The following is a 144,179-nucleotide window of genomic DNA, read 5'->3' on the forward strand; positions in this document are numbered from 1 at the left end:
CTATACTAATCGATTGAAGGTGTGGAGCTTCAAATCCCCTACTTCTTTGTTGTTCTGTCTCTATAAGATTTAGCTGCACTGTGAATCTTTTATTTTTGTTACTGTTATGCGTGATAGAAGGGGTGAATGAGTTTAACTAAATTGAATTTGAATTTAAGAGCATGATTGTCGGTAGATAATCTCCCTTATATTGATTACTGTAGAAGAAGAATTAGATTTAACTTTCTTTGATCTCAATTAGCTTGAGTGGAAAAAAAAATGCTCTCCTCTATTTCTGCTGTTGCTCGTACTGCTGAAGGAAGGAGATGATTCAAATTTGAGCTGAAAATTTATTTTGAAGCTTGATAATAACATGCATATGGGTTATAATTTTGAAGTTAAATAAATTTTGTTTGGATTGATTGATGTTGAAAAAATTTATTAGAATGAAGTTGGAGAGAATAACTTAGATATAAAATTTAAATATTAGTGTCTATGAGTTGTTTGTTGAAATGCTTATTACGAGAATGGAACTTGATTTTTAAATTTCATTTGTCCTTGTAAATGATATATCCAAGTTGAGTACTATTGCTTTATGAATTTAAGTTAAAGATTTCAATTGAGTATGAAATTAGTATCAAACTCTTTGAATTCTTGAGAAATAGGTGGTATTATGATGGAGTATTGAGTATGGTTCTGAGGGACTTTTATGTGTAAAATTTTGCTTCTAAAATTTTAAATTTACTTTAGTTAAATTTTGATGGTAGTAATGTTGGGAGGAAATAATTGAAATTATGGAAAGTTTATTTAAAAATTTTAATTTAATTCACAAGATATCTGGAGGAGGAGAACTTAGATGACATTAAAAGGTGAATTCTTGAATTTTGAAAATTTCAGGTAAGTGGATAGCGTCCCAACTAATACTTCAATAAAAATTTCATTTATTAAAATATTACACTTTTATGCAAATTCTTTTTACAACAACAATGTGATTAGTAGATATTTTATTGATTAAATTACTGTATTTCGTGCAATTATTTTACCAAAATTGATAATCTTAGTTAATCATTAAATACAAGTTTGTATTTCATTTATTTGATTTCATTCTAAAAATTATTAAATTGCTACGGAAAATGATTCATGCGAGTTTGATGTTGAAAATGAAAATTTTATTTTGAAAGTGATGATTTTCTCGCATGTTTAAAAATGATTTTTATGGAGACTTTATACCGAACACTGGTTGTTAAGGGCAGTTTCATTAGCCCTTGGCGCGCCATGATTAATGATTAGCTAGTTTGATTTTCATGAGCTCTATTCTCACGTTTGTTGTTCGTGGGTTTAATACCCACATTTGATTTCATGGCTCTGAGCTGCATTTGGTTAGCATTACCCTCATGGACTGTGTGTTCACGTTTGTTTCGTAGCTTAAGCTGCGTTTGGTTACTTACCCTCGTGGACTGTGTGTCCACGTTTGTTTTCGTGGCATAAGCTGCGTTTGGTTATTTATCCTCGTGGACTGTGTGTCCACATTTGTTACTTGTTATGATAAGTCCCCATAATTATGAGTTTTAATTATTTGATGGATTTATTTTCATTGGTTTGGATTAATGATACATTTATAACTATTTAATACAGTTATTTGCTTTATTGAAATGAAATGATAATGACGTTTGATATAATATTTTAATAAATCAAGATTTTATTTAATGTTACATAAAACCCTTTATGCTGAAGTTTAGTAAATATTTGTTTGCAAAAATTGCTATCTTTAGTATACATAATTATTTTAAACTTTTTTTTACACCTATTTAATTATTTATTGTTAGGATGCTATTCACTAGAAATTTATTTTGGTCTCAGATTCGTTAGCTGACTTTGATCTTACTACTGACCTCTGAAGGGCACACAACTATTCTGGGTAGAATTTTGCTTAGCATTATCTCCTTTTAATGTGAATATTTGAATTCATATATTTTATATTTGGAGTAAGGTTAGGTGCTCCACGTAGCTTATAATTAGGTCTTTCAGTAAAAAAAAAGCCTATAATTAGGTCTCTATTTTGATATATGTTGTCTGTTAACTGAAGAAAGCTGAGCTCCTGATTGATATTATGCTTGGTATAAAATATTGTGTTGTAGAATTTTGGGAGATTCTATTTATGGGGGAGTGGTACTGAAATTTTTACAAAGATATTGAAATTTCTATTATAATGATTTTTATTAATTATATCAAAATTTTCATTTCAAATTAAGCTATGTTTTAAAATGGAAAGATTTCTCAATTTAGGACTTAAGGGATGTGTGATATGATTTATGCCCTGTGCTGGTCACCCTCTATTTTCGAGGTGTGACAGTAGCGGGAGTGACTGTATGTCTCTTTAGAACTATTTTCAAAGTCATTTACCTGTCACATAAGTCACATCCAAAAAGTTTATGAGAATTTTGAGATTAAATGTTCATTTCCTTCAAAAGAGAGTACATTTATTGTCATTTCATCTGTAGAACTTGTTTTGAATCTTTATCAACACTTGTAATAGGTATTTGCATGTATAAAAATGATTTAGGCATTCATTTTTAAAGCTAATTTGGCCAAATACCCATCCCTTTCACATAAATTTTTTGTTTCACCTATTTGAGTCTTAGCCTTATTAAAAAAAAACATAAGCCTTTATTAAGATTTATTCACTTTTCTTCCATCCCTTTAATTTCTTCCCATTGCTGATTTTAGAAAGTGCTAAGTGTTGAAATTGATGAAAGAAAAGGAAGGAATTAGGATTTAGTTTTGAAATTCAAAAATGCAAGTGATAGAAATATTAAGAAAAATACAAGAGAAGAAAAACAAGAAAGTTTGAAAAAAATGATGAATAAGAAAAACAGAAAGAAAGAAGACTCATTGTGAAAAAGAAAAAGAAAACAAAATATGTGTGATTCTTATGGATATCTTCTATAAATAGTTGGGGTGGATTGGATATTTTGTCATTAGACTTTCCTTCAATTTTCTTGATTTTTATCTAAAATGCTATTGAGCACTGATTAGAGGATCTATTTGTTCCTATTGAGTAAGTTATTTTCATTATCCTACCTTAAACATTTGAACCCTTAAAAAGTCCTTTTGATTTGTGTGTGCAATTGCATAGTTTAGTGGAAATTGAGATGACAAACAACCTTATGGTAGATGGGTTGCATTAAGTAGAATTGAGTGAAACACAAACTTTAGACACCTTAAGTATAGAGTGCAAATAATTGATTGGTGAGAGATAACCTATTGAAATTTATCTTTAATTAATTAATTGCCTTGATGCTATTATTCCTAGAAGGAAGGAAAGGTTTCTAATTAAATCGACTTCTTGAAAGCTTGAATTGCATTTGACCTTGAAACATCCACAATTTCTTTTAACCTTTTTGTATAGTAATTTTCTTTTGCTTGAGGACAAGAAAATATTCAAGTATGGTGTTTTGATGACTACTGATATTTTACTAAATTTATTGGTATTTTTAATACAATTGGAAGTCATTTCTTTGAATATATTAACAAAGATATAATTAAGTGGATGATTATGTGTGAGAATGGACATAAAAATATAATTAAAAGTTAGTAGATTAATTCTAACATTAATTTTGAGGAGGCCCAATTTATGGGCCTAAAGGTGAAAATTTTTGAAACCCAAGTCCAAGAAAGTAAATCCAAAAAGAAAGGGTAAAGAAGCAAAAAATACTTATAAAGTGGTCAGAAAAGGGCATCCTGTAGCATAAAGTGAGAAAAATAACATAAATACTTATTATGTCACATGAATGTGTGTAGAATTGACTCAATCATTAACTTTGCCCTAACACTGTTAGTTTCCACTGTTGAATGCTAATTGTGCTTGCCACATGTTAATCTTTGCTGATATGTACTAAAAAAGGGGTAAAAACACCAACGAAGTCATCCAAGAGCATCTAATAGACTAAAGTGAAAAAATGACAAAAATACTCATAACATTATCAAAGTTACTGCAAAAGTGACCAATCCATTAAGTCCCTTAAATATTGACCATTTAGCTAACATCTAAATAGAAGTTGACCTTTTTTTTTATTGATTAGACAAAAAAATTCCTAAGTTAATTTTTACAAAGGTTGATCAGTGATGTATCCCACCAAATCATTTTTCACTAATGTATCCTACCCCATTCAATCATTTTTTTGTCTACAAAACCTGAGATTCAATACAGTGAGATAGGTTGTACACAATTGAAAGTCGAGACTAAGCACACATCCTATGCCACTAACCTTAAGAACATTATCACAACTTTAAGTAATTTCATTTATGATAGGTTTAAAATTCTCAAATGGTTTTCATCACTCATTGCCATTACTATAAAGACTAAGCACATTTAACTTGATGTTTGATCAAAATGGCATTTTCCCATATAATATTCATATGATAACCAATAAACCTCCATAGAATTTTACTTGAGAATATTTTTGGTCCATATTAGGGAAAAAAGGGTCAACTTCTACATAGGTATCAACTAAACAGTCAAACATATAAGGGATTTGATGAATTGGTCACTTTTACACTAACTTTAGTAATGTTTTGGATATTTTTTGCCCTTTTTCTTACTTTAGGCTACTGGATGATGACTTTGTGGATATTTTTACCTCTTTTTTAATCCATATCATCAAAGACTAACTAAGCATAATCAGTATTTAACAATGGAAACTAACGGCATTAGAGCAAAGTTAATGGTTTTGATCATTTTTGCACTAATTCTGGTAACATTATAGGTATTTTTGCCATTTTTTTCTCACTTTAGGCTACTGAGTATCCTTAGCTAACCACTTTATGGGTACTTAGATCCAAAAAGAAATTCTGGATAAGTTATATTAACTACAACAAAGTGTGAATTTTAGTAAAATGCACATCTTTGATCTTCAATAAATTTTAAGGGTTTAGGGACCTCATTTTTTACTAATATTCACTTTCAGTAGCTATAGAAAGCCCAGGTTGAGAAAAAAGAGCCAAAAGAGAATTGGAGAAGCTTGAGTTTAGCGGAAAATCAAGGGTTTAGCTCAAGATTTCTCCAATCAAGTATTTCTTCTCCTTCTTATTTTTATTTTGATGTAGATATTGTTGATATTTTCTGTATTAGAATTATGGGTGGCTGATTTTCTCTTAATCTAGGGTAGCTATGAAACAATTCTTGGATTAGAGCATGTTTAAACCATTTTGCTTAGCCATTATTGATTGTGAATGTGGGGGTTTGGGTTTTGCATTGAAAATGGAAAAGCTAAATTAGACCATTACACTGAATAATGTGAAATTAAAATTTATTCTAATTTGTCAATAAGATAGGAATATATATATTGGACCCATATAATCACATTAAAGTGAATTTTTGTTTTTTTTTGGCCTCTTGGATAGTTTTGTTTGGAATAGCATATTTAATTCAAGAGAAGGGTGTAATTAATTTGAAGATAATTATTCCTATTAATAATATGATTAACTAATTAATATTAAGTGAATTGATTATGGTAAGTACATGCTCTATAAATTGGAGAAGGTATTAGACATCTTAGGTTGCCTTGATTATTTATGATTATTAGAACTTTTATTCTAGTACATTTATATAAGTTAAATTTTTATTTTAGAAAAAATTATCAAATCCATATTTGTTTTGCTCAATTTAAACAAAAATGAAAACTTTATTGCCTAATTGTTATTTTGCTTGATTCTTCATGGGATCAACCTTGACATACTAATTTATTACATATTAACCTACACATTTGTGGTGAAACATTTTGTGGGCATTAGTACCTCCATTGATTGTGCATGACATAGGGTAAAGGTGATAAATTTAAATTCCTTTACTTGTATCACTTGACAAAGAAAAGGAATACTCAGGAGTTAAGTACCTAATATCTCTAAAAGAGAATATGTGAAGTCAAGAAAGACATTTTCATAGCTCCATATGTGCACTTGTAAGGTCAATTTGCAATTAATAGTTTTTGCCAATGTAGATTTACTTTAATTCATGTCCTATTTTACAGGGACCACTGGCAACTGTTTGTTCTTTCAATAAAGAGTAACAATGTTCTCTTCTTTTGTTTCCTCCATTACAAACTTAGGAAAGAAATGAAGAGGACGATAGATTCATAAGTATCTTGTATAAAATTATTCAAATTAAATATTTTTTCTGAATATATTAGTCACCAACTTAGTGATCTTGACCATAGGGCAATAAAAACATATCAAAATGTGATCCTGAAAAAGCATGGACATGGACTCAAGGATCCTATGTGGATTGAGCTAAAGGTAAGCAAGCCTACACTTCATGAATATGTTCAATTATTAGAATTTCTTCCTGATTTCCTATGATTTGTTCTTATACTAAGCTATAGACACCAAGTGAAGACAACTTGTGCAGCCTCTGATAAGATGCATGCTCAACATGATCATATTGGGCATAACCAAATTTAAGGTTGAGGTAAATAAATTTTTGAAAGTTTTATTTTATCATATTATTTAATAAGCTTTTGCCAATTATATTTTAGATGTTCGACAATGCCAATCCAATCCTAAAGATGAAATTGAAGACATTCACGTATGTTAGACAACTCATTTTGTGGAGAATTTGAGTTTCATAGATAGTTTCAAACAATTTAATAAGTTTTAAGTTTTGGATACCTTCGTTGACAGTGTTGATAGTTAATTGTGAGAATTTTGACTTTTGCAATTTTTTATATGAATTGTGTTAAATAGTTATTAGTTTTGGATGGTTAAACTAGATTGTGATTTGTGTTGGAAATTGAAAATGAATTGTGATGTATGGTTGTGGCATCTTTCATGTACAGGGAGGGGTAATTGAAAAAACAGATGCAATATTAAAAAAGCTAAAAAAATTTTTACATTGGTTGTGACGTTAACTAATGTAGAATGTCATTTTTTACAATAACTAATGTAGAAAACATCACTTTCTATGTTAGTTAAAGTCATAGCTGATGTAGAAATTAAAGTACACTTTCCATATTGGTTGAGTTATAAAACTGATGTAGAAAGTGACATGTTATTTTAAAAAAAATTGTTGCATTTTCTACATTAGTTTTAGACTCAATGTAGAAAGCATACTTTCTACATTAGTTGTAAAACCAATGTACACCCCCTACATCAATTTTAGACTCAATGTAGCTAGGCATTTTACATTAGTTGTAGAATCAAACTTAGTATAGAAAATAGACATTCTACATCCGTTATAGAACTGATGTACACCCCCTACATCAGTTTTAGGCTTGATGTACAAAATAGACTTTCCACATTAGTTGTAGAACCGATGTACACCCCCTGAAATATTACCTATTGAATAGATTTAAAAAGTGATTTTAACCACTATTAAAAAGCCTTTTTTGTTATAGTTTTGTGGATATAGGAGATCTAAATGTGTGTTTTTATGGGATTTGGATATGGTGAATTGTCTATGTAAAGTCTTTACTTTAATCCAGACTTTACCATTACATACACCATATAACAATATAATATCAAAGTAAAAGTCCTTGATTTGTTTTCAAAATGCGAGATCTTGATTTCATCAAACATATGTTCAAATAAGAAGGTAAAATGTGTAAATATAATTCAAAGATTCAATGAAACATAATATTTTTTCATAAAAAAGTGCCATACGCAACGATACAGAGCAACGTAACGTGCTCTATTCTTCTCTATGCCATGTGCTGCTATGTGGCACACAATGTGTCGCATGCATATGATAGTAAAATTTCCTATCATAAGACAGTTCGGAAGACAAACTTCCATTGCACATCATTTTCACATCCAATGTTTGATTGAAATGATTCAAGTGCCCACACGAATCTTATAACATATTCTAGCTAATGAGATAAGTTTAAACACAATCCAATAGTCCAATCTAAAATTGGACGTGAGTGCAAAAAGCTATTTTTTCTTTTAAAACTTGCACTTTAAGTATTTAATTCTCATTTCTTGTCCCATTAAACTACTTTAGGCCTTGAACGAAGTCTAAAAAGACTATATACACCTAATTAACATATCAATTCACATATATCACATCAAATACTCAATCTGACCTCTCAATGTTACATTACACACTTGTGGACTTATATAAGGCATAACCTATATAACACATATATACATAAACTTATTCAACTTTCAATCATCCGACTCTTACATATGGGATTACACCTCACCATATGGTCAGGAAACACAAATATGCTTAACTCTTTCAAATGAGGCTTAATCTCACCATTTGTGTCAAGTTTTCACATATACACATAATTTCACATTCAATTCACATTCATATAAGTGGAATAAGCTACACAATAACATACATTTGCTTGTTTGGCATCTAGACCTACCCATGTACCCATCACTGTGGTACCCTCAATGAGATGCAACATCATATATATACAAGAAAGTTTCCAACCACAATTAATATACACATTCATATATTCATATTTACATACACATATACATCCTAGTTAGAAACTCAACTCTAGCAACATATTATACATTCATTTATACAAATGGTCATACTACTACCAATTGAGGCTATTCTTTCCTCGCTTTCTTTCTCAGCCTTGTTGTGCTCTCTTCACCTGTGTACAAAACTAACGAAGTAAGACATGTGTCCTAGTAACTCAAATATAACCCAAATACCAGTTAGTAAACAAAATCATAATAAGAGATAAAGTAGCATGTGTTTCAATAAAAGTAGTATAATATGCATATACAAGATTCATACATATCCATCCATCATGCTCATGTTCTTGCATTCCTGGTTCCACCTAGCAAAGTAAGCTCTATGCTTAGACCAGGACTCCAGTCTTACATGAAATAGGGCTTATCCTACATCTATCTTAGACCAAGCATCCTCTTTGTGTATGGGTGGACTCCTAAGTCCTTCTTGATGGAGTTCTTGGCAAAGTCAAGCTCTACACTCAAGACCTTCAGGACTTTCTGGCCTTACACAGAGTAGGACCATGACCTTTTACCCTAGTCTAGGATATACTTATGGATTGTTATCCTAGATCCATTGTGGTGAAGTTAACTCTACGCTTAAGATCTTTAAGACTTTCTAGACTTACACAAAGTAGGGCCGTGATCCCTTACCCTAGTCTAAGGTATACTCATGGATAAAATTCACATGTCTATGCATGTGTCTCTTCACACTCATCTCATACATTACTCACACACCCACATATATATCTCTTTCACTATATTGCTACTTTATCAGTTCAAAAATCATAATGCATACTGTTATACAAAATATTTGTAAATAACTTCACAAATGAACAAGTAAAATGGTTACTCTAGTTACCTTTTAACCTTGTTATCAAAGGTTACCAATCACACTATGCTCTCAGGGGTGTAGATTCTCACGAACAACTTCACGAATGCTTAATCTACACAATATAACATCCCTTAGTCAATTCTCAACACTCAGTATAAGTATTGATTTGGCTAAACCAAATTCCTTAACACACAAAATAGTTCCATTAAAATCTTTTGAATTCATATAGTCCATTATCTCTAGTCATTAGCCCTATAAGCTATTCGAATGACCATATCACCCTTTTAATTCACCTATTTACCAATTTTCTCAATTTTAACCTAATTCTTTAAGCTAATTTGAGCCTAAACTCTCAAATCTAAACCATTTTTCTCTAGACTAGTTGCAAAACCTTAATTTCACATTCGATAGCCCTTTTTAAAACCTTTCTTTTAGATTCCAACACCTTATAACTTTCTAATTTGATTTCTCAACCGATCAAACTTAGTAAAAGTAGGGTAGAAACGAAGCTCACGATTGTACAATACTTACCTGACAAGTCACTAGTCAAAGTAAACTCCTGATAGCCAGATAATGCGTGCTCTAGTAGAGATGAACTCCTCCTCCTCTCCAGATCCATTATCTCTCCTTCCCTCTATTTTCACAAGTTTTGACTTAGTTCTTAAGCAAAAACCTTAGGCCGTGGTGCATGAAGCTTCTATGGCGGTGTGTGGCACAGTGAGAAAACTCTCACTGCTGCTCGCGCATTGTGTCCCAAACCGCCATTCTACTATTTAATCCTATTAACATAACAACTAATGAATACAAAATACCAACTCAACATCTAAACCACAATCAATTCACTATTTACTAATTCACTCCTAATTATCAACTAATTTCTTGGATTGAAATTTAGGATGTTACAGTCTAAGTCCACTCATTCAATGAGTATCTCACGTTGCATGATAAAAACTATTTGATTTAACTGCTATAAGAGATTTTGTCATATGATATTTATAAAGTACTAAAATCTTGAATTTTTTGAAGGAAACATCAAATGTGAAGTGCTTTAATCGTGAGGATTGTTTTGAATTTTTAGAAAAAAATATTTTAATAATTTTCAAATATTAATGAAATTTAATGACTATAATTGAGACACTAATTAAGTAACTGAATTTAAGCCAGAATTAAAATCAATTTTTGTGTGTGCATTGAAAAATATAGATTCAAAGGAATATATATATATATATATATATAAAGGTAAACTGATTCGATGACCTATATCGAAGTCTTCCCAGTAAGAAGATTGATGGTTAGTGCGATATATGCATAGGATGTCATTATACCATATGGACTCATCAATTGCTGTCCCAATTGACGGGTCATTAATGAAAAACAAATATGCTGTAATTCATCTTTGAACATGTAGAATAGGAAGAATGACAAAGGTCCCAAAAGGACTAATATTGAGTTCTCAAGTATCAAGCTCTAGGAATTTACAAGTTCGACTCTCAATTTTACAATTTTGTTTTGATGAATTTGCAACTTAATTTTTAAATTTTAACATGATTTAAGAATAAATAAATTTATTTTTTCTATTAAAATTTGAAATACAAATTACAAATTTATCACAACAAAGTTGCAAACTTAAGAACCAAACTTATAAATTCTTAGAGTTTGGTGCTTAGGACATAAGTTAAATTAATTGGTCCCTTAGGACCCTATGTGTTATTCTCCCTATAGAATATCAGATCAGATGTCATAGTTGGTGTTGATAGGTGACGGAGCAATGTTAATTAGTTGCACTAACCTTGAAATATATATAGCGAAACGAAAGCAGCTTATCATATAGCATTATATTGGAATTTTTAAAACATACCTATATTCTCATATTAAGTACTAAAAATCAAACTGATCATTAAATCAGTGAAGGCACTTACTCAAGAATTAATGGTTAAAACCATAATCGAATTGTGATCAAATCAATTTTATTAAAACATTCCAGACACTAGTTTAATAGTTTAATCAGATAAGTTAACTGAAATTTTCATACTATGGCTCACACGTACAAACCACTATATACACCCATATAATATATACCATATTCACACGCATGTCACCTATGCGCCATTTCACAATATATATATATATATATATATATAATATAGTAAATTAAAATATTTATTTATTTTTCTTAAACCGTGACTACGTTAGCGAAAAATACTGGCAGGGACCTGGTCGCCCAAGACTTCCGATATTAAAAGCAGGTGAACCAATTTTTCTCCATGTAGCACTGGACAACTAATGAATATTTTCATTCATCTATCCTACTCTTCGGATTGTGGTCGAACCATGGGATGATTATAACTATAAAATATAACATAACTATATTTCTAATTTTATGTATAAAATAATATAAGCATGAATATATTATAAAATATTTTTAAAAGCAAATTAAACTTAAATTTAATATTTTAAAAAAGTAGAGATATGTATTTTAAAATAAAAATATGAAATATTAATCCACATATCATGAAAACATAGATGAATAGTTTGAAGTATGAAATATTTGTTCACATGTTGAGTAAAAAAATTTATTTAGATAGAAAAAGAAAAAGAAAAGAGGTTTAGAAAATTCAATATATCTACGTCGAAATTCAAACTGACGTAAGTAAAATTACTTTCGTCCATTCCATAAGCGATATAAAAAGCCTTGTAGAATCGATGTAAATTCATACCACCTCCACTTATGATTCTTGTTTCATTCAACCATTGTTGGCAAGGTAAAAATGGTTCTGTCGCATTGACATGTATTTTTTTATTTTAATGGTTTTAATAACTAACTGTGGCAATGTTCTTTCATGACAAATAATTGTGGCTATATTTTCCATAATTGTACACTTGTTTTGTTTTGTTTTTTCTTTTTTGATGTTTGTTGTTGTTGTTTTTTTTTTTTGTTCAGTTGCCTAATTCTGAGGTAATGTCTAACTTTAACTCTTAATTACGAGGACTCTTAATTTGGGGACTATGCCATGTGTGTGTGTGTGTGTGTGTGTGTGTAAAGCAACAAAATGTTACATGAAAACATTATTTCCAATTTTTCCAGTAATTAACAACTAAATTCAAGGCTATGATTTAGCCAGTTTTACCCATAGTTTACTTTGTGACTACTGACTTCAGTACTGTACTTCAGTTGTAAAAGATATATGCATCATTATCATTCACAATGTTTTATAAATCATAAAGTCATTCACTTCAAAAGTACCAATTATAGCATTATATAAGAGTGTTACCATGAGAGTCATGGCCTTCAGCGAGCTTCAACCACAGTAGTACTCATCTCATTTATTGAATTAACCCCTCCACTTATTGATGGATTTGCATCACAATTAGTTTTCTTCAAAAGAAATGTGGGTTGATTTGGAGGAGGAAGAGTTGAGTCACTACTATCCAACATGGAAACAACTTCAAACATTGTTGGCCTATCTGTTGCATATTCTTGCACGCATAAAAGCCCAATCTGTATGCATTTCAGAACTTCATGTTCAGGGCATGACTCACCTATTAATGATCGATCAACAATCTGCATAGCTCTACTTTCTCTCCAAAGATCCCAAATCTAAATTAATTGAATACATTAGATAGTTGGATTATACGTACAATAAAGATCAAACTTAACTCAAGTTTATTAGAGACAGAAGTCTCACATACGTACGCATCTAGTAATTATAAAGTAAATTGAGAAAATGTAAAGCTTGAGTTATGTCTAACCAAGTGACTCGAGCTATCTTTATGAAGTATATAATTCTCAAGCATATTAAACATAAAAATTTAACATGGTATCAAGAGCAATTTGACACAAACAAAGGAAAAAAGTGCAAAAGCACCAACAAAAGAATAAAAAAAGAAGAAGAAAAATGAAAGATGAAGGGGCAAAAAAGAAAGAAAAGGAAAAAAAAGGTAAAGATTATGTCAACATGTAGCTTTTGAAAGTCAAAAAGTACAAGTCCAAGTAAAAAGAGGAAGAAGATATTGGAAGAATATAATGGAGAGAATATTAAAAAAAGAAATTTTATATCTAGTAATTAGAAAGTGGATTAAGAACATATAAAACTTGAGATATGTCTAACTTAGTAATTTAAGCTATATATGTTGGTAAAGTAGACTCATCCAATATATTAAATATGAAAATCTGATAGAGTTGTTCGTATTTGTACTTACATGCCCAACCAAAGGAGAAGAAATATCATCATAGTGACCACTATTCTTTCTACTAGTAATAATCTCCAAAAGTAAAACTCCAAAGCTATATGCATCTGATTTTATTGAGAAAATTCCTTCCATTACATATTCAGGAGACATATAACCACTGTAAAAGATTATTGAAATGTGTCAATGGTCATATTGAGTTAATTCCAACTAAAGAGACTAAACTATTAAGTATCTAAATTGTTTTTATTATTATTTCTTACATAGATATATTGTGTCACATGAATATATTTTGACTTCGTATGGGGGCATAAATCGCTAAGCCATCTAGCCCGTGTTGAAATGTCATTTGACCATGAAGAATGGATTTTAAATTAACTTAGTATCAAAATTTACATAATTTAGATATAGACTTTGATGATATGTTAAAGAATCATTCCTACTAAATGGAAACTATAGGAGTGTGCATAGACGCTCACGAGTGTGCGCACATGTGTGTTTGTGTGTCATGCAATGCTAGGAAGTTATAGTGATGATATGCTTTGTAGTTGAGTACTTACTAGGTTCCAACAACACGATTTGTATTTGCTTCAATTTGGTCTCCACCAAATATTCTAGCCATTCCAAAATCAGCAATTTTTGGATTCATTTCAGAATCTAACAAGACGTTGCTGGCCTTTAAATCTCTATGAATTATTCTTAATCTTGAATCTTGATGAAGGTATAAAATTCCTCTTGCAACTCCACAAATAATGTCAAATCTTTTCCTCCAATCTAATTGTAGCTTGATCTAAATAAAAGTTGTAAACTATTAAAAGTGAAAGGATGCTAGATCATTTCTTTCATTTTCTAAAAGTGAAAATTTAATAAATTATATATGTAGCAAACTTAAGTGATAATTAAGAAGACATACCAAAAATGAAAGAGTCCAAGCTTTTGTTTGGCAAATATTCATATATCAACATTTTCTCTTCTCCATCAATGCAACAACCTAAGATCCTCACAAGATTTTTATGTTGGAGCTTTGCAATTAAAGTAACCTCATTTTTGAATTCTTCGATGCCTTGTCCAGAATACTTTGATAGCCTCTTTACTGCTATTTCCATTCCATCTTTGAGTAGACCCTAATGTCAAAATCCAATTAATTTATGAATGTTTTAGTAAATCATTACTAGAAATAATAAGCTAATGGCATTGAAAATGACGTTGATCATTTATGTGGAATTTGAGATAGTTACACACACACACTAGAAATAATAAGCTAATGGCATTAAAAATGACGTTGATCACTTATATGAAATTTGAGACATTCACACACACACACACACACACACACACACACACACACACACACACACACACACACACACACGACATCTACCTTGTATACATAGCCAAAGCCACCTTTTCCAAGCATATTAGCGTCTGAGAAATTGTTTGTTGCCTCAACTATGTCCTTTAGATCGAAGAGAGGTAAATTGGAATTATTTTCTCCATCAAACAAATATTGGTTGTTCCTTCTTTTTGCTGTGATAAACAAAAAATTTAAAAGAAATATATGTAAGAGATGATTTGTAACATAATACAACCAATTACAGACACCAATTAATCACTTTAATTAGATTTAAAAGATGACAAACCTTCAAAAACTAAAGTTTGAGAGCAGGGTAGAGATTATATTATTGTATTAACTTAAGAGCTTCATTTTTTGGGGGAAAATTGATAGAGATAAAACTTATCACCTTGATTCTTTTTCTTTACAAACCAATACGCAAAAGAGATCGCCAGGAACGTTATCAGACAAATAGAAATGACTGTGAGTGTTACCATCCCTTTCTTGCCAAGAGAACCATAATGCTTTCTTTCATATTTAGCTGCAGACAAAGAAGAACTCACCAAAGCTGAATTTATGTTCAACAAATCATGAACGCGCTTTTCTCATTATAAATTATATATCGTCAGTTTGCATACGTTATGAAACAATGCATATTGAAAGATCTATTGAATATGTCAATTAGAAACTCAACTCTCAACAATGTCATCGCATTTCTTCCCGCCAAGGGGAAAAAATCACCAGCCCCGAAAATTTTTTCAAACACCCAATTTCATGGTAAAATCATAGTAAATACATATCTTTGCAGTTTTATTTTCTTCTTCAATAGATGACCAAACTGAATTTTATAAAATGGAAAATATTACAAAGTTTCTCAAATGAATATATTTTTTTATTTTTAAAAATTATTAATAATTTATCTTCATTACTCTCTCTCTCTCTCTCTCTCTCTCTCTCTCACCCTCACTCTTTCCCTAAAAACACACACACACACACACACTACAATCATACTAATCTATTCATTATAAAATATAATACCTGACTATAAAATAGAAAATATGCATTAATCTTTAAAAATTATATCTACATTAGCAAAAACGTTTTTGAATAATATTAACATTATATATTTAATTTATATTTCTTATATTTCTTTGATTTTTTTTCATTGTTTTGTGTTAGTATTTTTCATTTTAAGATATTTTCTACTTATATTATTATAGTAAATATTTATTCTAAATTATTGTTTAATATTTATTAATTTTGTTATTAAATATATACATTTTATAAAGATAATCTAACATTTAAAATATATGAAATTCATTAATGTTAATGGTGATGATTGTTCAATAGACAAAACAGAAGGGAAAAAAAAAAAAAAAAACAAGAAGAAGAATCGTACGTACCCAATTCATCTGCGTCTACGCGCACATACAAATCTTGCCCCACATCGTTGTATGTTCTGATGTCTTCCATGTTATCATGCCACGTCAAGCACCCACTTTGTTTGACCTCATCTACACTTGTGTACGCTACACATGAACAATCCTCCAAGCACTTCTCCTCACACTCTTTGAAGCTCATACTCTCACTCTTGTTTGCACGTGCCTTCGACGTGTCGGGAACCTTCACACGTGGCACCTTCACAAATCCCTCCCCGCTTTGACACGTGGATACATTCTTCTTCCTCACGCACCCACTTGACCCGTTCCTCATATCCCACTCTTGTGGATTCATGGGTTCGAATCCGGGCAAGCACACACACTCAAACTTGTCCTCGTTGTGCGGGTCGCACTTACTATTTGACCCGCATCGGCGATAGTGGTCACAGTCCTCTGTTGGACCGTACCATACTTGGAGCCATCTATTCTCCTTAGCTTGCCATATAGTTCTTGTCTCATGACCAGTGTTGTCCAGCACCATTCTTAAGAACACCGAAGGGTCCACGATTCGAGTCACCGTGCTAACTTCATTGGCATCGTCAACAAAGGAGACGTTGAAGATGAAGTTGGGTGTCATTTGAGGTATACCGCTCCATCTTTGACCAGTCCAAGACCCGCCCCGCCAAAATGGGACTCCATTTTTATAAACGAACATTTGAGGATAGCCTGTGGGGTCGATTATGTGGCTCACGTTCCCCAACCCTGGGTCGTCTGGGGATTTCCATGAGGTAAGGAACCATTTGAACCCGGTTTTCCGGTCCACCCCAATTTTCATGAACGGAACCAGTGTGTCGCCGGGATAGTCAAAACTCTGCCATTGAACCTTTGGTCTACCTTCATTTCCGATCAAGACCAAGTTTCCTGTGTCTTGAAGCATTGCAAAGGTGTGACTAGAAGATGTGATCGAAACATTTGAAGACCAAATGGAGCTAATTCGGTTCAAATCCGTATCATTGTAAACGAGAACGATGTTTCCATGGGTATTAATCGACAAAACACCAGAAGTATCATTGAGAGGATTCTCTCTATTAGCTACCCACACAACGGTTGGTTTGGTGGATCTACGATACCATATTCCAACGTAGCGATTTCTTGAATCGTTGCTGGGTCTGAAGAAACCGAGGGCAAAGGTTCCTCCATTGGAGAGTAAAACATCGCCGTCTTTGAGGGATTGGCTTGGGGTTATTCTATCAAGGGAGTGACAAGAAGAATGAAGCATGAAGGGAAGGAACAATGGAATATTTACCAGAATAATTATTAGCTCCTTCATCGAGTAGAGCTTCATGGTGGTAACAAAGCGAGACACAAAGCTGGGGATGAATTTCTCAAGTCGGTTTATAGCTGAGCTAAAAGAGGGCAGATATTTGTAGTGCCCCTTGAAAGGTTTGTACGGTCTGACTTACATATTGAAGTCTTTCTTCTATGTACGCAACTTTGTATTCGCGAAGACCAAAAGCTAAGTTTGCGGGTCCTGATTGTTGTGGTTTTAGGAATGACACTTAAGATTGCCCGGATCGAAAATTATATAATACCCCCTATGTTGCAGGACACTGCTAAAAGTAATATTTAATATAAAATGTATGATATTTTATAATAATTAAATGACTTTTTTTAATTTTTTATTAGCCTAAATGTATTTAATATAATTGTATTATGATTTAAAGATAAAGATAAAAATACAAATCCATCTCTTTTTTTTATTATATAAAAAATTAATTTTTTTAAAAATTTGTGAAATAATTGAAAGCATTATTACAATAAAAACTGAAGGAAGTATTTCAATTAAGAAAGGAAAAATATCACTTAAACACCCCAGTAGCCTTTTAATATTCAAAAAATACCCTATAATTATGAAATATCACTGCATTCCCTTTTGACCTAACTCAAATATGAGTTAAAATATAAGGACCTGATTACTCCTGTTGCTAATTTCTTACAAAGTTGTAATTGACATATTTATATATTAATAGTCACTTTTGTTAATTCTTATATTAACATGTCAATATTCGAATGCTTTGTTATTTATATAATACCAACACTTGAAAAATTAAACCAAGGCCTATCTTCAATTTTTGTAACTTATTCATGAACAAATTGTTCGCTTGTTAACTACGTATGCTAACTTATCAATATTCAAATGTTTTATTGTTTATACAAGACCCGCAGTCACTGGTGCAATTCTGCTATCAACAGATATCTTTCAACATTGGTTTAAAGGCGAATGTTGTTGAAAGAAGCACGGTGACATTTCTGCAATTAGGAGCATGACTGTTGGACTTTCAATAGCAGGTGAAAATATATTGCTATTGTTAAGCATTTCAACAGCGGATGCATAGGGACTCACTGTTGAATGTATATATTAAATATTTTTTAATTAAAAATATGACTTTCAACAACATGTGCCCTACACCCAATGTAGAATGCTATTATTGAATTAAAAAAATTCCAAAATTATTTATTATCAACAGTGGTTTTATTGATGCCCGTTGTTGATAATTGAAAAGACATTGGTTAATCGCATTAACTAATGTTGTATGTGATTTAAGCTTCCTATTTTCAATCATTGTCTTCCTCCTTATAGTTAAAGCCTTTCTCCTCCCTCGGTTGTTCGTTGTCTGAAGAGCTTGAAAACCCTCTCCTCCCCCATACTACGAAAAAACTAACTTTTGGCATCAAAAAATTATTGCTAGAAATTTTTAATGGTGACTTTTCACCTTCAAAAAATCACCATCAAAAGTCTAATTGCTAATAGTTTTTTATGATGAAAAACATAATCACCAACAAAAGTATACCTTTAACAGTGATAATTAGTTTTTTATCGCTAAAATTTTACCATTGTCGCCACTAAAGGTATACTTTTGGTGATGATTATGTTTGTCACCGCAAAAAACTATTAGTGATCAGACTTTTGGTGACAACCCTTTGATGGCGAAAAGTCACAGTCAAGTCATTTTAAAAAAATAAAATAAAAGAGCCATTTCATGCCATGCCAACGCCTCCTCATTCCACTTCAACTAACACCTTGTGCGACATCACCTGTCACGTGTGCACCTCCTCATGTATAGCACGTGCCATATCACCCGCCATATGTTCGCCATGTCATGCCACGTCGCCACCACAAGCTACGTCGCATATTTATTGTGAAATATACCCTAACAAGGATTTGAGCCCTTAACCTCCACTTCCCAAACTTTAAGTTCTCCTTTTTTATTAGTTGAACTGAAATGCACATACAGTTATTATAAGAAAAATTAAGTATATTATTTAACTACATACACAAATATCAAATAATATATTATTAAAAATATATACATATATTATATTTTATTTTAATTTATTAATATGTTAAAATAATTTCTATGAGTCTCTATATATATATATATTATATTTTTTAATAAAATATTATTTTCCTTAGGAAAATGAACTTAGAATGAAATAATTTTTAAATATTAAATAATTTTCTTATAAACATTTTTACCAATTTTAAATTTTATTTTTATTTTTTAAATGAAAATAATTAAATATATAATTTATTTATAAGTATGTATTATATTTGTTTATGTTAAATATCTTTTACTTTTTTCCATATTTTTATCAAAAATTAGTAAATAAATTATTAAACTTTTATCTTCTCTTAAGTTAAATGCTGCCCCTTCTTTTATTAAAAATAAACTTTATCTACAATTTTCAATTATCTTAAAAAATATGTTAATAATATAAATTTTGTTAATAGTCATTTTGAACAATTATTCTCCATTATCTTTGAGATAGAAAATGAGTAGACATATGATAAATTAAAAATAGATGCTAAATAAAAAAAGTCTAAATTAAAAATCTAAGTGAATATTTCATAATCAAAATAGAAGGAATCTTGTCTTGACTCAACCTAAATTAGTTTGGTCTTCCACTAAAGTTTCTTTAACATAATCAATCTAAAGATAAGAGAGAATACTTTTCAATAACTTTACAATTTAAAATAAATAAAATTTAATAAGTTTATACATAATTTCATCTATAATTCAAAAAACCGTCAAGCATTCTCCACTTATTTTATTTGTTGCATATTTTAAATAACCTTCAAATATAGAGTTTCTTATTTAAATAACCTCATGGTAGTGAAAAATAGAGCTCAACAAACGAACAAATAGACACCATGTGTATACCAAACAAAACATTAAGTGTGCATTATGTCAAGTATTCTGCAATGCTATTTGCATCTTATAGCATTTATACAACTTTAACATTCTAATGCTATTTATGTATATGTATGTAAGTAAGTATTTATGTATAACTTTAACATTCTAATATTATTTATTTCTCATTTTATATATAAATACCTTTAGAGGCTACAAATTTTTTCGCTAAAAGTAATTATGTAAATTAATATTTATAAATATTTTTAAATTTTTAAATTTTTTTATGAAAATATTTTTAGTGGTGACAATTTGTCACCGTGAAAAGTAATTATATACTTATTTTTTTATAAAAATACTTTTGGTGGTGACAGTTTGTAACCTCTAAAAAGTAATTAAAAAGTAATTATATAAATTATTTTTTTATAAAAATATTTTTGTCGATAACAATTTGTCACCGCTAAAAGTAATTATGTAAAATATTTTTAATTTTTTAATTTTTTTTTATGAAAATATCACTAAAAGTAATTACATAAATTATTTTTTTTTTCTAATTATTTTTATGAAAATACTTTTGGCGGTAATAGTTTATCCCCGCTAAGATTACATAAATTATTTTAAATTTTTTAATTATTTTTTTATGTTTAGCTACAATAATTAAAGGTTACCACTAAAAGGAGCCTTTGGTTACAACATTTAAAGGTCACCATAGAAAATTTAATTTTGACAGCGATTTTTAGCAATGACATAAGTTTACTTTAAGTGGCAATTTCTAATTGTCATCGCCAAAAGTAGACCTAAAAAGTCACCACCAAAAATTATTTTTTTAATAGTGCCAATCAACGTTGTCTCTGGCCACTTTCTATGAAACCCCATGCCATCTCTTCTCCTCCCCCACACAATGTACCTCTCCCCATCTCTTTGGGCTTCTCTTCTCTCTTCTCCGCCTCTTCAAAGTCTTCTCTGTGATTCTCTCTTCACCTTCCAAACTCAAGGTAGGCTCAATAGCTTCTCTGCTAGTTTTGATTAAATGGTTTTTTTTTTTTGCTTGTATTTTTTTTTTACATTTATGTTCATGAAAACTTTTGAAATTAAGAAAACTAAAGTTTCGGTGATTGTTGTTGGAAGTGAATTGCTAAGCTCTTTTTAAGTATTTTATTGTTTTAGAAAAATTTACTTTATATGAATTAATTGATTTAAATTCCCTTGAAATATGATGAGATTGTTTTGAAATTCTTCTTAATTGTTAAATTGCTGAGTTTAACTTTTAGTTTTTAGCATGTTTTATATGTTGAAACCTTAAATTGGATTGCTTGATTGATAAAGAATTGTTCATCTTGAGTTTAAATTTGTGAGGAGATCCAATTTATAGAGGAAACTCTATCAAATTTTTGACTTAGGAGTTAGGAGAGTACTCCCTCTATCCCTATATATAAAAGCTCTTCTAGAATATTTTTTATCCCTAAATACAAGAGGTTATCAACATATATTTTAATAACTAGACTATTTTACCCTTATTCCATTGGAAAGGAAAAAATATAAGTACTCTTATTAATTTACTTTGAAAAAAGATTCATTTTTTATTTGCAATAATTAGTGACAAAACTGAAATGTTGTTGTGCTTGTAAGTAAATAACCAACTTTATTGCTTTAAATGATTCGGTTAAAAATATCTTACATAAAGGAAACAGGACGGTATTTAATTAGTTGTTTTAAGCTTTGAGTTTAATTTAATGAAAACTTTGTGAATTAGGAATTGAATCCAGTGAGTGGTTTAAGCCCATCCACTTAGTGAGTATCTCACATTGCACAATAAGAATTGTTTGATTTAATTGAAGTGCTGTAAAAGATGTTGTCATGTATAATACTTAGAAAGTACTAAATCTTGAATTTTTGGAGGGGATATCATATGTGAAGTGTGCTTTAATCGTGGGGACTGTTTTGAATATATTTTTTGATGATTTTCAAATATTGATAAAATTTAATGATTATAATTGAGACATTCATTGAGTATGTGGATATACATTGAACCCCAATCAGTTTTTGTTTGTGCATTGAAAAATATGGATTAAAGGGAAAAATAAATAGGTAAACTGACTTGATGACATCAATTGAAGTCATCCCGGTAGGAAGAAGATTGATAGTTAGTGCGATAAAGGCATCGGATATCGTTATACCGTGAGGACTCATCAATTTCTATCCCAATTGACGGGTCATTAATGAAATAAATATGTTGTAATTCATCTTTGAATAGAATATCGGATCAGAGGTCATTGTCTGTGTAAATAGGTGAGGAACAAATCCTAATTAATTGCACTAACCTTGAAATATATATGTATATGTATATGTATATATGCAAAACCTAAGCATCTATCTATAGCATTATGCTGGATTTATTTTAATACACCCCTATATGCTCACATCAAGTACTGAAAATTAGACTAGTTATTGAATCAGTCAAGGAATTTATTCAAGAATTAATGATCAAAACCATAATTAAACTGTGATCAAATCAGTTATAAATAAAATGTTTTATTAAATCTTTCAAGACACTAGTTTAATAGTTCAATTGGGTAAGTTAATCGGAATTTTCACACTGTAGTTCACACGTACAAACCACTACACACACCCTTAGTATACCATATTCACATGCACGACACCTATTCGCCATTTCACACCAAAAAAATAAATAAACAAATAAACTACATAGAACATATAGTAAATTACAATTTACTTTCCTTAAATTGTGACCACATTAGCGTAAGATACTTGCAGGGACCTGGTCGCTTAAGACTTCCAAAATTAAAAGCAGGTGAACTAATAATTTTTCTCCATGTAAGACTAGGCAACTAATGAATATTTTCGTTCATCGATCCTAGTCTTCTAAAACAGCTGTAAACACTAGATTTTTGACGCATTGCTCTCAAGTGCTGCGATTTTCTCAAATTTCCCTGCCCCACATGACAGTTATTGCTCTATACTCCTTAGATATTTCGCAATGTTATGTAAATCGGACTAGCCATTAAATTAGTTGATGTAAATGTTTCACACATCACTATTTGCCAACTGTTGTCAAACCACGGCATGATTATAACTATAAAATATAATATAACTATATTTCTAATTTTATGTATGAAATAATACAAGCATTAATATATACATTGGATGATTATGTACCATCTTCCACCATAGCGATTTCTTGAGTCGTTGTTGCTGAGGCTGAAGAAACCGAGGGCAAAGATTCCTCCATCGGAAAGCAAAACGTCGCCGTCTTTGAGTAGTTGGCTTGGGGTTATTCTATCAAGGGAGTGAAAAGAAGAATGAAGAACGAAGAGAAGGAGCAATGGAATATTTATCAGAATAATTAGCTCCTTCGTAGAATAGAGCTTCATGGTGGTGACGTACGAAGCGAATGATAAAGCTGAGACTAAATTTCTTAAGTCGGTATCTGAGTTAAAAGAGGACAGATATTGATAACAAAAAGACAAGAGGACAGATAGTCGTAGTGCCCCTTAAAAGGTGTGCACGCACCGACTTATATTCAAGTCTTTCTTCTCTATGTTTGCAACTTAGTTCTGTCAAAGACCAAAAGCCAAGTTTGAGGAAGAAAACTTGAGATTGACGAGATCAAAAATTATATATATTTAAATTTCAAAAAATGATAGTCACCAAGGAGAATTAGATCTAGTAAAAAAGATTAGTTTCTTATAACATAGTGAATAAGGTTTGAATCCCGGCCCTATTATGAAATATGCCCTCATTTAGTGTTCGATTATGCCTTGAAATGACTGTCTTTAATGTCTCCAATAGGAGGATGCATATAAGGAATAGAAAAAATGATAATCACTTCAAATATGTGTTTGGGGCGAGGATTGTGTTATTTTTGGGCAAAAATGATCTAATGTGGTCAAAAATTGATGGGAAATGAAATTAATTAGATTGAGTATTTTTCTTTTATTAGAATTATCCTAGGATTTAATTTGAATAAATGTAATATTTTAGATTACTAGGTTATTTTTTAAAATATTTTAGAATATTTGCTTTTAATTATTATGATTTATGGAATATTCTATGTTTAATGCTTTGATTTCTTAGGTTAAGGTTGACGCTTGTACATAGCATTTTAATACATTTGCTTTGTATCCCCTTTTGAATGAATAAATTTTGACATTCATTTGCCTCCCTTTGATTTTTTTTCTTTTAGATCCTTGCTCTCTTTTCATCTCTCTCTATTCTTTTTTCCTTTCTTCTCCCTTTACCTTTCCCATCAAACCGGACTTATTTAATGTGAGTTTTAGACTAATTAAGACTTATGATCCTTCTAATCATAAATGTAATGTGATTGAGGGGCACTTAGTTCAACTTGTTAAGAGAGTTGAATCAGCTTATTCTGAGATCTCAAGCTCGAGTTCTAGGATATGCAATCATATTAAATAAATATACCAAAAGCATCTCCAAGATACCTATAGACCTACAGCGAGGATTTGGATTAGTTTAAATCAAAGGTGGTAATAAGCCTTGGTTTTCCAAGATACTGAGAGAAGGAAAAAAAAACAGTTAGTTTAGTGGTTTGTTTTGATTCTAAATACAATACATCAATCTCTTGTCTCAACAATTTTTTTTTTTCAAATTATTCCAATTGAGAAATAGTTTTTAATGTAAATTATTAAAAAGAGGGGTGTTTTAGAAAAACTAACACACATATTTTTACTAATAGATAGTTTAAAGGATTAATAATCATTTTTGTCTCTGAACTATTTTCCTAGGAGTATCTAGTGTTCTAAACTCTTTGTATTAGCAATATTGTTATTGAAGTAATTAAATTGTAACAATGTTGTACCTAACATTAAATGGGCAAATGTTAATCATTAACCTTGCTGACTTAGACTTAACATCAAGGGTAACACTGTCATGATTTAATTAATAATTTGAGTTAAACTTATTTTTAAGTGAACATAGTTAACAGTCAATGTTTGCTCATTTAACAATAGGGACAATATTGCTACAATTTAATTATTTGGAGGGTGATGTGGCTCTGACAAATAATTTAGGATAGACAGAGATAAAAATGGACCTTAACTCTAGTTTAAATAATTTTTTAATTTATGTGATTGGAACTTAATGTGTAGAGGGAGACTTTTGGGGTTCCGTGATTGCAGTCATGGCTCGCTCCATCTCCTTCATCTGGACGCAAAAGATTTGAGGTCACCAATAGATGATAGATACTCGCAACCAGAAATAAATGTGGACAATTCAAAGTCTTTGCTTGAATTTGCCACGTAAAAGTCGTTGGTCTTTCCTCCAGACTATGCTAAGGTTCCAATAAAATTTCAGCAAAGATATAATTGCAGTGTTTGAGAAAAAAAATCTAGGCGAACATTCATAGTCTAAATGTTCACTATTTTGCATTCACACGTGTGTGTACAAGCACGTTCTCTACCGTATATGATCAACGCATTCTTCTTCTTCTTCTTATTCTTTGAATTTTTTTTTTTGGGCCAAATGGATCATTCATAGGGTATGTGGGGGTGCATGCTTTGGTATTATATTTTTCGCACAGGTTTCATTATTAAAAAATTTTAGTTTTATGATCATAATTGTTATGTCATGTATATTTGATGAGCAAGTTTTTTTTTTCTTTTTGCTATTTTGCTTCCTAATATTTTTGGCCAATGCTTATATTTTGGGTTTATACAGAATTTATGATAAATCACTATTATATAGTCGATTATTTTTTAATTTTTTGTTCAAGGGCTATGTAAAGGTTGTTATAAAGAACTATTATATAGTTTTTAAAATTATATAGCAGTTACTTTCAATAGTAGCCATATAGACTTTTTGTTTTTAATTTTTTCTTTAGAGACTACAGCCTTTATTTGAAATAACTGTTATATAGCTTCATTTAAAAATTGTTCGGATGCCTCCATTTTTACAAGTCATTACTTCACAGAATCCTTTAAATGCTCCCCCCTTCCTGTTTTGAAACTTTTCCCCTTCACCATGGAACACCTTTTTTGCCAAAACCGCACCTTTCTCTGCCGTCAAAACGCCATGGGTAATTATCCATGGTTCTCACCATCGTTGGTTGCCATAGGTATTGCAAACGTTTGTTGTCGAGGGCTGTCTGTGAGTATCATCTATTGTTGCTTCCACCACAACAGATGTGATCATACAGGATAATTGTTTTTTCCAATAAAAGAAGGTTGTCCTCCATTGCCAATGATGTATAAGACGGTTATGGAATCGTCTTATATTGAGCCCAATATAGGATGGTTGTTATACAACCATCCTACATGAGGTTGCAAATTTAAATCAAATCTAGAATCCAGCTTTTAGGCCACATAGGACTATTATGGCCATAACTGTATAAATGGCCAGTTTTTTTTTTTTAAAATAAGGGGGCTATATTGCAAATAGATATATTTATTTACAAATATTATAGAATATCCCATATATTAGATCTACGCACTACTGAAATCAAAACTACATTGTTTAAAAAATTAATTATATCAAAATTATTCTATTGAAAATTCAGTGATATATAAATCAATCATTTGAACTGAACTAACAATCCCTAAAATATCTAAATTATATATTGACAACTAAACGAAACTATTCCTAAATTAACTATATATTATCAACTTATATGGGATGTAACCCAACTGTCATATACATATTTGCTCCAGTCTTTGAGGACTTCATTAATGTTCGTATCCTTGAAACAACGTGTAGCATAGTTTGGATAATACTACAACATACATGACAATGAAGTTAGTTGATGGCAATTAAAATTCATTATAACATAAAAAATTAATTATACTGAATGAAAGATACCATGAGAGGGATTGCAGGCTACTTATAAGTGATGATGTCCTTAACATACCTCATCACACAATAGTCACAATCATGGCTATTGTCGATTTGTCGGGGATACTACATGAAAAAAACAATAAATATATATGTTATTGATATGAAAAATGAAAAATAATTGAGTAATTGGCAATAAACATACCTGTATTACATTCCATTCAATGACATCCTTGTATTCCTTAAGCGACCTCTTATTAGGAAGGTTTGCATCGACGTGATATGGCATTGTAGCCCTAATATAAGGAAGACAAAAATGTTAGAGAAGTAGAATTTTGAAAACAACTAAAATCTTAATTACTAAATGTAGTTACCTATTAAAATAGCTTTATCATATCCGGTCAATTAGTTGAACCCTCCATGAGGAACTGAATCCAAATAAAATAAATTTGGAGAGCTTTAGGATCAATCTACTGTCTCGATTATAATAAGCATCTAGTGTCTCCTAGGAGAATTTGACAATATGTGTTACAATTGAAATTTCAAAAAGATAATAGAATTCATTATAAACTCAAGTAACTCTTCTATTCAAATAGGGAATAAAAACAACATCCCCTTTGAAATCAATCTTTCCTTGAAGTAAATAGTCAGTGTTTGAGATTGCTATTATAAATGCTTATCCTTCTGACTAGCTTCAAAACTTGGGAACTCGTGGGAGTTGACAAACATGAACCTCAATCCCAGGTTACCAGGGACGACAAAGGTGTCATACAAGTACCTGAATGAAGAAGTTAACAAAAAGTAAATATGATAAAAACAACAGCTAGAAATGTGAATGAGAAGAGTAATTAAATACCTCATATAAATGTTAACTGACCTATTGACAATCTCATTGTGTGTCAAGACAATATTGATGATGTCAAAGTCAATGATCTTACAACCTCTTTTCAATACATGTCATCATTCAACAATATGAACGTGCCACCATGTTCTTGGACAATCATGCATATTTTGCTAGTGTGTTTTGATTTGTCATTGGCAAAGGAAGAGGAAATCCACTAGCACTAGCTTGGAGGTTAGTTATTTCCTAATCTTCGATAACTGACCTAATTGTCTGGGGTCTTTCTTTAAACTAGGCACTAATTAATATCAATTATTAGGATTAATTTGAATGGACTATAATTTGAGTTTGATTTGAAATAGCATAAATTAATGGCATATTTATTGTGGAGTTTCCTCTACCTAACCAAATGACTGCTTAGGGCATATAATATAATAGCTAATTGCATTTACTATAATTTTTAATTTGTGTTTAGTTTGAGCACTTGTAGTTGGTATCATTAGGCTTGATAATAAGCCTTTACTAACCCTCAAGCACGGGCTCACAGTGAACTTATTGCCCCAAGATATTGTCCACTATTCTTATAGCAACTCTATGTCTACATGAGCTATCTGCTTGGAATGTACACTTGGCTCACCTTAAACATAAAAAGAATAAATTAATAAGGAAATAATAATTGTGAAATATAATCAAGAAACTAAAATAATTCACATACCTTAGGGAAGTGATAAGGAGAAGGCTAGACTACGGTGCAACTATCTTTCTAAGTATGGCCAGTCTCTGGGGTTAACTTCTTAAGTCTATGGGCCTTCATTATTATCACTATAAATTCTTCTTACTATGCTACTTGTGCTTTCAACTCCTCAACCTCAACATCAACATCCTCTTATGGAGCCTTCTTTCATCCATAATTTGATTTCTAGTGATGTCCATGCCAACACCTCTAACATGACTGGGGTGATCCTTGTTGCCCAATTCCTTTTCCAAGATATCTTCATTCTTTGAAAGCTCACCTTGGAGGCTTCCTCTAATAAGGCACTTTGTGAAAAATATATAAGCTTTTTAAGTAAGGAAATATTAAATTAAATTATTTAAAGGTTATACTTACAACTTTTTCGACAATGTCCTTGAATAGTGGAGAAGTGATCATGCCCTTTTTGTCTGTTCGAGCTAGAATGAAAAGCTTGGCATGTAACACAAAAGTCTCTCCTGTGCCTAATCTTGTGAGCTATGTAATGGATCAACGCGACAACAAGCTAGTGACAAAAAATATTTTCATATCATTCAATATAATAAAAACTATTAAATTTAACACACACACACACACACACATCTCTTCTTACTCATGCTTGAATTGTCTATGCGAGATGCTAGGCAGGGTATATTATTATTTTTGGCCCTCAAATCCTTATTCTACTGGCTAGATTCCTGGAACTCATTGTTGAGATGGTTGGCAAGAAACGCATCACATTGATCTTGTCTAATAATTGCTCTTAGTGGCTTGTGAACCTTACCACTAATTGTTTTGGCTAATGTGATATATTTCGTTCCAACATAGTACCAGAACTATGATATGCCTTAGTTATTGAATGAAAGACATATTTCTTCCAAGTAGTATCAATACGAAATGCCGCCTATTGAATAACACAATCAAGGTATAAGTTATATGAAATGCTGCTTGATCAACAATACAATCAATTATCTAAGAATTTTAATTTTACTTCAATCAGTTCCCATATTGACTCCCTAGCTGCTTCATCAATGTCATGCTAGTCATTAATTGATAGGCCTAGTTTTGGTTGAGTCACCATACCAATGTAACTATTGAATTTATGCTTGTTCTCCTTTATTGGTTGACTCTTGGGATTCCATTCCAGGGAATACTTAAGTCAAGCCAATCTCCTCCTAGACACCATCTCCATCATCACCAAAACTTTCCTAATTGTTCTAGACATTTGAGCTTTCTCTTTCTCATTCATGCCAGTGGGAATAGTGGAATGACCTTCATTGCTAGGACTAAAAGCGGTACTGGGAGGATTGTTCAATAGGCATGCATGCTCAATGTCAACGGGAGTAGTGGTAGAAGGAGTAGTGTTAAATAGGAGTAGTGGCAGCAATAATAGTGTCAAGAAGAGTAATGGTAACGGAAGTGACTCTGTCTTTTTGAAGCTACTTTCAGAGCCATTTAACTATCACACAACTCACATACAAAAAAGTTTGTGAGAATTTTGAGCATAAATGTTCATTTCCTACAAGAGGGAGTACATTTATTATGATTTTATCTCTAGAACTTGTTTTGAATCTTTATCAAGACTTGTAATGGCTATTTGCATACACAAAAATGATTTAGGCATTCATTTGTAAAAATAGTTTGGCCAAATACCCATCCATTTTTACATAAATCCTTTGCTTTAACCATTTGAGCCTTAGCCTTATTTAAAAAAAAAAACCATAAGCCCTTTGTTAAGATTTATTCACTTTTCTTCCATCCCTTTTCTTCCCATTTCCTATTTTAGAAAGTGCCATGTGTTGAAATTGATTAAATAAAAGGAAGGAATTAGGATTTAGTTTTGAAATTCAAAAAAAAAAGAAAGCGATAAAAATCTTGAAAAAAAATACAAGAGAAAAAAAGTAAGAAATTTTGAAAAAATGATGAATATGAAAAGAAAGAAAGAAGACTCATTGTGAAAAAGAAAAAGACAAAATATGTGTGATTCTTGTGGATATCTTCTATAAATAGCTGGGGTGGATTTGATATTTGTAATAAGACTTTCCTTTAATTTTCTTGATCTTTATCTAAAATTCTTAGCACTAACTAGAGGATATGCTTGTTCCCATTGAATAAGTTCATTTCATTATCCTATCTTAAACATTTGAACCCTTGAAATGTCCTTTTGATTGGTGTGTGCAATTGCATAGGTTAGTGGAGATTGACATAAACAAGCTTATGGTAGAAGGGTTGCAATAGGTAGAATTGAGTGAAACACAACCTTTAGACACTTTAACGTAGAGTGTAAAACACTTGACTGATGAGGAGCAGCCTATTGAAATTTATCTTTGCTTAATTAATTGCCTTGATGCTATTATTCTTGAAAGGAAGGAAAGGTTTCAATTAAATCCACTTCTTGAAAGTTTGAATTGCACTTAACCTTGAAACATTCACAATTTCTTTTATCCTTTTTGTACAGTAATTTTCTTTTACTTGAGGATAAGAAAATATTCAAGTGTGGGGATTTGATGATTACTGATAAATCATAATTTTTATATATTTTATCCCACATTTTCTATACATTTTAATGACAATTTTGAGCTAATTTGGGTTTATTAGATATTATTTGGATTATTAACGAATTTTGAGGAATAATATATTTTTAAATTAATTATAAGAATTTTGTGCTTACATTGTGAATATTTTATTTTCCTATTTTTAACATGGTTTAATTTTGCCAATCTTTAATTGATTTTAATTTGAAGTATTATACATTACTTGAGTTTTTGGCCATTTTGTGGAAAATTATATTTTCTGAAAAAAAAATTAGCTTGGAAATATTTTGAGGCATGAGATTTATTTTGGATATAGGTCTATGTTGACTTTTCAGGTTATGAAAGCACAATTAATAAAATTCAATAATGAAAATTAATTCTTGAGTTTTAAGATACATCCAATGATTCAGGTTTCGAAAGAAAAGGAAAGAATTATTAAGGTTAACTAAAGATACAATGAGCATTTCTAAGTAAGGAAAATTTGAAAACTTTTACACTTTTATTTTTATTTTTTTTCATTGGCTCTTTTTGAATTCAATAGTTAGAATTTTTCTTAAATCCTCCACCCTCTTTTCTTGCCATTGGATTATTTGTTCCCAACCCCCTCTTCCTCTCACTCACACTCTCAGCCGCCAGGAAAGAATGGATTAAGCTCTCTCTGTCGGTTTTTATTTTCTTTCTGCGTCCACAATCATCATGTCCAGCATCCGTCTCCTCCATTCAACAAGAGCACATTTTGTCATTTTCTCTATCTTTCACTTCATTCTTCAAGTGCATTCTAAAGACCTTGTCACATCACCACCATCTTCTTTCTCTCAAATTTAATCCTTCAAGGCCACACGCACACCTTGCTTTAAGCAATTCCCATATTCAATTAAAAAAAAAACAATTCCACCATCATCACTTCCATTCACTGCGTTACCTCACCACTACACCATCCGTTCATTCGCACAACTTACTGCTGTGACTAAGATGGAGTTTGGAGGAAGATCACCATCCATGGGAGGTTAAGCTAGCTTGGGATACAACTTGGGATGAGTATGGAGGAAACTAGAGCTTAAGATTTGCTCTTAAAGACTATCAGGGAGTCATTTTTTATTTATCTTTTTAATCCAAGAGTTTAGGATTATTTAGTTTTAAATGATCATAAGTTGTAATGTTGGAAGATAATCTATTTTTAGGTTGTAAATTTTTTAAATCTTTGATCGGATTGATTTTTTGTTTAATGATGAATTTCTGAAATTTATGTTATACACCCTTGCTTTGCCAATTAAATTAATAATTGAGTTCTCATTGTTGATTTAATTGTCATTGTAATGTTTGTTGTGAATTTGGGTTGTTTCTTTTACCTCTTGATTTTTTAATTGAGTTGGTAATTTGTCTAATTATTTAATTAGATAAGTTAAACATATTTTTCAAAATTATTTTGAATTTATCATCATTGGTTTTGATGAATTTAATTTGCCTAATTCATAGTTGTAGCATTTGGTTTACTATAAGTTGTCTAGTGGATTAAGTATTAGACTTTGTGCTTGTAAGTTTCCTTTGCTTTAATTAAGTAACTGAATTTATTAATTTCACTCTCCCTTCATTCCCCTTTGGTCTAACTATTTGAATTGGGCTAGGAAAGCTAACTCTATGTGAAGTCCTAAGTTGTCTCATTTATCAGAATTAAATCAAAATTTTCTTAATTTTTGTTTAATTTATCCTTTGTTCACTTAATTAATTTCTTCATTTTATGTTTCATTTTTCTTTACAAAAAAACCCCTTCATAATTTAGGACTCATACACTGTATAATAGCATTTAGGTAACATAAGCATTACAGAGCTAGTAATTCACGTCAAGCCTGAGGAGCCAACCTGAACCCACCCAAAAAAGTTAAGGTTAGGCTTGGCTTTATGGGCATTTTTAAAAAGATAAGATACTTTAAATCCAATCCAAATTGAACCCGACCCCGTTAGGGTTGGGCTTGGTTATATACGTTTTTTAAAGAGGGTAGGATATTTCAAATTTGATTCAAATAACCTGGCCTAAATTGAGCTTGATCCAAATAATTTCATCCCACTAGAATTTCCAGCTCTAATTAAGATCCATTTAGGTAGCTTTAGTTGCATAAATTCTATTTTCTTATTTGAATTTTAGTGTAAAAATCTAGCATTTAGTTTTAGATTTTTTTGCATTGGTTTTTAAAAACCTAAAAAACTTAAGATAACTCCTAAATTGCTCCTTAGAAAGAATGACTTAGGGTTTGCCTATACTATATTAAGTCAATCTTAGTTTAATTGACCGCTAACACGACTAAGGTAGATTTATCAATTTTTGCACCATTGCGGGGAGCAATGGTTAGCCTTAGGAGTTCCTAGGTGTTTTCATGTATTTCACTTGCATTTTCATGCATTTTTATCTTGTTTTGGTCTTTTACATTTTGCATTTTGGTTGATTTTACTTAAATACCCTATTCTGAAAATTACTCTATTTTTGCCCAAAAAATTCTGATTTTTGGTATCCTAAGGTTTTTGGGTGTGGTGATCAATTTTGGTACCTTTTAATACTAGATGTGGGTTATTTTTGGAAAATTCAATTGTTTTCAGTGATCTTTCTAATTTTCTTCCTTTTTTGCAAATTTTCTTTGATTTTTTCTTTTTTCCAAGCTTTTCTAGTTTTTCTTTTTTGAATTTTTCTGATCTTTCTTTTGTTTTTTTTTTTTAGGCTTTGGATGTGTTAATTCCTTTTAATACCTCTTTCAAAGCTTTTGGTGGTTATATGATTTAATTTGGATTTTTTGGTGTTTTTTTCCTTTCTTTTTCCTACACTTTGTTGAAAAATTCTAGAATTTGCTTTTCAATTTCTCTTTGAGCTTCTTAGTCTTTTCTTTGCTGTTTAGAATTTGTTTAGTGTATGACTATATCTTCTTTTGAAAAATTTTTTGAACTTGATCATGAAATTGAGAGCACATTTTACCAACGAAAAAAGATTCAAGTTGAATAGCTTATAGCTAGTAGTTATTCTATTAATCCATTTGTTAATTCATCTAATTGTAAAGTTAAAATGGAATAGGATAATCAATTAAATGTGAATGTTAATGCAAATGCACAAAATGTTCCTCCTGTTCAAACCATTAAAGAGTTGGTTTCACCTGATTTACATTTTCAAAATTAGTGTATTAATTATCCTAACATTGATACACTTACTTCTAAATTTAATGGCCTTGCAAGTGAAGATCTATACAACCATTTAAAGAACTTTCACATAATTTGCACTACTATGAGACCTAATGGTGTTTCTAAGGATTAAATTAAGATGTGTACCTTCCCATTTTCTTTAGAGGGGTCTGAAAAAAAATTATTGCTTCGGTTACCCTCTGGATTCATTACCATATGGAATCAACCTAAGAAGTTATTTTTGGAAAAGTATTTCCCAGAATCACGAACTTCCTTTATTAGGAAAGATGCCTGTAGTTACTAACAAATATCTGGGGAGTCTCTTTATGAGTGTTGGGAGTGCTTTAAGATGTTGTTATCTAGTTGTCCACACCACCAAATCCCAGATACATTACTAATATAGTATTTTATGAAGGCCTCTTGCCTCTTGAGAGATTTATTAGATTTTGCCACTGGAAGTGCTCATTTCCACTTGACTATCAATGCTACTTAGGAACTGATTGAGAAGAAAGTTGAGAATACCCAGTAGTTTGGTTCTAAACAACAAGCAAAAGTTAACAAAGTCAGTTTACATTCTTCACTTCACGAGTCTCACCTTGAAAGCAAGATAGATAAGCTTGCATTTGCTATGGAAAAGATGGTTGTACTGCAAATGTGAACTTCCAACATGGCTAATTCTATGGGATCTTCTACCTCTTTTACCCTACAACTTAGCTTTATAGCTCTAGTTGGCCCACTTTGCTTTATTTGTTCATTGGCCACCCACACCATTGATGCTTGCCCATTTTTGGAGGATAGAATTAAGCCTTTCAATGTAGTCTTTTCCCCTAGATTGGTGCAACAAGGATAATAGAAATATAATCCCTTCTCCAACACATACAACCTGGGATGGAAAGATCATCCTACTTTGAGATATGGAGGAGGCAATCAGAATCAAGGTTTTAATGATATGGATCCTAATAATCAATTGGTGAGGTAGACTATTTTTATTTAAGAATCGAAGAGCAAAAGCAATATTGAAGCAAGATTTAGGATGAAATATGAAAATTCAACAACAACTTCAAAGGACTAATTAGAGCAACACACAATTGTAGAAACAAATGCAACAGAATGAGTTACAACATAAGTAAGAGATATAAAATCTTCATACCTAATTTAGGAAATTAGCCAAGAAAGTTAATGATATGCAGAGTCAAGGTTCAGGAAGGTTGCCCTCTCAAGTAGTGGTCAATCCTAGTATTGAGACCCAGCAGAATCTTAATATTGGCAAAGTTAATGCTATATCCCTTAAAAGTGAAAAATAGTCACTTTTTTAGATCTTGTTGCCACCTGTGCTTCTAATAGAAAGGAGGCTACTATTGATGATACTCCTTCCTCTACATCACAAGAAGAGCGTATTTTATCAAAAAAAAGTGGCACCACAAGAAAAGCAAGAAAAAGATAAAGAAAATAAGAATATGAGCAAGCTACACTTTCTTGATGGGTAGCCAAGGCTAAGAAAAGGAGAAAGGAAGCTGAGATATTTAAGGAGGTCTTTGACATCTTCAAGAAGGTGATGATTAATGTTCCATTAGTTGACCTGGTTGCACAAGTGCCTAAGTATGCAAAGTTTCTGAATGAGTTATACACCACAAAAAGAAGATTCAAGAATGAAGGCAAGGTTGACTTAAGAATAGTTGTCTCTTCTCCCTATCAAATGCCAATACCAGTGAAGTAAGGATCATGGTAGTTTTCTTATACCACTGGTGACACAGAGTTTTTAGATGCTCTAGCTAATTTAGGAGAAGCTATCAATGTTATGCCCAAATCAGTCTTCTCTCAACTTCAAGGTGTGAATCTCAAGCCCACAAATTTGCTTGCCTCCCTTACTAATAGACGTTGTGCAGTCCTAAAAAGAGTCTTGGAAGATGTCTTGGTTATGGTAAAATATCTCATGTTCCTTGCAGACTTTTATATTCTTGATATAGATGATAGTAGATTTAGGCAAAAGGGACATTCATCCTTGATCTTGGGTAGGCCTCTCCTTATAATTGCTAAGGCTATAATAAATGTGGATATTGGTAGTTTAATTATGGAATTTTCTAGTAATACCATTAGATTTGATATACTTGATTCTATAAGACACCCACCTAATGATTGTGTTGAGATAAAAGTTAGCATTGTGCGTATTCTTATCAATGATGCTTTTGTGAATTTTAAAGATAGCATGCTAAGTAGATCATTTGATATTGCTAGTTTAGATAATTCTATCTCTTGTTCATATTTTAAAAGTAATGGTTGTGATTGCTTGCACTGATATAGATCTTGCTGACATTGATGTTTTTACTAATTTTATTGAGGTTGCTAGACATTTAAGAAAAAATGTATATATGCCTGTTCCTAGCAATAATGGTTCTGTTGATTGTTTATCTACCATATTTATTAATTCAAATGGATTTTCTCAGTTATTTAGTGTGATTAATGCTATGGATAAAGTTGATTCATCTTTATTACTAGATTCTAAGTTGTTAATTAGTATTGATCATGTTTCTGATGTTGATAATTCTAATTTTGATGTTGTTTTTGAGATGAGTGCTACTGATGGCACTATTTTAATGGATTATGATGTAATTCCTGATTCTTCTACTATCACTATATCCACTTATGATTCCCAAGTTAGAAAAGTCTCCTTTTTTATTTTTAAGTCTTCAATGCAAGTTTCTAGTTTGACTGACATTGATCTAAAGTCACTTATACTTTTAAGTGAGCAAGTTCCTTCCTTAGAGTTAAAACCATTTCCTAACTCACTGAAGTATGTTTATTTGGGAGAAGCCACCAGTGATTAAAGCTAGTGACATAGCCATTGAGGAGGAAATGCACCTCATAGAGGTGCTTAAGTGAAGGATGAAAGCTATTGGATAGACTCTTTTGATATCCCTGGGATTAGCCCTGATGTATGCATACACTGTATTTTGTTAGAAGATAGTGCCAAAGTTGTGCGATAGCCACAGAGATGACTCAACTCATTGATTCTTAATGTGGTAAAGAAAAAAGTTTCTAAACTTCTTTCTACAAGTACTATCTACCCTATTTCTGATAATCATTAGGTTAGTCCTATTCAGGTAGTCTCTAAAAAGACTGGTATTATTGTTATCCATAATGATGAGGGTGAGTTAGTTTCAACTAGAGTCCAGAATAACCAAAAAGTTTGCATAACTATAGAAAATTGAATTTTGAGATTAGAAAATATCATTACCCTGTTCCTTTTATTAATTAGATGTTTAAGAGGCTTGTTAGTAGATCCTATTATTGCCTTTTAGATGGTTTTTCTGGATATTTTCATATTTGTATTGCACTTAAGGATCAGGATAAGACCACTTTCACATGTCCTTTTAGAACATTTGAATATAGATGCAAGCCATTTGGCCAGTGTGATGCACTAGAAACTTTTTAGCATTGCACGGTTTCTATATTTTTTTAATTTTCTTAAGCATTGCATGAAGATATTTATGGATGATTTCACTATTTATGGTGATTCTTTTAAAGCATGCTTAGCTAATTTGGACAGGGTTTTGAAAAGATGCATTCAATACAATCTATGTTAAATTTTAAGAAATGTCATTTCATAGTTTGGAAAGGAATTGTGTTCGGACATGTTTTATATGATGGCATTGAGGTAGATAAAGCTAAGGTTGATATTATTTCATCTCTTCCATATCCTATTTGTGTGAAAGATGTGCTTTCTTTTCTTAGGTATGCTGGCTTTTATAGGAGATTCATTCAAGATTTTAGTAAGATAGCATTGCCACTATCTCATTTGCTATAAAAAGATGTGAGTTTTGTTTTTGACGATTCTTGCAAGTGTGCTTGGGATGAATTGAAGAAGAGACTCACTATACCTCTTATCATTCGACCACCAAATTGGAGCCTTCTATTTGAGCTCCAATGTGATGCTTCAAACTTTGCATTGGGTGCAGTTTCTTGCCCAAAGAGTGGAGAAAAAACATGTCATAGCCTATACATTACAAACATTAGATGCTACTCAGGCTAATAATACTACCATGGAGAAAGAGCTCTTTACAATAGTCTTTTGGTTAGAGAAATTTGGTCTTATATCTTTCACACTAAGTTGATTGTCTTCACTGACCATTTAGCTATCAAGTACTTATTAAAAAAGCCAGACTTTAAAACTTGCCTAATTTGATAGGTAGTGTTGATACAAGAGTTTGATGTAGAGTTCCGTGATAAGAGCAGTGTAGAGAATATGGTAGCTGATCAATTGAGCAGGATTGAAATACTTGTGATAACATCTTCTTTACCCTTAGATGATTTTCCTAATGATAGGCTTTGTATGGTTAGTATGTCTATTCCTTAGTATGCTGATATTGCTAACTACCTACCTGCTTCTATTTTACTTGCTAATATGAATAAGCATCAATTAGATAAATTTAGAAGTGAGGCTAAATCCAATATACTAGATGACCCTTACTTGTAGCACATTTGTAGTGACCAAATTATTAGGCAGTGCATTCTTGATAATGAATTTGTGTCTGTTTTGCCTTTTTTCCATACTCTTACATGTAGGGGGCATTTTAGCACTAAGCGTACTACGAGGAAAGTATTGGATAGTGGATTATTTTTGCTTACCTTATTTCATGATGCCTATATATTTTGTAAAAAATGTTCAAGATGTCAATTTATGGGTAATATTTCAAGAAAGAAAGAGATGCCTTAACAACCCCTTATATTTTTGAAATTTTTTATGTTTAGGGTTTAGATTTTATGGTACCTTTCTTTATTTCATTTAGTTATCTTTACATTTTGCTAGCTGTAAATTATGTGTCTAAGTGAGTTGAGCAATTCCTACTCGTACTGATGACTCTTCTGTAGTGGTATCCTTTGTCAAGCCTCATATTCTTTATAGGCTTGGTATCCCAAGAGCTATCATCAATGATCAAGGCATTAATTTTTGTAATAGGAGTATGCAGAGCTTGCTAGCCAAGTATGGCGTGATGCATAAAGTGACAACTCCATATCACCTAAAACAAATGGCCAAGCAGAGATCTCAAATAGAGAAATCAAGCTCACTTTATTAAAGATGATGCAATCCAACAGAAAAGATTGAAGTAAAAGACTAGATGATAAACTTTAGGCATATTGCATGACATATAAGAGTCCTATTGGAATGTCTCCATATCAGATTATGTTTGGGAAAGCATGTCACTTGCCAGCAAAGGTGGGTCATTAGGTTTATTGGGTAGTTAAACAGTGCAACCTAGATTTTACTTATGCTGAAGTTGAAAGGAAGTTGAAATTGCAAGAGCTTGAGGAGATAAGAAGAGAAGCCTATAAGAATGCTAGGATTTAGAAAGAGAGAACTAAGGCTATTCATGATAAGCTTATAGTGAGAAAATAATTTCATATGGGCTAAAAAGTGTTACTTTTTATCTTCAGATTAAAACTTATACCTAGAAAGCTCTGCTTTAAATGGGAGGGGCCTTTTATTATTACCAATATTTTACCCTATGCAGTTATAGAGATCAAAAGGGAGCCAACTGGTAGATGCTTCAATGTCAATGGGCACCGCTTAAAACCTTTTTGTAAGAGATTCCCCACTTAAGAAGCAAAGGTTACTACTTTGTAAGATGCCATGTAACCCCAATCATATTTGACTAAGGTTGTCACTACCTTAGCAAAATTTAGGTTTGCAGTGTGCCACAAGTTAAAGATGATTTGGGATAGATGTAGGCTCAAAACTAATTAAGCTAATTAACCTAATTCTGGAGGGAATGGAATGAGTGTGTGTAAACCTATTAGAACTAGGAACTCCTATGTGGATTTGGTCACCTATCCTTGTTTGATTACAACCTAGCTAGTGTGATCTCAATCTTTTTTCTCTTTAGTTTTAGTTACTTGGTTATATTCACTAAGACTTAGCTAATCTCTTGACCAACCCTAACCAAAGATTATGGCCTTAGAGTATGCCAAAACCTAGCTATCATTAAGCATAATCAAAGTGTTACAAATTAAGTCAATTAGGTCAAGCATATATGAAGGAATCAACACGCTTAAGATTATGATTCATGAAGATATTCACATGCATTGCAGTTGGTAAGACTATAACAACTAAGACAATGTGTTAAACTTATCAAGCTAATCAACATTATGAATTAACTTGAAGAGGCCAAAATTCATGTACTCAAAGTAACAAAACTGAAGTTGTAACAAGCTTCTCTTAATCATATGAATCATCACTTGAGATTATAAGATCAAAGAGTCATATAAATTCCTAATTCTAGAGACAGAAAGTAGAGAGAGAAACTCAAAACTAGTTAGAAAATAATACAAACTCAATATTTCCTCCTCTTTATAATGGCTCTTTCAAGAATCTAGCCTTGCATCTTCAAGTGTTCTCTAAGGTGAAGCTTTAACGCCATGGCCATTTCACCTTAAAATCGCCTAAGGAAGCAAGATTTGGATGCTTGTGAAAGCTATTAGGTTATATAGAGGAAGAAGAGAGGAAGATAATGATGTAAATTTGGATAGTTAGATTGAGAGATGTGGAGGAGAGAGAGTGAAAGTATAGAGAGAGAAGTGAGAGAACTTAAAGATAAAAATCCAAAAATGTGAGTGAATGATTTGAAAATTCAATCCTCAACCTCTCTAAATGTGTTTGGACAAAATTGTGAAGGGTTTACCTACTAAATAAGATGCCACAAAACTCATTACAAGTTATTAGGTCAAGTAAGGTTAGGGTAGTTTAGGTTGCAAGTCAACTTAGGTGATAATTTCAATGTTGCTTTTCTAATGTAATATGTGCATGGACATGTTAAGAACTTGTGTTCCCTTTAAACACCTTGGAATTCACATCCAAATCATGCTCAAATCAGATCTAAAATTATCTTCCAAGCTTATCAAACATATGGTAATTACCTTGAACTTTGTCAAGTTAACTTGATCCCTTATGTGCAAGTGCATGAAAACTTCATGTGTACTTCTTATGCCTTTAAAATCATGCCTAAATGGAGCCCAAATCAGGTCTGAATCATGTGCCAAAATGCTCCTCCATGTGCCAAGCCAAGTCTTGAACCAAGTCTCGTCTATGCAAAGTATCACCTAAGACAACAGCATGAAATTTGACTGAGTTATTTTACACTTGTGATAATTATGAAAATATTCAAACTCTAATATCTTTTTGCATGTATTTTTAAAATCCATTTAAAACTTCACAAATACACATGAGAAATATAAGGTGGCCATGGATACATCCAAATTTGGTTAAATTTACCAAATTGACAAGTCAACCCAAAATGTTGACTTTTTAACCCTAGGTCCAAATGTGACTTTTAAGACCAAATATTTCAACCCTAATGGACCTAATATCAATGCACACATAAAATTCCAAATTTTCCTTTGAATTCCTAACAAAGTGCAAAATAACCAAAATACCCTTAATATGCACAATTTCTCACTAGGGCCCAAAACCTTAATTTAACACCAAAAATGCATATTCTAGGGTTTCTTGTCATGAAATGTGATCCTAAATGCCTAAGAAAAGTGTGTAACAATATGACCTATCAAAATTTCCCTATACTAATCTTTTGCACTATAGGTAAAATCAAATCAAAATAATACATCACACCTTACAATTCCCAAAAACCTAAAGACCAAAGAAGAAAACACAAATGAAATGCCAAGGAAAATCAAATCAAAAGTCAAGGAAATTCTTCACGTAAACAAAGGAAATTTTGCTGCCCTAACTAAAGAACTATATCCCTCACAAACTAACCATTAAAGAGGTGTAAAATCATAGATAAAGCCTCATAATGATAGAGTATTTGCTCTTAATCTACTCAAATGTTTAAAGGTATATCATTTCACTCCATGTACATTAGCAAAGCACCCTACCATATGCTTATAATTCTTCTATGTAACATCCTAGTTTCTTAATCTTGTAATTAGTTACTAATCAGGGAAAAATTAATAATTAGCAAATGATTAGAAATTTGGATGATTACTTGATGATTTGAGTTTTTAGGGTAATGACTGAATAAATATGAGTAGAAGAACTATATCTTGGAATGGAGTGTGTGTGCATGCAGTGAGGATTTTTCTCACTCTGCCATGCACCATGGCACAAGTTGTTTACGCCACGGTGCATGGCACAGAAAATGATCTCATAATTTATAATTCAGCTAGTAGGTTTAGAGAGAAAAGAGAGAAAGCACGAAAGAAGAGAGAAAGAAAGGCCTTAGCTGTTAGGGCATCAATTTTAGGAGCATTGGAAAACATTTTTGACTAGTAGCTTATCGGCTAAGTCTCATACAATCCTTAGCTTCGATTATACTATAATTTTTCTTAGTATAAGTTATAAAGAAATTGAATTGAATAAATTTAAGGAGTTAGTTTCTTACCTTATAATAATAAAAAGCTTTTCAAGAGTTAAATTAAGGCTTTGTGATTGGTTTGGGATTGGACAATAAAGATTTAAAGTTATAGGCTTAAATTTAGCCCTAAATCAAAGGAAAAAGGGTGGAAATTAAGTTGAGGTAAAATAGGATTGTTAGAAGTTATATAAAGTGACAACTGAGTGGTACTGAACCTAGGGTGGCTAAGTAAAAAAGAATAGATGACTAAATATAGCTTTAAACAATAATTAAGTGTTTTTGGTCAATTGGATTAATTGACTAGTAGTACCAATTATGTGTAGATTGGCCTATATTGTGTGTAGAGTAAGGAAGGAAGCTTGAAGCAAATTGTTAGTAGGCGTGAAAGTCCACAGGTAACCTTTCTTGTGACAAAAGGATTGAGGTAATCGAATAACTTTCTCTAGTTGATTATCTCTTATAACTATTTGGGAGTATGAATATTACTATCAAAAATGTTTTAAAATATGCATACGAGTTAAATGAATGTTTAATGCATGAATGTGATTTTAAAAGAATTGAGTTTACTAATTACATGGTTTTATAACTTTATGAAGGGTCATATATATATTTACATTTCTATAAATATGACTGTGTAGTTTATATGGAAGCATGATCATAGGGGTGGGAGTTCACCCATAGGGAGAAGAAGTGAAAGACCATATAGCATTATTCTCCTTAATACCCAATAAGGTACGATGTTGGAGAATCATATCTCCTTAGTACCTATTGAGATGCGGTACTGGAGATTTAGAACCCTTAACATCTGTGATACGGTGTTGGAGCCAATGATATCCCATTATGTGTGACGAGAGAAACCATAGTCTGAAAGTAAGATAGAACACTTTTGGCCTAGTGATTCTACCACTGAAGATGTGGTCAGGGCTAATGAGAGTATGTATTAGTCTAAGGCAAGTCTATAGTTTTGAGTTAGAGTGATTCAAAGGTTTAGATGGTAGTGATCATACTCATAGATGTGGTGATTAATGGTGAAATATTATATTGATGTAGTGATTTGAGGTGAAATCTATGTTATTTGCTATGTTTAATTATATATTATGCTATACTTGCTTATAGTTATATGTAATAATTAGTAGTAGAGACTTATTCTGTTACTGAGATTATTATCTCACCCTATGGTTACATTTTATAGGACATAATTGTAACAATCACACCCCCCCGAGCCCACTGCTGCGAGTGGTGGACTGGGCCGTGCCACCTCACGGCAACCACCAGTCAGCTTTCCTCCTGGTAGTTCAGAGTTATTCCCCTCACCCACTGCGCTAAGGGAGCCTTCCCAGGTTCGATCCTCCAACCTCTCCTACATAGCGAAGTTGAGGCTGAACCTGGTACCATTGAGTCTGACTCAATGGTACCAGGTTCAGCCTCAACTTCGCTATGTAGGAGAGGTTGGAGGATCGAACCTGGGAAGGCTCCCTTAGCGCAGTGGGTGAGGGGAATAACTCTGAACTACCAGGAGGAAAGCCGACTGGTGGTTGCCGTGAGGTGGCACGGCCCAGTCCACCACTCGCAGCAGTGGGCTCGGAGGGGTGTGACTGTTACAATAATAGTGAGCCAGAAAAGGGAAAAGGTTCAAGACTGGCTTAAGGTTGCCAAATTTGTACAAATTTAGAGTGTGTGTAATGAACTCAGTTTGTTGTGAATATTGTAGATAAAAGTTGCCATAGGACTTACATGCATGTTTGAACATTTTAATTATTGTTATTTTGTAAATCTTAGCCAACATGTGTAAATGTGTGGAAAAATAAGAAGCAAGGGCTAAGATTTAATTGTGAACATGTTGTGAATATGGAAAAGTGTGAATTTATTGAGAACTTGTAGTGAAAATGGCTAAACTGGCATTTTTATGTTAAGTTATGAACAATTGCTCGAAGTAAAAATGGGCTATTAAGTGGCCAAAATTTGATTTGTATGAGTATATGATGTAAACTATGTTCAATCAAGTATGTAAGGTCCTTTTGGACTTGGTTCTAGGCCCAAAGTGATCTAATGAGATAAAGGAATCGATTTAAACACTTTGGTGTACATAAATATTTAAAAAAGTAACTTTTTGCACTCGAGTATCCAAATTTTTATCAAAATATTGGATCATATCCAAACCTATCTCATTAGTTAGCTTATGAAATAAGCTTCGTGTAGGTGCTTAAACTACTCCGATCGGATGTCATATGTGTAAATGGCACACACTAGAAGTTTGCCTTGTGAACTATCATATGACAGCAAAAATTAATGCCATGTGCTCTACGGCGCATTGCACGTCATACTACGATGCATAGCATAAAGAAGGGGAGTCTATAGCTTTGTGCCACATGCCATGGTACATGTGGTACACACCACAATACACGAACCAATTTCTAGCCTTGTCTCCTAGAGTTGAAGCTATGAATTGAGTATGATGAATGCATGTGTTTATCTTTAGTTGTGCTTTGCTTTAATATGTAAAAGGATTTTGTTTTGTGAAATAAGCCTTGGGTTCTAAGCCCTTTTCAAACTAAATATTGGTTCAGTTTGGTATTAAGATGTGGTGATTGAGTTAACCCCTCCTATTGTCAGGTTGATATTAAGAGAGGTTACTCTCTATCTCTCCACTACTAATTTGCATATGTTCTCAAGAATTAGTTGGTCTTTATTATGGATGTAATATGGCTATCAAAAGGATATACTTGGATTATCATGTGAAAGGGTAGGATTTTGGCTCAAGAAACTATGCCTTGGCCACAATGTAAGCATGCAATAATATTCAAAACTTTTCAAACCTTAACTAAGTGGATATAAACTCAAATGAACAATGGAAAGAAGACAGATATGATAGAACAAGAACAAATTAATAAGATCACTTGTAACTTAAGAAAACCCTCACATTCTTGCTTAAATTTTGCTTTTGCATTTATTTCTTTTCTTCTCTCATTTTTTTTTCATTTCATTTATTTTGATTTTCTTCACTTTTTTTTTCATTTCTTTCTTGTGCTCTTTCTTCTTCTTTTCTATTTCTATTTCTCTTTCATACATTTTTCTTCTTTTTCTTGTCATTCTTTTCCATATTTTTTTCTTTTCTCTCATACAAAAGTTATGAAATGTCTTAGTTACAAGGATAAGAGTCACATAAAATAAGTCTTGTTCCTTTAAGAAAATGGAATAGATGTAGGAATGAGATTATCCACTAAGTTAACCTAAAGAAAATTAAGGACATTGAAGAATACTATAAAAGAGTATATGCAATCTATAGAGAAACAAAGGGATAGTGTTTAAAAATGAATAAAGCAACAAAAAAAAAGGCTCAAATTGGCTAATAAGGGATAATCAATCACATTAGAGTTAGCTAAAAGGCCTTGTGCTTTTTATATGAATGTCAAAATCATCTTTTCATCAACAAATGCAATGATTTAGCCTTGATTAAGAGGAAAGACAAGTTCTAGAGGGTACAATACTAAAAACATAACTCTCATTGGTCGAAAGCTCCTTCCATATTGGCTAATTTTGCTTTTCTAATCAAATGTACATACTCTAATAGAAAATTTGCTTCATAAAGTGCAAAAATTAGGGCAACATCATCTCAAAAGTTCATATTTCAAAATCCAAACATTTTTTTTAATTTCCTAAGACAAATCAAAACAAAATTTTTTATAATTTTACAAAAAAAAATCAAAATGAAAATCAATTTTTATGCTCTCCCTCACACTTAAATCCATGAAAGAATGCATGAAATGTGTAAGAGAAAAAAAATTTGGGTGCAAAAAGAATGCTAAAAACCAAAAAACAAAAACAAAAATAAAAATCATGACTTTTTAGAAATCCTGCAAATGTCTCTCTAGAGATAGTGAATTTGTAGATTTTATAGAAAATGATCCTCATGAGAAATATCCATGAAAATTTTATGAGAAATATAAGAGATATATGGGAAACTTATATAAAAAATTTCAGCTCAAAATTACCTCCCAATTATTCCAAAAAAAAAAATTCACAAACTAGTCCATAGTACTAGAGAAATAGAAATTCATCCAAATGACCTTATTAGATTCTAAAAGCTTTTTCAAAAGGATAAAGACAAAATCAGAAAAAATGTTAAACTAAAGAAATAAAGACAAGACAATAAAGAGAAATATGAAACTAGAATAAAACAAATTGGACACATAATGTGAAAGATATGTTAACTCAAATTTACCTTAAGGTTTTGGAATCCTCTATGAAGATTCCCAAGACCTTGATAGCTTGTAGAAAATTCACAAAAAAAAATCCTCAAGTCAAAAATTGACCAAATTAATTTTAAATTGAATCTAAGAAGGTAGCTTTCAAATGAAACAAATTCTAGGTCAAAACCATCTAGACTTGTTCCCAATGAATTTTTGAAATTAAAGTAAAGAAACTAAAAATAGAATATTGTCAAGCTTTCTAAGATGTGAGGATTTTTTTTTCAAAAAATGAAAACAAAACAAACTATGATAACCTAAAAATGGCAAGTTGACCAAACCAAACTCACCAAAAATTAAGACACAATTTATTTTCTAAAACCAAACAAAACAAAGGAAATAAAGAAAACAAAACTAAAAATCCTAAACTAATGTTGTACCTCTCCCACACTTATGCTTAAACAAGAGTCACACAAAACACAAACATATACAAGAAAAGTTCTCCACATGTGTGAAAAGTGGCAGCAAGGATATACCAATAAGTGTTTCCACTTGTGTGCTATGTGTACAAGAAAAATGAAGCAATAAACAATGATAGATACAACCTTTGAACCTTGTCATGATGGCTTATGAAGAAGTTGAAGCATTCCATATAGAAAGACTTTGGTTACAATGAGAGGACCTTCCCATTTAGACTTGAGTTTGGCAATCTTATGAATAAATCTAGTTTAGTACAAGAGAACTAGATCACTAAAATTGGATTCCTTTCTAAGAACCATTTGATCATGGATAAGCTTTTTCTTTTCCTTGTAGATCCTTGAGTTTTCAAATGCATCAAGTCTTATCTCTTCCAACTCTTGAATTTGAAGGAGCCACTCCTTAGCCATAAGCTCCTCATCCATATTGAGCTTTTTGATTGCCCAATAAGCTTTATGCTTAAGCTCAACCTGTAGATGACATGCTTTCCCATATACAAGCCAGAAAGGGGACATCCCTAAAGGTGTCTTGAATGCAGTCTTATATGCCCAAAGTGCATCATCAAGGTGCAAGGACCAATCCTTCCTATTTGTGTTGACAACCTTTAAAAGAATGGCTTTGACTTCTTTGTTGGAGATCTTGACTTGACCATTAGTTTGGGGGTGATAGGGTGTTGAATTTTTGTGCTTGACCTTGTATTTAGCCAAAAGAGCCTTCATCGCTTTTATTGCAAAAATGTGAGCCTTGATCCATCACCAAGCCTCAGGGACTCCATACCTATAAAAAATGAAATATTTGAGAAACTTCACAACAATTCTTGCATCACAAGTATGAATAGGTATAGCTTCAATCCACTTGGAAACATAATCAACACACAATAAGATATAATTGTTCCCAAAGGAAGAAGGGAAGGGCCCCATAAACTCAATACCCTAAACATCAAATATTTCACAAAAGAGAATAAGCATTTGAGGCATTTCATATCTTTTACTCTAAGTTGAGAATTTTTAACATTTTAAATAATTTTTACAAAACTCAAAAGAATCTTTGAACAAAGATGACCAATAAAGTCCACAATCTAAAATCTTTCTTGATGTTTTTTGGCACTATAATGTCCTCCACATGTATAAGAATGACAAAATTCAAGTATGGAAGACATATCACAATCATCAACACATTTCCTAAGTATTTTATCACAACAAATCTACCACATGAAAGGTGGTTCCAAAACATAATACTTAGCTTCACTTCTCAACCTGTTCAATTTAAACCTAGACCAATCACTAGGCAAAACACCACACTCAAGATAATTAGCCATGCAAACATACCAAGGTAGTTTAGTAGAGATATTACAAAGTACATCATCTCTAAAAGAATCAAAAATAGAAGAGTTAAGTTTAGAAGTTATCAGTGAGTCCTCAAGATGTTAAAGCCTTGATAAATAGTCGGCTACCATATTAGTAGAACCACTTCTATCCCTAATTTCCAAGTTGAACTCTTGCATAAGATCACCTACTTAATCAACCTTGGCTTAGTCCCAGCCTTCTTCATCAAATACTTGATATTTAAATGATCACTATAAACAATGTACTTAGAAAAAATTAAATAAGATCTAAATTTATCAAATGCAAAGACAATGGCTAGCAATTCCTTTTCAATTGTGGTGTAATTAACTTGTATGCTATCAAGTGTCCCAGATGCATATGCTATAACATGAGAGCTTACCATCCTTTTGTCCAAGATAGCACCTATAGCAATGTCAAAAGCATCACAAGATAATTCAAAAGATAATGACCAATTAGGAGCTTGTAAGATGGGAGGTGTAACAAGTATGTTTTTCAAGCAATCAAATGCATCTTTACAATTTTGATCAAACTCAAATGCCACATCCTTTTGCAAAAGCTTTGTCATGCAATTTTTGAAATGCCTTTTATGAATCTCCTTTAAAATTCCACATGACCAGGGAATGATCTCAGATCTTTAATGCAAGTTGGATAAGGAAGAGAAGTAATAACCTTAATCTTTGCCTTATCAACCTCAATTCCTTTAGATGATATGAGATGACCCAAAACTATGCCCTTATCAACCATGAAGTGACACTTTTGAAAGATGAAAAACAAGATGAAAATGAATACCAATAAACCACGAAGTCATCTATTAAAACCTCGGTGCAATGTTTAATGAAATCACTAAAAATGGTCATCATGCACCTTTAAAATATCCCAGGGCATTACATAAACTAGAAGGAATTCTTCTATATGCAAATGTCCTAAAAGGGCAAGTGAATGTAGTTTTTTCTTGGTTAATGGATCAATAGGCACTTGAAAATAGCCACTAAAGCCATCAAGAAAACAATAGTGAAACTTGTAAGTAAGTCTCTCAAGCATTTGATCTATGAATGGCAAAGGGAAATGGTCTTTCCTAATGGCATCATTAAGATTCCTATAATCAATGAAACCCTTCATGCATTTGAAACTTTAGTGGGCAGTAATTCCCCCTTCTCATTTTTCACAACCATGATCCCACCCTTCTTAGGAACCACTTGAGTAGGTGAGACCTACTCACTATCACTAATGGGGTAAATAATGCCAACACTGAGTTTTACCACCTCTTTCTTCACTACATCAAAAATTAGTGGGTTCAATCTCCTTTATAGTTGCCTAATGGGTTTTGCATGAACATCAAGTAAAATCCTATGAGTGCACACAAGTGGATCAATACCCGAAATGTCCCTCAATATCCAACCAATATCATGAATATTTTTTCCTAATAACATCTAGTAATGCATGTTCCTCATCACAAGAGAAAGAGTTAGAAATTACTACCAGAAGCTTTTCTCCCTCTTTGAAGTATGCATAATTTAAGTTGGATGACAATGGCTTCAATTCCAAGCTAGAAGGCTCTATATTTGATGACACTAGCTTTTTAAGCTCTAATCTTTTATACATCCTTGCTTTGCTATTTGAATGCTCGAGTGAAAACTATTGTTATAAGCAAACCCTATTAATGGTAGGTGCTTATCCTAGCTACCTGTCCACTTAATAGCATATACTCTAAGCATATCTTCTAGTGTCTAATTCTTTCTCTCGGTTTGACCATCCGTCTGGGAATAGTAAGCAGTACTAAATTTTAGTTTTGTCCCTATGGCTTGATTCAAAGCCTTCCAAAAGGTTAATGTGAACCTTGAATCACAGTCTAACACTAGATCTTTCAGAACACAATATAGGGTCTGTTTGGTTTTCTTCTGTTTCACATTCAAAAAGAAAAATTTTACTTTCAGGAAATTGGAAGTTGTTTGGATAAAATATTTTGTAGGGAAGTACATCCTGAAAGTATATTTAAATAGTAGCTGAAAGTGAATTTCTGAAATGTAATTATTTGAAACTTTTAAAAAGTGAATTTAAAAAATAGAATGTTATTTGACTATATTATCTCAAGTATAATCTCTTATTCTTTTATTTAAAAAATAGTTAATTCATTATAAATATAGTTATTATATCAATAATAATAATTATGTATCAATTTTTTAGCATTATAAATTGAATAATTAATTGTGTTAATTTTTAACATTAATGTATAATAAAAATTACAAATCTTTATTACATTTTTAAAAATACAAATAACTAGAGATTAAATTTTTAGCATTATAGATCAAAATTTATGTTATTTAAAATCTTTATCACATTTTTTAAATATTTTAAATATATTATATTTGTATAATAAAAATTATAAATCATCATAAATCAATATCCTTTTTGATAATTGTACATTCAAAACAAGATTTTACTATCACAAACCAAATAACTTTCAATGTATCAAACTAACTTTTGAAAAAATATATTCAAACACAAAGTTCGTTACAACAATTGACTTTTACTAAACTGACTTTTACCAAATAAACTTTCACTAAATGAACTTTTGATAAACTGAAAACTAAATGCACACTAAATAAGAATCTCACAACCATTTATACATCCTTGCTTTGCTATCTGAATGCTCAAGTGAAAACTATTGTTATAAGCAAACTCTGTTAATAGTAGGTGCTTATCCTAGCTACCTATCCACTCAATAGCACATGCTCTAAACATATCTTCTAGTGTCTGATTCTTTCTCTCGATTTGACTGTCCTTCTGGGGATAGTAAGTAGTACTAAATTTTAGTTTTGTCCTCATGGCTTGATTCAAAGCCTTCCAAAAGTTTAATGTGAACCTTGGATCATAATCTAACACTATATCTTTCAGAACACCATGTAGGGTCCATTTGGTTTTCTTTCATTTCATATTCAAAAAGCAAAATTTTACTTTTAGGAAGTTGGAAGTTGTTTGGGTAAAATATTTTGTAGGAAAGTACATCCTGAAAGTAAATTCAAACAGTAGCTGAAAGTGAATTTCTGAAACATAATTATTTGAAACTTGAAAAATGAATTTGAAAAATAGAATGTTATTTAACCATATTATCTCAAGTATAATCTCTTATTCTTTTATTTAAAAAATAGTTAATTCATTAAAAATATAATTATTATATCAATAATAATAATAATTAGGTATCAATTTTTTAGCATTATAAATTGAATAATTAATTGTGTTAATTTTTAGCATTAATGTATAATAAAAATTACAAATCTTTATCACATTTTCTAAAAATACAAATAATTAGAGATCAAATTTTTAGCATTATAGATCAAAATTTATGTTATTCAAAATCTTTATCACATTTTTTAAATATTTCAAATATATTACATTTGTATAATAAAAATTATAAATCATCATAAATCAATATCTTTTTTGGTAATTGTACATTTAAAAGCAAATTTTATTATCACAAACCAAACAACTTTTAATGTGTCAAACTAACTTTTGAAAAAATGTATCTAAATACAAAGTTCGTTACAATAACTGACTTTCATTAAACTAACTTTTATCAAATAAATTTTTACCAAATGAACTTTTGATAAACCGAAAACCAAATACACACTAAATAAGAATCTCACAACTATTTCCACAATATTTTTACTATATTTATTTAACATAATTGTATATCTCAAAACATGATTTTGAGATCACAAAATAAATGTATTCAACTTTTTGAACTAGTTGAACCAAGACAAATAATCTTAAATTGTTAAAATTTAACTTGCACAATGTATAATTGCAATAAAATAAATAAAAAAATTAATTTATAAAAATTTTTAATTTAATAACTGAGAACCATGCAGATCAAATTTTAACAATTTAAATTTATTTATTTTTATATGATAATTCTTTTATAAAAAAATTAAATGTCTTGAAAGAAAGAATTAAATCTGAACCATTCATTCTATAATTTATAATTTAATGGTGGAAGCGAGATGAGGAGAAGAAAATGAGAAAGAAGATTAGGAGAGGACCCGGACCCACAAAGGCGCACTCCTGCAGTTAAGCTCGGCGTTCTCGTGAAAGGAACCAAAAGGGGAAAACGGAGTGAAACGATGTTGCGAGAGGCCCGGAGCAGCTCGAGTAGTGGTTCTTTGTCGTTGAGGGTCTGGATCGTGAATTTCTGTCGATACATTAAGGTAATGAGGTGATTTGTTCCTTCACCTTCGTGTTGCAATCTCTGTTTTATAGCGATCCATTGCAATGAAATTCCTGTTTTTGCTTCTTTCTAACAGTTTGAGATACTGAATTTATATGAAGAATATTTGTGGCCATTTATGTAGGTAGATTATAGTGTTTGAATTGCTGATTTATTGCTTCTATCTTCGTGTATATATTGCCCCTCTTGTACTGTTGTCAAGTATGAAAAATACAAAGAATATAATATAATTCTGTCTAATTCAGAATTCTCTCTGTCTCGTTCGATTCCTCATCATCTCGTAAGTTTTTCCTCTAGCATTCCAATTTTGTGGCATGACAATTTGAACGAAGCAGTTATTTATATGGCTTAAAATTTGGTGCATTGTGGTATCAGATAAGTACCTTAAAATAGCATGATACCATTTTCATATTCTAATAGACACTTTATCTATTTCTTATTTAGAGAGAATAGCACGTGAAATGCTAATTTTCAGTAATCTTATGGCAACTTCATGAGTTATGGCAATCGACTCCTTGTAAAACACGTTTAACCTCCCATTGACTTTCAAGACAGGTTTGTATATACTATAAAAATAGAAGAGTATTGTAATTTTTTGTGAAATTCGAGGATTGCCTTTGCCATTAATTCTTTGTTTTATGGAAGTATGCATGTTTTGAGAGTCATGAAAGGTTAGGGTTGAATTTAAAAATAGAGAAGATAGTAAATTCAGCTAAACTTTTCTTTTTAATTAATAGCACCTTTCATAACTAGATCATACGGGCATAGAAATAAGGTACATTGAACAAACGAACTAACAAAATTATTTTGAAAGTCACCCAACAGTTTCTAACTTGATTCACTGCTTGACACTTTTGTGTTTCTTTTCTTATAGACGAATATAGCTCAGATTCAACTTTACAAATTACAATTTTGTATGTATAGGTGAAATATTTGCACGTATCCAAAGGATAGTTATTTTAGTCATTGTTGCCATCCCTTTTATCTCCCTTGCATGTTTGTGAGAGTGACACTATTAACAGAGCATGACCTATTGCTCTGTTGAGATGACTCTGCACTTGTCACAACCTTCCTCTGTATGTATGCGGGCTGACATGATGGAGGAAGATCAACAATATGATTGTTAAGCATTGAATTTACGGTGGTCATAGAAGGCCTATCTCTTGCATGTTCTTGAGCACATAAAAATCCTATGTGTATGCATCTCAAAATGTCATTGACATGGTCTGGATCAGATATTTCCAAGTCTATGAGAGATTCAATGTTTTCTTCATTCCATAATTTCCATGCCTGAAAGGAAGTGCAAGAGTTTGTAGTAGCATAGATTTTCAACAATTTATAGACTTATAGTAATAATCAAAGTTGTGCCTTAATTAATTTGGAGAGGCTTACATGTTCCAAGAGGTTCAATGATTGTTCATGATCACAAATGCTTGTATTTTTCCTACCACTGATGATCTCAAATAGCAAAACTCCAAAGCTAAAAACATCTGATTTCTCTGAAAATAGCCCTTCCATTGCATATTCAGGTGACATATAACCGCTGTACTAAATCCTTAGTATCAAAGTTCAACTCATATGATTCTAGTAATGGTATTTTAAAATTGTATATGGAAAATGAAAGCTTACTATGTTCCAACAACCCTTCGAGTATTGCCTTCGTCTTCACTACTTTCAAAGATTCTTGCCAAACCGAAGTCTGATATTTTAGGATTAAGTTGTGCATCTAGTAAGATATTACTTGGCTTTAGGTCTCTATGTATAATTTTTAGTCTAGAATCTCTGTGGAGATAAAGTAAACCACGAGCAATTCCTTTGATAATGTTCAAGCGGTTTTTCCAATCTAAAACCTTTTTTTTGACTGGATCTACATAAACAACAAAATAGAGGTTACTTTCTGCTCTACAATAAGAAGAAAATTATTTTTACTTCAACAACAATATTTTGATTTATTCAGAGAAAAAACTAATTCCTATCATGGTTTCTCTGAAACCGTATTGCTTTGGGAGCAAAAATACAGTCATGAAACTCTACTTTCACAAGAATGGATTACTATATAATAATAGAGATAACATTACTGCAGTTGCAAGGCTTATATGGACATGGATAATTAAACATAAAGAAGATGGACTAACCATATATAAAAGCATCCAAACTCTTGTTAGGCATGTACTCATATACCAACATTTTTTCATCTCCTTCAATGCAGCATCCTAGAAGTCTTACAAGATTACGATGTTGAAGCTTTGAAATCACAATCACTTCATTCATGAATTCTTCCAGCCCTTGTCTAGAAGTTTTTGAGAGTCTTTTCACTGCTATTTCCTGCCCATCATGTAATTCTCCCTGGTGGAATACATAAACATGCATACATATATACATATATACATACATACATATATATATATATTAAAGGAAAAATAACGAGTCACAGAAATTATTTGAAAGAAGATCCATTTCACAAGATTCAGGTACCTTGTACACTAAGCCAAAACCACCCCTTCCAAGCTTATTAGCAATGCTGAAGTCGTTCGTTGCAGTTGCGATGATTCTAAAATCAAACAGTGGTAGCTTCTCAAGTTTAGCAATTTTCAGGTCTCCAAGTTGGTATTCTTCTTTGTTCAGCAATATTTTTGCCTTGCTCTCCTTTTTTCTTGCTGAATACCATCATATAACCAAAATACCCCAAAATAAATAAATAAAAGAAATCAAGACAGTAACAAGATTATATATTATTTTCCTTTTCATATGATGACTAAGATAATAGATTTCTATTATTCAAAAACCATGGCTAAGAGAGACAACGTATCTGTGATCTATTCCAGTAAAAAGAACATGATTATTCTGGAAATAAACAGATAGGTGGGAAATGTACCAGAATACTTAGCAGCCCATGCCTTTAAGATATAAGCACAGATGGTAACGATAATCACTCCTATGATCACTGTTACTGCGATAACTACTTTGACGTCTTTCTTCTTCCTACCTGTATTGATAGCATTATAAACTCATTTAGAAACATCAAAATATCAAATTATTGACTTAAAATGTACCTACCAAGTTCTGAATTGGCTTGGCGTATGTAGAGATTAATTCCTCCACCAGGCTGTCTTACTATGTCCGTTAAGTTTCCAGTCCAGTACATGCAGGAAAGAGAAGAAACATATGCATATGCTGTACAATTGCAATTATTTATGCATTGAGTTCTGCATGTGTCCTCAGAAACAAATGATGCTGTTGAATGTTCGGGAACTTTTGTCATCTGCAGCTCCAGAAACCAATCGTTTTTGCTTCCGTTACTTGCACACTGCAGTGACGCTCTCCTCACGCACCCACTAGTCCAATTTTGGTCATTCCATTCCTTGGTATTCCTTGGCTCAAACCCTCTCAAACAGTTGCAGATTGGTGAATTATTGGAGTCACAGATTCCATATGCCCCACAGTAATTGTAAGTATCACAGTTTTCTTGAACCCTTTGCTTTCCAACTTTGTTTATTCTGCTGATGTAGGCCAATTTTCTTCCAGAAAGATTTTTTCTTGATGTACCTGTTTTCTGGTGTGCACTAATTACCAAATTTGAATGGTCTGTGTCACTTGGATGTCGGAAACTCTCCCATAATGTCTTGCCTGTGTGGTCTATCAGCACAAGGTTACCGGAATTAAGAAGTTGGGCGGTCGAACTTGATGCTCTGTTTGTTACATTTGATGTCCAAAAAACCTCTTTCTTTCCATTCAACAGTACAAGATTGTTGTTCTCAGATATGGTAATGATCCCAGAAGAATCCCGCAGTGGTTGGTTTCTGTTGGCCGCCCATATGACTTTGAAATTGGAGACATACCAAATTCCTACATAGCGATCTGTTGTATTTTTGGGGCTGAAGAATCCAAGTTTGAATGCTCTGTTGTTTGAGCTTACAGTTTCTGAATCTCTGATGAATACAGACGATGTAATCGATTCGAAGGATGTAATCAAACCTACACAGAAGCTTAACAGTATGAGAAAAATAGGCAGTAATCCCATGACTTGAAGGACCAGAACCGTTTTCCTCAGCTCCCCAAAAGCTTGGACAAGGTTTTCATGAATGAAACCTGCATTTCTTGGATTGAAAAGCAGTCACTTTGGAACGAAAGAGCATTGACTTTCACTTTTGGCCAGAGAAAGACTAAAGACTCCAATGTAAATCAGTCCGCAACTCTTGTTATTATCTGTGTCTCTTCGCCCCAAATTGTAATTGCAAGTCTCTCTCTCTCTCTCTCTCTCTCTCTCTCACAATTTTCTGGAAGGTTGACATATTCATTTAAGGAAGACTGGAAGAGCAACGACTTTTCTTTTTGGCCAAAGAAAGACTTTAATGTAAACCGGCCCCACACTTCTAATTTTAGATTTGTGTTTCTATCACACCCTATACATGTCATGAGGGATGATCACTGTCTATGTATGTATGTATTTCACACGCGCATGCACTTGCACATACATGTACATGCCAGAAAGACTAACGACTATTACTTATGGGCAGAGAAAGAATTTTGTGATGTTTGGTTTCTGTTTAGCCGCCCGTATGACTTTGGAGCTGGAGACTTGCTAAATTCCTACTTAGATATCTGCAGTATTGTGGGGGCTGAAGAATCTTCTTCTAAATAAAAGTCGAAGTTTGAATGTACTGTTGTTGGAGATTTCAGGCTTGGAATCTGATGAATACGGATTCTGTAATGGTGCCTAAGACTCTGATTAAAAACAGACACAGGAGCTTAAAGGTATGAGAAAAATATATAGATAGTAATCCCATGACTTGAAGGATCACGAACGTTGACTTATTTTCTTTTATCTTTAATACGTACACTCATAGGTGTCCTTTTATCGACAAAACAAGACATTAAATGAGTACCTAATTTAATAGAGATTTGAAACTTCTTGTTTGTGAAATTTAATGACTTCAACCTCCTAGCACATACTTTGCTTCCTTGGGTCTTAATCTGCATTTAAAAAATCACGGTGATGTTACTTCATTGACCGGTCAATCCTGACACAGTTTGATGTGTGTACCGAGTCATTAGCAGTTTTATTATTCTGTGACTATCACAATGGTGAATTAATTTTACAAAAATATTTAAGTGTTGAAAATTACAAATTAAGTGCAATCAACAATTTTTTTCCTACTTAATACATTTTTCTAGCTGAATCAAGTGATTTATGACTAAGATTATTGATGCCATTGAAAAAAAAAAAAATGAAACACAAAGGCTTGATAAGACTTCCATCGTAGTTCCCGTGTACCACCATCCAATAACCTTATTTCGAGAAATTTTAGTTTGGCAAAAATCCATCCATATGAGCTAACTAGTCTCCTTCTCCACTCCTATTTATTGCATTCCTTAATTATTTATTTTTCTTTGTTGGTAAGCAGATAAATCTAAAGTTTTAACCCTTAATTGAGCGACTTAGGAAATATTGATATCTCAATACTTGCTTTATTAATTGTATCATTTCTTCTCTTATTTCATCACTTTCAGTATTTCGCGTATTGTAGTATTTTATTATTATTACTGGAGAAAGCTTATTGTAGTATTTTAATTCCTTACATATTTTTATTAATTCTATCGTCCAAAATTTCCCGGTTGCCTTATTATGTTCTTTACTTATTAATTATTGGTTGATTTAAATAATATTGCTTAAGTTTCTAATCTTTGTTCACTAGAAAAAAATATACACTATTGCTTATTATTGTTTTATTGGAATCATGGTATATTGCAATAAGGACCTTAAGATTTTACCGTGAAAATGTAACAATTTATGCATAGTTTGATTTTGCCTATAATTTTGTTTATTATTTTATAGTTGTAGCAAGACTTTTACGTATTTTTAAGAGAAAACTACAATGATCACCCTTTTATTATGATATAATTTTAGTGCTTTTAGAGCTTTTTGCAAAGTCAAATCTAATAATACAATACGTTTATGCTTCCATCAAGATTTTTATATGCACCATAAAATATGCAAGCCATGACCAATGGATCGGAAATCCTTAATGGAAAGATCAGCATAGCCATTCATATATTTATAAAAATACAGTGTACATTTTAACCGTTTAGGACTAATTAACAAGTTAATAACTGTTGAAGAAACAATATTTAGAGCTTCCCTGATGAACATCTAGACAAAGTATATGTCAATTATGAACATATTTTAGATCATTCATCAAACGAAACACAACACCACAAAATCTCTTTCTATCTCCCTTCAAATTTTGAGATAGTTACATTGTTGATGGAACATGATGAGTCACCATTTTGTGAAACTTGCTTTGAAGTATGAGACAAGGTCTGCCTGAGAATGAATGCAGGTTGGCTTGGCGGAGGAATATCGACAATCTCACTTTGAAGCATTGACAAAACAAAGGCCATAGTGGGCCTCTCTTTTGCAAGTTCTTGCACGCACAGAAGACCTATATGTATGCACCTCAATATATCCTTATGAAAGATTGGATCCTATGTGTGGGGATCTATTAGAGGGACAATATTGGCATCGACCCATAATTTCCATGCCTGGAACAAAGGTTATGTGTCAAACTCTGATGTTATATTCAATCAAATAGAGACATTTTAGAACTTTTTGCAAGAAAAGAAGGTGTAAATTATGGAGAAGCTTACAAATCCTAAGAGCATCAAGGATTCTGCATCTTCATAAAAGCTAGTGTTTTTTCTTCCACTAATAATCTCTAGTAGCAAAATACCAAAGCTAAAAACATCAGATTTTTATGAATAAAGCCCTTCATTTGCATATTTTGGAGGAATATAATCACTGCATTCAAACATTATATTTTTTAGCTCTGAATAGACTACTAACATTATTACATCGGACAAAGGAAAAGGAGCACCTACTATGTACCAACAATTTTTCTTGTGCTTGCTTGATCTTCACCACCTCTAAAAAATTTAGCTATTCCAAAATTTAATATCTTTGAATTCATCTGTTCATCCAATAATATGTTACTTGCCTTTAAATATCTATGTATAATTCTTAATCTTGAATCTCTATGAAGATAGAGCAATCCTCTAGCTATTCACTCAATGATATTGAAGCGCTTTCCCCAATCTAAAGATTTTTGTTGCAATGGATCTGCAAAATATTATTTTGGAAAAAGTTATCAAAAGAATGAAAAAAGGTCAAAAGAACTGTCTTCACTCCAAACAATATGCCTCTAAATGGTTATAAATGTATTATTTTTTTGGTGTTTTAAGCTGACCTATTATTGACATCAAGTAAAATTAGAACTACAAAATTATTATATTTCTATAAATATTCATAAACACCTATAACGTTGTCCTTTTTCTCCTCCCTTCCTTTTGTTGAATTGTAGAAACATCCAATTTAAACTATCCCAAACGAAAACAAAAATGAAAGAAAGAATATGTGTACTAACCAAATATATATGCATCCAAACTTTTGTTTGGCATGTATTCATAAACCAATATCCCCTCATCTCTTTCTATACAACAGCCAAGAAGAAGTTTGACAAGGTTTCGATGTTGAAGCTTAGAAATCAATTCTACTTCATTCATAAATTCTTCCATACCTTGCCCAGACAATTTTGATAGTCTTTTCACTGCTATTTCTTGTCCATCTCTTAATTTTCCCTTAAATGATAACACAATTATTAAATATTAATGTATTATGACTTTGAAGATGATAAGCTGTAAGGATAAAGAAAGAAATAGAAAATAAAAAGATAATCACCTTATAAACTGGACCAAAACCACCCTGCCCAAGTTTATTTGACAAGTCAAAGTTGTTTGTTGCAGTTGCTAACTTTCTAAAAATCAATTAATGGTAGCCCTTGAATTTTGACTTGCTTCATCCTTCTCTTGTTTTGAATTTGCATGTGCATTTCCCCTGTATTTACAACACCATTTTCCATTTAATTTCTTAATTTGAAAAGCATATATTGTTGCTATTCTAATTTATTCATTTGAAAAAGTTAAAAGCGCAAATAATAATTTTTACCCTAACAAAATCTTTGAATGTTGTGATAGAATTACTTTTTCACTCACTTGTTGCTTTTTCTCTCACTATGCACCTTTGTTTCTTTTATTTATATCAAGCACAAACTAAACAATAAAAAAAATTTCCCCAGAATGAACTCTTGCAGTAAATCAGAACATCACCTTTTTGCTTGACCATTTTTTCCATATGAAATACCCAGAGGCAGTAAGGAGAATTATTCCAATTAGAGTTGATGTTATGGTAGGTGTTCTCGTTTTTCTCTTGCCTATACCTGTATCAAAAAAATTTAGAAGAAAGTTCAGAATATTATCTTCATTTTCTGAAAATAACTCACACACGCTAGCTGATTCCTTGAAAGAAAAATGACCCCACTTGTTATAATTGCATTGAAGATCCTAATATAACGATATATATAATTAAATTGCATAAGCTAAGGAGTACTAACGTTCGCATGAACATTTAACAAAACAGGATATGTAAAAGTCATGAGACAAATTCTATAATGCTTAAACTAAATTTGAAGCTTTGTTCCAAATCCTATTTGGATGTCAAATACATGTTGGATATAAAATAAATTAATATATACCTTTCTCTGAGTGGGCCAAACGTACGTATAAATCAACCCTTCCAGCTGACATGTTTCGTATGTCATGTAAATCTACATTCCAAACCATGCAGCCAATGCTTCTATCATAAGCATAAGCTAAACAAGAGCAATTCTTCAGGCACTGAGTTTGACAATCTCCATTATTATCCTTAAAGTCATCAAAAGGTAACACTTGTGCATGATCAGGCAATTTTACCCTCTCTAGCTTAATAAACTCATCTATTTTTCCAGCTTGAGAACCATTTTTGTCTCTCTCACAGTGAAGTGTTTCTCTTCTCACACACCCACTGGTCCAGTTCTGTCTTCCCCATTCTTCTTTGTTCTTGGGTTCAAACCCTCCCAAGCAGCTGCATATTGGCGAGCTTGACTGGTTGCAGATCCCAAATGGGCCACATTGGCCATAAATATCACAATTGGAATTCACGTTTAGCCACTCAATCTCCCATATATATGACTGGGAATTCCAACGTTGTATTCTTATTTTACCTTGATAACTTAACCTAAGAGTTACCAATACTGCGTTGTCTGAGTAATGAAAATACAAGCCAAAATTGCCTTCCTCAGCACCTTTCATCTTGAACTCATTCAAGGACATAGATGAACTCTGAGATACCCCAGGAAACTTTGTACCATTCCAAGGACCACTGCGCCAATAAGGATGATTTCCTTTCCATACGAATAATTCAGTGACATTATTACGAGGTTCAAGACTGCAAGAAAATTATCCATAGGCTGGGTCAGATACAGTTTTCCATGATATAAGTTTCACTTTCTCGCCTGTTTTCTTATTGGTGCTCAGTTTCATGCCTTGCAATAATGCATTACAAGGATGCTGGAAACTCTGCCATACGAATGCTCCAGTAATTCCATCTATGAGGACAAGGTTGCCGGAATCTAAGAGTTGACCACTGGCATTGGATGCAACATTTGAGACATTTGTTGACCAAACAACATGTTTTTGTCCATTGATGACAACAAGATTGCCATTCTCTGATATTGTGAGAACCCCAGAAGAATCCATTAGTGGGCTGCTTCTATTGGCTTCCCAAACAGTATGGGACTCAGACATAAACCAAATTCCTAAGTAGCGATTTGTGGAATCTTGAGGACTGAAGAATCCTAGCGTTAACTGGCTATTTTTTGAGCTTATTGTTTGAGGCTCTTCGATCAACGAAGATGATGTGATGGTGTCCAAGGCACTGGGCAGAACAATAAGAGAGAACAAAATAAAGGCAAGTAACAAGCAAGCAATTCCATGCAACCCCATTGAAGGAACATGAAACTTATGGAAATAAAGGAAGAAAAAGGGATTCAGAATGCTGTGAAGTGTAGCCCAAAACCTCTGATACTGTGGTTATCCGGCTCTGCAAAGCAACAATATAGTGACTTAGTCTCCGAAGTCTAAAACAGTCCGGCTCTGCAAAGCAATACTATAGTGACTTGGTATCCAAAAAGTCTTGAACAGTCCGGTTCTGAAAAGCAATACTATAGTGACTTAGTCTCCAAAGTCTAAAAGAGGTAAACCAAATTATCCGATTGTTGAATCTTCTTCATTCTCTTCAGGTCAATAAAAAAAAAAAATCTTACTCATTCTGAGATCAATTTCTATTGAAGTGCCACATTTTTTCTACAATCCTAACCTGCTAAACAATCTGTGGACAACAGAAGTTTATCAAATAACTCCTTGACTGAGATTTTCTCAGTTTCTCTGCCCAACATTTATTATTTAATTGAAGAGTCATCAAAGAAAGTTCAGTTTTTTCTACTGCAAAAATTACATGTCTCGTTTCACTCCCTAATTTTTAACATATATTTCCTTGGTATATATGTCCTTTTGAAAAGATGAAAACAGTTTTCTCTATTAATATTTAATAATGTTTAATATATGTTAGAATACCACTGCTTTCATTTTTCTTCCTTTTTTTTTAACTTTGAATAATGGGCTTTTTTAAATTAAAAGAAACAGCTTAATTGGGATTACATTTTGGAAGCATGGATTAAACTAAGAAATAAATAATAATAATTAGTAAATTGATCATTATCGATTTTTAAGTTATTAAGCAATTAGGTTATTGAATATGGGTCTTCCCCAATGATGAACCCAAAAATTTTGAAATGTGGGGGCATCATACATTGACACATATGAAGATACACTTGTAACACAAAAAATATATCACAATATTACAAAAAAAATAAAATAATAAATATAAAATATGAGATATTTTTTATGTGGGCCATGAAATTTATGATTATCAAAATAAAAAAATTAAATGGCATAAGAATGTAATGTTATTAATTACTAGGGACAATTAATATCCCCAAGACGGGGGCATATATGATACATATACTTTATATATTCATTGAAGAAATTGAAAAAGAATTTCGCAGGGGCAGTTGCCCACTCTGTTACATGTAGGTCAATACCTAGCCTTCCCATCATACCTAACCCAATAGTTGAATAGTAAGTAATCAAAGTAATTAAGGAATTATTCTTACCATGAAAAGTCTTCTATTATCTTTCAATATGATTTTCATTTTTACCAACTAATATTATGTTCTTTTCAAGTTATGAAAGTAATCCATATTTGACAGAATAGATATTTTTCACAAAAGACATTGCATAAATAGAAAAAGCATGATAAATTTTTGTATGGATCTCATTCATGTTTTGTTTAAAAATAGTCAGAGTAAGTAATCAAAGTAATTAGGGAATTATTCTTATAAAAAAAGAATCTTCTATTATCTTTCAATCTGATTTTCTTTTTTAACTTTTCTATTATCTTTCAATATGGTTTTCTTTTAATATTATGTTTTTTCCAAGTTATGAAAGCAACCATATTTGACAGAATCGATATTTTACACAACAGAAATTGCATAGCTTTGCATCTTTCATTTATATAATGATATACTTGCATAAATAGCAAAATCATGAGAAATTTTTGCATGGACCATATGCTCTGCATCATTCATACTCTGTCCAAAGACATATTGCCATTGGCCCCTTCATATCACTACTATAAAAATACTTTTCTAAGCGCTTATGTTTTGCCTACAGGAGCTCTTCTGAAGTGCTCTTGTAATATTTCAAAAATTTAAATTAAGACGATAAAATAAGTTAGGAATTAATTGAGATTTATGTAAGGTTAAATTTTAAGGATTTTTTTTCCTAAGTTATTTGTAGGAGAGGAAAAAAATAAATAATGTTAGCTGGAATTAAATTATTTAAGATATATTTTTTACTTAACTTATTTTAAATATTTTAATATTATGAAAATTTTATTTGAACAAAAATATACAAAGTTGATTCAACCCTTCAAATTTTAGAAGGAAATAATAAAAATTAATAAGAAAATAAATAAATATATAAATAAAATATAAAATCAAGAAATAATAGAATAAATAAATAATACACACATACATAAATATATAAAGAGAAGAGGGCCATTGAAACTTTATAACCGTTGGGAAAAAATGAAATGAAAAATGAATGGGAGAAGATATGAGACCCACACCCATTTATTTTAAAATCCAAAGGAAGCAGTCACTATTGCCCTTGGTCCACTTCCAGGCAATTTGACCATGACACTATAATAAAAAAATTATTTATTAATATCTTATACTTTTAAAAATATTTTCTCAAATACTACAAATTTTAAAACTTGGTTTTTTTAAAAAAATATAGAACTTGATTTCTATCAAGCCAAATTTTGTACTTATATTTAAAAAAATAAAAATTGATGTAATATGTGTGGCAGATTATATCTAGTATGACTCCACCTCAATATATGATTTTACTCCATAATTTCTCTCACCTTCCTCCCTTGTCATTAAAGCTAATAATTCAAGCCAAACTCGATGTGTCAACCTGAACCAACTCGAAACAATTTAGAGTCTAGCTTAGAAAAAGGATAGTTTTTTTTATGTTCATGCCTGTTAGCTCAAATACCCGAATAAAAAAAATTAATTTTTTAAAATATATAAAATATAATTAAATATTAATTAATTTTTAAATTTTTAGGTTATTTTATACTAAAATATTATATATTTGAGTCCTATACATTATTTAAGTATCAAAAAATATATTTTATATTTTGTATAAAAAAATTATTAATTACATCCATAATTAAGAGTATTATTCCATTTCTATTTATAAATCACTCCCAACTTTTTTACCAGAATCAAGAAAAAAATTATGAATCTCATTAATTTTAAGACAATTAAGATATTTGCTTCCTTTGTTTCGAGGAACTTGTTATTCAATCTTGTGCCGCCTTTTTTTGGTGTTTACGCGGGTGTGGCACTGACCGGAGGCTTCCCTTCATATTCAGCACTACTTGCAAAGGCCGAAAGAGGGTTGAGACTTCCCAAAAAAATATTAATTAAACACCCAAACAATAAAATATAATTAAATATTAATTAATTGTCTTAAAATTAATGAGATTTGTAAGTTTTTTTCTTGATTCTGATGAAAATGTTAAGAGTGATTTATAAATAGAATTAGAATAATATTCTTAATTATGAGTGTAATTAATAATGCTTTTTTATTTTATAAAAAATATAAAATATATTTTTGATATTTAAATGATGTATAGGACTCAAATATATAATATTTTAGTATAAAATGATCTAAAAATTTAAGAATTAATTAATATTTACTTATATTTTATATATTTTAAAAAATAAAATTTTTTATTCGAGTATTTGGGCTAATAGACACAAACATTTAAAAAAATATCTTTTTTTTAAGCTCAACCCTAATTTTTTTGAACGGGTTCAAGTTAACCCATTGGATTTGGCCTGAATTATCGACTTTAATGACAAGGGTGGAAGGGAAGAGAAATTATGAAGTATAATCATATATTGAGGTGGAGTTATAGTAGACATAATTTGTCACACATATCACATCCATTTTTTTTTTTAAATATAAGTACAGAAAAAAAATTGAAACTCGGTGTCATTAAAGCCAAGTTTTAAAATTTGAAGTATTTAGGGAAATATTTTTAGAAGTATAGTATATTGATTTTTTTTTTTTTTTTGTAGTATCATAGTCAAATTGCCTTCACTTTCATCTTCTCCACTGGTGTGCAAGTGATAGAGGAGAGAGCAACGCCACTGAGTGAATATTTTAAGGTTAGGTTTCATTATAAGATATTTTAAGTATGATTTAGAGATTTATAAGACAAGATAAAATTTTCAAATATTTTTTTTTTGAGTATATTTCTCTACTTTATTTTTAATCCTTGTGAATGGAGGGTTTATGTTTTTTTTTTTTTTAATTTTGAGTTTATGATTGTTCTGGCAATGGGGAAGGTTTATTTGTGATAGATGGATGAAATAGTTATTAGGAGTGAATAATCTTTGCTAGAACAGTGGATGCGATTTATTTGTGAATTATGTTTGATTTTTTGGTGTTCAAGCAACCTTTAAGTGGTGAATGATTAATGTAAGGGTTATATTAGTGGTTAATGGGTTTAATTAGACTCAATAGAGTTTAATGAAACTAATGCAACTATTAGATGGCAAGGTTATTTAATAAAATTAAATTTTGGAATTTTTAAGTAAATGGGTGGTTAGAAAAATCACTATCACTACAAAAACAGTTTATAGGAACGCTTAATTTCAGCCAACAGGAGCACTTCAAAAGCGCTCTCATATTCATATATGGGAGCGCCTTTAAAGCACTCCTATAAGTTATACATATAAGAGCGCTTTTAAAATAACTGCTCTTGTATGTTTTAAGCATTCAAAAAATTAAAAAAATCTCATAAACATATAGGAGTGCTCTTTACAAAAGCACCCTCGTATGTGCCATATAGGAGCACTCTTATTAATCCTACAAGAGCATTTTATAGGTTATGATACATAGCCACATCAATGCTTGTGGACATAGCCAAGCAATAGTGGGAGAGTACAAAGCTGTTTGATAGATCCCAGTTGGCTTGGGAGGAATTTAAGAAAAATTTCATAAATCACTACTTTCCGACAGTCTTCAAAGTAGAGAAGGAAGTTGAGTTCCATAAGCTAGAACAAGGAAATATGGATAAAGAAGAATTCACAACAAAGTTCATTGAGCTCTCAAAGTACTCTATGAACTTGTCTAAATTTGATAATGACTATCAGAAGGCTGAGTTGCTTTTTGAGAAGGCAAGACTAGATTGTCGCCCAAACTTGGCACACCTTGGGAACATTCCCTTTGATGAGATGTGTGATAAATTGAGGAATATGGTTAGGAGAATTAGGGAAGTTGAAGTGGCAATGAGGAAAGACAATCGAGAAAGATTCACTTGGGTGCCATCAGAGGTATAAGTAAGAGGTCCTAATTTAGCTTTGGGAGCTTGAGAAATTTTGGGAAGAGAAAAAGAGTATTTTCCAAAAGGATAATCAAAGCAAGGGCTTTCAAAAGAGTAGTACTTCTAAGGGAGGTGATAGGAGCCAACAGATACCCCAGTACAGCTCTACTGCTCCTGTGCCTACTGGTTCTATAGTGAGATCTTTGACTTATCCAAAATGTGGCAATAATTATTTGGGGGAGTTAGTTTTCAACCCCAACCCCAACTTTTCAAAGTAATCAAGGGAGAGGTATTTCACACCATTTCACAAAATATTTTCAAATAATAATTTTCAATATTCAAAACATAGATTATACCAACATTACACCAATATCTTGGCTTAATATAACTCTTGATATTCATAACAAAATTTTGGGCTCAAAATACAAAACAACTCAAGATAAAACAAATCAATGGTGCAAGTGTATCAGCATGCTTATCCTAGTTGGCAACATCATTCATCATACATATAATATATTCCAAAATATATTAGGGCATTATTGTTATGACTCTAGTCCTTTGCTATCGATGTTTACCCTTTGCTTCCATCAAGCTTATCACCTATGTAATATGTAAATAGATAGGTGAGTACAATCATTCAATAAGCAAGAAATTATAAATCATGTACATGCAAGGAAATTAACTATAGGCATGTAAAGTGGGCAACTAATAAAACATATTATCATTTAACACATAAAACAATGCTATGCTTGATCATCAATCTCCTCCATAACCTCCATTACTACTAACTAAATCCGTGGACTATAAAATAAACAAGAGTTAGACCCATGTAACTAGGTTAGTCTAAACTCTCCAATCACGAGAGGTGACCCAACCAAGGAGCTCCACACTCATGCTCGAACTATGAATTTCCCAATCTTGAACATAAGGGCGTCACAATCCCTTATTGCCAACTTTGCTAGTTAGGGTTTAAGGGTAATTCCTATTACCAACTTTGCTAGGTGAGGTTTAAGGATAAAAGTCAAATGACCAAACATTGAGGCATCACGATATTAGTATAATCCAAGTGGATTCAAATCACTACTCCCCACTAAAGCTAACTTTCGCCATCAATATGATCACACTAGCACATCACATGACAACCAACACATAGCACATCTCATTGACTTCAAACTAATATTTATCAAGATCTTTTCAAATTTCAAAGTGTTAAAATCATCATGAGACAACTAATCCCCATTCCAAATTAATTATTTCATTAATAAACCAAGTCATAATTGCATAATTTTCAAAGCGAAAACAATATGCTGATTAATATATATATATATATATATATAAATTTTCAAAGTTCACAAAACACCTACAATTAATTTAACAAACAATAACATAAAATAGATTCTTCGATTACTTTAAACCTTTAAAAAGTAAAAAATTACCCCTTATACAACTTGCTTTCGAGTTGGTATTGAGCTCAAACGCTCTCCATAAGGTTAGTCTAAAACTAATCAATAATCATTATCACTCACCATCACTAAAATCACCACTTTCGACTCCAAAAAAACTCACACTTTAATCACCCAACTTTCCAATTACATGTGATTTTCTTATGTCCAATAGATTTGTAAACTCTCATTAACTCTATTTAACACCCACTAGCTTAAATAGTAACAATTATAACACCTGCCAACCCAAAATCTACTCTAAAGTATCTAAGGTTCATCCAAATCCCTAGACACAGGCTCACAAGCTTATAAAATCTTTAATTCTAGGTATAAAAAGCTTACATAACTCCCATTAATCCTATTTGGACTATTGTGTTTGCACCCATAACCCTAAGGTTTGAAAGTTATCATCTCCTTCCCAAAGAAATTCATGAAAATGAGAGAGGAAGGCTTAGGTAACTTATCCAAAGTGATTGAAGGCTCTAAAGCACTCATAAATGGTTGGAAATCAAAACACTAATAACCCTTCGAATATTCTCTGTCTCTCTCCCCTTATGTTCCTCTCTTTCTCTCTGTTTCTACAACTCGTGTGCCTAACTTCTTAATTTAACTTCTACAACTCGGCACACAGACACATTTGCTATAGTAAATGACACATAATGGCCCAATCCATTTTAATTCCTCAATTTGGGCCCACGTGGCCCAATATACTTTCAAGCCCCATTTTAAAGAAGGTAAATATATCCAATAGGCCCATTAGCTATCTCTAATCATCCTAAAATTAATTTTAGACATTAATTTATTTCAGTAACCTTAATTAATCCTCTAATTCAAAATTAGAAATCTAGAATATTATAGTTCAATTTTTAAAAATGTATTTATTTTAAATTTTTTATTTAATATTAAATTTCATTTTCATTAATATAATTAAAATATATTTAATTATTCTTTTAATTGTTTTTAATATCTTTCATAAAAACATATAACCCTATACGACTTGTTAGTGAGTTGTTGATTTTATTATTGATTAATTATTACATTTTTTTAATTTTTTAATTTTTATTTTAACATAACTAGTTCTAAATTTAATTATTTTTTGAATTTTTTAATCTATCTTTTTTAAAAAAATTTGTTTATATTCAAATTTGATTTAAGAAAGGATATCAATCTATATGTAATTAATTATTTTAAAATTTTTTCAAGAGATAACCTATAAGAGTACTTTCTTATGAAGCACTCTAATAGAAACTGAATTTTGTTATCATTTTTTATAAATATCATATCGGAAAAAGTGCTCCTACAAATGAAGTCTTTCGGAGCTCCTTTCCAGAAAGCACTGGTACAGGTAAGGTCTTCTAGATTCTCAATTTTTTGGAATGTTTTTCATATAAGTACTCCAATATGAGCGCTTTTATAAGAGTTTTTTTTTTTAAATAATAGTGACAGTATTATTTTTTCTTTTCTTTGGAGAATAACTCATCATGTTTCCAAATATAACAAAAACCTTACAAATCATAGATTGATTTCCTAGAAGAAAAAACATCAAAGATACTAGAAATCTCTTTTACTAGATACTACACACCATGTAGTCCGTTTAGCTTCCCCACAAATGAAATCTTTGTCTATAAATCACCTCCGGATTAAACTAAAAGCCTCATGTTTGGATATATATTAAAACCAAAACTAAAAGAGCTTGTTTGTTTTGTTCTCATTTTTTGTTTTTATAAATTATTTTGTAAACCAATTTTTAAAAATTATTTTTCAAAATAAAACAAAATGTTTTTTTTAAGTCTAAGATATTTCCAATGAAAGTGGTGCTATGTAATTATCTCGGCTGTGTACATTTGTATGCTAACACTGTTTTTTTGTGAAAACGATCATTGACTTGTTATTAAACATTGAATTCAACAAACTTTACATCCCAGTGTACCACTGGACGAATGCAAGTTTCTGCCTCATATTCTATAGATAAGTCATCGATCTTTTAGAGAGAAAAAATTGATGGTTTTTTTATAAGTCATTTTGTGTGAAAAAATATGGATTATTAATTAATTTACATAAATTTCATCAACTTTATATTTTCAACGAAGAGAAGGTGGAGGTGCAGCTAGCATTGGAACACGATGTTCTGTTCAACGGTCTTAATGGATGACTTTTCATGATATGATAATTGAAACGGACTGAAACGGACAACAGAACTAATACACGAGAGTTACAGAATTGAAGCCAAACGTGTTCCGTTACCCTTCATTAAGTCAATAAAACGTTTAGCATTTACATTTGTAACGTTAGTTGATTACTGTTTTCGTTCAGAGTCCTAACACTATAAATAGGACACTCACTTTGTTGTAAGGAGGCAGACTAGAAATAAAATTCAGAGTTTTCTCTTTTCATTCGGTTTCTGTGCCATTTTGGTATCAGAGCTGGTCTAGAGAACGAGAGAGTGAGTTACAGTTGAGAAAGTACGCCGGAAAGAAGAGAGATTCAGAGGAGGAGTCCCTGACGTCTTCGCGTTTTACAAACCGGGCATTTTCTCAGAAAACTAACATCACCATCGTGCTCAGGAGGTCCGAAAACGTGGAACAAGCGGTTCCCCGTCACCGGAAACAGTCGCACGCGCCGCCACGCGCCGCCGTCGGAAAACCACGCGCCTCGCCGCCGGTCCACGCGCCGTCACGCGCTATCCGAAGGTTGAAGACGCTGACGTCAGCTGCCCCGTCATCGTTCTGACCGGTCAACGACAGGTCAGACCAATAGTTTTATGCCACGTGTCACAGTCGCCACGTCACTGCGCCCAGTCAGCCAACTTTTCAGAAATTGCATTTTCGCCCCAAATCTTTCAGTAATTCTAAATTTACCCCTATTTTTTATGAAATTTCATATTATCCCCCAAATTTTTCAGAAATTCCATTTTAACCCCTAAACTTTCCTAAAATTACACTTTTGCCCCTTGATTTTACCTGAATTCCAGTTTAACCCCTATATTTTTCATAAATTTCAATTTGACCCATCATTCTTCTAGAATCGCTATTTTACCCCCTAGACAGTCCAAAATCCCCATTTTGCCCCTAGCCTTTGAAAAAAAAAATTCACTTTACCCCTATATCCTTCAACGTTTCCAATCGCACCCCAATCTTTATCCCTAGCCTTGACACTTATTCAAAATGCCTCCAAGACGTAGACATGTGCACGAGGTTGAGATGGAAGAGTTGAGACGTAGGATACGAGAATTGGAAGCCACTGTGGAATTGCAGCAAACTCTGTTAAACAACAACAGAGAAAACTTAGAGACAGATTCGGGAAGCAGTAGTTCGTCATCTACTGAAAACCGCCGCCGCCCACGACAACAACAATTCCGCCCTAATGACATCAAGGTTGACGTTCCTGAATTCGAGGGAAGGCTCCAGCCAGACGAGTTTGTAGACTGGCTACAAACTGTTGAACGAGTATTTGAATACAAGGAGATTCCAGATGCGCAGAAAGTCAAAATTGTCACCCTCAAACTTAAGAAACATGCTTCTATTTGGTGGGAAAACCTCAGACGGAAGCGAGAACGTGAGGGAAAGCGCAAGATTGAAACCTGGGAGAAAATGAAACGCCAGCTCACCAGGAAATTTTTACCAGATCATTACCACCAGGATAATTTTATCCAGTTGCAAAATCTTCGACAGAGATCTTTATCTGTAGAAGAATATACTAGAGAGTTTGAACAACTCATGATGAAGTGTGATATTCACGAGAAGGAGGAGCAAACAATAGCCCGGTACCTTGCAGGCTTAAACACAGATATCAGTCGTCCAGTCCAGCTTCAACAATATTGGACCTTGGATGATATCATCCGTCTGGCCGTGCGTGTTGAGAAGCAGATGCCCAAGAGATCCGCTTTCCAACCTTCATCCTCTAGGAGTTATCCAGAAGGCCGTAAAGCAGAATTTCAGCAGACTAACTCCTCAAGCAAGCCACAACCTACTGCTATGCGCAAACCACCATCCAATGCTGCCAAGGAATCTGGTTCCAAAGCAATCAAATGCTTTAAATGCCAAGGATTTGGCCATATTGCTGCGGACTGTCCTACACGAAGGGTTGTCACCATTCGAGAAGGATCAGGGTATGAAGCACTTGAAGAAGGTGATGAGGACGATGAGTTCTACGGCACTGATCCCGTATATGACGAGGAGGTCACACCTGCTGATCAAGGAGAAGCATTGGTGCTTAGACGAAGTCTGCATACAACAGTAGTCAAAGAAGAACCTTGGTTACGACGCAACATTTTTCACACTCGTTGCACGGCCCAAGGAAAAGTTTGTAATGTCATCATTGACAGTGGAAGCTGTGAAAATGTAGTATCTAACTACATGGTGGAGAAATTGAAGTTGCCAACACAAGATCATCCACAACCTTACAAGCTTCACTGGCTCAACAAAGGGAATGAGGTAAAAGTTTCTAAACAATGCCTTGTGACCTTTTCTATTGGGAATCGATATTGTGATGAAGTTTTATGTGATGTTGTTCCCATGGATGCATGCCACCTTCTCTTGGGGAGGCCATGGCAATATGACCGACATGCTATGCATAACGGGCGAGCGAACACTTATTCTTTTATGAAAGATGGTGTCAAGTTTACACTAGCGCCTCTACCACCCAATGAGATTAGCCAATCTTCAAGGGAATCTAGTGTATCTAAGTCGTTAGTGTCTTTGTTGACTAAGGAGGAATTCAAGGTGTCAAAATCCGAAGCCCAAATGATGAGCATTATTCTGGTGCTTGAGGTGAACGATGAGACGGTCAATCCACCTAGAGTCATTCCGTTATTGTCAGAATTTTCAGATGTAATATCCGATGAGATACCACCAGGGTTGCCTCCAATGCGAGACATACAGCATGCCATTGACTTCGTTCCAGGAGCAGTCATTCCTAATAAGCCTGCTTATAGGATGAGTCCCCAGGAACATGCCGAAGTCCAACGACAAGTTGAAGAGTTGTTGAAAAAAGGGTTAGTTCAAGAAAGTATCAGCCCTTGTGCTGTACCTGTTCTTCTAGTACCTAAGAAGGATGGGAGTTGGAGAATGTGCATTGACTGCCGAGCCGTCAACAAGATCACTATTAAGTATCGGTTTCGATACCTCGGCTTGATGATATGCTGGACCAATTGCATGGTGCCACTACTTTCTCCAAAATTGATCTTCGTAGTGGGTACCATCAAATTAGAATTCGACCAGGAGATGAGTGGAAGACTGCTTTCAAGACCAGAGATGGCTTATATGAGTGGAATGTGATGCCTTTTGGGTTAACAAATGCTCCTAGCACATTTATGCACCTGATGAATCAGGTATTGAGACCCTTCATTGGTAAATTTATTGTTGTGTACTTTGACGATATTCTTATTTACAGTAAGAATCAAGAGGAGCATTTAGATCACTTGCGGCAAGTTTTGCAAGCCTTGCGTGAGCAGAAGCTTTATGCAAATCTCAAGAAGTGCACCTTCCTCACCAACGAAGTTGTGTTCTTGGGTTACATCATTACCGCGGAAGGTGTTCGCGTTGATCCAAGCAAAGTTGTAACCATTGACAGCTGGCCAATTCCAAAATCCATCCAGGAGGTTCGAAGCTTCCACGAATTAGCTTCTTTCTACAGGAGGTTCATCCGTAATTTTAGCTCAATTGCCGCACCACTTACAGACTGCACCAAAGGAGAGAAGTTTCAGTGGACAGAGCAAGCTCAGAAAAGCTTTGAGGAGCTTAAGAAGAAGTTGACCAAAGCTCCAGTCCTAGCTCTTCCTAATTTTGATCAAGTATTTGAAGTTAGCTGTGATGCTTCTAACACTGGCATTGGTGCTGTCTTAAGCCAGGAGGGCCATCCCATTGCCTTTTTTAGTGAGAAGCTCAATGATGCCAAGCTCAAATATTCTACCTATGACAAGGAATTCTATGCCATTGTCCGAGCTCTTCAATATTGGAGTCATTATCTCCTAAATAAAGAGTTCATACTTTTTTCGGACCATGAGGCTCTCAAGTATTTGAATTCCCAGCAGAAGATCAGCCGCAGACATGCTCGTTGGAGTGAACTCTTACAGTCTTATCCATCCTTATCAAACATAAGGCTGGAACTCTGAACTCCGTAGCAGATGCCCTTAGTCGTCGCCATGTACTACTTACAACACTACAAACCAAGGTTGTTGGATTTGACCTTGTCAAAGAGTTATATCAAGATGATCCTGATTTTCGAGGAGTGTGGGAAGCAACTATAAATCAACCTTTCCACCAGTTCTACAGACACGACGGGTTTTTATTTCGAGGTAAAACCCTCTGTATTCCACAGGGTTCCTTGAGAGAAGCCATAATTTGGGAAGCACATGATGGTGGATTAGCTGGACATTTTGGACGAGATAAGACAATTAACCTAGTGAAGGAGAACTTTTACTGGCCTCGACTTGAACGGGATGTCAACAGGCATATACAGAGATGCAGAATTTGTCACTTGGCTAAATCCAAGGGTCAGAATACTGGACTATACATGCCTCTGCCAATTCCAGAAGCACCTTGGGAAGATATAACTATGGATTTTGTTCTGGGTTTACCACAGACTCAGAGGCAAAAAGATTCTGTCATGGTAGTTGTGGATCGCTTCTCAAAAATGGCCCATTTCATCCCATGCCAGAAGACCAACGATGCTGTTCAAGTAGCCGACTTGTATTTTAAGGAGATTGTGCGTCTTCATGGCATTCCTAGAACTATCACTTCTGACCGTGATGTGAAGTTTCTTAGCCACTTTTGGCGGACGTTATGGAAGAAGATGGGAACTAAGCTACAGTTTAGCAGCGCTAGTCACCCCCAGACAGACGGTCAAACTGAAGCTATAAATAGGATTCTTGGTAATCTTCTTCGCAGTTTCATAGGGAAGAATTTGAAGCAGTGGGATCTTATTCTTGCTCAAGTTGAGTTTGCTTATAATAACTCTGTTAACCAAGCAATTGGGAAGTGTCCGTTTGAAGTTGTTTATGGCACTCGTCCCCTTAGTCCACTAGACTTGACCCCTTCACTTGATAAGCAGCAATATAGCTCTGATGCTGACCAAAGGGCTAAGGAAATTAAGAAGTTGCATGAGCAAGTTCGCGAGCGAATCCAAAAGCAGAATTTGAGATACAAGGCTCAACGTGACAAACATCGAAGACAGCAGACTTTTAAGGTAGGAGACTTGGTTTGGATATATCTACGAAAGGAACGATTTCCTAAACAACCAAACGCCAAGTTGTCCCCAAGAGCTGATGGTCCGTTCAAGATAGTGCAAAGGATCAACAACAACGCTTACAAAGTGGAATTACCTGGTTCTTATGGTGTATCTGCCACCTTTAATGTTGCTGATCTATCCCCTTACATTGACGATAATGCCGAATTTGACTCGAGGGCGAGTTCTGCTGAACCCGGGAAGGATGAAACGGACTGAAACGGACAACAGAACTAATACACGAGAGTTACAGAATTGAAGCCAAACGTGTTCCGTTACCCTTCATTAAGCCAATAAAACGTTTAGCATTTACATTTGTAACATTAGCTGATTACTGTTTTCGTTCAGAGTCCTAACACTATAAATAGGACACTCACTTTGTTGTAAGGAGGCAGACTAGAAATAAAATTCAGAGTTTTCTCTTTTCATTCAGTTTCTGTGCCAATAATTTGATTGAGTCAAGTTGAAAACACTGTCATGTCGCAACTCTTCCAAATCTTTATTTACATATACTTGGATTTGAGACTGGTATTAAGGTGCCACCCAAGAAAACGCCTATTGATTGATGGGATGGCTTTTACTATTATTATTATTATTATTATTATTTGAGTTAACAGGCTACCTTTACTAACTGTTTTTTTTTTTTCTGGTTTTTCCTAGAGTTCAACATGATTAATTGGAATATTTTTAAACAAAGATATATCTTTTTGATATACATTAAAGAATTTTTATGGAGGGTTATGTGAGAATTATAATGATCAAGGTAATGTCTCTCTAAGTTTTAAAGACATCTTTTAAAGGTTATAAAACTAAAAAGTATTATTGGGTGAAAAAAATATTATTTTAAGAAAAGTTTATATATTAAAAGGATGTTATTTTTCATAAAAATTATTATATATAATTCTTAATTAATATTAATTATTAAACTATACATACTGATTTGTGAACCAACATAGGGTTAGGAACCAACATGAGATTGTGATTTTTAAGGAAGAGTTTTATTATTTAAAAGTTACTATCGCTTTCATGCATTAATTCATTATCTATAAACATCCTTCACTGTTCCTCATTTTGTACATTCATCTATTGAAATTTATTACCTTTGTCTTTTAGTGTATAAAAGATAAAATTAAATTATTAATTTATAAAAATTATTATTATCTTGGCTTGAGTCTTGAAAGTATAGTCATGCTCAAAAATCTTTGTTGAATCATAAAAGAAATTAGTCATCAATCTAATTTACATCCGAAGACTAAAATAAGCATGGGCAAATTAAACTTACCGAAAATATAATTTTAGGCTACTATACTTTATTTTTATTTTACTATAGTTTTCTATACTTTTTTAAATATTTTAGGTCCCTACACTTTTATTTTTTTTGATATTCTAAGTTCCTATAATACCATTCATAGAGGAATATAGAATAATAAAAAATAAAAGTGTAAAGATCTAAAATACCTAAAAAAAATGAAAACTTATAATAAAATAAAAGTAAAGTATGGGGATTCAAAATTATATTTTTTTTCCTTAAACTTAAAAGAAAATGCTACCCATGCTTAGAAGACACAGTGCATAACTTACATCTTCGTATGTACTTTTTTTATTTATTATTATTATTATTATTATTATTATTATTATTATTATTTTTTATACTTTTCATAGAACCATTACCGCTAACATGGTAAGGGGATGACTTGGCATCTGCCGTTGGTTCTTCTTCTGAGCCAATCACTGGCATGCATTGTACTCGGGAAGCTTTTTCTAGAACGAGTCGGGGGACAGTCTTCGTTCTCTTGCACCATTTGCACGAAGCCATGGTTGATAAAGTGACTCTGTTTCTGTAACAATTTTTCCTTTTTCTTTTTAAACTTCCAAATCCAGATGGACCAAGCTTCAGTTATTAATGGAAACTCCAAATCAGAATTTGGTGTCAGAGCTGGGACATACAATATATCTTATATACTTAACATCTTTTTATTCAATCAAATTAAGACATGCAAATTTTAATATCTTAATAATATTAAGGGTTAAATGACAATTTAATGTCTTAATAATATTAAGAACTCTCCGTCGTTGCACTTCTTACTGCATCCCCCACAGCTTCTTCTGTCAAACGAAGCATTCGCACACTGTCCCTTGCAACAAATCTCAGTGTACTAGCACTTATTCCCACACTTCCCACTCTTCACATTCACACACTTGTTCTTGTAGCAATCTGCCCCTCCACTTCTCTTTAAACGAAACCCTCTGGGAAGCTTGTCGCACGACGTCTTGTTATAATAATACTTCTCAACAAAGAATCCCCTCACTGCTCTCAAGTCGTCGTCTTCTTTCTCTTGCGTTTTGAACCCTGCAATGTCGTTTGCTACTGCAGATGAAGAAGAACCAAATACGAGATCATCATGGCTATAGATGTGATGATTGATGAAGCTTGCGTGTTGGAATTATTGGAGGCTTTCTTTTGTGTGTGTGTGTGAGAGAGAGAGAGAGAGAGACAGAGAGAGAGAGAGAGATGGTTGACAAGAAGAAAATGGATTCTCAAGGATCGGTTTTTTCTGGGGAAGTGTTAGCTCATGATACTGATCGAATCATTTGAGAAGACTAAACGGTGACGAAGAAGAGCTGGAGAAAAGAGCTCAGGACAGTCCCGAAGAAAAATCGGAGGTTGATGACAATTGTGGCAAGGAAGGTGAGATAAAATGTGGGCCCCACTATTGAGTTAGTTGCAAATTAATCGTGGGGCAAGATTGATTTAATTGTTCAAGTTTAAAATATTTTAAGTATAAGTTTGGGATTTAAATTGCTAATAACTTATAAGTCGGATTACATAAGTTGGTCCAAATAACTGGTTATATGAATTTGGTTAGAAAAAAATGAACTTAAAAACAAGATTTTCCTGGTGCGGACCAGATTAGTCGTGAATCATAATAGCTAACCCTGATGGGTTAAGGTTGAGCCATTTAATTCATATTATTTTTAAAAAATATTAAAAAAATTAAAAAATGAAAGAATATTGTAGATTCATAACTTTTGATAAATAGATGGGCATGGTTTAGATGACTCAATTCGTATATTTTATACAAATATTATGGGTTAATATTTTGGTGAATCTAGAACGAATCATGACATAAATGAATATTATATTAAAATTCACCATCATTTTCATTTAAGTGTATTTTTAACAATTTATAAAAAATTAAATTGAAAAATAAAATAAAATGAATTGGTGGGTTAACTCATTTAATTTGCAAGCCCTCAAAGGTCGTATAAAAATAGATTGAATCTAACTCAACTTATATTTTTCTAACACATGGGCCAACCTAAACCATTTGGGTTGGCCCATATTCCTAACTCTAATAACTTAGAATTCAAATTGTCATTTAACCCTAATATTAATAATGTTTGGATTTGACTCATATTTTTAACTCTAATAATTTAGGATTCAAATTGTTATTTAACCCTAATATTAATAATAAGAATTTGTTATTAAATAAATAATATATAAAAATTTATTTAATTAAAACAAATACTTGATGAGTATATAATTTTTTTCTAATTAACGCAACTTTCTCAATTGAACATACTGCCACCATTTTGGCAATTTCCAACTACGAATAATAGCAAACAAGTTGCATGCATTGAAGAAACATAGAGCCACAAATATGTATTTTATGTATCTTCTCTTCTTTAAAACAACGTCTCATGTTTGCAAACATCGAAACCGTTACAATCATAGAATAATTTGCAAGAGATAATTTCATGGGTAACAAAATCTCTTTTTTTTTTCTTGCCAAAAAATCAAATACAGATAAAACTAAAACGCCTCCTATCTTGATTTAATAGCGTTATAATTTTTAAAACACACTATAGGCGTTATAATTGGTGTAAATATAGGAATTTAAATTTCTTATTTTCTACATGTGCATGTTTACACACACACATCACCTTCACTATAAAAGACCCATATTCACACACGTTACCTATACACCTATTCACACCAAAAAACTATATGCAATATATGTATTGAAACATATATCTAGGAAAGGGTGAACAGTTGTTTCTGCAATTATATTATTCAAATACAATTAATTCTAAAAAATGTTTGCAAAAGTTAATTATACATTAATACAACAATAAATAATGCAGAGTTTAATTCTATGACTATAACAAATTAATAAGTAGAGACTTGGAAATAAAATCAGCTAGCTAAAAGTAAAATAGATAGAAGCAAAGAATAAATATATAGAGAGAAGACCCAAAAAAATCACACAAAACAACTATATTAATTTGACTCTCTTTGACCTAGGTCAAGTCCTCTTGAGCCCAACCATCAAAACAATTATAATGGTTGGTTTCCAATCTCACTATCAACTTATACAAGAGATTTATAAGTTTACCAACAACTTCAAGGTTTTCTTTTCCTTTTTTTTTTTTAATTCCATCATTCAGTATCCTAAAAAACCTAGAGTATTACCACTTCTTGCCTAAATTAATTCAAACCCTCATTGTATGGGATCATAATTACCTATGGTGGCCTCACTAGTATTTTGAGAATACTTTAAGCATATTTATTTAATACGACTGCATATTTTAAGATTTGAACTTGAGACCCTAGGATATGCCAATTCAACTCACTTTTGACTTACTTCTCTCACAATGTAAGATTCACACAATATGAAAATTTAGACCTATATATAGAAGAGATACTCTCAAGCTCAAGTAAGTAGACCATTATCCTAGAAATAATGAGTCAAACTAGTATTTGCGGTGAATCCCCTATTAAGTAATCATGCATAATGGTGGGAACCCTCAATTCTCACTGGAAAGATGAACCATATACAAGTACAAGAAAAAGGAACAATATATTTTATCTCCCCTCAAAATTTAAGATAGTTACTGTGTTGATGGAACATAATTCATTATTGCTTGAAGTTTGTTGTGTTGCAGGAGACACAGGAGCTGTTTGAAATTATTTTTATTTTATTATTTTGAGAATTAGTATTTTATAAAATATGTTTTGAAAATAAAAAAATGCAAATATGTGTTTTTCTCATTCTCATTTGTTTTCCAGAACAATAATTTTAGAATACCTCAAAATTGTTTCTATTTTTCTATTCTTAAAAATAATATTTATTTTTTATTTTTCAAAATATTTTTTAAAAATACGTTATCAAATATATTTTTTTATTTTTTTATTTTGAAGAACATAAAACTATTTTTAAAATAAGTTTTCACATAGGCCCATAGTTTGCCTGAGGATGAATGCAAGTCGGCTTGGGGGAGGAATATCCACAATCTCACTTTGAAGCATTGACACTATGGAGGCCATAATGGGCCTATCTTTTGCAAGTTATTGCACGCATAGAAGACCAATATGTGTGCATCTCAATATATCATCTTGAAAGCTTGGATCATATATTTGTGGATCTATTAGAGGTATAACATTGGCATTGATCCATAATTTCCATGCCTGCGTTCTCCAAAATTTCCATGCCTAGAAAAAACAACAAAAATGATAGCAATCAAACATCATTGTATTCGTTAAGAAAAAGGCAATTAAGAGCTGTTGCAAGAAAGAAATGTACAAATTGGAGACTTATAAAGCCTAAAAGTGTGAAAGATTATGCATCTTCATAAATGCTAGTTTTTTTTTCTTTCAATAATAATCTCTAACAACAAAACACCAAAGCTAAATACATTAGATTTCTCTTAATAGAGCCCTTCAGTTGCATATTTTGGAGAATTGTATCCATTGCATTTAAACAATAAATTGTTGAGCTTTTCATATGCTATTGATACTATTATCTTTTAAAAAGACTTGCTACGTTCTGATAATTCTTTTTGTATTTGCTTGATCTTGACCATCTTCAAAAAGTTTAACCATCCAAAATTTGATATTTTTTGGATTCATCCCTTTATTTAATAATATGTTACTAGCCTTCAAATCTCTATGTATAGTTCTTAATCTTGAATCTCTAAAGATAAAGTAATCTTCTAGTTCAATTATATTGAAGCGTCTTCCCCAATCTACATATTTTTGTTGCAGTGGATCTGTAAAAAGATTATTTTAGGGAGGAAAATGACGAAAGAAGGCAAACAAGTTCCAAAAAAAAGAAAAAAAAAATTCTTCAACACTTTCAACAACTGCCAGTAAATGGTTGTGGTATTTGCCTACTTGCAATTGTGACTTAGTTGCCTGTACCTTAACTATTACTCTATAAAATAAACCATATAAAATGTTCGTACCGGCCTCCATCAAACATGCAACATCAAGAAAGTACGAAAGCATGCGTGTGCTAAGAAACATTGGAAGCATTGTTACAAATGTCAGCCAAGTGTTATGTCAGGTAAGTTAAGTGTTGTACGGCAAACATGTGTTTCTTTTATATATTCATTAACACTATAAAGTTTCCTCTTTTTCCGCAATTCCTCTCATGTAAAGCACAGGAACATCCAATTCACTAAAATATGCAGAGGAATATACACTAACCAAAAGTATATGCATCCAAACTTTTGTTTGGCATGTATTCATAAACTAATATCTTTTCATCTCCTTCAATGCAACAACCAAGAAGTCTAACAAATTTTTGGTGTCGAAGCTTAGAAATTAACTCCACTTTCTTAATAAATTCTTCAATACCCTGCCCAGATGATCTCGATAGTCTTTTCACTGCTATTTCTTGTCCATCTTCAAACTTTCCCTGAAATAAAATGATATCTACCTTCTACCAAAAAAAACATGATATTTACATAGTTTCTTATGACTTGTAAAAAGATTAACTTTACAAAAATTGAAAACCACCTTATAAACTGGACCAAATCCTCCCTGCCCAAGTTTATTTGCTAAGTCAAAGTTGTTTGTTGCAATTGCCAACTTTGTAAAATCAAACAAAGATAGGTCTTGATTATGAGATTGCTTCAGGTTTGAAATCTGCATCTGCATCTGCATTTCCCCTGTTTTGTACACATTTTTCCTTTTAATTTCATTAAGAAACACATTGTTATTCGAATACTAGGTTACCAGAGCTATGAATTAACTATTTGCTTTTCTGACATTATCTGTGTCAAAATGCAAAAAATCAAATGCTCACAAGATTTTCTAAGATTTCGAAGTATATTTGTATCCTATATATCTAAATGATTTCACAATAATTTCTACCCTCAAAAAATTATTATAAAGTGATGAGATAAATAGACGTTTTCAATGACCTTTCCCTCCCGCCTCCCCTCTCTCTGCACTCCTAGATTTCTTGTATTTATTGCAAGTGCTTAACAGTCAAACACAAAATAATTGATTCCTTGAATGAACTCTTACAATAAAACTGATTAGCCGAACATCACCTTTTTGGTTTGACTTTTTTTTTTCCCCATAAGAAATATCCACAGGCCATAATGAGAATGGTTCCTACCAGAGCTGATATTATAATAGGTGTTGTCATTTTCCTCCTGGCCCTACCTGTATCTGTATCATAGAAAAGAAGAGTAATCAGATAGTCCTCATGTTCTGACAATATGCTCAACACTACTGCATATGTTGTCATCAAAAGAGGTTTAAAACAAAATGAAGTTCCCCAAGTATCCTTGAAAGACAAATGACACCACATGTTATAATTCTATTGAGGAACCTAATGAACATTTAACAACATCAATCGCACATGGGCTAAGTACCATTGTTCGCATGGATATTTAACATGACATGATATGATGAAATAGACAATGCTTAAATTACATTTGAAGCTTTGTTTTCAAATCCTATTTTGTTGTCAAATACATGTTGGACAGAAAATAAGTATGTTAGTGTTTCAAAGAGCTTTAACTAAGAGAGATGCCTAGTTCTTAGTAGACCAAACGTATGTAAAGATCAAACCCACCAACTGGGAAGTTCTGTGTATCAAGTAAATCTACATTCCAAACCATACAGCCAAGGCTTCTGTCATAGGCATAAGCTATACAAGAGCAATGCTTCAGGCATCGAGTTTGGCAATCTGCAATTTGCTGATCAAACTTAGAAGAAAAAACTTCTGCATGATCTGGTAGTTTTACCCTCTCCAGCTTCAAAAATCCATCTGGTTTGCTATCTTGAGAACTATTTTTGTCTCCATCACACTGAAGTGCTTCTCTTCTCACGCACCCACTAGTCCAGTTCTGCCTTCGCCATTCTTCTTTGTTCTTCGGTTCAAACCCTCTCAAGCAGGTGCAGATTGGTGAGCTTAAAGAATTGCAGATCCCGGATCTGCCACATTTGCCATAAACATCACACTCGGAATTCTCACTTACCCATTCACGTTCCCATGTATTTGTCTGGGAATTCCAACATTGTTTCTTTAGTTTACCTTTATGACGTAACTTAAGAGTTAGCCAAGTAGACTTGTGTGAGTAATGAAAATATAGGTCGAAACTTCCCTCCCTCTCCTTTCATCTGAAACCCATTTAGGGAGATAGATGAACTCTTAGGCAACCCAAGAAAGTGTGTGCCATTCCAGGGGCCACTACGCCAGTAAGGATAATTTTCTTTCCAAATAAACACTTCAGTAACATTACGAGGTTCAAGGCCGCAAGAGAATCCTCCATAGGATGGATCAGATGTACTTTTCCATGATGTAAGTTGCATTTTCTTGCCTGCTTTTTGGTTAGTACTGAATTTCACGTCTGCTAATAATGTATTATCAGGATGCTGGAAACTCTACCAAAAGAATGCTCCAGTAGTTCTATCAATAAGGACAAGGTGGTCAGAATCCAAGAGTTAAGCACTAGAATTTGATGCCATAGTGACATTTGATGACCAAACAACTTGTTTTTTCCCATTCAAAACGACAAGATTGCCATTCTCTGACATTGTGAGAATATTCCCAAAAGAATCTGTTAGTGGGTCGTTTTTGTCAGCAATCCAAACAACAGAGGATTCAGACATAAACCAAATTCCCAAGTAGCGACTCGTGGAATTCCGAGGTCTGAAGAATCCCAGCGTGAACATGCGATTATTTGAGCCCACTGTTTCAGGTTCTTGGATCAACACAGGTGGTGCCATAGGGTCCAAGGCACTGGCCAGAACAGTAAAGGTGAACAAATATATGGAAAAGCAAGTAACAAGCAAGCATTTTCACTGAATCTCATGAAAAGGATGACGACTATCGGAGATGGAGGGAGAAAATGGGTTTAGTTATCCAACACTGCAAGCAATGCTAGTATATAGTATGACATAATATAATATATAGAATTTCGAACTACCTAATTATTCGTAAACTATGACTGCATATTGGGCAAAAATTGAAAAAAAAAATGTAAAAGAAAAAAACTGCAAAAATTCGGAATGCTCGAAAGGACAGTCAGACTTCTAAGACGGCCGAGCCAATTTCTCTTCATAACGTCCAACAATTGAATTGAATCCTCATATTCATCGATCTTTAGTCTTCTAAACAAGGTGTGTACAATAGAATTTTTGAAGCATACCTGTGATTTTCTCGTATTTATTTTTGTCTCTGCCCCATATTCCTAAAATTGAAGGTAGCAGAAAAGGTTCGGTCTTTTCTGGTCCCAAAATGATAATAAAAACGGCTGTCTTTTACACAGCCAAAAGGGGGAAAAAAATCTAATGTCCAATTTTTTTTAAAAAAAACTAATAATTATTGTTTGTACGTGTTTTCTCTCTGTTTAATATTTTTTTAACCAGTGTTTAATTTAATATTTGAAACATACTCATTATTTTATTATATACTTACACTTGTGAATTTGGAGATCCAAATTTAGATATGTGTGTATTGGAAAAATTAGATTCAAAGGAAAATAGGTAAAAGTGAGGAAGGATTTGGACAACCTTTTTTAATTTTTTGTCTTCTGTTTTTGTTTTTTTGTTTTTTGGCTTTTTGTTTTGGGTGTGGGGTGAGGTAAACTAACCTCATGACTCAAGTCACAAAGCACAGACTAAAATTTTAATCCAGTTTTCGGGTCAATGAAGCAAAACCTTTTGCCCAAATATTGCTTTTCTAATAGAAGAGACTTATATTTGACCTTAAATTAATACTCCAATCATAATCATTAGATAAGGTATGCATTTTTCTAATTTTCATTTTTTTTAGCAAATTTCAATTTTGATTTAAACATTGGGTCTTTATTTTTTCTAGTATAAATATGTAGAATTGAAAATAATACTTGTAGCATTGAACGTTTCTTTATAAAAAGATTAAGGCTTCATTTGTTTCACAAAAAGCATTTTGATGGAATTGAAATTAGAAGTAAAATTGGAACAAACTAGGGTAAAAAAAAAAGAACTTAATTTAAAAATATATTTAATATGATTGATACAAATTGAAATTAACTTTTTCTGTATATGTATTTAGAATAAGAAAAAGATAATATTACCGCGTTCACATTTGATGCTCATCACAATGATGAGCACCGAATGCTCATTAGAATCAGGATTCCTACCTCCATTTTAACCTTATTTAATCCCTGTTGTTTATTTAAATTAATTTTTTAAATACTTTTAATATTGTATTTATTAAAAGAAAAAATATGAAAAATTTTAATATTAAATCTGAACTATTTATAATACATTTAATTTGTAAAATTTATAAATTTTTTAATATTAAATTAGTTTATTTAAATTGTACCTGAATTGTATAAAATTTATCTGTATAGTCAAATTGTAAAATTATAAATTTTTTAATATTAAATTAGACTTAGATTAAATCTGCATTGACCAAATTAATAATAAATAAATATATTAAAATTTTAAAATTTTTATATTTTTAAATTAATAAATATAATATTAAAAATATTTAAAAATTAATTTAAATAAATAATAGGGATCAAATAATTTGAAATAGAAGGTCAGGAGCGATGAGCACCGGGCAGTCAACACAAATGATGAGCACCAAATGCAATTAATATTACCTTTATTTCTTTCACACCATCCTTGTCTCCTCTCTCTCACACGCCCGTGGTCCTCCACCGTTCCTCTCTTCTAATCAGACTTTTTAGGTCTACAGTAATCAACAAATCCTACACTAACCAACACTCATATTCAAACAACTTCTAAAAAAAAATCATATTATAAATCACAAATCAGGGGGGAAAAAGAAGACAAAATTGGTGAAAGTAAATGGAAATGTCAAGATCTGGAGCAAATAAAGCTAATCGAACATGTCACCCCGCAAAAAAAAAAAAAAAAAAAAAAGGCTAATCGAACAACTTCTATCATGGAGCTTCCATGTTCAAGTATGCTAGCGACTGATAAATCTGGTGAACAGTGACAATAAATCTGGTGATTTTGAATGACGATGGATGCGGTGGATCTATTGTCAAAGTGAACAAAATGGAGGGAGGCCAGCAACTTTCTTCGATGGTCTTCCTCACTGAAGGTGATGGTGAAGAAGCGGAGGAGCAGAGACACTGTTGAAGGAGGCGGAGCCAAAACTGATTTGCACGCGCGCATCACCCCATGAGTATAAGGGCTAGAACAATCCTAGCCTTCAATTTCAACCTAAATCCGTATATTTAAATTAATTTTTTAAAATTTTATTATTATGTTTATGAATATAAAAATATAAAAAAATTTAAATTTTAATAAATATATTCATTACCTATCTAGGCTGTGCAGATTTAATTTAATAGTTTAATTTAATATTTAATTTTTTTATAATTTTACTATTTGATTATCTAGATAGACTCTCAACAATTCAGATATAATTTAGATTATCTAATTAATATTAAAAATTTATAAATTTTATAAATTAACCATTTAATTATATTCTAAATAGTTCAGATTTAATATTAAATTCTTTTCTATCTTTTATCTTAATAAATATAATATTAAAAATATTTAAAAATTAATTTAAATAGACAATAAAAATTAATTTGAACTGAAATGGAGGGCCAAGAGACGAGCATTTAGTGCTCATCACAGTGATGAGCACCAAATATCGTCACAGCCAAAACATGTGGCAAAGGAGTCCAATAAGTTCTTCAAGGGATCATTCTTCTTCTTCACTCAGTGCTATTATGGCATTAAATGAGGCTAAATTTATGGAACTTAAAATCAGGGTGTTACCTACTCTGTGTGACAAACCTACTAACTACTTTATCTATATAGTTCCTTTGTGATAAACTAACAATACCCCAAGTACAGTCTTGATGTATCTTGATTCTTGATACAAAAGATGCTTCATCAAGATCTTTTATTTCAAAATTTCTTAATAGAAAATTTTTAGTATTATTTAATAACCCTTTATCATTAGTGGCAAGTAGTATGTCATCTACATACAAAACCATGAATATGAAATTACTCCAACTAAACTTTTGATACACACAATTATCAACAAAGTTTGTCCTAAAACCAAATGAAATAATAACTTGACGAAATTTGTAATAATATTGTCAAGAAGCCTATTTGAGACTATTGATAGATTTTCTTAATTTTCAAATCATTTTCTTTAAATCTCCTAACACAGTTTTATTGTTGCATTATATAAATTGATTCATCAATGTTACCATTGAAAAACATTATTTTGACATCCATATGATAAAGCTAAATGTCAAAATATGAAACTAATGCCATGATTACTCTAAAAGAGTGTTTTGAAGAAACCGATGAGAAAGTCTCTTTATAATTAATCCCTTCTTTTTGAGTAAAGCCCATTGCCATAAGATGTGCTTTGTACCACTACACATTACCATATTTTCTTTTAAATATCCCTTTGCAACTTGTCACATTTCGATACTAAAGGTATGATTGGTATAAAATATGAGATGAACTCATATTTCATAAGCCTTAAATAGCTAGCGGTTAACCTAAAATATTGGTATATAAGTTATATACATTAAAGTTCGTAACGTTTCAAATGTTTTGTAAAAATTTTAGCAGAACCTCCTTTATAAATTGAACCTCCCAAAATTTTTATAATAACAAACTTGTCAACAAAACCAGCAAGGAGACTAGCTCTATTCTAGCAAATTATATACCAACAAAATAAGATTAGAACCTAACTACAATATACGCGAAGCATTAAATTATAATCATATAATACAATATAAGTTTTCACCAAAGAGATGACCAAAATGTGCTTTCACTGTCCAAAAAGCTATGGGCCTCTCAATGATAAGTAGGAGGCACAGGGTCAACTATAATATCTAAGATCAAAGAAATTTTTGTGAGTAGTGTTCTAATTAAAATTATAATTAAGAAAATTATGAAGCTAGAACTAATAAATTTAGTTTAAAATAATTTTATAAAATAATGAAACATATAATTGACCTATCAATAAAGAATAATTCTTTCTCAATAATAAAATTATAAAATTAAACAATACTAATAAAGCAAAACACATTTATCAAGATTTGTACAGCTCATAGAATATAAAAATTTCAAGTAATGGTACAATTAGGTAGAATAGTTTTAGAAAATTTATGGAAATGATAAATTTGAATTTGAATTTAAGAGGGTTTTGTCATAATGAATAACAAGCGCGGACACATAGTACATGAGGGTAAATAACCAATCAAACGTAGATTCACAGTTTACGAGGGTAAATAATCAACAAGTGTGGCTTAAAGCCACAAAATAATCAAGCGCGGCTAGAAGCCACGAAACAAGCACAAACATGAAGCCCACGAAATAAGCGTGAGTACAATACTCACGAATATTCATCCCTTTGTTTCATGTGTGTTGGCCAGCGTATGGGGTTAGCACCTCCTACAAGTACTGTGCTAGTTGGGTGTACTATGGCATGCCAATGACTAATAAAATTGCCGTTAGCAACCAACATTCTGAACTCAATCCTCCTAATAAAAATCAAGCGTGCATAGAGTAAGAAAGCAATTTTAAAGCTTTCATCTTCAACCATACTATTTTATTATCAATTCTCACTGCTCAGACTCATTTTTCAAATTAAACATGAAATTAAATAATTAAACCGCAATAACATAAACTATTAATGAAATCAAGATATGATCATCAATAAAAAATTATTATAAAAATTGAATTGAAAAGAATATTAGTACAATTTACAAGGAAATAATATTAAAATTCAAATAAAAAATTATTTTATAAAAATATTATTAAAAATTTATTTAAAATGCTGCTCACTTCAACCACCATCATTAGTATAATTTATTTCGAGCCTGACACAATTTATATGAAGACAAATATTTGTTCAATTTACATATATAATTCCTTTAAGCTCTGCTCTAAAATTTAACAATCTTATTTCACCAGTTTTTTTTTTTTCAAACATCCCTACAAATATTACAAGAACATTCACAATTAACTAAAATCAATAATTTTTAACGTCTAATTTCTTCACCAAATTTTTCAGCTCAGCATAATAATAAAGTAGCATCCAACATTAACCAAAATAACACCTAAGTTTTTGTACAAATCTCATGACAGAAATATTGAAGAACAGAGCACTATCCTCGGCCAAAATATTGAAGAATGATCCACGTAGTAATTGAAATCGAAGGAGAAAAAGGAAGAATCAGTGTTTTTACCTCTACCAAAGTGCAGTGGGAGCTGTCACATTTTAGCTGATGGACCACCGAAGAAGAGGAGAATAATTTCGCCCAGCTGTTCTTCGAAGAGGGTGAGAAGTAGAAATCACTAACCAACAAAAAGGAAAAATTTAACCTTATAATACACACATACAAGGACGTTTAGCAGTTGAGGAGGAAGGAAGATGAAATCTAAATTCACACACACACACTCACCACCGACAGCCCACAGTAGAGAAGTAAGGGAAGAAAAATTGCAATCACTCACTTTCCAGTGGCGGACGGACGACAGTGGGGAAAGGAACGAAAGGACGACAGTGGCGTTGAGCAGAAAAATGAAGAACAAAGGCGAGGAGGAGAGAAGACCGAGAACGTGTGAAGATCTCTCTGTTTCTGGCGGTTCTGGAGCTTAAATCGCGGAGGAGAGAAGAAAAATTTAAGTATGAAGAAATTGGGACAATTTACTAAAGAGAGCACAGTGAAATTACAAAAGAGAGCACAATGAAAATGATAAAAAAGGCACAATTTTTTGATAATTTAAAACATAATAAAACTAACTTTTGCTTAATAGAATTTGAACTCTAAATCTTTAAGAAAATTATTAGCATAAGTTTCATTAAACTACCAATCTCTAGTTGTTATAAAATTAATTTAAATAAAATACCAATTGAAAGAAGTTTTTATTTATTCATTTATTTTAAAATTTGCGATCATTACACATTTGATGGGTTTTGCACCTTTTGTCAATAGGGCTTGTTCCCAAACATTATTGTCTTACATGAATTTATACTCTTCGTTCATTACATCAATCCACATTTGAGAATTAAGATCTTACATGACTTGACCAATGTTGATTGTATCATTGTCCACCTTACCTTTTGCTCTATCATATTCATAAAGAATCACAATGTAGTCATTTGTAATTGCTTTTCTCCTTCCTCTTATGGATTTACATAATGGAGGTGGTTGTTGAGTTAGTTCCATATGAATCTTTACTTGATCTTCCATCGGAAGAATTACTTAATTTGTTCAATATTGTCCTGTTGAGATTCTTGAATTACTTCTTGAACAACAATAAGTATAAGAACCAATATATAGTTAGAAGCATCTATAGGAATTGGTTCAGTAACTGAAGCCAATTCTTCCTCTAAGATAATGTTTCTATCCTTATTGCTCCCCCCATTCTCTATATCTTCAAAACACCATGTTGTTCCCATCTCAAAGATAGTCTAAAGCATAGGGTCATAGAACTTGTAACCCCTAGAATGTTTAGAGTATCCAATAAAGTAATTGCTAATTGTTTTAGACTCTAGCTTCTTTTCTTGAGGCTTATAAGGTCGTGTTTCAGTTGAGCATTCCCAAATAAGAAAATGCTTAAGACTAGGTTTGTGGCTTGTCTAAAGCTCATAAGATGTTTTAGCAGTTGTTTTAATTAGCACTCTATTTAAAATATAAGATGTTGTCTTAATTGCTTCTCTTTAGAGTGACTCTAGCAAGGTAGGATGATCGATCATACTCCTCATCATGTCCTAGAGAGTTTGGTTTTGCCTCTCAACTACACCATTCATGCTAGATGACCCTAGCATTGTGTATTAAGGGACCATTCTCGATTCCTCAAGGAATTTAGCAAATGGTCCTGTACGTTGCTCACTTGAACATCATATTTGCCGTAGTATTCACCATTATGATTAAATCTAATGCTTTTAATTCTTTTGTTGAGTTGATTCTCAAATTCAACCTTAAAAATTTTAAACATGTCTAAGACTTGTGACTTTTCATGAATTAAATATATATACCCATACTTGGAGTAGTCATCTATGAATGATACAAAGTGTTGTTGGCTATTCCATGAAGGCTTGGGAAATGGTCCAAAAAAGTCTGTATGTATCAATTCCAGGACATTTGAACATCTTTGGGGACCTGCTACCTTAGTATTGGTTTGTTTCCTTTGATATAATCAATACAAACATTTAAGTTTGTAAAATCTATATCATTTAAAATTCTATTGGACACAAGTCATTCAATTCTTAGTTGAGAAATGTGACCTAATCACTTATGCCATAATGACACAAAATTTTCTTGGTTAATTTTACGCATAGCATGACGTGATGACATATGTAATGTTTCTTGATAAGATGCAACTGTCTCAAGTAAATATAAAGTATCATAATACATTAGAGAACTAGATCCAATAATATTTGAATTAATAGATACTACTACCTTATTATTTCCAAATGAACAAAAGTAACAAGATTTGTCCAATGCAGAGACAGAAACCAAATTCCTTCTAAAAGACAGAATAATGAAAGTATATATTAAGTCCAAAAAGTGACTAGTTCCTAATAATAATTGAAAATGACTGACTACTTCTACTGCTACTGACTTGCCATCTCCCACATAAATGCATCTTTCAACATCAATTAGCTTTTGATAGCTCATGCAACCTTGCATAGAAACATTTATGTGAACAGTAGCACTAAAATCTAACCACCAAGTGTTCCTAACTAGATACTGAAGCTAAATTAACCTCATAACAAACCAAACAAATGAGTAAGTTTCTTTTCTTGAGTAGCTAAATTATTCTTTTCTTGAGTAGGTTTCTTCTAGTCAGGGCCTTTAGCAGCCTTAGATTTCTTTCTCTTTTTGCCTTTTCCCTTAGAGGTGGATGCAATTTTAGCGCTTCAAGTGCTATCATGTTTAAGTCTCTCCTTCTCTTGAACAAGGTAAGAAATGAGCTCATTTAGAGTCCATTTCTCCTTCTGATAGTTATAACAAACTTTGAAATGATTATAATGCATGTGGTGAGAGAGTTTAAACCTAGATGCACCAGTAGATCTTCACTTAGTGTAACCTTGCGTTCCTTAAGCTTAGCAACTATATGAGACATTTTCATAATATATTCTCTAATATTTCCTTTACCTTATATACTTTATGGAAATTAAGTGTTACAAAAGCATGCTTGTTTCCACCTTATCACTTTTTGAAAAGTGTTTCTCAATTTCACCAAGGAAAACTTTAGCATTGGTGATCTCTTCAGTCACCACACCTTTAAAGATTATGGAATGGCACGTTTAATGATCATCAAACACATGTGGTTTGAGTGATCCCAATTCTCAAAGTACTTCTTTTCATTAGAGGAACTTGCATATGTAAGAGAGGGTTGCTCAACCCTTAATGCAAGGCCTAGATCCATGTAGCCCAACATGTTGTCTTTCCATTCTTTAAAATTTGTTCTTCTCAAAATGGGAACAGAATTCAAATTCATAGATATTGATAAAACAACAGCTAAAAGAAAAAAATACATTACAATAGATCATACTCACAACAAAAATAAATTGATAGGAAATACATTCAAATAATTAATACCCGTGTCAAGATATGATATACCATTAATATTAAGTCTTTAGATAATAATATAAATTGCAAGTGGTAATCTTGTTGCAATAATCAAATATTGAAAATAATTATTGCCAAATAATAAATAATCTTGTGATTAAAATATTATTTGCATGTAAAATTTATAATTGTCACACATTTATCATTACATTTGCATGCAAAATTCGGTCAAGTATATACTTTCCTTTGGGTTGATTAAAATCCCACACACATAAGTATTCCATTAATTTTTTTAAAAATAATTCACAAGGGGAGTCACTTTAGTGACATTCATGTGACAATTAAATTACAAAAAATAATAGATAAACTTTGGGGAATTAAAATTAAATTAATGCTTTATATAATTATTTGAACTTCATTACTATTTCTTAAAAAAATACATATACTATATTTATATATATCAAGTTGCCTGTAAAAAAAATATAATAATAATAAAAGGTGCTTGCCATAACTTAATACTTCCACGGGCTGCAACGAGAAATAGGCACTAATATGTGTGCGTATTAATTTTTTTTTATATATAACAAAGATAATATAATATATAAAACATAACGGTCCATTTTTTTAAAACTAGAATTGCAAAACCAAAAAAAAAAAATAATCTTCATCCATTTGACCGAAAATCAATCTTTTGGGGGCCCTACCTTTTGAAAATTTCCAATGGTAGAATCCGTGTGCGCACATCGGCAATTGCATCTTAATTCCTGACTTTCAATCAAAATTTTTTAATGAGGCCCATCCATTTATTATATCAACCTTATTGTTTTATGAAAAATGGCACTTAAGTATCACTGTGTGATATTTATACTGCATAAGAATTAAATGATTTGTTGTTTGCGCTACAGTCTTCTGGTCCTTCTTTGATATTAATTTCATAAGCAAAATGACAAAATTGCCCATTAAGTAATTAAAAAACCAAAAAAAAAATCCCGCCGTCACCAATGTCGATTGTTGGATCACTACCGGTAGCAAGTTCACCAAAGCTCCAACGCCCATGACATTTTATTTCAGAGAAATCCCTTGGCCACTTGAAAAGGATGGTGGCCACTAGGCCATCAAGTTATTTAATAACATATAAAAAAAATATAAATAGTAAACCAAGCTTCTAACCACTTTCATGTAATAACATAATGATGTATTGTTAATTTCTGAATAGAACTTATTATTTTACAAATGTCACTTATTAATATGACATGGACAATTATAAATTGAGGATTTTAAAACTTTACTCATTTTAATTGTTAAATGTCTCGATGTATTGTTGTTAATCACAAATAGCTTGTAGTCAAAACCAAATGAATATCTGTTAATGAATGACTAACATATACAATTAAATATTTTTTATTAATTTTTCTAACTTATTAAAACCTTTTTACGTGGCCAAGGGTCATGGGACCAAACCCTCCCTTGGCCACTTAAAACAATTTCATTGAAATAAAATGTCGTTGGTGCCAAAGCTCTAGTGAGCTCTGTTGGCAGCAGGGACTCCAACGACCTCACCATTGGTGGTGGTCCGATGGCTAGCGCTGGCGACGATGAGATTTCTTTTTCTTTTGTTTTTTAATTACTTGAGGGGTAATTCTATCATTTTGCTTATGGAAGTAATATCAAAGAAGGACTAAAGGATTGTAGCTTAAATAGCAAATCATTTGGCCCTCATGCAATATAAATATCACACAATGGTCCTTGGATGCTATTTTCCCTTATTTTATCTATTGAGATAGCCTTCATCTTTCTCATTTTGGTTCTAGAGAAGAGAATCACCAGCCATGACCTAGACTTCATACTTATAGATAGAGAAAATAAAAAATCAATACTTATCACCTTGTAATTTCCAAAAATTTCAATTTGCCAATCAGTTCAGTTTATTAAGATCTTCATGGATCAATAAAGAGAATTAGATTTATTTTTCTAAAAGAATGCCTTACCATAACATGCTTCCTCCGTGAAACCAAACCTTAAGGGTGGTTGACCAGAACGTACTGGCATGTGAATTTTTTGAAACTTAAAAAAAAAAAGGTTTTGAACATAGGTGCGGGAACAGTGCAAACCAATGGATTCTTAAAACTAAGAAAAACTTCAAAGGTTGGAAGTCAAGAATAAAGATTGAGCCTAAAGGCTTTATTTAAATAAGGGTTTATATTTAAAAAATGAGTAATATTTAGGGTAATTGGGCTTCAGGACTCAGCCCTGATAAGCCTTTAAACAAAAAAAGGGTTTGGGTCCAAGTAGCCCTCCAAGCCTTGTTATAAGTAAAAAAAAAAAATCTAAAAACTCATTGTATACCTAAGCTCCTCTCATTTCTTCACTCTTTCTAATTTTTGACAAAGCCATATCTTCATCATTCAATACTAGAAAATAAGAAAAAAATTATGGTTATTTTAGCTCAAAAATGATGGTTAGTAATTGCCATTTATGTGTCTAACATTTAAAATCCCATAATAAATAACGGTTATATAACCATCATTTATTCTATTTTAAGTTTAGGCCATATCAAAATTTGTAAACAACCTTAGAATTGATTGTTTCATGTTTGTGCAGTATAACTCAATCACCCTAATAAAATAGTAAAAAATAAGTCAGTATGGAATTTAAATAAACACATAAATATATAAAATACCTTATTGACTTATATATTAATTAACTCCAATAAAATTTGTCAATTAATTGATTGCCCTCTAAGAGAATCGAGGTAATATATCTTTGGAGTGTTACCGAATGGTTCAATGGCAATAAATACCAATGATCCCTGACAATATTAAGAAGTGTTATAAAATTATAATTAATCAATTAAGTTAAAAATAAAAAATTCATTATGATAAGAAAGAAGAACATTACCTTTGACAGTATGGTATTATGAATGATGCCCCTTTCGAGCCCTTGCTTTGAAATTTTCACTTAATTACTTTACTTGATCTAAAATCTTGTCCTTTTTAATTAAGGCATATGCATCAACCTCATGGGGACTAATGAGGACAAAGTTCATTTGTAGATAAAAAAAGGACAATAAATTTTTTATATAACCACCTACCATAAATATTTCAAATGGATTAGTTTATATTAAAAATACTAATTTTTCATATATGAAAAAATTTATCATATGTAAAAGCTGATAATAGTGAGGCAAGTCATATCTTGTTAAAGCACTCCATCAATAATATCAAGTGAAAGCATATCATATCATTCTTCGCCATGTATTTGAGCCTCGAACGGGATTTTTAGGATTGGAGGATTAGACTTCTGAATTGTTACGTATGCCTAAAGTAAATTTCACTATTGGCTTGACAATTAAGGCTCTTCCTCAAGCACAGTTGCATGGGAGACTAGCCTTTTTTAGGAGAACCTAGATTGAAGTATCATCTTTTTCTTAGATTGTGCATCTTTACTAGTTTTTTTGGACTTGACATTTTAACTTGACTAGCTTCCATTCAACAAAACTACACTTTGCCTCTTCTACAATCCTTGCATCCTCAGTGGGAATAGGTTGTGGATAGTTGAGATCTTTTGGCAAATCAATAACAACCCATACATAGGATGCAGGGAGTGACATATTATGTAGCATGTCTCTTGGCAAATTGAACACTTGAACCATAGCAACCACATGATGATTCGAGCTATTTGCCAATAACTCACATATTTTCTCACCTTATATTAAGTAATATATTATATTAAAGCCATGGAAAATAGAAATAGTGAAAAATAACTCAAATAAATTAATAATATTTTACCTCAGGGAGATTTTTAATAAGCTACATTACACTATAACTACCTGCTGAGGTTGATATATGTAACATCTTAATTTTTTAATCCTGTAATTAGCCATTAATCAGGGGTAGATAATTAATTAGTAAAGGATTAGAGATTTGGATGATTAGTTGATGATTGGACTCGGTGGGATGTTGTATGGAAAGGTATGGATGGAAAGATCACATTTTGGGTTGAAGCATGTGAGCACGGTAAGGAGAATCCTTACCGTGCTATACGCTACGGCACAGGCTATATGCGTCGCGGCGCATGGACTAAAAAGTGACTTAATAAATCATGAATTAGGGTGAGTTTCAAAAGGGAGATCAAAGAAACACATGAGAGGGAGAAGGGAGGAAGCCAAGGTTAGCTAGGGCAAGAGATTTCTGAGCATTAGAAGTTACTTTCGATCAGTAATTTATCAGGTAAGCCTCGTACAACCCTTACCTTCTATTCTACCCAAATTTCTCTTGATATGAGTTATAGATAAATTGAATTGAGAAAATTTAAGGGGCTTTATTCTTATCCAATAGGAATGAAAAGGTTTTTGAGAGTTAAGTTAGAACTTTATGACTGATTTAGAGTTAAACGATAGAGTTTTAAATCCATAAGCTCAATTTTGGCCCTAATTCAATGAAAAATCAGGGGTAGAAGTGATGAGAAAGCAAAATGGGATTGTTTGAAGTGTTATTAAGTGGTAATCAAGTGGTAATTGCTTAAAATGGATAAGTGAAAGTGAATGAATGGCTAGTTATAGCCATAGTCGATGATTAAGTGTTTTTAGTCAATTTGAACCAATTGACTAATTGTGCCAATTATGTGTAAATTGGCATATTTCACATGTGAGTTGAGAAAGAAAGCTTGTGACGAGCTATAGTGGTAATTGAAATCCATGGGTAACCTTTCTTGTGACAGAAGGATTGAAGTAATCAAATAATTTTCTCTATTTGACTATTTATTGTAACTGTGTGTGAGTATACTATGTAGTACATGAAATCTTTTTAAACAGAGCATGTTTTGTAGCATTGTATGCTTATTGCATAAAAAGGAATTTTGGTTAAACAAGTAAATAAAATTTTGTAATTAAATATAAAAATTTATATATGTGTATATAAGACATTAGTGGTGATTGGGAACCTACGATTGATTTGCAAAGTATGATTATAGGGGTGAAAGTTCACCTGTATAGAGATATAGTAATGAGACTATATGGCATCATTCTCCTTCGTGTCCGATGAGGTATGATGTTGGAGAATTGTATCTCCTTAGTGCCTTTTAAGGTATGGTGTTGGAGATGATTTTCTTAGTGCCTATTGAGGTATGATGTTGGAGATTTGGACTCCTTAGTATCAATGTGATGTGGTGTTGGAGTCAACAACACCCATTGTGTGTATTAAGGGAAACCATAGTCTAAAAGTGAGATAAAACACCTTTGACTGAGTGATTCTACCACTAAAGGTGAGCTTAAGGCTGATGAGTGTGTTATTGGTCTAAGGTGAGCCTATGGTTTTAAGTTAAGGTGATTTAGAGGTTTAGTCAATAGTAATCATGCTATATGTGACAAAGTGATGAAAAATGATGAATACTGTGGTAAAAGAGGTGAATTGACATATGTTGTTGTGATTTGAAATGAAATATATGTTATAAGTTATGTTTGATGGTATATTATGCTATACTTCATAAAGTTGCATGTGATAATTAAAAGTAGAGAGTTATTCTATTACTGAGATAATTATCTCACCCCTGTGGTTACATTTTTATAAAACTGAGCAGTGAGCCTAGCAAAAGGAAAGAGTCTAAACCGATATAGTGGAGTTGTGGTCAAAGAGATTCTTGAGTTTGTGTAATAAACCAAAATTTATTGTGAATATTATGTATATAAGTTGTTATAGGATTTGCATGCATATTTGAATGGTAAATTATGAGAAAATGGTAGTAGATTTATGAATCTTAACCCATTTGTAAAAATATGTGATGAAATGATTAATTGGGCTAAGATTGTAATTGTGAACATGTGGTAAATGTGTGAAGCAATGATTTTGCAGTGAAAAATAGCCAAGTGGGCCAAATTGAGTTAAATTGTGGAAAGTTATGATTTATGGAAATTGGCTGTTGAATAGCTAAATTTTGATATATATGTATATATGTGATGAAATGTGGTCATTCAAATGTATTAGATCCTTTCGAACTTCGCTTAGAATGATGTAATGAGATTAAGGTATTTTGTTGAGCGCTTGGGTACATTAATTTCTTTGAAAAGTAACTTTTTACACTTGGTGCTTAAATTTTGATTAGACCATTAGATTGTGTTTAAACCTATCTCATTAGTTAGCTTATGAGCTAAGCTTCATGTGGGTACTTGAATCACTTTAATTAAACGTCGTATGTAAAAATGGTGCACGCCGAAAGTTCATTATTTGAGCTGTCAAATGATAGCTACATAATCAGGCTTGTGCACCGTGATGCATGACGTGTCATGTTGCTGTGAATGGCACAGAGAAGGTCTGGGTGTATGACTTTATGCCACATTCTGCAGCATAGGTGTTGTTCGCCACAACAAATATCCCTTAATCTAACTTGATTTTGTAATTTTTAGGACATGCAATGATTGTTATGAATGCATAAGGCTTGTTTCCATTGTGTATGATTTTGATGTGATAACATTTTAATAATTTTGTAAAATGAGTCTTGGGCTTAAGCTTTTGAACATTTGTATTGATATTGAATTAGTTTTAACAGGTGGTGATTAAGTTAATCTTTTCCTAGATTCGACAGATATAAGGGAGGGTTATAATATGAAGCTCCCCTTCTCGCATCTCGTTGTCCTTTAGTAGGGCTTCAATTATGTCATGTTGCCTGTAATGTCTACCTTGACATTACCAGGACAACAATCACACATCATTGTGATAACTATGATTAAATAAAATCCCCTGAAGAAGCTACCACAAAGATAATTAGTTTGAAACATTAAGATCCTAAAAAACCCCTTTTTAAACTATGGTTTGAGCTCAAACTATGGTTAAAAATTAATTTAAAATAAATATGAAAGCATAGAAAACAAACTACATAAAAATTAGGCTAAAATGCTATTTTTCTACAAATTTTGGTCTGTCGCCATGGAAGATGGCATAGAGAAATGAGTCCCTCAAAGGCCCCATGCATCATGGCACAACAACCACGCATTGTGGCACACACTTAGTGTCATGATAGCAGATTGCTGTCATGACAGCCCTCTGAATTTTTAGACCGCATCGTTTCGCCATCTGATGTTTGATTTGGGTGATTCAAGTGTCCACATGAAGCTCTTTGAGCTTTCTAGTTAATGGAACCGGTTTCTCACTTAAGCAATCATTCGTTTAAAAGATGGACAGCCAAACCCAATATGGTTTGTTTTTACAACAAAATACACACTAAGGTGTCCAACTCACAATATCAAATGCCACTAGTCCCAGAAATACTCTGACCACCTCAAATGGACCACATACAACATAACAATTCATTCATATCATACAAATAAGTAGTCACGCTCAAAATGACCACCAAACCCCCATTTGGCCATAACACAAAGGGGTAGATTATATTTAGTACACACCTTAACTTGGTCATTTTAGGAACATAATTCACTTCAAATTCATCACTTATAATTGTAACTTAGCCCAACACATACACATAATCCCCATATTATCATTGGACCAAGATACGCACACTTATATAAAATCCATACAAGTGATATCCAAAATAATGTCATGTACCTAAGTTGGCATTATATATGTATATTGACAATATTCATTACAATACTCAAAAAGAAGAAAGGGAAGAGCTATACAATGACACTTTTCACTCTTCAAATGCCCCTTCTTTTTCCTTGCCCCTACCAGAGCCCTCACTTGTAAAATATAACCACAGAGTGAGATAAATATCTCAGTAACCAGTATAGTTTATCAAATGATTATTACCACAAATAACCACGATGATATCAAAACTACAGTAATATCAAATATACATATTTATGAGATAAGTACATTTTTCACAACAATTTCATACTAGTATGATCATTTAACCACTGAACCTCCAATACTCCCCGAAATAAAACTATAAGCTCTTCTAGATTAACCACTTGTTGACCCGAGCACACTTTCAATGGTAGAAACACCTGCCTAAGGTTAATCTAACCCATCTACGGATTATGGTTTTTTCCTCTTCACACACTTGTGATAGAGGCATCATTGAGTCCTAACGGGTACTAGAGAGTTACTATACTGTCCAAATGTCTTATTGTAACAATCTCATATAATGCTGTACCGAATTTTTTACTCATATCTCCACACACACATATACCCACATATCTTGGGTGAACTCCTACCCCCTATGATCATGCTTCTTCACAATTTCTACTGCTTTTCATCACATTTCCACATCATAAACTTATATACATAGTATATACATATCAATTAAAATCAATAACCTTTTACAAATTAATTTTCATGCTAAAATCATTTACAATATCAAATTATACACAAAACTCTTCAAAACCATAACTTTATCATTTGTATTTACTTCTACACAATTATAATAGTTAATAAACATAATAAACTATATGGTTATCTCAACCCTTTGTCACACAAAAAGAGTTATCATGACTCAACATTAGCTCCACATGTTCCATATGCACAATAAAGCTTGAGTAATGCTCAATCTACACAATTAAGTAATAATTATCAATTATCACTCGGGTTAACTCTGAATTCACTAGGCTTTAAGTGCCTATAACACCTAAATTCCTTACCTAACAACACTAACCATTCTTAGACATTCTAACCATCTTCTTAAACATCCAACACACTAAAATCACTAACCAATATCCCACATCGTCTTAAAATTTTCAAATTATGCTTAGGGTTTATCCAAACCCTTACTAAAAATTCTTAATCACCACAAAACTCATAAACTTAGGGTTAGAGGCTTGATTTAACTTCCCAAGACCTTAAATAAACTAATGGGTTTGGTCTAAACTTAAGAAAATCAAAATCAAAGCCCCCATTAGCCCAAATGTCCAAATTTTTCATATAATGAGGGATAAGAGGGAATGTACAACTTACCTAACAGTGATTCAAGCTCCAAATGCCTCTAAAATAGCTTAGGGATCATGCCCTAATAGACTACAAGCTCTTCTCCATCGCTCTCTCATTATCCCTCTTTCTTCTTTTTATTTTCGATCTGTTTTTCGTGTTTGATAAGTGCAGATTTTGCACGTGTACCGTGGCGCATTGACATACCCATTGTGGCACATAGCACAGAAAGTCCCATAAAATTTTAAACTCCCTTCCATGCCATAGCCAGCTCAAACATAGACCTAGCCCTCTTTTAAAACTATCCAAGGATCTAAACATTATATTAGTCTCTAATAAACCTCATTAATTAATAATTTATCTAAATTGATTAAATTAACCTTGGTAATACTAAATTTTACAAATTGAGAAGCTTAGGATGTTACATTGCCTAGATAGCTCCTCTCAATCCTTGCACCCATATCCTGTATTGACTTCATCTTCTACAATGTCCTAAATATTTATTTCTTTCATAATACTAAAGCCGTTACCACTAATTGAACTAGGGTGTTTGGGAGTACCTAATATTTTGCCCAAGACATCATCATCAAATGTGCCACTTTTCTCGATCTTAGCCTATGCAATAGGTATAGCGAGAAAGTTAATTGATTAATTATAAGAAAAAATGACAACATCAAAAGTAATGTATTAATACATTTGTCAGTAAATTCTTAAACATGTTTATCAATAATGTTTCCTTTTTTATGGGTTTGGCCTTCTATAAAGAGTTTATACATGAAACAGAACTTGCTCCTGAACCCTCTTGCTCGACCTATGAATTTAAATAATGTTGAACATCGATATTGTGCACATCCATTTATTGCTCCATTCCTGTATATCCTATGCACCTATTCTTGTAAGGGTATGGACCTTTCTCTTCTAAATTTTTCTTTTTTTGCTTAATTCCTATGAAAAATGCTTGGAATTATATCTACAAACATAAATATATTGATAATAAAAAATTAATTCATCTCATTATTCTTACATGAAATTGTCCCTTAAGATATTGGGCTACAAATTTATCCCATTATTTTTTTGAAACTAATACCCTTATTAATTTGAGGGCCTCGGCACTAACATTTATGCCTGATTTTTTAATGTATTTTACTCCCCCGAAATATGAAATTGTTCACATTATCTTTCTAGTTCGTTGGATGACAAATTTCATCTGACTATCATCAATTACAAATGTTGACTATAAACTAAGGCAATTAATTAGATTTTTGGTCAAGTAATTTTAATTAATTACAATGTTTATGAGTAAAGTATTTTACCTCTACTTGCTCCTAAATATAATTCTTTTTTATTGGACTAACATTGTTCCAATACCTAATTGTAATGGGCATATTTGCTCTTACCACAACCCCAATGTAGCCAATGAATTTATTTATGTTGGTCTTCATAGGTTGACCTTTGTAATCTCATTCAACATCATATTTCTGTCCAACAACCCTTCTTCTATTCAACTTAGCCATCAATGTTAATCCTCTCGTTATTTGATTTGATTCTTGCTAACTTTGTTGGTCATTCATGTTAATGCTAGGATCATTACTGTTAGGTCCGTTAAGACCAGCACTTTTTTGAGAAGCCATTTACCTAGAAAAATAGAAAAACAAATTAAATAATAAGTAACGGTATAGAAAAATAAAGCATGTAATAAGTAATTGCAATCTAGAAAATTAAATCACACAAAACAAGTAACCTACAGGTTTAAGTTAATTGTTCTTTTTCATTTTCTTATATGTTCCTTATCTTTTCTTTCTTTCTTTGCTTGAATTCCTTTTCCTCTTTTCTTTGAAATCCAAATACCTTTATTGTGATCATGTCCCATAGAAAATGCTTCATCTTGAATGAAATAATTTTCAAATGATGTCCCCATAAATAGATCATCTTTAACTGTAGAATCATTCCTATCTTCATTTATTTTACTATCCAATAAAACAATGGACCAATTTGCTTTAGTCAGATTAGGAACAAAGAATACTTGTTGAGCTTATGAAACCAAAATAAAAGGCTCATCTTTATAACTTTCTTTATTAGGATCCACTATTAAGAATCCCAAGCCATCAACTTTAACACCAGTAGTTTTATGATCATCAACCCACTTATAACCCAAAATTGAAACTTAAAACTTGATATAGTCCAACTCTCAGTATGCTTAATTACCTCAAAGTATGATATTTTTTGCATACAAAGGATTTTTTTCTTTAGTACTAGACATATGCATTGCTTGGTCTATAAGAGTTGCACTACTATTTTGCATTGTGCTTCGATCATCTTTCTCTTTAGTATATAATGTGTATCCATTAATGAGATCACCAATAAAGGAAAGAACTTGTTTATTTAGACATCTTGCTAACCATTTTAATTTTTCAAAAATTGCATTAGGATCGATAGTGAACTTCTTAAGAATGTGTTATTTTAGCCAAACTGTAAAACTCTTATTATGCTTATTTTTATACTAAATATTTGATCTATTAGGGTTATTCCTCTTAAGGTTAGCCATGCGTATCTCTACATACTCCTCAACCTCTATAGAGTTGCGTAGTACACACACACATACACACACATGCTTTATCCATTGTAAGTTGGATATTGTAAGTACTTTATTGCCCATATCAATTCTACTATCATGTTGAGAAGTTAGAAGCCTAATATGGTTGACATTTGATAAGTACTCAATATAAAATTCAACTGTCTCCTCATAAATGTATCATTCAATAATGCAACTTTTAGGTTAATGATAGGAATTAGTCGCTTGCCTTCAAAATTAATATAAAGCTAACCTTAATGCAATATAGGGCCAAGACTAGGTCATCTCCTAAGGAATGGTTTAAAGTCTAATTAAAAGTTATCTAGTGAAATAAATTACCCAAAGTTTGAAGTTGATTAACTAATTGCTAACACAATTATCTAGTGAAATAAATCACCCAAAATTTAAAGTTGATTAACTAATTACTAACATAATTAACTGGTAAATTAAACTAGAAAACTAATCCTAATTATGAATGAAGTAGCTTCCTAATTAAAGTAGGAATCCTAGGGTATTGCTAATGGAAGAATCCTAGCTTCTAATTAATTATGGCAGCTCACTCAACTTCTCTTCCTTAGCTAAAAAATATATTTACTTAAGATAACTATCTTAAGCAACCTAGCTTCACTAATTTAATTCTCTAAGTGCTATCACAAGCCCTTTAGGTAATCTCACTAGCTTAGCTCAAGAATTAACCAAAATGTTAAGTTAAAATTCACTGCCAATGGCCATTGTCTAAAGCTATACCTAAGCTCAAAATTATAAAAACTTAAGCAACTCATCAAGTATTCACTATGCAATTACATGCTAGGCTAATACAAGACATTCACTAAATGAAATCACATATTATAATGCAAAATCACTAAGTGGCGAAAATTTCTAGCAATAAAAGAAAGTAAAATTCAAGTCAACAATCATGTTTCAATACTAAAAATTACAACCAACCATGAAACTAAAGTCAAATTGAACTACAATCAACCATAGTCATAGTATTCTAGTAAAATTGAAACAAGATAAAGAAATAGTTGAGCTTAGCTAAGTGAATACTTCAAGACTCTTCTTCCATCAAATCTTCCCTAGGATACCGTGGATAATTTAGCTAGAAAACATCTAAACGATCTCACTCCTCCAAGAACTAGACATAGCCAAGAAGAGATCCATGGAAATGGTGGAATTAAGCTTCAAATCTCCTTATAAGTGGTAGGGATAGGTTCATTCAAGTGAGAGAAATGGAATGGTAGTAGTTTTGTGGAGATTTGATGGCTAAATATGGAGTTATGGGTGCAGGAAAAATGAAAAAGTAGAGAGAAGGTGGAAAAATAAAGAACAAGATGAACTAGAGAGAGAATGGAAGAGATGATGAAATATAGTGAATTAATCTGAATTGTAGTGGTGTGGGACGTGCTCAAAAGGTTGGGATCATCTAAACCTAAGTAAGATAAAATAAAATAAAATAAAAAAGGAATTTAGGGACGTTGTCATACTTGTAATGTAGTACTATCCTATTAGCTTGTAAATGATTTCAATATGTGTCTAATTTTTCATATATCATCCACATTTTTCAGGTTGATTTAATCCCTTAAATGAAGTATAAAATTTTTTTAAACCATCAGCTTCAATCTTAAGGGGTGCTGACTTCAATTATCCAATTGATGCACAGGTCACATGCTACCTATATCACATAAATCACATAATTTAATTAAATAACATATGGCATAATTAAAATATAATTAAATTCCATAATTAAATTCATAATTATAAGGGATAATTTATTAAAATAATCAAGTTTTAGGTTGCATAAAATTATATAAAAATTTTCATACAAAGGCAAATCAAAAATTAGGTCAAGCTAAGATACTTACAAAAGTGTTGACTTTTTATTTAATTACTCCCAAAGTAAAATAAATTTTAAAAATATAATTTATACACTCATAAAATGGACATAAAATGTACTTTTTTAATTTTTCTTGTATGTTTTCTTAAAAATTTATTTTTGGACCAAAATACCTTTAGTGTACTAAACCCAGACACTTAGGTGATTTTTCAATTCTAATGCAATGTATGCATTTTGGGATGATAAAAAATTAATAAAATGATCCTAATTGGAAAATAAAAGTGTGTAACAAATGTGTTTTATCAGTCAACTCTGAATTTTTACACACGCTTTTAGTATCTTCATGTAACGCTTAAATAGGTATATCTATCTTAAAAAAATACATGTGAAGTTCACAAAATATTAACACAACTTGGCTTTACAATCTTGACAATTTTGTTGGGTCAATCACTTTACTATGTACAGACTTGAAGAAGAAAACCAATTTTGTGATCATGGCTCGAACCATTTCAAGTGAAATAGAATGTATAGCTACTAGAATAAAATTTTTCCTTAACATATGGCAATCATATGAGCCTTTAATTTTAAATCCTTTAATGACACAAGGTTCCTAATGTTTAAAGAGTATCCCTTTGAAACTTTAACAGTAACAAGTGACTCACAAAAAAAGTCTTTTTTTCTTTTCTAAATAGTGTATGAGCCGCTGCGTGAAGAAATATGAAACTTTCCTTCTTTTACAATGCCAACTCTTCCTTTATCCCTATGGAAATCATATCAAGGCTTGCCTTGATGCTATCTTTGGTATTTTTCAAAATATGGAGTGATGTACTAATTAAATTGTCATATACATTTTTCTTAATGTGCATGACATCAAGAAAATGTTTCATATATGGATTGCTAATATGGTAGGTCAAAGAAAATAGACCTTTTCTTCCACCCACTTATCCCAAGATACTTTGCAAAAGGTTTGTCAAACTCAATATTCAAATTTTTCACTTTATGAAAATGTTGCTCACCTGTCAATGGCAAAGGTGCCTTACTTTTTTCTAAATTCCCATTGAAAGCTTTTTTAAGTGCAAATAATAATGATTAGGATCAAACCATTTGTGATATCTAAGGTAGACATTCTTCATCCCATGTTTTAATCTCATTAAATATGTGCCTTCTTCACAAGTAGGGCATTGGAGTTTCCCTTTGATGCTATACCTAGACAAATTACCATATATTGGAAAATCATTAATGGTACCAAACAATAATACTCTCAAATTGAAACTTTGTTCTTCATATCCATGATATACCTCAACATTGTTCTCCCACAAAAATTTCAAATAATCAAGTAAAGGACACAAATACATGTTTATGTCATTTCTTCGCTATTTTAGCCTCAAAATTAGAATGGATAACATCATATATTTTTCTTTATGCATAACCATGGAGGTAAATTCTAAATTATTAAAATAACTGGCTATGTACTATGAGTGCTACTTTGAAGATCATGTGAATTCATTCCATTAGTGGATAATATGAGATAAAGGTTTCTATCTTCTACTTTAAAATTAAGGTAATCGAGATCAAGTTTTTTTCATTGAGAAGAGTTAGCTGGATGTTGAAGCTTCCCATCTTTGATCTATTCATCCACAAGCCATGTCAAATATTTTGCATCTTCTATACCACTATATAGGTGTATGAATCTAGGTAAAATGGAAAAATACCATAATGCCTTTTCTGGACTCTTCTTGTTCTCTTTGTAGCATGAAGCATTACATTTAGGATATTCTATTAATGATGCATATTCATTTCTAAATAATATGTAATCATTAGGACAAACATGTATCTTCTCCAAGATGATGCCAATTAAGTGTAACATTTGTTTTATCTCATATATAGTCTTTAGAAGTTTGTTATTCATAGGTAAAAGTTATTTTATAAGTATAAAATTTTTGGTAAAACTTCTATCACTCCATTTGTTGCTCACCTTTCAACATCCTTAGCATTTTAGGACAATTCTCAAGTTCTCTTTCAATTGCATTGGCCATCTTTTCAAGACGATCTACCACATAAGTATTTATGTCATAATCATTTGAGTCAAAGCTTTCTTTATTCTCCTAACTACTAGTACATTTGTTGTCTATAGTCTCTCTATGCTTATGCTAATACTTGTAATTTTCATCAATTTCATGTCATACTAAATGATCTTTCAACTCAAATGAGATCATTTACTTTAAAAAATCACATTTTACATAAGGACATACTATTCTTCTAGGGTCTTTTACAACACCCATCATTTATTGTGAAGATTTTAAATAAAAAAATAAACTTTAAATGATGTGCATTTCAAATATCTATCATTTAAAGTCTTCACAATAAATGACAAGTGTTTGAAACACTTGTTATTTAAAGTTTCTTTTTAATTTTTTAAAAAACAAGATTTGAAACTTTATATAATGAGTATTTCAAATACCAGTCATTTATTTTAAATAATAAATAATGGGTGTTTAAAACACCCATAATTTATTTCTTAACCATCACTCGCCTAATCTATATATGACATTTTTTAATTTTCATTTTTTGGCGTCTTATATCCAAAATTTATAGTAGTGGTTTGATACTTTCATGTTTTCTTTAAAATGTTGGATTAAAACACCCATAATTTATTTCTTAACCATCACTTGCCTCATCTATATATGACATTTTTTTAATTTTCATTTTTTGGCGTCTTATATCCAAAATTTATAGTAGTAGTTTGATACTTTTATGTTTTCTTTAAAATGTTGGATTTTTTTTAATTTCAAGAGTAAGGATGTTTTTTCTATTGAAAAATATAAATTAGATTATGATTTGGAAGAAGTTTCCTTTAATGGTCATTAATTTTCAGAATTGGATGTGTTGCATTAGTAGAAGACTAATCAATAACAATTTTCCAATCTTTCAAGAATGGCATCCTTTATTCTAAGTATTCTGATCACTAAAATAGCTAATGAATGGGCTTTTAGCATTTGCTATAGTATTCTGAAAAAGTATCATTCTTGCCTCCTTCCAGATAATACGCTAGCATTAATCTATACTTGCAACTGGTTAAATGGTTTTGTGCCATTTTATAGTAATTTTTATATTTTTTTCTTCTAATACACACACACCAACACACACACACACACATATGATAATGACATAATTTAGTTAGTATTTATTATAGGTGATGGAGAAGAAATTATAAAGATAATTAACATTGAACCTCCACTCACATCTTCAAACAATGGATGAACACGAGGGATTTAATATTATATTTTTAGATGATGATGATGATGATGGGAATTTAGATTTAGATTGATGAAGATTCTAATCTTCATATTAAATTTAGACTTTTAAATCTTTGTTTGATGTGAAACTTTAATTTGTTTCACATTAAATTTTAGAATATTTCATTTAAATTATAATATTAAATTTTTTATTTTTTGAAAGTGGGCTTTTAGGGCCAAGCCTTGAGCCCTTTAAATAAGGGTTAAGCCTTAAAATTAGTTTAAAATTTGGGAAACCGAGTTTTAGTCTGATTTCCCATCTCTAGGAAGCAATGGAAAAATCACATTAAAAAAAAAACAGATTTTCTTGAAGAATAGATTATAGGAAAAGGTTTGGATACTAATTGATAGATTTGAAGAACCAATTGAATAAAAACATAGAATGAAAACTATATAAACTTATATATGTTATAACCTTAAAAATAAAATATTTTTAAATTAATAATAACATATTTTGATTGTATTTTTTTAATAAAATTTTGAGTAAATGTATTAAGGTATGTTGGTGGTCCAATAGAAATTTTTTTTTGGTTATTTAGGTTATTAGTTTGAATCCTTATGTAGCTGGGGGAGATATTTTATTTTGTTTTAATCTATTAAAATTACCATAATGCCCCTCTTTTTAAAATAAAAATAAATACCATTAGATTTCCCCATTCCTCTTCATTTTTGCTCACTGCATTGAGAGAGAGATTGAAAGTGCTTTGAGAAATTTCATCCTCTTTTACTTTGATTGTTCGTTGCTGACTAATATGAGTACGTCGTCTACTATTGTTGTGGTGGTTAGGAAGCTTGCAATTCCTCCATTCTTCCTCTTTTATTAGCATTGTATTCATGGGTATTGCTACCAATTCTTCTTCTTTCTCTTCTCCATGTGCTATAGCCTTTTCACTCCTTGCCTTTTTTTATTTTAGTAGCAACGTTAAAGCTCTCCTTTATCTTTATCAGCATCGTCTGTATGTTGGTGGGGAGATCGTCCTTCCTCTTCCATGTTCGATGCTAGGTTCTTTCATTTGTGTTTTGCAGCTACTGTCTTGGCATGGGAAGCTTGGTTCTTTCTCTTCTTTCTTTTCTGCTAGTTTTTTAGTGGTTGAAAGATGAAAGGAATTTGAATTTTCATCTTAGTTATAGCCTTAGTAGATAAGTCTTGCTTGAATCCATAATTTTTTTTGAAATTCCATATAAAAGGAGAGGCATTATTGAATGGGGCAAACGATATTCTTTTTCTGATGTAGATTGATTATTATAGAAGGAATGAAAATTAGGGAGTTTAATTAGTTCAAATATTGATATTGGGAAAATTTTGGAAATTGAATTGAAGAGGAAGAGGTTTGGTAATTGTTTGAATATTGGTGCCCACGAGGAGTTTGTTAAAATGTGTAGAAGAGTCAAAATGGAGTAGTTAAATATATTCAACATATTAGGGGCTAAAATTTAAGTTTAGCATTTTGTTTTACTCTCATACAATGTTGAATCTTATTATAAACTTGAACCTAATGAGGAAACTTTAACAACATGTTGATGCTTGGGAGTTTTATGGTAGGCAATTTATAATTTTTGGCACCTGTGTATGATTTGAGTTTAGAATACATAGTGTTTTGATGAAATGTGAGAAGAGAAATTGTTCTTATTTAACCGATAACAATGTTAGGGATGATAGAGGAAATACTTATAGACTAATTCAAATAACAGCCTTAACTAACAATTATATCCCAATATTTAACTAATTCTCTTATTCTATAATATTTACATATCAAATTAGGTATGGATAATAAGTCATTGACAAAATTTTAGTATAAGAGTTATTAAATTTTTGGGTTGCAACTTGTGAGCAAGGACTTTGTTTGCACGAGTGTCGGAAAGTTGTATGGAGTCTATGAAGATTGTTTTATTCAATTTTTTTTATTTTTGACTTATAGCTTATCGTATTTATTTAGACCTTTAAATATAATAAAATAAATGCTATGGCTTCAAATTAGATATTGGGGAGAGTGCACATGTAAATCAAGTTATTGTTTATTCAAAGTATTTGTTAGTGGAATATTATAACCTTGTGTACTAGAGAGAATTATGAAGGAAATGTGTTATATCCTCCTTCTCTAACCATTATTAAACTCTAAATCTCAATTAATTAAAAGATTAGATTAAGGTAATTAACATAATACCAAGATACAAATAAGTGAAAAAGTTGGGAACCCGAATTTTCAAAACTAAAATCATTTTCAAAGACCTTAAAATATACAAATAAGAGTTTACAATTATGTGAAAGCCTAAGATCATTTCAAAAATAAGTGCAAAAATTTAAAAACAAAATAATTCTATAGAAATCTTCGAGTCCATGCACCGTGACACATGCAGCACTAGCTGCGGCGTGTGGTACCGTGAGAAGAAATCTTACTACTCATACTTGCTTTGACTTGAAATGTAATCCTCTCACTTGTATCTATTCATCTAACAACCCAATGAGTCAAATCATCACACTATCACTCAAAACCTTAATCACTTCATAATTACCAATTTACTTTTGATTAACAACTAATCACAGGTGTAAGAAATTAGGATGTTACACCTGAAGGATTTATGCCTGTATTTGTGATTATGGCTATTCTTCTTATAGGAACATAATTCATGTTCCTTACATTTGATCTTCAAATATGGCTTCTTACAAGCTAAATATAACTTTGGTTTACCTTTGAGCATGGACTTAAGAAGTTGCAGCTGCTCGCAGAGCTTATCCAAAGTAGATAGAGCTAATTGATAGATTTCTCCAAGAGAGATTTGATACATATCTCTTCATAAAGCATTGATATCTCTATATGATCCTAGTTGAAGTTCATTTGGTAAAGAAGCAATGAATGTGTGTCTGAGGTTGACATCATTGGCACCATTCAGCATATAATATTTCTCAAACATTTGTTGAAAATGCTTTTATAAATCCTTACGATCTGATTAATAACATTTCATCACACAAAAATTCATGTCTACTTCTTCTATCAATAAGGTTAAAGTCCCTAAAGAATTCTTTATGAATTGCTTCAAGAAATAAGGCTACAACAAGCCAATATGCTTGAATCTTTTAATACTCATTAAGGTTTTATAACTATTCCTTCAAGTTTCACTCATTCTTGAGAGGAATTTTGAGAGTACCTCTTATAAGTTGACATCTAGCATAGTCATTTGTAAGTTAATTCAAGCACCAAATTCAATATGTCTTTCTCTCCACCTATGTGGAGATAAATCATTAAAAGTAAACCAAGGTTCAAAAGTAAGTTTAGAACTAAAACAATGGTTCGTGGGTTTGGCTAAGTTCTCTACCATAATTTCCAACTTATCATTAGGATGATCATCTACCTCAACTATTTTTGATTGAGGTTGGACTGTAGCTATCTTTGATAGGTCAACTAGATACTACTCTTCTTCAGAGTCTGTGTACTTTGTTGAAATCTCATTCAAAACAATTTAGTTTGTATTATCTTGGTCAAAGTGAACCTAGTCAAAAATAACTTTTCAAATAGAAGCAATAGTTCTTGAAAGATTTAAGGGATATGCAATCCTTTTGGCTCTATCATTTGTTTTAATGATAGAGCCAAAAGGATTTTTAATGGTTAACAATTTTTTAGGTATTTTGGTAAAGGATAGTGAAGCTTGGTGTTCTTGTGCTTTTGTATGAGAAGGTTTCTGGTGAAAAGATGGATTTTCTGGATATTATATGGGTATTTTTGGTTTTTGATTGGCTTTTTTGGTCTTTTTTAAGAACATGATATGACATCTTGATTTCCTTGCTATATTCGATCTCAGTTGGGTAAGTTAGGTGTATGGAGACATATGAAGGAAATTGTCTAGACATAGTTGGATAAGTAGTATAAGACTCATAAATGGTCATAAATTTGTCTTAAGCCAAGTCTGCTTCTATTTGTTATAGTTGCCTTTTTACTTAAGAAATTTCATTTTCTTTCCTAAAAAAATTAGGTCCAGTTTACCTTTCTTCGATAAATTTCATCATTATCATCATCATTATCCCTAAGGGGATGATTATGCTTGCATGGAGATTTAGGTTGCTTTGGCTTCCTAATTCTTTTTCTTCTAGAACCAAGATCTTCCTCATCATCTAATCATTCTAGGGATAGCAATCACAACTGGGGTCACATATATATAGGGCACAATCCCAGATAAAGTGAATATTGATGTGAGAAATATAAATTGGTTTAGCATCTGAAGTATACCACTCAATTAAAGGGTTCTCTTTATCTATAATAAAGGAGGGGGAGATTGACAATATTCTCCTAGAGATCTAATTTGGATCTTGAATTTTAGGCCTTTTGAAAATTGATTTGACAATATCATCCAAAAGTTTATATAGTTCAGGAGGTTCTTTGGTATGAACATCCTTTTGAATACCCTAAAATTGTTTTTCATAATTGTTGATTCATTCCAACGGCATCATCTAGGCAAGTTTTTCTATAGGAAGATGTCTTGGGATCTAAATGATAGATGAGTCATGCTTAAAACAATAAGTATTTATAGTAGTGGTGTTGGATTTGTTCTTAACAAATGATGATCTTACACATATATTACATTCCATACACTAGAATATAGTGAGACTATTGACGGGGTGTTATCAGTATCAGTAGACAAATCATATATTTTTTTTTAAATCAAGTAGTTTGAATCGTGAGTTGATTTGACTTACTTCCTATGCTATGCCATTACTCACTCCATTTGTGGGAGCAATATCTTCACCACATACTTCAAAGAAAAAAAGGGGATTTAGAAAATAAAATCATACTTCATGAAAACAAGGCCATGTGTGGGTATTCATGTGTTCTTTGATCCTAGTTCTATTCATTCTTTTATCAGGCCTTTTTTTTAATAATTATAAATGTTTTGGATTGGACCCAATCAAGCTCAAGAATAATTTTAGTTGTAGCTAGTGTTATCATATGAAAAAGTCTGAAGTGTACAAATATCTTGTTTTTCTAGTTGAAAGCAAGGTTTTTTTTTCCTATGAATTCCTATGAGATTGTCTGATAAATTTTATAGTAAAGAAGGGTTAGTTAAGAATTATGGAGATTGGTTGAGCTATTAGTTTGATGAGAAGATCTTGATATTAAAGGCCAAATTTGTGGCCAAGAACAAGGCATGGTGAATAAAGAGTAGAAATTTAGAACTTCTATCAAGGGCACATTTACTCACCACAATACATCACCAATAAATGGTGAGTAAGAGTGAAAAGTGAGGCTAAGAGGAGTAGTAATATAATTTAGGATTTATTAGGGTGAGGGGTGAATTAGTATATAAATTTTTTTATATAAATTTTAATTTTAAAATAATTTTTTAGAATATTCCTAATGAAGTTAACAGATTGAAATAAATTATAGATTTTTAAAATAGAGAAGAGAAATGTGTAATTAAATTAAAACAGAAGAGTAGTGAGGGTATTTTATTTCATAGTATGGCTTCATAATTCGAAAGCAGAAAAACATAATAATACAATACATTTATGCTTCCATCAAAATTTTTATACGCACCATAAAATATGCAAGCCATGACCAATGGCTCGGAAATTCTTAAGAGAAAAAACATAGTCATTAATATATTTATAAAATACAATGTACATTTTAACTGTTTAGGACCAATAAGCAAGTTAATAATTGTTGAAGAAACAAGATTAAGAGCTTCCCTGATGAAGATCTACATAAAATATGTGTAAATTATGAACATATTTTAGATCATTCATCAAATGAAACACAACACCACAAAATCTCTATCTCCCTACAAATTTTGAGATAGTTACATTGTTGATGGAACATGAGTCACCAGTTTTTGAAACTTGCTTTGAAGTATGAGACAAGGTCTGCCTGAGAATGAATGCAGGCTGGCTTGGAGAAGGAATATCAATAATCTCACTTTGAAGCATCGATAAAACGATGGCCATAGTAGGCCTCTCTTTTGCAAGTTCTTGCACACATAGAAGACCTATTTGCACGTACCTCAATATGTCCTTATGAAAGATTGGATCATATATATGTGGATCTATTAGAGGGACAATATTGGCATCAATCCATAATTTCCACGCCTATAAAAAAAGATGTGTCAAACTTTGATGTTATATTCAGTCAAGCACGGACATTTTAGAGCTTTTTGCAAGAAAAGAATGTGTAAATTATGGAGAGGCTTACAAATCCTAAAAGTGTCAAGGATTCTATATCTTCATAAAAGCTTGTGTTTTTTCTGCCACTAATAATCTCTAGCAACAAAACACCAAAGCTAAAGACATCAGATTTCTCTGAATAAAGTCCTTCAGTTGCATATTCTGGAGAAATATAGCCACTGCATTCAAACATCATATTTTGAGCTTTGAATATGCTATTGACATTATTATATTGGACAAAGGAAAAGGAGCACTTACTATGTACCAACAATTCTTGTTGTGTTTGCTTGATCTTTACCACCTTCAAAAAGTTTAGCTATCCCAAAATCTGATATTTTTGGATTCATCTGTTCATCCAATAATATGTTACTTGCCTTCAAATCTCTATGTATGATTCTTAATCTTGAATCTCTATGAAGATAGAGCAATCCTCTAGCTATTCCTTCAATTATATTGAAGCGCTTTCCCCAATCTAAAGATTTTTGTTGCAATGGATCTGCAAAATATTATTTTGGGAAAAAGTTGTTGGAAGAATGAAAAATGGTCAAAAGGGCTCTCTTCACTCCAACAATAGGCTCCTAAATGGTTATAAATGTACTGTTTTTTGGTGTTTAAGATGACCTATTGTTGACATCAAGTAAAATTAGAACTATAAAATTATTATATTTCTATAAATATTCATAAACACCTACAACGTTTTCCTTTTTCTCCTTCCTTCCTTTTGTTGAATTGTGGAAACATCCAATTTAAACTATCCAAAAAGAAAACAAAAATGAAAGAAAGAAAAAATATGTGTACTAACCAAATATATATGCATCCAAACTTTTGTTTGGCATATATTCATAAACCAATATCTCCTCATCTCCTTCTATGCAACAGCCAAGAAGTCTAACAAGGTTTCGATGTTGAAGCTTAGAAATCAATTCTACTTCATTCATAAATTCTTCCATACCTTGCCCAGATAATCTTGATAGTCTTTTCACTGCTATTTCTTTTCCATCTCTTAACATTCCCTTAAATGATAAAACAATTACTAAAGATTAATTTATTATGACTTTGAAGATGATAAGCTGAAAGCATAAAGAAAGAAATAAAAATAAAAAGATAATCACCTTGTAAACTGGACCAAAACCACCCTGCCCAAGTTTATTTGCCAAGTCAAAGTTGTTTGTTGCAATTGCTAACTTTCTAAAACCAATTAATGGTAGCTCTTGAATTTTGACTTGCATCATCCTTCTCTTGTTTTGAATTTGCATATGCATTTCCCCTGTGTTTACAACACCATTTTCCATTTAATTTCTTAATTTGAAAAGATAATTTGTTGCTATTCTAATTTATTCATTTGAAAATGTTGAAAGCGCAAATAATAGTTTCTACCCTAACAAAATATATGAATGTTGTGATAGAATTGCTTTTTTAGTCACTTGTTTATTTTTCTCTCACGATGCACTTTTTTATTTCTTTTATATATCTCAAGCAGAAGCTTAACAATCAGGTCCAAAAAAAAAAAAAAGGCAGAAGCTTAATAGTAAAAATTTTCCCCAGCTCCAGTACACCAGAACATCACCTTTTTGCTTTGACCATTTTTTCCACAAAAAATACCCAAAGGAAGTAATGAGAATTGTTCCAATTAGAGTTGATATGATGATAGGTGTTGTCATTTTCCTCTTGCCTATACCTGTATCAAAGAAATGTAGAAGAAAATTCGGATAATTATCTTCATTTTCTGAAAATAACTCACGTACACTAGCTGATTACTTGAAAGAAAACTGACCCCACTTGTGATAATTGTACTGAAGAACAAAATATAACATATATATATATATATATTAACTAGCACGTAAGTTAAGGAGTACTAGTGTACGTTCGCTTGAATATTTAACAAAACAGGATATGCAAAAGTCATGAGACCAAATCTATAATGCTTAAACTAAATTTGAAGCTTTGTTTCAAATACTATTTGGATTTCAAATACATGTTAGATATAAAACAAATTGATGTATACCTTGCTCTAAGTGGGCTAAACGCATGTAAAAATCAACCCCTCCAGCTGAGAAGTTTTGTATGTCAAGTAAATCTGCATTCCAAACCATACAGCCAAGGCTTCTATCATAGGCATAAGCTAAACAAGAGCAATTCTTCAGGCACTGAGTTTGACAATCTCCATTACTATCCTTAAAGTCATCAAAAGGTAACACTTGTGCACGATCAGGCAGTTTTACCCTCTCTAGCTTAATAAACTCATCTATTTTGCTAGCTTGAGAACCATTTTTGTCTTTCTCACACTGAAGTGTTTCTCTTCTCACACACCCGCTGGTCCAGTTCTGTCTTCCCCATTCTTCTTTGTTCTTGGGTTCAAACCCTCCCAAGCAGCTGCATATCGGCGAGCTCGAAGGATTGCAGATCCCAAATGGGCCACAATGGCCATAAATATCACAATCGGAATTCACGTTTAGCCATTCAATTTCCCATATATATGACTGGGAATTCCAACGTTGTATTCTTATTTTACCTTGATAACTTAACCTAAGAGTTAGTAATACTGAGTTGTCTGAGTAATGAAAATACAAGTCAAAATTGCCTTCCTCATCACCTTTCATCTTGAACTCATTCAAGGATACAGATGAATTCTGAGATACCCCGAGAAATTTTGTACCATTCCAAGGACCACTGCGCCAATAAGGATGATTTCCTTTCCATACGAATAGTTCAGTGACATTAGCACGAGGTTCAAGACTGCAAGAAAATCCTCCATAGGCTGCATCAGATAAAGTTTTCCATGATATAAGTTTCACTTTCTCGCCTGTTTTCTTGTTGATACTCAGTTTCATGTCTTGCAGTAATGCATTACAAGGATGCTGGAAACTCTGCCACACGAATGCTCCAGTAATTCCATCTGCGAGGACAAGGTTGCCGGAATCTAAGAGTTGAGCACTGGAATTTGATGCAACATGTGAGACATTTGTTGACCAGAGAACATGTTTTTGTCCATTGATGACAACGAGATTTCCATTCTCTGATATTGTGAGAATCCCAGAAGAATCCATTAGTGGGTTGTTTCTATTAGCTTCCCAAACAGTATGCGACTCAGACATAAACCAAATTCCTAAGTAGCGATTGGTGGAATTTTGAGGACTGAAGAATCCTAGGGTGAACCTGCTATTATTTGAGCTTATTGTTTGAGGCTCTTGGATCAACGAAGATGATGTGATGGTGTCCAAGGCACTGGCCAGAACAATAAGAGAGAACAAAATAAAGGCAAGTAACAAGCAATCAATTCCATACAACCCCATTGAAAGAACATGAAAATTATGGAAATGAAGGAAGAAAAAGGGTTTCAGAATGCTGTGAAGGGTAGCCCAAAACGTTTTCTACTGTGGTTATCCGGCATGCAAAGCAATACTATAGACATAGTGACTTAGTCTCCAAAGTCTAAAACAGCATAACCACCACATTGGACAATTGTTGAATCTTATTCTTTCGTCGATCATTTTCTACACTCCTAACCTGATAAAAAATCATTGAACAATGGAAGTTTAACACAACTCCTTGACCGAGATTTTCTCAATTTCTCTGCCCCACATTTATTATTTAATTGAAGTAGTCATTAAAGAAAGTTCAGTTTTTTCCAATGCAAAAATATATAGCATCCTTTGTCTCACTCCCTGTTTTTTAGGAAGAATGACATATAAGTCCTAAACAGACCAATTAATTTAATTTAAATTTCAAGTGTCAAATTTTAAAAATTTATAAGTTTGGCTTTTAATTTTTCACCTTTGTTGTGATGAATTTACAACTTGTGTTCTAAAAATTCTAACAGAAAAAACAAATTTATTTATTCTTTAACTATCTTAAAATTTTAAAAATAAGTTATAAATTTATTACAATAAAATTTAAAATTTAAGAGCTGATGAATTTGTAAATTTTTTTAAATTTGATACTTAAAATTTAAGTTAAATTAATTGAAGACTTTTTTGTCATTTTTCTTATATTTTAGGGTGTGTTTTCAAGAGATGAAAACAGCTTCTATTCTCTATCAATATTTAATAATATCTACTTTATGTCAGAATACACTGCTTCCTTTTTTTTTCTTTTACTTTGAATAATGAACTTTTTAAAAATAAAAGAAACAACTTAATTGAGATTACATTTTGGAATAAAAAAATTTAAAATAAGAAATAAATATTAATAACTAGTACATCGATCATTCTCAATTTTTAAGTAATTAATCAATAGCAGGTTACTGAATATGGGTCTTCCCCAGTGACGGACCCATAAATTTTGAACTGTAAAGGCCACCATACATTGACACACATAAAGATACACTTATAATACAAAAAATGTATCATGATATCACAAAAAATAAAATATGCGATATTTTTTATATGGGCCATGGAAATTATGATTATAAAAAGACTAATAAAAAATTGAATGGCATAAGAAAGTAATGTTATTAGTTATTGGGGACAATTAATTTCTGTAAGATGGGGACATGTGACACGTAAAATACATATATTTATTGGAGAAATTAAAAAAGAAATTCGTTGGAGCAGTTGGCCATTCTTTTTCGCATGTAGGTCCGTCCCTAGTCTTCCCATCATACCTAATCCAATAGTCCAAGAGTAAATAATCAAAGTAATTAAAGAATTATTCTTACCAAAAAAAAAGTCTTCTATTATCTTTCAATATGATTTTCTTTTTTACCAACTAATATTATTATTCTTGCCAAGTTATGAAAGCAAACCATATTTGAAAGAATAGATATTTTTCACAAATGACATCGCATTGCTTTGCATCTCTCATTTTTATGATCGTAGGATTGCATATATCGCAAAGCAAACAGCCATAAGCCACTTCATTCAATTTGTTGCATCTTTTATTTTGAGAATAACTCATCATGTTTCCAAATATTAAAAAAAAACCTTATAAATCATAGAATGATTTCCTAGAAGAAAAAACATCAAAGATACTAGAAATTAGAGCCAGAAAAACGGGCCGAGCCCGTCGGGCTAGCCCATTTAAGCCCGTATAACAATAGGGCCGGACTTGTAAAAAGGACTCTAAAATGAAAAATCGGGCTTAAATGGATCGGTCCTCAGAAAAAGACTCCAAAATGATAAATAGGGTTTAAACGGGCCGGCCCTGCAGGGCCGAGAGCCAACCCGTTTAAGCCCGCATACGCATATTTTTTTTAATTAATTCTCATAATTTTTACTTTTTTTAGATTTGAAAAAAAAATTAAACTAAATCTTACTCCACATCACATATCAACCCATATTTACTTAGGATGGAAGGCAAAAGAAAAAAAAATAACAATGAAGAATCACTGATCAAAAATTATATAAGTCAAGGATCATTTGTTGCCAAAATTCGAGTGGATACTTGTGAATTCGGGTTAGCCTTTATCAATAAGTATTCATTTAGATTTTAATAAAAACTTATTTTAAATTAATAATAGTTCATTGTAGCTTAATTTTCATTCAGGTTTTGACAACAATTGATTTTTAACTGATATAAATTTCATACAGAAATACTTGGCTGCTATTTTCTAAGAAAAATACAACCTTAAATCCCCTAATTCATCTAGATCCATCATAATGATTCATTCAGTTCAACATTTACTCTTCTAATTTTGATTGGGTGTTTGTCGGCTTAGCCGATCCATTGCTTATAGCATTGCTATTATTTTATTTGTGTTTTTAGTTCATTTAGATGTTATTTAGTTAGTTTTTTTTTTGTACCTTTCTTGATTGAGTATTATATTAGAATGAAGTAATTTTTTGTTTGATTAAAAAATTAAAAAAAATAAAAATAGTTAAAAGGGCCTAAAGCTCGCAGGGTCGACCCTGAACCTGCTATGTCAAGGGTTGGGCTTCAAATATTAAGGTCTTAAAGGGAACTCAGACTTAAAAGGTGTAACACTTGCCCCGAGTGTTATCCAAAAATCACACAATTCAAATAAATTAAGTGTGATTAAGGAGTTAATCCTAAAACCAACTTAGGAAACAAACCATTTAAATCACTAAGCAAATATACGATTGCAAAGTAAACATTTAAAACCTTAAAAAAAATTATAGGTTCTAACTATAGCGCACGGAAGCAAGTTAGACGAAAGAGAAATAAAAAGATACTGTCATGACAGCATTTAAATTGCTGTCATGACAGCCCTCCCGAGTCAACTTCTGGGAGGCATCGTTCCGCCATTCGACCTCAGATCGAAGTGATTTTAAAGCTCACACGTCACATTTAAAGAGTACTATAAGTATACCAAATTTCAAAAAGATCCAACGGTCAGATTTAAAATTAGATATGTTAAAAATTTGATTATTTTTGCTGTCATGACAGCTTTTTAGCTGTCATGACAGTACTTCCGGACCAACTTTCGGAGTGCACCATTTCATCATCTGATCTCCGATCGGAGTGATTCCAAAGCCCACATGTCACTTTTAAAGAATACTATTAGCATACTAAATTTTGAAAAGATCCAACGGACGGATTGAATTTTATGCAGGTTACAACATCAATACTGTAGCTGTGCTGTCATGACAGCACCTCCAGACCAAATTTCGAAGTGCGTAGTTTCTCTGTCGGATATCCGATCGACGTGATTCTAAAGCCCACACGAAGCTTGTAAAAGGTTTTACTTGTGACCCAAATTTTAGAGAAATCCAACGGTTGGATTAAAATTTGGACACCCGGATGCGAAAGTGCAGCTTTTGGGTAAAAACCATTTTCAAAATTGTCCAAATCTCATCCTAATGGTCACAAACCTGTAGGAACACTTTGGACATGTCAAATAAGAGTAAAAACACCTGAAAGAACATTCAAATGATGGAAAACCCCCATACATCAAAATTTGACCACCCGGGTGCCATTTCCCAAAATGGACCCTAAACCCCCAAAATGCACAAATCATACAAGAGTGGTCACAAATCAATCTAAATACCATGTATTTATATAAATACATATGCTAAATATTTTTACTTGGCTCAGAGCTCCTTGTGGGGCCTACACACCACTCTCTCTATCCAAGCTGTATGTTTGCCCATAGCACACCATTTGTAATGCAACCACTTTGCATTTGCTTATAAAATCACATATATATCAAAATAAAGATCTGCTTGTAATAGAAACTTGGTCTACTAAGTAAATCCATCAAAACCACACACCATAACCAAGTTTCCTAGCCACAAGTCTGCAAACAGATAAAAATTCATACACAAGCACACAATCCACACATATTCACACACACACACATAATCATATCCTACTGGCACCCTATATTACAATATATTTGCTCAAAAGAAAGGGGTTGCAGTTCTTTACAAATCACAAGCAAACCCCTAGCTTTGCTCCTTTCCCCGTCCACCACTGGATCCTTCGCCTGGATCTAGAATATTGAAAAGAAAGGGGTGAGACAACCACAGTCTCAGTAACAGCGAAATTTACATTGATTATTACAAAGTAAGCCATAATCAAATAAACGAATAATAAATTCAACATAGAATATAATTTAGCCATTTAAAATGCATGAATGCATGACCTAGGCCGGTATGGCCTTTCATGACCAACAGAATACCCCTTGGCACTCTTTAACTCGCAAGTAAACCTTATACCTACTTGTACCTCCACAGGCACAAAACATAATCTAAGACATGATCTAATCCACCGAACCTCCTATGCCCCTTCGACGTGAATCCTAAGCAGTTAAAGCTAACTCCCTCCCAGAGCCAGCCCAACTTACTTTCCATGTGAGGGCTACCTTGGCCTAGGCACTCAACCTCACACTTTATATGTTGGATTCCCTCCCCCACTGAGAGGTGTCAAACACTCAATACACTAACCACTTTAGTGTACTGAGCCCACAATACGTAAAACAACACTGAGTACTGACAGTGTGCCATAGAATATCAAAAATCCACACCTTCTCATTGGTGAACTCTCACCGAGATCATGCCTTTTACTCTTGTCTACCTTTCCTGAGTATTGACCATTCAACACTCTAAAGTAGTATAATATTTATAAATCTCATTTCCATAAAAACATTGTTATTAAACAATTAAAAAATATATTTGCACTATAATCAAAGTAGTACCCCATAATCCCTTATAAAGCACATTTAATCTTTTAAAACATGTAATGCATGATAACTAGTAATATTTATTCAAAAATAGCTAAAACAAAGTAATAAAAAATATAAATTCTCCTGTTACCTCAACCCTTTGGTACCAAAAGGGTTCCCCTTGTACAAAATAGGGCTCGACTTGTTCCTTACTTCTCAATAAGTTCCACCAACAATTTTCTACAACATATAAGTGATCCACATCACTTATCATGACAAATAGCATCAATGAAGACTATAACTCATACCACACAACTTGGGTCTATGAGCCATAATCCATCCCAATGGTCCATATATTAAACCAACCATTCACATAGTATCACTTAACCACCAAAACCATTTATTAGCCATCACTAGGCTAATTTTCAATTTATATAATTTTTTATCAATTAAAAACCTTCACTTAGTGTCACCAACTTTCACCATTAACCCTTATAATGAAAACCAAACCTTAATTTAAATCTTATTGGGCTCAAATAGCAAAATTATAACTAAATCAATAAGCTTAAACCATTGAAGAGCAAAAACCCAATTTCTTAGGATTTATTTTGTGTCCAAAACACCTCTTTTCATCCAATTATCCACTCAAAACATTAGATCACTATATAGAAACTCAAAACATGCTCCCTAGGATCCAAAAAAACAAAAGCTTACAAGAATAAAGCCTTTGGGATCAAAATTCAAAAATCTCCTCTTCCAAAAATTGAAGAAAATCAAGAGAAAGAGAAGAGGATTGAAGTAGGGAATTTACTTATCGTGTAGCCGAGCTCGCAACGGTCGTAAAGACTCCTAGATCCAAGCCTAACTCCCTCTCTTTCTCCTTTCTTCTTCCTCTCTCTCTCTCTCACTCTCCCGTTTGTGCGTTTCCTTCCCTTGTTCATTTTCTGCATTTTCTGCATCTGTTTGCTCTTTAAAATGCTGGTCAAAAATTTTGGGAAAAATTACAAGAAATGGCCCAATATTTTTTATTATTGCACAAAAGCCCGGGTCAACTTTGGTAATTTTTCCTATAGTTAAAAATCAAATAAAACTAAACTTTTTCTTAGAAAAATTCAAACTCTGGACCTCTATCAAATTATTCTAAATTTTAATTTAATTATAAATATTTTATTTTATTTTTATAAATTCGAGTCTTAAAATTTCGAGATGTTACAAAAGGGCTGACCCTTTTAGGCCTGAGCCCTTCAAGGGCCGGCCCTACAGGGCCGGGCTGGCTTTTTTTGCCAGCTCTACTAGAAATCTCTTTTACTAGATATTACACTGTATAGTCCGTTCAGCTTTCCCGCAAATTAAATGTTCGTCTATAAATCAACTGCAGATTAAACGAAAAGTCTCATATTTTGATATAAATTCAAAACAAAGAAATAATAGCTTGTTTGTTTTGTTACTCATTTTCTGTTTTTTAAAAACTGGTTTTTAAAATTTATTTTTCAAAATGAAATTTTGTTTAAATATATCAATTTGAAAATAATTTAAGAGTTAAACAAATGATCAACATTGGTGGTCACTGATAGTTAATAATGATGACATATAATAATATAGTTGACCATAGCCAATAGTAATTTATACTAGTCAAATAATATAATGAGCTTTTAAAAAAAAAATTTAAAACTCTAAGATGTTTCCATTTAAAAAAACGAACATAGTTTTGAAAATATTTAAATCCAAAATGCTTACCAAACAATTTTTTCTTTTTTATTTTGAAAAAAAAATTGAAAACAGAAACTAAACAAGCCTTAAATCCTTCTCTAGTTGATGGAGAGAGATAAATGCGTAACAAAATCTATAGATGATCGTTCATCAGCAAAGAAACATATCCCTTACGAATACTTGCCTCCAGGATTGCTTTTTACCCCAAACAAGGTCTAAGATATTTCCAAAGAAAGTGTCGTAATATGTATAAGTTCTCTTTCCGGTGTACGTTTGTAATGTTAACACTGTTTTTGGTGAAAACGATCGTTGGCTTTTGTTTAGACATTATTGAATCCAACAAACCTTACCTATTAGTCTACCACTTGATGAATGTGGTTGATGTACCTTTATTCTGATGATTACAAACCTCAGAAAAAGTTTTGTTATATTTGTAGATCATATAATCAAGATAATGACAAAACAATCCAAGGTGAGCAAAGGAACAAAAACTAGAGAAGTTATAGATGTATAAGTTTATTCATTGATTCTCTTAGTTGAAATATTAAAAATCTTATCTGAGAGCTTGTATTTGTATTTAATGGTGAAAACCTTAGAAGGGACAAGTCTTTACTCACACACATTGATCTTAACTTGGAAAGCATCCTAGAAAGCATTTTATAATGTTCTTATCCATATTTGTGAGAACTAGTTAGTTCACACATGTTTTAGTGAAATGGCTTTGCATGCACTTGTGCTGTTGAACCCATTTTTGCGAAAAACTAGATGATCTACTCACAAGAACTAGGCTTCCAAGATGGCATCCCTTTCTATGTGCTCATTCACATGAAAATTAAAGCAATAGAATGTTGCTTGGTTCTATTTCTAAACCATGCAAAAATTAGACTGACAATAAGACTATGATTCTAGACTTCCCATATGCATGAGAAGTAGAGCCCAAGCTCATCAAAATGAAAGTTCCGATAAGTCTTGAGTTGTGTCCAATTCCATTTTTGTGATGTTTGTAATGTCTTCCCTGATATTAGCAAACACACAAAACACAAGACACAAATATGTATGATAACCAAGATTAATTAAATCTTTTATATATGGTTATCATAACTCAAGGGCTAGAAAAAAGATTAAGAAATCCGAATCCCAAGAAAACTTTTTTCAAAGAGCCAGTTTAAGTTACCCTAAAAGTGCTCCATCCGATGTGGCGGATGGCACAGAGAGCCCAAGGCTTTCATTGTGTAGTGCGCCATGGCACACATGTCTTGCACAACAATGTGTCCTTGTTGTCATGACAGCAAGTGGCTTCATGATAGCACTATGGGTCTAACTTTTGAAACACTTTATTTCGCCATTCGACATTCGTTTTGATTCAAATGTCCATACATAGCTCTTAGAGTCCCCTAGTTATTGGCACTGGTCTCACACCTAAACACTAAAACAATTGAAAGTTAGACACCTAGATATAAAATGGTCCATTTTCCTTCCAAAACAACTATCAAAGTGTCCAAATTGACATATCAAGTGTCAATAACCCTAGAACTATTTGAACCAACACAAATGGACCATAAACAACTTGATTGCAAACTTGAACCATAGTAATAACATTGTAAACACAATTTGACCATCCAAACCCCAAATTCAACATAACTCAAATTAAGTACAATAATTCACCATATATAGCATTAAGGCTATTCAAACACATAATCAGCACCAAAACAACACTTGCACTAGTATCTCGAACTCTCACAAACATTACATCATAATTTCAACATCCCAGGTCGAGATATCCATAATTTATAGGAGTATTCATGCAAGTGACCACAAAATGGCTTTATGATCCTAAGTTGGCATAGGCATAATTAATTCATTACAAAACCAAAGATAGAAAAGGGATTATATAGCTACAAATCCCTAAATGCTCGATAGCACCATCCTTCCCTTTGCCCCTATTGGAGTCTTCACCTAAAAAATGTAACTAGGGGGTAAGTCGAAAATTCAGTAACCAAATAGTCTAAACAAATTGCTCGTGTGCGAGAATATACTACTATAAAAAACACCTTTAGGAGCACATATTTCAGATCACTTAGGACAAAAGTGGTATCAAAAACAAAGGCGAAACCTACCGAAGCACTTTTTTTAATAAGCACTCCAGTAAGTTGATATTTAGGAGCGCTCATATTCAAGAGCGCTCCTAAATTTCTAAAATAATTTTTTAAAAAATATTAAACATTTAAGAGTGCTCTAAGAATGAGCACTCTAAAATTAAAATAATTAAAAATAAAAAAATTACATAAATCCTTTAGGAGCACTCACAAGAAGAACACTCCTAAAGGTATACCATTGCGGAGCACTCTTGCATTGAGCGCTCCAAAATTAAATTTAATAAATTAAAAAAAATATATCTGACCTTTAAGAGTGCTCAAAGATGAGCTCTCCTAAAGGTCTTGCATTTCGGAACACTCTAAAATTAATTAATAAAAAAATTACAAAAAATTATCTAACCTTTAGGAGCACTCAAAGTTTAAGGTGAATCTTGGATCATGGCTAGAGATAATATCCTTTGACACTCCATGAAGTCTCATGATCTCATTCATATATACCTCGGTATAATTCTCCAGTGAATAAGTCATCTTTATTGCAAGGAAATGCACTGACTTAGTTAAGCAATCCATAATCACCCACATTGTGTCATAACCCGACTAAGTTCTAGGCAAGCCAATGATGAAAGCCATAAATATGCTATTTTATTTTCACTCAGGAATCTCAAGTAGTTGTAACATACCACCTAGTCTTTGGTGCTTAATCTTTACCTTTTGACACATCAAGCATTAAGCTACAAACTCTATCACATCTTTCTTCATTCCTGGCCACCACTACATTTGCTTCATATCCTAATATATCTTAGTGACACTATAGTGAATAGTATTCTTGCCATAATATGCTTCCTCTAGGATTGCCTTCCTCATCTCCTCATCACTTGGCACACAGATTTGATCTCGATAGGTCACATATTTGTGATCATTGAAACTGAACTCTATGGTTCTCCTCTTTCAATGTTCTTATGGATTCCAAGTAGATATTCATCCTTAAACTGAGCAGCTCGCAATTCCTTCTAAAACTTGTTGGTTACTATTATAGAGTGCGCATTGCATGATGTCATCTGCAGTGCTTTCCTTTGAACATCCAGGAATGTTTCTAACAAGTAGTGCTCCAAATCGTCATGTAAGCGACATGCATTGTATTTTGGCTTAGTGCATCAATTACCATATTAGCTTTACCCAGATGGTACTTGATTTCAAAATTGTAGTCTTTGGGAAATTCTATCCACCTGCATTACTTAATATTCAGTTCTTTTGATCTATTAAACACTTTAAACTATTGTCATCACTGAACACTTTAAACATTAAACCATATAAGTAATGTCACTAAATTTTCAAGGCAAAGACTACCGATGCCAACTCTAAATCATGAGTTGGGTAGTTTTCTTTATGTGGTATTAACTATCTCGAGGTGTAGCAACAACCTGCTCGTCTTGCATGAGAACACACCCTATGCCTTTCAATGAGGCATTTGTATAAACCACATATGGTAGGTAAGGATTAGGAATGATAAGTGCTGGATCAGACATCAGCTTCCTTTTCAGCTCTTGGAACGCCATCATACTTGTTAATCCATACATACGGCTAATCCTTTTGAGTTAACTTGGTCAATGGGGACATAAGTTGTGAGAACCCTTGAATGAAATGTCAATAATACCCAGCCAAACCGAGAAACCTTTTAATTATGTCACTGAGATAAGCTATTCCTATTTCAAAATGGCATCCACTTTGTATAGATCTACTATAATCTTGTCTGCTGACACAGAGAGAAAGTGTGGCAACATGTAGTTATATCTGCTGAGCACATTTGTTATGTTTGTACTATTTTTTGAAAATGATCATTGACTTTTTATTGGACATCGAATTCAACACGCGTTACCTTGAGTCTCTCTCTCTCTGTTTTTTTTTTGGCCTGAACTAAAAGCCTCGTGTTTGGTTAAAAATTCAAAACATAAGCTCTTGTTTGTTTTAGGCAAAATGACAATCAAGAACCCTCTAAAAATAATAATCTCAATAAAGAATCATAATATTTTCAAATCTCAGTTAAGGACACCATGGTCCTTAATTGAGATAAAAAAATATAGTTTGTGAGGTGAGATTTACTAATGCCACATGAAAACCCGACTTGAAAAAATTTTTAACATATATTGTGAAAATATAAAACCTCACTTGAAAATTGACTGTTTAACACAAAGCGTCATTTGAGAATTCACAAACCTGATTTAAAAAAATTTTTAATATATATTATGAAAACATGAATCCCTACTTAGAAATCGATTGTTTGAAATAAATTCAATTTGGACAAGTCGCTTTTTGTTAAACAATCGATTCTCAAGGAGAGTTTCATTTTTCACAATATACGTTAGAATTTTTTTTTCAAATCTGGTTAGTGAATTTTCAAGTGACATTTTTTGTTAAACAACTAATTCCTAAGTGGAGTTTCATGTTTTCACAATATACATTATAAATTTTTTTAAGTATGGTTAGTGAATTTTTAAGTGACACTTTTTGTTAAATAATCAATTTTCAAGTGGGGTTTTATATTTTCACAATATATGTTAACAATTTTCTTAAATTAGGTTAGTGAATCCTCAAATGATGTTAATGAATGTGACGTTAGTAAATCTCACCTCACAAACTATAATTTTTTTATCACATGATTTAATTAAGATTTTAAAATGTTATAATCCTTAATTGGAATTAATGTTCTTAAAAGGTCCTTAATTGTTATTTTTTCTTTGTTTTATTCTCCCTTTTTCGTTTTTAAAAAATAGTTAGTAAACAATTTTTTAAAATAAAAAAATGGAAATTTTTTCAACATGTTAAGTTGAAAAAAATTAATATTGAAAGAAAGGTGAATATTGGTTCTCATTGATAGTTAGTAATGATGGACTATAATAATAATCAAACATAGCTAGTAATTTATGATAATCAAATAATATAGTGTATTTTAAAAATTAAAAAAAAATAAAAAATCTTTAAGATGTTTTCATTTATTATTTTTAAAAAAGGATATCATTTTAAAAATATTTAAATTCAAAACACTTACCAAACAATTTTTTTATTTTTTATTTAAAAAATAAAATATTTTTGAAAATAGAAATTAAGCAAAACTTAAATCTTTCTCTAGTTTATGGAGACAGATAAATGCATAACCAAATCTATAGATGGTCGTACATTAACAACTAAGCCTATCACTTGCGTCCTTATCCTCTAAATTGTTTTTAAATTTTTTCTTTAAAAGGTCTAAGATATTCCAATAAAAGTATGGTATTATACACCCCTTTGAAATATAATATAAATTATTGTTAACTAATTTATACTTATAAAAAATTAGATAAAATTTTAATTTTAATTTTTTTTACATCTTTCCAATCATTTACATGTAATAAATATAATATTTAATTTATTCAAACATTCTCATTAATTATTTAATAAAATAAGAGTGTAATTAATATATATATATATATATATACATTTTAAATAATGTCTTATATTTTAGATAAACAAAATTTTTAAAATAAAATTTATATTGTGGTACGGGTAGAGTAGTTATTTCTGCTGTGCATATTTGTAACGTTAACGCTGTTTTCCTGTGAAAAAGGATCACTAACTTTTGTCATTAGCCGTTGAATTCAACAAACCTCACCTACTACAAGACGAATGCAAGTTTCTCCCTTCCATCTTATAAATAAATCACCTTTTAAAAAAATTTAATAGTTCTTTTTATAAATCATTTTATGTAAAAAGATGCATGGATCCTTAATTACTTTGCATAAATTTCGTCGACTTCATGTTTTCCATGGAGAGAAGATGGAGGTGCAGTTTGTATTTGAATACGACGTTTTGTTAGCAATTTCAATGATATTTTTTTATATGATTATCTAATTAGATCAAATTCAAGTATTATCAAACCAAATTAAATGTAGCTCTTTTGAAAACATTTTCTATGTTCACATATACTTGAACTCAAGATATCATATTTAAGCTGTGACCTTTTTATGCCTATTGATCAATGTGATGTCTTTTTTTTTTAATAACAATTCGGCATTTGAACCCAACAACTTTGATTAATCTAAATTCAAGGACTGTGGGGCTCCAAGCATATTTTTTTCCATTTCCATCATCCTAAGAATCGAACCGAAGAGCTGAAAATTAAGAAAATTCAGACCCCTTTTGAGCCAGTAGACATTGGTAATGTGATATGTTATTAATAAACAAGAGATAGGAGGTGCTGTGGGTTTCAGTGGGCTTTTTGCTAGAGGTCGGCGTTGCCAAAACATGATAATGCTCTCTAATGGCCATTATGGAATGAGTAGTGCCATAATGATCCGAATTCATCGGCTATGTACCTCTTTTTTTAAAAAAAAAAAAAAAGTAAGCAAACTAAACTAGTTCTATGGAGGGTTGAAGTGTTGAACCCACCACGTCAACTATACGAGGGGATCACTTTGCCATTAGGATAATGCACTAAGTGCCGGTTACGTACCTTTACTAACTCTTTTTATGTGTTTTCTGATTTTTTTACTAATGCTTTGTTTAGATAGAGAGAAAATATAGGAAAAAAAATAGGAGAAAAAATAATTTTTTTCCTGTTTGGATGAGAAAAAAAAAGTGAAAGGAAAGAAAAGTAGAGAAGTAAATTGGGAGTGAGACCTATCATATTTTCTCTCCAAGTTCTCTCTCTACAAATGGAGAGATTTGGAAGGAAAATATTTATTCCACATTTACCATTTTGCTTCTTTGCACATAAACCTTTGCTTCATCATCTTCTACCTTCTTTTTTTTATCTCAGGACTTCAACACTTTGATTCACTTTATATTTGCTACACCATAATAAATGACAATAATTATTATAAATATAATTTAATGCTGATTCACATAATTTTTATAATTGTAAAAGTCTTTGGCTTAAAATTAATGATCTCACATTGCTTTGTCTCAGCACTGTGCATATCATATTTTTATAAATATGTGCCTTTCATATTTTTATTATATTATGTGTATAATTTATTGTTTATGTTCTAATTCCATATGCTCGCTATGAAACTCATGACTATATGTAAAAGAAAAATGCTCTTACTAATAAGCCAAGAGCTGAATTGGAATTTATTTATCTTTTATTTTATTTAATTAAAAAAATCCACTTTTTAATTTTGTAAATAAAAAAAAATTTTACTAAATTGTTTGGTTTTAAAATATAATAACATGAAAGTAATTTCTACCAACTAATTTGATTTCAAATTATTTTGATGATGCTAATTTTTAATATAATCTTTACTTTTAATATATTTTTATGCTTATAATTACATTAAACATATATATTTTGATATAAGGATATTATAGTCATTGTGATATTTGGTCATGCTTTTTCCTTCCTATTTTCTTTCGTCCATCCAAATATAAGAATTGATAATATTTTTCTTTTCACTTTTTTTTTTCTTTCTATTTTATTTCCTATCAACTTTTCTTCTCATCCAAACATAAGGTAAAGTTCTATATGGTCAAGTAATGATTATGCATTTCCTGATGGCTTTTCTATTGAGGTGTGAGTCGTTAGCATGCATTATATTTTCCCTATCCTTATATATAAGGTATTTTATAAAAACTTATTTTGTTCCTAAATATGAGGGGACTCATGATATATTTGAATAATTAGATAATTTTACCCTTATATTAAAAAATAAAATAAATGTTACTTTTGTGCTTTACCTACCACAATCATAATATTAATTGTGACATTAGTAATGAAAAATTAAAAAACTTTTGTGAAATTATGCAATGTCAACTAAATAATAAATTTTAGTCAAAGTATACTTTTAGTCATCTAATTTTATATAAAATTTTAATTTAATATTTTAATTTTATAAAATATCTTTTTAGTCTTTTAACTCTAACATTGATACTTTTAATTGATTACTTTTTGTGTCAATTATTATTATTTTTAAAAAAATAAACTTAATATGTTAATATTTGATAGTGTTTTATCAATATTTAAAAATTTAATGTAAAAAATTTTTAAAATAAAACTAATAATGTTAGAGTTAAAAGAATAAAAAGATAATTTATAAAATTAAAAAGTTAAAATAAAATATTATATGAAATTAAAAGATTAAAAATATATGTACATTCGATTGAAAAAAATTTATATATAAAGAAGGGGTGGGATGCTCTTTCTAGAACGAGTCGGGGACAATCCCTGCTATTTCGCACCATTCGCAGTTCCGCACGAAGCTATGGCTGATAAAGTGACTGTTTCGATAACAATTTTTTACCTTTCTTTTTAAACTTTCGAATCCAAACGGACCAAGCTTCCTCAGTCATTGATGGAAATTCCAAATCAGAATTTGGTGTTAGAGCTGCGACATGCAATTCTAAAAATGGCAATGCTTTTCTATCACTGTTTTGTTTTTCTTTTTTTTTTTTTCTTGGGACAATTTTCTATCTCTGTTTTATTAAGTATATCACCACAACTTTCTCAACTGAAGCTACAGCCGCCAATTTGGCAATTTACAGCTGCGCAAAACAGCAAACAAGTTGCATACATTGAAGAAGCGTACATTGGAATATTAGTAGATTAACATTAATCAATTAAAAATTTTAGGGTTAAATATCAATTTGAACATTGAACTATAAGATCAGGGACAATTTAAACACTAAACTTTAAAAAAGTACATTTTAAACTCTGAACAATTAAAGTTGGAGTAATTTGATCTCTACTATTAACTTTCAACAGATGTCCGTCAAATTTATTTGGAGAAAATTGCATTTTAAGCTCCAATTTGACAAATATTTATTTAGTATTCAAAATGTACCTTTTTAAAAGTTTAAATTGCCTTTGGATCTATAGTTCAGAGTCTAAATTGCATATTAACCTTTAATAATATTACAAACTTCCTAAGATATGAGAAGAAGGAATTAAAAAAATGTAAATAATAATGATGATAATGATGATGAAACTATATAAAAGAATGTTGTAAATTGTAATAATGAGTAAAGAAGTTTTTGGTGGAGATTATAGTGAGTATAAATGAGACAATATCAAGTTGACTATTTTTGTTCTTATTGAATGGAGTTTTGATAAGCAATCAATGATAGAAACAGGAGCGTAACATAATCTTTCATTTAAGCGCACTTTCATATTTTTTTCTATTTGTTCTTTAGCATAATGGAATCTCATAATAATATCAATAAAAAAACATTATCATTCTTTGTTGGAAAAAAAAATCTAAAATAGATTTCTCTTCATATATTTTTTCTCTGTCTCTTTATTTATCATAAAGGCATTTAGTTTTGTTTTATAAATTTTCACCTTTATTGATCAACTGAAACCAAGAAACTTACATATTCCTTCAAAATCTTTTTAAAAATTGATATAATATGTAAACTACACTTTTTTCTGTTACTGTTGAATTATTATTGATTAGAGTGCATTTTTTAAACTACAAAAGGGTTAATATGCAATTTTGACCCTGAATTATAGATTCAAGGGCAATTTAAACTCTAAACTTTTAAAAAAGTACATTATTAACCCTAAATAATTAAAATTGAGGCAATTAGACCCCTACCGTTAACTTTCAACAAATTTTTATCAAGTTGGGGCTTAAAGTGTAATTTTTTTTTAAATAAATTTAATAGACATTTGTTTAAAGTTAATGGTAGGGGTCAAATTGCTTTAACTTTAATTGTTTAAAGTTTAGAATGTATTTTTTTTTTTAAATCTAGGTTCAAATCGTCCCTGGATCTATAGTTCAAGATCAAAATGATATTTAACCTAAAATTCTAATTAAAATAATATTGTGAATAGTAAGTAATCTTTACATTTTTATTAAGCACTATTTTGAAATAAATGAAGCATAATTGAATGAACCATAATAGGTAAGACTATTTAATTTGAGCATCCTGGAAGAAATTCTAACTCAAAGCAATGTGATCATATTTAAGCTGTCAGGGCATTTTGGTCATTATGACTTTACGATAAGCAACATATAAGTAACGATACTCCAGCAACACAAATTACTATCTCTTGCCATGAGATAAATTAGGATAATTTACCTTGAAGCATATTGTCATCCACGGGCTCTTCGTATACAAATTTGTTGAAGGATAAAGGATTTACTTTTTTTACTTCAAGGGACAATGACACCTAAAGGCCCTATAATGGAAGAAATCACACCTAAGACCCAATATAATTGTTTTTGCATGTCCAAAGGCTCCAAATACAAATATGTTTTTCCATGAAAAAAAAAAAGATTGCCCTGATTATATATAATAAACTAACATTGTGTTATTCACATATAGACCTTATCATATTCTTTGTGAAGATACTATATATATACATAAAAAACTTATATATTATTGTTCAATTTAATCACACGAACTACATTTAATAAACTTACATTATATTATTCATGCATAAATCTTGTCATGTTCTTTATGAAAATTATGTTGCACATACATTTATTGTTTAATTTAACCACATTGAGTATAAATAATAAATGTACATCATGTTATTCATGTATAAACCTTGTCATGATCTTTATGGATATTATGTTGTACATAAATCAAAAAAACTTGTACATTTGGAGCAAAAGTGCCTTCTCACAAAGAAACATCTTTGTATTTGGGACTTCAGCCAGCATAAGCAATTCAAAATATATTAAGTTTTAAGATTTTTTCTATTATAGGGATAATAGGTGCAATTCTCCCTTCAACATATAACCGTTAGCCACTGTCATTTGATGCATCTTTTCTTTTTAAAATAACTCCTCATGTTTCCAAATATCAAAAGCATTACAATCATAGAATAATTTGCAAGGATAATTTCATGGGTCACAGAATCCTTCGTTTCCTTTGGAATTATAAACTATATGTATGTGGTCAGTCGTACTTATATACAGACCATTGCCTAAAATCACATACAAATCAAACTAAAAAACCTCCTATTTAGCATTTAGATTTAATAGCGTTAGAATTTTTAAAACACCCCTATATGTTTACACTTGCACACACACACACACACATCACCTTCACTATACAAGACCCATATTCATACACGTCACCTGTACACCTATTCACACCAAAAGCTACACGGAATGTATGCATTGAAAAATACATCTAAGAGAGGGGTGAATAGTTGCTTCTGCAATTATACAATTTAAATACAATTGATTCTACAAACGTGTTCCCAAAAATTAACTATACAATAATATAACAATAAACAATGCAGAGTGAAATTCTATAACTATAACAAATTAATATTTAAAGACTTCGAACAAAAAAAATCAAATAGCTAAAAGTTGAATAGATAGGAGCAGACAATAAATATATAGAGAAGAGACCCAAAAATAAAGCTCATAAAACAATTATATCAATTCAACTCTCTTTGACCCACGTCAAGTCGTCTTGAGCTCAAGGGATTTTCTTCACCATCAAAACAATTATAATGGTTGGTTTCCAAGCTCAGTATCAACTTATACCAGAGATTTATAAGCTCACCAACAACTTCAAGGTTTTCTCAAGATAACCTAGAATTTATATACAAGCCTCGGTTTTAACTCAACTCACCCTAGGCTCACTTCTCTCACAATGTAAGATTTTCACAATTTGAAAATATAGACCTATATACAGAAGTGATACACTCAAGCTCAAGCAAGTAGACAATTATCGTGGCAATAATGAGTCAAGCTAGTATTTGCAGTGAATCCCCCTGTTAAGTCCCCCTGTTAGGTTCACTGGCAAGATGAACCATATACAAGTACAAGAAAAAGGAATAACATATTTTGAATAATATATTTTATCTGCCAGCAAAATTTGAGATAGTTACTTCATTGATGGAACTTAATTCATTATTGCTTGGAGTTTGCTCTGTTGCAGGAGACATAGTTTGCCTGAGGATGAATGCAGGTTGGCTTGGGGGAGGAATATCTATAAGCTCACTTTGAAGCATTGACACTACCGAGGCCATAATGGGCCTATTTTTTGCAAGTTCTTGCACACATAGAAGACCAATATGTGTGCATCTCAATATATCATCGTGAAAGCTTGGATCATATATTTGTGGATCTATCAGAGGTATAACATTGGCATTGATCCATAATTTCCACGCCTGGAAAAATCAACAACAAAAATGTTAGCAGTCAAACATCATTGTATTCATCAAGAAAAAGGAAATTAAGAGCTTTTGCAAGAAAGAAATGTACAAATTGGAGACTTACAAAGCCTAAAAGTGTGAAAGATTCTGCATCCTCATAAAAGCTAGTATTTTTTCTTCCGCTAATAATCTCTAGCAGCAAAACACCAAAACTAAAGACATCAGATTTCTCTGAATAGAGTCCTTCAGTTGCATATTCTGGAGAAATGTATCCACTGCATTTAAACAATAAATTGTTCAGCTCTCTGTATGCTATTGATACTATTATCTTTGAAAAAGACTTACTAGGTTCCAACAATTCTTTCTGTATTTGCTTGATCTTGACCACCTCCAAAAAGTTTAGCCATCCCAAAATCTGATATTTTTGGATTCATCCCTTCATCCAATAATATGTTACTGGCCTTCAAATCTCTATGTATAATTCTCAATCTTGAATCTCTATGAAGATAGAGTAATCCTCTAGCTATTCCTTCAATTATGTTGAAGCGTCTTCCCCAATCTACAGATTTTTGTTGCAGTGGATCTGTAAAAAGATTATTTTAGGGAGGAAAATGATGAAATAAGGCAAACAAGTTCCCCCCCCCCCCCAAAAAAAAAAAAAAAAAGATTCTTCATCACTTTCAACAACTGCAAGTAAATGGTTGTGGTATTTTCCTACTTGCAATTGTGACTTAGTTGCCTGGAGCTTAACTATTACTCTATAAAACAAACCATATAAAATGTTCATACCCTCCATCAAACATGCAACATCAAGAAAATACGAAAGCATGCGTGTACTAAGAAACATGGGAAGCATTGCTAAAAATGTCAGCCAAGTATTACGTCAGGTAAGTTAAGAGTTGTATGGCAAACACGTGTTTCTTTATATATTCATTAACACTATAAAGTTTCCCCTTTTTCCTCAATTCCTCTCATGTAAAGCACAAGAACATCCAATTCACTAAAATATGCAGAGGAATATACACTAACCAAAAATATATGCATCCAAACTTTTGTTTGGCATGTATTCATAAACTAATATCTCTTCATCTCCTTCGATGCAACAACCAAGAAGTCTAACAAGGTTTCGGTGCTGAAGCTTTGAAATTAACTCCACTTCGTTGATAAATTCTTCAATACCCTGCCCAGATGATCTTGAAAGTCTTTTTACTGCTATTTCTTGTCCATCTTCAAACTTTCCCTGAAATAAAATGATATTTACCTTCTACCAAAAAAAAAACATGATATTTACCTAATTTCTTATCACTTGAAAAAAGACTAACTTTACAAAAATTGAAAACCACCTTATAAACTGGACCAAAACCTCCCTGCCCAAGTTTGTTTGCTAAGTCAAAGTTGTTTGTTGCAGTTGCCAACTTTCTAAAATCAAACAATGATAGGTCTTGATTATGAAGTTGCTTCAGGTTTGAAATCTGCATCTGCATCTGCGTTTCCCCTGTTTTGTACACATTTTTCCTTTTAATTTCATTGAGAAACATATATTGTTATTCTAATACTGGGTTACCAGAGCCATGAATTAACCATTTCCTTTTCTGATATAATCTGTGTCAAAATTCAAAAAATCAAATGTGCACAAGATTTTCTAAGATTTCAAAATATCTTTGTATTCTATATATCTAACTGATTTCACAATAATTTCTGGCCTGAAAAATTTATTATAAAGTGCTGAGATAAAAATACGTTCTCAATAACTTTTCCCTCCTGCCTCCCCTCTCTCTGCACTCCTATATTTCTTGTATTTATTGCAAGTGCTTAACAGTAAAACACAAAATATTTGATTCCTTGAATGAACTCCTACAATAAAACTGATTAACTGAACATCACCTTTTTGGTTTGACTTTTTTTTCCATAAGAAGTATCCACAGGCCATAATGAGAATGGTTCCTACCAGAGCTGATATTATAATAGATATTGTCATTTTCCTCTTGGCCTTACCTGTATCTGTATCATAGAAAAGAAGAGCATTCAAATAGTCTTCATTTTCTGACAATATGCTCAAACTACTGCGTGTATTATCATCAAAAGAGGTTTAAAACAAAATGAAGTTCCCCAAGTTTGCTTGAAAGACAAATGACACCACATGTTACAATTCAATTGAGGAACCTAATTAGCATTTAACAATATCAATCACACACGGGCTAAGAAGTACCATTGTTCACATGGATATTTAACATGACATGATATGATGAAATAGACAGTGCTTAAATTACATTTGAAGCTTTGTTTTCAAATCCTATTTTGTTGTCAAATAAATGTTGGACAGAAAATAAGTATGTTAGTGTTTCAAAGAGCTTTAACTAAGAGAGATACCTAGTTCTGAGTAGACCAAACGTATGTAAAGATCAAACCCACCAACTGGGAAGTTCTGTGTATCAAGTAAATCTACATTCCAAACCATACAACCAAGGCTTCTGTCATAGGCATAAGCTATACAAGAGCAATGCTTCAGGCATTGAGTTTGGCAATCTGCAATATGCTGATCAAAGTTAGAAGAAAAAACTTCTGCATGATCTGGTAGTTTTACCCTCTCCAGCTTCAAAAATCCATCTGGTTTGCTATCTTGAGAACTATTTTTGTCTCCATCACACTGAAGTGCTTCCCTTCTCACGCACCCACTAGTCCAGTTCTGCCTTCGCCATTCTTCTTTGTTCTTTGGTTCAAACCCTCTCAAGCAGCTGCAGATTGGTGAGCTTAAAGAATTGCAGATCCCAAATCTGCCACATTTGCCATAAATATCACAGTCGGAATTCTCACTTACCCATTCACGTTCCCATGTATTTTTCTGGGAATTCCAACGTTGTTTCTTTAGTTTACCTTTATGACCTAACTTAAGAGTTAGCAAAGTAGACTTGTCTGAGTAATGAAAATACAGGTCGAAACTCCCTCCCTCTCCTTTCATCTGAAGCTCATTTAGGGACATAGATGAACTCTGAGACACCCCAAGAAAGTGCGTGCCATTCCAGGGACCACTACGCCAGTAAGGATGATTTTCTTTCCACACAAACACTTCGGTAACATTATGAAGTTCAAGGCTGCAAGAGAATCCTCCATAGGATGGATCAGATGTACTTTTCCATGATGTAAGTTGCATTTTCTTGCCTGTTTTTTGTTAGTACTCAGTTTCATGTCTGGCAATAATGTATTATCAGGATGCTGGAAACTCTGCCACAAGAATGCTCCAGTAGTTCTATCAATGAGGACAAGGTTGCCAGAATCTAAGAGTTGAGCATTAGAATTTGATGCCATTGAGACATTTGTTGACCAAACAACTTGTTTTTGCCCATTCAAAACAAGAAGATTGCCATTCTCTGACATTGTGAGAATATTCCTAGAAGAATCTGTTAGTGGGTCGTTTTTGTTAGCAACCCAAACAACAGAGGATTCAGACATAAACCAAATTCCTAAGTAGCGATTTGTGGAATTCCGAGGTCTGAAGAATCCCAGCGTGAACATGCCATTATTTGAGCTCACTGTTTCAGGTTCTTGGATCAACACAGGTGGTGCCATGGGGTCCAAGGCACTAACCAGAAGAGTAAAGGTGAACAAATGTATGAGAAAAGCAAGTGACAAGCAAGCATTTTCACAGAATCCCATGAAAAGCATGACGATGATCGGAAATAGAGGGAAAAAATGGGTTTGGTTATCCAGCACTGCATGCAATGCTAGTAATAGTATGACATAATATAATATATAGAATTTCGAACTAGCCAATTAGCCTTAAACCACGACTGCAAATTGGGCAAAAATTGAAAAAAAGAAAAGGAAACTGTTGAATTGAATCTTCTTATTCATCGATCCTAGTCTTCTAAACAAGGTGTGAACAATAGAATTTTGACGCATACCTGTGATTTTTTCGTATTTCTAGTCTCTGCTTCACACTCTCGAAATTGAAGCTAGCAGAAAAGGTTCGGTCTTTTCGGGTCCCAAAATGATGATAAAAACGGTTGAGCCTTTTACACAGCCAAAAAAAAAAAAAAAAAAAAAAAGGAGGGATGGGGATCTAATGTCCAAAAAAAAAAAAAAACTAATAATTCATGTTTATGCGTGTTTGCTCTCTGTTTTTTTTTTTATCAGTGTTTAATATTTCAAATATACTCATTAGTTTATTATATATTTAAAGTGTGTTTGAATTTTAATTGAATATAATTGATTATAAAAAAATTGATTAACATAATAGTTTTAATTATAATTGATTACATTATAACATGATAGTGTTTGGATGATATTTTCTAAAATTAATTTTGATAAAATTAAAGATGTTTAAATGATTTTAATTAAAATTAATTTTAGATATATAGATTACAATAAAGGACATGAGTTTTAGGGTAGATAAAATTGCATATGATATTATTAAATTTATTTTGATTTATCTAATAAAAATATAATAATGATACATTTACTATTTGAAAAATTATTTAACACATATATTGATAAACAATATAAATTTAAATTAAATTTTATTATAAATTTATAATATTAATATTTAATAATATTTTTTATCAATTTTACAGTTTTTTTTATTTTTTCACGTTTAATGTTTTTATTTTATTCTTTTCAGAAACCTTACTTTTGGTCAAGGTAGTCACTTTATTGATTTTCCATAGTTCACAGTCTCTGTTCATACTTCACACTTTTTGTTCACACATTTACACAATGCACTTGATAGGCTAAAAATTCTCACAAGTAATAAATACTCAAACAGGTATGATTGAAATTGATAAGATGTTTGGGTTAACATAATCAATTATGCAAAAATGAAGGTGCTTGGATATTTTTCACCAAAATATGGTTCCGTACGAATGATTGATTCTCTTGATAAATCCAAACAGGCACTTGTGTGAATTTGGAGATCCAAATTTAGGCGTGTATTATTGGAAAAATTAGATTAAAAAAAAAGGTAAAAGTGAGGAAGGATTTTGGACAATTGTTTTTTTTTTCTTTTGTCATCTGATTCTTTTCTTTTTCTTTTTTTTGGGTGTGGGGTGAGGTAAACTAGCCT

At 31.8% G+C, this 144,179-nt stretch overlaps 4 protein-coding genes, 2 long non-coding RNA genes and 2 pseudogenes across 12 annotated transcripts; 1 reads left to right on the forward strand and 7 right to left on the reverse strand.

The window, feature by feature from the left end:
- Positions 1–12,515: 12,515 nt before the first annotated feature.
- On the reverse strand, positions 12,516–57,072 carry LOC129284814 (G-type lectin S-receptor-like serine/threonine-protein kinase At1g11410). The gene is given in 16 exon segments (XM_054920292.1): positions 12,516–12,878; positions 13,481–13,628; positions 14,029–14,242; positions 14,382–14,592; positions 14,850–14,995; positions 15,211–15,342; positions 16,205–17,415; positions 32,213–32,252; positions 34,901–34,992; positions 54,037–54,338; positions 54,441–54,591; positions 54,678–54,915; positions 55,184–55,394; positions 55,524–55,705; positions 55,924–56,030; positions 56,102–57,072. Coding segments are annotated over 16 exon segments (4,662 nt in total). The 5' UTR covers positions 57,070–57,072; the 3' UTR covers positions 12,516–12,569.
- LOC129284815 (uncharacterized) lies at positions 52,859–57,447 on the forward strand. The gene is made up of 3 exons (XR_008586970.1): positions 52,859–53,028; positions 56,271–56,496; positions 56,574–57,447. It is a non-coding gene; the product is annotated as an uncharacterized LOC129284815 (long non-coding RNA).
- A 2,087-nt stretch (positions 57,448–59,534) lies between these two features.
- Positions 59,535–60,957, reverse strand: LOC129286397 (G-type lectin S-receptor-like serine/threonine-protein kinase At1g11330; annotated as a pseudogene).
- Positions 60,958–61,199: 242 nt separating this feature from the next.
- Positions 61,200–62,924, reverse strand: LOC129286398 (G-type lectin S-receptor-like serine/threonine-protein kinase SD1-13; annotated as a pseudogene).
- Positions 62,925–83,050: 20,126 nt separating this feature from the next.
- On the reverse strand, positions 83,051–85,641 carry LOC129286399 (G-type lectin S-receptor-like serine/threonine-protein kinase SD1-13). The gene is made up of 5 exons (XM_054922359.1): positions 85,405–85,641; positions 85,141–85,296; positions 84,485–85,025; positions 83,955–84,075; positions 83,051–83,567 (listed from the first exon to the last, which is right to left on the reverse strand). Exons 1-5 carry the CDS (start codon positions 85,639–85,641, stop codon positions 83,519–83,521), a joined length of 1,104 nt encoding a protein of 367 aa, XP_054778334.1. The 3' UTR covers positions 83,051–83,518.
- A 4,433-nt stretch (positions 85,642–90,074) lies between these two features.
- Positions 90,075–91,486, reverse strand: LOC129284866 (uncharacterized). 3 transcript variants are annotated; one of them, XR_008586988.1, is made up of 3 exons: positions 91,369–91,486; positions 91,101–91,209; positions 90,075–90,392 (listed from the first exon to the last, which is right to left on the reverse strand). It is a non-coding gene; the product is annotated as an uncharacterized LOC129284866 (long non-coding RNA). The 3 variants fall into 3 exon arrangements; XR_008586989.1 differs by having other exon boundaries at positions 91,101–91,176; positions 91,369–91,467; XR_008586987.1 differs by having other exon boundaries at positions 91,317–91,463.
- Positions 91,487–116,603: 25,117 nt separating this feature from the next.
- On the reverse strand, positions 116,604–120,600 carry LOC129284865 (G-type lectin S-receptor-like serine/threonine-protein kinase SD1-13). Of its 5 annotated transcripts, none has more exons than XM_054920358.1 (7): positions 119,168–120,599; positions 118,730–118,840; positions 118,275–118,429; positions 118,115–118,175; positions 117,421–117,658; positions 117,191–117,341; positions 116,604–117,087 (listed from the first exon to the last, which is right to left on the reverse strand). In XM_054920358.1, exons 1-7 carry the CDS (start codon positions 120,453–120,455, stop codon positions 116,776–116,778), a joined length of 2,316 nt encoding a protein of 771 aa, XP_054776333.1. In that variant the 5' UTR covers positions 120,456–120,599; the 3' UTR covers positions 116,604–116,775. The 5 variants fall into 5 exon arrangements, with proteins under 5 accessions (XP_054776333.1, XP_054776331.1, XP_054776332.1 ...); XM_054920356.1 differs by having other exon boundaries at positions 117,965–118,175; positions 119,168–120,597; XM_054920357.1 differs by lacking the exon at positions 118,730–118,840 and having other exon boundaries at positions 117,965–118,175; positions 119,168–120,597.
- Positions 120,601–138,375: 17,775 nt separating this feature from the next.
- On the reverse strand, positions 138,376–143,101 carry LOC129285516 (G-type lectin S-receptor-like serine/threonine-protein kinase At1g11330). The gene is given in 9 exon segments (XM_054921251.1): positions 138,376–139,135; positions 139,245–139,395; positions 139,466–139,703; positions 140,150–140,360; positions 140,464–140,615; positions 141,005–141,121; positions 141,491–142,288; positions 142,291–142,700; positions 143,023–143,101. Coding segments are annotated over 8 exon segments (2,376 nt in total). The 5' UTR covers positions 142,688–142,700; positions 143,023–143,101; the 3' UTR covers positions 138,376–138,823.
- Between the last annotated feature and the right edge of the window lie 1,078 nt (positions 143,102–144,179).

The sequence above is a fragment of the Prosopis cineraria genome, unplaced genomic scaffold, assembly GCF_029017545.1.
Source record: "Prosopis cineraria cultivar Desert tree isolate PC_DT_omini unplaced genomic scaffold, ASM2901754v1 PC11, whole genome shotgun sequence".
In the NCBI taxonomy this organism is placed as follows: Eukaryota; Viridiplantae; Streptophyta; class Magnoliopsida; order Fabales; family Fabaceae; genus Prosopis; species Prosopis cineraria.

What these genes read in the sequence shown, in the direction of transcription:
- LOC129286399 (XM_054922359.1), bottom strand. Translation starts at nt 85,641, where the DNA reads ATGGCACCACCTGTGTTGATCCAAGAACCTGAAACAGTGGGCTCAAAT. An exon ending in AACCTCGTAATGTTACTGAA is followed by an intron (nt 85,026 to 85,140) that starts GTGTTTATTTGG and finishes TTCAGATGAAAG; the next exon opens with GAGAGGGAGGGAAGTTTCGA. An exon ending in TACACAGAACTTCCCAGTTG is followed by an intron (nt 84,076 to 84,484) that starts GTGGGTTTGATC and finishes TCTATGATACAG; the next exon opens with ATACAGGTAGGGCCAGGAGG.
- LOC129284865 (XM_054920356.1), bottom strand. Translation starts at nt 120,455, where the DNA reads ATGGGGTTGTATGGAATTGATTGCTTGTTACTTGCCTTTATTTTGTTC. An exon ending in GTTTTGGTCCAGTTTACAAG is followed by an intron (nt 118,176 to 118,274) that starts GTGATTATCTTT and finishes TTATCATTTAAG; the next exon opens with GGAATGTTAAGAGATGGAAA. An exon ending in CCTTGACACTTTTAGGATTT is followed by an intron (nt 117,088 to 117,190) that starts GTAAGCCTCTCC and finishes CTTTTTTTATAG; the next exon opens with GCGTGGAAATTATGGATTGA.